Source organism: Peromyscus eremicus, chromosome 6 (genome assembly GCF_949786415.1).
Source record: "Peromyscus eremicus chromosome 6, PerEre_H2_v1, whole genome shotgun sequence".
Classification (NCBI taxonomy): domain Eukaryota; kingdom Metazoa; phylum Chordata; class Mammalia; order Rodentia; family Cricetidae; genus Peromyscus; species Peromyscus eremicus.
Genome location: NC_081421.1, coordinates 60,236,323 through 60,374,958, shown reverse-complemented (window position 1 = coordinate 60,374,958; position 138,636 = coordinate 60,236,323). Strand labels below are relative to the sequence as shown.

At 43.3% G+C, this 138,636-nt stretch overlaps 2 protein-coding genes, 1 long non-coding RNA gene and 3 other non-coding genes across 10 annotated transcripts; 3 read left to right on the top strand and 3 right to left on the bottom strand.

Moving 5' to 3' along the window:
* Positions 1–4,057: 4,057 nt before the first annotated feature.
* On the bottom strand, positions 4,058–4,164 carry LOC131913999 (U6 spliceosomal RNA). The gene has a single exon (XR_009380060.1). It is a non-coding gene; the product is annotated as a U6 spliceosomal RNA (small nuclear RNA).
* Positions 4,165–26,018: 21,854 nt separating this feature from the next.
* LOC131913134 (uncharacterized) lies at positions 26,019–26,431 on the bottom strand. Its single transcript, XR_009379822.1, has 2 exons — positions 26,292–26,431; positions 26,019–26,187 (listed from the first exon to the last, which is right to left on the bottom strand). It is a non-coding gene; the product is annotated as an uncharacterized LOC131913134 (long non-coding RNA).
* Positions 26,432–26,506: 75 nt separating this feature from the next.
* Rps3a (ribosomal protein S3A) lies at positions 26,507–31,318 on the top strand. The gene is made up of 6 exons (XM_059265564.1): positions 26,507–26,639; positions 27,335–27,438; positions 27,702–27,889; positions 29,875–30,083; positions 30,556–30,665; positions 31,154–31,318. Exons 1-6 carry the CDS (start codon positions 26,578–26,580, stop codon positions 31,273–31,275), a joined length of 795 nt encoding a protein of 264 aa, XP_059121547.1. The 5' UTR covers positions 26,507–26,577; the 3' UTR covers positions 31,276–31,318.
* LOC131913922 (small nucleolar RNA SNORD73) lies at positions 28,672–28,744 on the top strand. The gene has a single exon (XR_009379993.1). It is a non-coding gene; the product is annotated as a small nucleolar RNA SNORD73 (small nucleolar RNA).
* LOC131913923 (small nucleolar RNA SNORD73) lies at positions 30,261–30,329 on the top strand. Its single transcript, XR_009379994.1, has one exon. It is a non-coding gene; the product is annotated as a small nucleolar RNA SNORD73 (small nucleolar RNA).
* A 12,767-nt stretch (positions 31,319–44,085) lies between the features above and the next one.
* Positions 44,086–135,338, bottom strand: Sh3d19 (SH3 domain containing 19). Of its 5 annotated transcripts, XM_059265560.1 has the most exons (23): positions 135,247–135,338; positions 133,520–133,559; positions 96,602–96,642; positions 92,586–92,625; positions 91,065–91,107; positions 88,894–89,032; positions 88,609–88,762; positions 86,929–87,918; positions 77,287–77,394; positions 73,110–73,222; positions 68,435–68,496; positions 67,179–67,443; positions 64,638–64,706; positions 64,306–64,455; positions 59,199–59,271; positions 58,112–58,242; positions 55,645–55,703; positions 52,783–52,985; positions 52,345–52,397; positions 49,568–49,772; positions 49,069–49,166; positions 45,832–45,950; positions 44,086–45,470 (listed from the first exon to the last, which is right to left on the bottom strand). In XM_059265560.1, the coding sequence occupies exons 4-22, from the start codon at positions 92,599–92,601 to the stop codon at positions 45,834–45,836; spliced, it is 3,048 nt and encodes a 1,015-aa protein (XP_059121543.1). In that variant the 5' UTR covers positions 92,602–92,625; positions 96,602–96,642; positions 133,520–133,559; positions 135,247–135,338; the 3' UTR covers positions 44,086–45,470; positions 45,832–45,833. The 5 variants fall into 5 exon arrangements, with proteins under 5 accessions (XP_059121543.1, XP_059121542.1, XP_059121545.1 ...); XM_059265559.1 differs by having other exon boundaries at positions 44,086–45,950; positions 135,247–135,337; XM_059265562.1 differs by having other exon boundaries at positions 44,086–45,950; positions 49,568–49,754; positions 135,247–135,337.
* Between the last annotated feature and the right edge of the window lie 3,298 nt (positions 135,339–138,636).

The window sequence follows — 138,636 nt, the reverse complement described above, 5'->3', positions numbered from 1 at the left end:
TAGGGCAGGGTTGATTGATGTTGTTGGTTAACAATGATACAAAAACTAGAGGATTCTTCCGTCCCTTCAGGTGTGTCACACCAGGTCACCTGCTGCCCTCAGACAACGGGGAAGTAGCTGCAGTAATTCTTGACATCGTAACCCAGACATGCTAACATCCAGAGAAAGAAGGGCCCCTGGCAGCCATGAGGAAGTCTTTTTAAGAACCCTACAAAGTTGGTCACATGCTTATTTGGAAACCAATTACTGGTCCCTTGACCTGGTGAAGGGACCACCCGTCGGACGGCAGGTTCACCGTAAGCCATGTTAAAGAGAAAGGGGGAATAAGTATTCTCTTAATGGAACAGTGTACTTTTCCTTACCAGAATTCCCTTCCCCAGTATACACCCTGACAGGGCCACAGACATAACTTTTCCTTTTCTTCTATCTCTGTCCTAAACGTGCTTTCCCTAAAACTTTGAATTTCCTTACTCAAGCCCCTTCCTTGCCATGTGACTGCCTCCCCATGCAGCTGTTGTCCATATTAATTAAGTTGGCTTCCCCCCCCCCGCCCCCCCCCCCCCCCCGCCCCTTCTCCACTTTCCCCCTCTGGGCAGTTGGTCTGCTCAGAGATTTTTTTTGTTTTGTTTTGTTTTGTTTTGTTTTTGTTTTTCAGACAGGGTTTCTCTATGTAGTTTTGGAGCCTGTCCTGGAATTCACTCTGTAGACCAGGCTGGCCTCAAACTCACAGAGATTTGCCTGGCTCTGCCTCCCGAGTGCTGGATTAAAGGTGTGTGCCACCGCTGCCTGCAGGATTTTTCTTTTAAACTCAAACAAAATTGTCCTCAAACTTCTGTTTAAGTACATTCTGTTGTTGTTTGTTTTTGTTCTTTTGTGGGGCCTGCCACCCTGCTCCCAAATAAATCTCACATGGAGGCTTATTCTTAAATATGAATGCCTGGCCTTAGCTTGGCTTGTTTCTTGCCAGCTTTTCTTAACTTTAAGTTATCCCATCTACCTTTTGCCTCTGGGCTTTTACCTTTTCTTACTTCTGTAAATCTTACTTTCACTCTTACTCTGTGGCTGGCTGTGTGGCTGGGTGGCTGCCCCTGGAGTCCTCCTCCTTCTCTGGATACTTCTTCCTTGGTCTTTAACCTCCAAGATTTCTACTTCTATATATTCTCTCTGTCTGCCAGCCCCGCCTATTCTTTCTCCTGTCTTGCTATTGGTCATTCAGTTCTCTATTAAACCATCAGGTGTTTTAGACAGGTACAGTAACACAATTTCACAGAGTTAAACAAATGCAACATAAACAAAAGCAACACACCTTAAAATAATATTCTACAACAACATTCTTAAATTATTTTATTAACTATATTAAGACCCCCAGGAGGGGACTCTGATTTCTTGCTATCATCTGCTGATCATACAGGGACACCACAAAACTTTATGTATGGGATAAATAATAGAGAGTCAACCATATTTTGTAAGGTCTGTAGCAGGGCAAGACCGTGCAGAAGTTCCTCCATCTTGTATCCTTGATGAGGTCATTTTAGGTTTAACTAGGACTTGACCTCTTTGATGGAGAATCCCATGGAAAATTACCCAACTCTCTTCCAAGATCCCAAGGTCAAGATGCCCCAGCTAACCTATCTTAGTTTCTGTTAAACCCACCTGCTTGTGCAGAACCACCTCCAGCTAATAGCTTATCCTAGCTCAGAATCCCTTCCAGCTAAGCACTGATCTTAGCTTCTGTCATTGCTTGCTTACACAAAGCCGGTCATCCCCGCCCCCCAACACACACACACACACACACACACACACACACACACACACACACCGCAGCTGCCAAGAAAGATGCCAGAACATGGTTTTTGCCTTTGAAAACCCCGTGCTCTGGACACTCAGGGCTATACCTGGGTCTTCCAAATACTTAGGTGTAGTCCCAATCAGCTAGAATAAAGACTTTCAGTTAGCTATAAATTGTGTCTGAGTGGCCATCTCTGGTGGGCTCCCACAACAGGCCTTTTACTTTTGTTGGGGTGTCCTTAGTTTTCTCTTGTCTGGAACTTGTTACTGTTGCTAACACTGATGAGATCTCAGTATTTCATGCTCATGTTTTGATGAAAAATGCTGTTTTTGCACCAAACCCAGAACTATCACCAAAGTGCTATTGTTCTTGTGTAATCACCAAAAAGGACATATGTGTCTGAGCACTTGGCTTGAAAAAAAAAATTATAGACTTTGGAAAAAGGTCTGGGTATAAATGAATTCACATGAACTATGGCATACATGTGAGACTGTTTAATCACATGTAATTCATTGTAATTAAAGATTCAAAATTAATAATCAAAGTAGTTATCAGTGAATTCAAAAGAGCAGTGTAGGTGAGAGGGTACTGTGCTATGAATTCCATAAAATCAGATTGCAGGAAAATACTTCAGCCCCTCTAAGAAGTAAAGGGTTTAAGGTGTAGGGATTTAGCATAGTTGGTAAAATGTTTGCATTGTATATATGAAGCCCTAGGTTCAATCCCCAGTACCAAATAAACTGGGCATGGGGTACGTGCCAGTAATCTCAGCCCTTTGGAGGCCGAGATGACAAGGTCAGAAGTTTCAACCTCCTTCTCAGGAAATAGCAAATTCAAAGCAATCACAGGCTACATGAGACCGTATCTCAAGAATAAAAAGTAAATAAGTGGACTGGAAAGACAGATCAGGGTTTAAGAATTTTACTGAATGCTTACTGCTCTTGCAGAAGACCAGAGTTCAGTTCCTGACACCCACCCTGGGTGGCCCATAACTGCCTGCAGCTACAGCTCCAAGGCAATCCTTTGCCTCTGGTTTCCAGAGGCACCTGCACTCATGTGCACATACCCACATATAGCACATGTACACATAATTTAAGTTAAAATAAATCTTAAACAAACAAAAATAATAAGACCAGCAAGATGGCTGGGTGTAGCAGGAATCTTATTAATAAAATCAAACCTGAGGCCAGTTATTAGGGTGAATGCTGGAAGATCAGAGAAGCAGAACAAGCCACAGCTTCCTCACCTCGACAGTTCCTCAGCTGATCCTGTTTCCTCAGACTGGAAGCTTCTGTGTCCTCATCCGAATGGGTCTCAGCTGAACTGCTGCTTGAAAGCCTGAAATGCTTAAACAGCCAAATTCTTCTAGTTTCTGGTCCTCACACCTTATATATCTTTCTGCTTTCTGCCATCACTCCCTGGAATTAAAGGCTCACTTTCTGGGATTAAAGGTGTGAGTCACCATGCCTGGCTGTTTCCAATGTGGCCTTGAACTCACAGAGATCCAGAGGGATTTCTGCCTCTGGAATGCTAGGATTAAAGGTGTGTGCTACCACTCCCTATCCTCTATGTTTAATATTGTGGCTGTCCTGTTCTCTGACCCCAGATAAGTTTATTAGCATGCACAATATTTTGGGGGACACGATACCACCACAGCTGGGTAGATAAAAGCATTTGCAGCCAAGCCTGAGGACCTGGGTTCCGTTTCCGGAACCCATATGGCAGAAGGAGAGAACCAGCTCCTGCAGGCTGTCTTCTGTCTCCACAACTACCCACTCACAAAATAAATAAATGTAATAATAATAATAATAAGAGAGAAGTAAAGAGGCCGAATCTTACCGAGGATCACTACAGAGGCACCTAACCTTATGGACAGGTGTGTGTCTTCATTCCTAGCAGGTCAAACAAAAGATGTGGACAGAGTTGTTAACTGTTGAATAAACTTTTTAAAAAGCACCCAGAACACCTTTCAATTCCTTGTTTTGTTCTGTGATATTGGGAAACAAACTGATATCAGGCAAGCACTATTACTTAGCCACACCCTCAACTCCTTTTTACTTTTTATTTTGAGATACATTCTCCCTAAATTACCCAGGCTAGCACTGAACTCTCTCTACTCTAGCCTCAGCCTCCTAAGTATCTGGGATTACTTGGCCTGTGCCACCAGGCCCAGGTCAAAAAAAGCCTCTTTGTTTGTTTGAGACAAGGTTTCAAGAAGCCGACGGTAGCCTCAAACTTGCTATCCAGATAGTCTTTCTTTTTTTTTTTTTTAATATGGAATGCTTCACGAATTTGCATGTCATCCTTGCGCAGGGGCCATGTTGATCTTCTCTGTATCGTTCTAATTTTAGTCTATGTGCTGCCGAATCGAGCACCCAGATAGTCTCGAGTTCCTGGTCTTCCTGCCTTCACTGCCCAAGTGTTAGGATTATGGGCATGTGCCAGGAAGCCCCGATCAAAACCATTGGTTTTGTTAAGTGAGGGGTTTTACATATGTCTAATTGAGTGCACAAATTCTTCAATGGAAAAGAAAGTAAGATGTTCTCAGTCCTTTCCCTTTATAATTCTGATATAGCTGATTTATTTTATTTACGATATACTTGTACCACTGTCACACAGTTGGTATGGTCAAAGGCTGGCCCTGGCAGCCCTAACCATCAGGTCACCTGTCCTTAAAATGCCAACTAATGGCATAAATGACAGTGAAAAGTGGAGAAAGGAGATTTATTCAATGTAACCATATTAGGAAGAGGAAGAGTCACACCCACATCCATTTCAGGAGGGTATGGTTTTCTATTGTTGTTGGGTTTTTTACTCTTTTTTCTTTTGGGGGTCCACCACCTAGCTCCCTAATAAATCACACATGGAGTCTTATTCTTAAATATGAATGCCCGGCCTTAGCTTGGCTTGTTTCTTGCCAGCTTTTCTTAACTTTAAGTTATCCCATCTACCTTTTGCCTCTGGGCTTTTACCTTTTCTTACTTCTGTAAATCTTTTTTTTTTTTCTTTTTTTTTTTTGGTTTTTGAGACAGGGTTTCTCTGTGTAGCTTTGCGCCTTTCCTGGAACTCACTTGGTAGCCCAGCCTGGCCTCGAACTCACAGAAATCCACCTGGCTCTGCCACCCGAGTGCTGGGATTAAAGGTGTGCGCCACCACCACCCGGCTACTTCTGTAAATCTTATTTTCACTCTTACTCTGTGACTGGCTGGGTGGCTAGGTGGCTGGCCCCTGGACTCCTCCTCCTTCTCTGGCTACTTCTTCACTCGTCCATGTCTCTTGTTCCTCAACCCCTCCTCCTAGATTTCTCCTATATATTCTCTCTGCCTGCCAGCCCCACCTATCCTTTCTCCTGCCTCGACAATGGCTGTTCAGCTCTTTATTAGACCATCAGGTATTTTAGACAGGCAAAGTAACACAGCTTTACAGAGTTAAACAAATGCAACACACCTTAAAATAATATTCTGCTACAGTTTTCATTTAAATAGAGGGCACCAGGTCAATAACTTACAAGTCTGAGTCAGGTGCAGTCCCGCCTCTCATTGACCCACCACTGTCTCCGTGGCAGGCAGCCTCAAGGTGGCCTAAAGAGTTCATTTCTAAGTCTGTACAATCTCTTCCTGGGTAGCAAGTTCCCTGGTCAGCACCAGGAGTTCCGTCTTTTCCTTCCACAGCATGCAATTCCTGAGGAAATTTCAATTTTTTGAAGTCCATTTGTTTCAGTAATCTCACCGCCCCAGGGGTGAATGAAAGTGTCCCTCTTTAAGATGCCTTTACTCTTATAAGAGGTCGGAAGGCCTTATTGCTAAAGGTGCTACCCACTTTGGGGAGAGCACACAAATCAATCAAGCTGCAGTTGGGTTGCAAGCTCCCTCCCCACTGGCCAACACTGCTAGTGCTAGAAGGTGCTGTGCAGGCTGCTGAGAGAGAAGGGATCCACCGGCTTACCCAGCTGGGAATCCTCTATGATACGATATGGATCTGCCGGACAAGATTTGCCCATTCAGATAACAGTGGCATGATTGTTTGTGGGTAACCAGCTGATTTCTGATTGGATTTGAGGCCCACACGGTTGGAAGGAACACGTACCTGGTACTGTAAACTGGGTCAAAAGCCTAGGGCTGGGGAGGTTCAAGGCCCTAGTGTAGAACTTAAATTGGTCAAGTGCTGTTGACTGTTTGGTCTTAAACAGAATATCAGTACCACCCACTCCAAGGCCCAGAGAGCATCATGGGAAAAGGAACTCAAAGATTTTAATTTGGGGGACTGCCAAGAAACAGTCTCCGGATGACATGGCCAATGTAATCATGAACACAAAATAGCTACAGCTACCTGCACAACCCCTGCACACGCACACACACAAATGAGACTAATCGGGAAAAGGAAGGGTGTCTTCAGGAGTGGGAGGGGACAAGGTGATGTGGAGGAACATGTTCATAGTATATTGTGTATGAGACTATCGAAAACTAAACTTAAAATGTGAAAAAAAAAAAAAAAAAAGAATAACATTATTGTTTCCAGGACGGTCATAGCAATGGTTTCCAAACTTTTCTAATCATAACCTACAGTTAAGAATAAAATATTTCATACAGTGACCTAACTACACACACACACACACACACACACACACACACGTTCCAACAATAAAACAACTATTCAGATATCCTAGTTTGGTTTTCTGTTGCTGTGATAAAACATTTTGGCCAAAAACAGCTTGGGGGGAAAAAAGTGTTTATTTCATCTTACACTTCCAAGTCACAGTCCATCACCCAAGGCAGGAGCAGAAACCACAGAGGAACACTGCTTAGTGGCCTGCACCTTCTGGCTTGGTCAGCTAGCTTTCTTAAAGGGCTCTGGCCCCCCTGCCTAGGGATAGCTCCACCCACAGTGGACCCTCCTATGTCAATTAGCAGTTAAGAAAATGCCTCACAGACACGCCACAGGCCAATCCGAAGGAGGCAGCTCCTCAACAGGTCCCCTCTTCCTAGACGACTACAGGTTTGTGTCAAGCTGACAGTGGAAGCTATGACCCTAGGTATAGTGACATGTGTCTGTGATCCCAGCATTCCAGAGGCTGAAACAGAAGGACTGCTCAAGTTCAAGACCGGCGTGTACTATATAGTAAGCCCCTGCCTCAAAAAGCCAAATGACAACCACACACACAAAAGCCATAAATTCTCCAAGTACACAATCTCTCCTATTACATTTTATTTAAGACCAGTGTTGCTGGGCATGGTGTTTTGTGTCTGTAATCCCATCAATCAAGAGGCTGTATCAGGAAGTGATGAGTAGGGAGTCAACCTGGCCTCTGCAGCAGGATCTTGTTTCAGAAGGAAGAGAAATGCCTTTGTTAGCAGCAGCACCAGCACCCTGAGGAACTCTCCCTTCTGCTCTAGGAACTCCCACTCAGGTAACACCAGACCTTTGACTTTACCACAGAAAAGAATTTCAGGACAAGCCAGGAGGAAGCAGAGTCCCTCTCTCTCTCTCTCTCTCTCTCTCTCTCTCTCAATGCAATTGATGCATATAGTGCATGGAAGCCAGAGGTTGACACAGTGTTTTCTTTATGGATTTCCAGCTTTTTTTTTTAGGCAGGATATTTCTCCTGAACCTTCAGAATGAGAATTCAGATAGGCTGGCAGATCAGTAAGCTCTGGGGACCCACCTGTCTGACTCCCCAGAGCTATAACACATACTGGGGTTACAGGTATGTGTTACCATGCCAGGCTTTCTTTTGTTTGTTTTTGTTTTTCGAGACAGGGTTTCTCTGTGTAGCTTTGGAGCCTGTCCTGGAACTCACTCTGTAGACCAGGCTGGCCTCGAACTCACAGAGATCCGCCTGCCTCTGCCTCCCGAGTGCTGGGATTAAAGGCGTGCACCATCACCGCCCGGCCCATGCCAGGCTTTTAAGTGGGCACCAGGGATCCAAACTCAGGTTTCAATGCTTATACAGCAAACACTTTACCCACAGAAACTTCTTTCTAGCCCCAAGTTAGAGTTTATTGATGATTTCTTTTAAATATTTAGTGTGGGGGCCAGGCGGTGGTGGCGCACGCCTTTAATCCCAGCACTCGGGAGGCAGAGGCAAGCAGATTTCTGGAAATTTGAGGCCAGTCTGGTCTACAGAATGAGTTCCAGGACAGCCAGGACTACGCAGAGAAAGTCTATCTCAAAAAATTAAAAATTAAAAAAGGAAGAAAGAAAGAAAAAAGAAAAGATTTAGTGTGTGTGTGTGTGTGTGTGTGTGTGTGTGTGTGTGTGTGTGTGTACATATGTCAGGTGCTCAAGATGGCCAGAGGCATTGGATCCCCTGGAGCTGGAGTTATAGCCAATGCTTGATGTGGGTGCTGGGAACTGAACTTGGGTCCTCCGCAAGAACAGTTAGCATTCTTAACCACTGAGCCCTCTCTCTCTCTTTCTTTCTCCCTCTCTCTCTTTTTGAGACAAGGTCTTACTAGGTAGACCAGGCTGGTCTTGTCCTTACAAGCATCCCCCTGCCTCTGTTTCCTGAGTATCGAGGCTAAAGTTATGTGTATCATGGCTGACCTGAGAGATTCTTAAAACAGCTTTAAGTGTAGGAGTCAGTACAAAGGTGCTCCAGGGACAGAAGAGGAGACAGCTAAGAGCATGGTTACCGGCTGGCCAATAAGAATCACACTTACAGCCAAGCGGTGGTGGCGCACACCTTAAATCCCAGCACACAGGAGGCAGAGGCAGGCGGATCTCTGAGTTCGAGGCCAGCCTGGTCTACAGAGCGAGATCCAGGATAGCCAAGATTACACAGAGAAACAAAAAAAAAAAAAAAAAGAATCACACTTACTGTGATGAAGTTATTATCTTCAAGGTGTGGCTAAGGAATTTAATTGAGATCACAGGGTGTTTCCTAAGGTGTACCAGACAGGGTTAAGAGCTAACAAAACAAAACCCTGGGTCATAGGAAAGTAAGGTTATGTTTGTAAACAGAATAGTTTCATGAGATTCCCAGAAAATATCCAGAAGAGGAGTAAGGCCATACTCAAGGTCATTTGTGCTCAGGCTATAAGCATGGTTCATTCCTATTTTGACACTCTTATCTGAAAAAAAAAAAATCTCTCTATAGCAGTGGTTCTCCACCTGTGGGTTGTACCCCCTTCAGGCGGTCAAACAACCCTTTCACAAGTATTGCCTAAGACCATCGGAAAACACAAATATTTACATTACAGTCCATGACAGTAGCAAATCACAACTACAAGGTAGCAACAAAAATAATCTTCTGGTTGGGGGTCACCACAGCATGAGGAACTGTATTGAAGGGTCGCAGCGTTACGAAGGCTGAGAACCGCTGCTCCAGAGGACTGCGGCCCAGCGGCTAGAATGCTTGCCTAGCATGCCCAAAGCCCAGAGTGGAGCCACCAGTGTCAAATAAAGCTGTGAATGGTCGCACACGACTGTAACCCCGGCGCTCTAGGAGTGGCCACGGGAGGATTAGAAACTTAAGTTTATTCTCTGCTACATAGGGAGTTCGGATTCAGGAAACTGTCTCAACATGGGAAAAGTGTGTGTGTGTGTGTGTGTGTGTGTGTGTGTGTGTGCGCGCGTGTGCATGTGCGTGTGTGTGTGTGTGTGTGTGTGTGTGTGTGTGTGTGTGAAATATTGACTCTGGGTTGGCAGCCTTCACAGCAATGTGTTAGTTGCGCTGTGGGGTTCAGTTGATGACAGACTTCAGTTAAACTCCAGAGTGAGAATCTCCTTTTCCCTCGCTGCTCTGGTAATTTTTCTGACATCCATTTACTTGATATCATGACTCATTAATGGATCTGACTTTTGGTTTATAAAGCACAGAGCCATTCTGAGACAAGAGATAAGGACCCCCTGGCCCCTCAGTGCTAATCACAGCAGGAAGTGGAGGGAAAGCTACTGTCCCCGACTAGAGGGACCAGTGCAGAGGTTGCTCCACCCCCAGCTCTGGTGTCCTGAGTTTTACCTCCCTGGAGGGAGCTGCAGTCAATGCTGTCACCCACAGGCTGGCCTCAGGGGGACCTACTCCCTCCTAGTAACCTTTGGTTCAAGATGGAGAGATCTATTACCTTCAGTCCCTGTGGCATAGTTAAGTCAGCCTGAAACATTTACAGGAGCTTTTCCCAAAGGCTCAGTGGTAAGAGGGGAGGGAGCAGAAAGAAACCTGAGCCAGCTGATCTTTTGTGAAGATAAGTCTCATTCACTCCGAGTTGGTGCCTGGGCCTGTCTGCCTCTGAGCTGCGGAGGTCACCTTTTCTTTCCCTCCAGGAATGAGATGAATTCTTACGGAAGAGCAGAGTGACTCCCAGTCGGACACCTTGGGCTCCCTCCCAGTCTTTGATTTTCTGGTTGAGTCCCCCTCTCTTCTATGATACCCGTCACCTTCACTGGTCCAATCTTTGATGGAGGCTGTCACACTGCATCTCAGAAGTGTGACCTTGCTCTTTGGTTTTATGTTATTTTCCATACCACAAACTTAATATTCTTTTTTTTTTTTTTCCTTTTTTCCAAGACTGGGTTTCTCTGTGTAGTCCTGGCTGTCCTAGAACTCGCTCTGCAGACCAGGCTGGCTTCAAACTGAGAGATCCACCTGCCTCTGTCTCCTGGGGGCTAAAGGAATGCACTACCATTGCACAGCACAAGCTTAAAATTTTCTTTAAAAAAAAAAACATAAACATTTTTTTAAAAAGTTTTGTATGGCTCTCCAACAGACTAATTAAAATAATTAGGTTTAAGCTCCTAGAAAGTTAATAGTTTGTACTGGCCATTCTGTGTGAAAAATAGGCTTAAATGCAACAGAGACAGATCAGGACAGCAAAACACTGTGTCTTAGGATTTCTATTGCTTCGACGAAACACCAGGACCAAAAAGCAAGTAGGGGAGGAAGGGGTTTATTTGGCTCACACTTCAGCATTGCTGTTCATCACTGAAGGAAGTCAGGACCGGAACCAAACAGGTCAGAAGCTGATGCAGAGGCCATGGAGGGGTGCTGCTTACTGCGTTGCTTCCCATGGCTTGCTCAGCCCACCTTCTTATAGAACCCAGGACCAGCAGCCCAGGGATGGCACTGCCCACCATGGGCTGGGCCCTCTCCCATTGATCACTAAATGAGAAGATGTCTTACAGCTGGATCTCATGGAGGCATTTCCTCAAGGAGGCTCCTTCCTTTGATGACTCTAGTTTGTGTCAAGTTGACACACAAAAGCAGCCAGTACACACTAGTTTCCTAATTTTATTTTATTTTATTTTTTAAATTTTTTAAAAGAGTACACAGGCTTTGAGGGCTAGAGAGACGACTCAGGGGTTAAGAGCACTGGATGCTCTTTCTCATAGGTCCTAGATTTGGTTCCCAGGTCCCATAGGGCAGCTGACAGAGGTATGTAACTCCAGAGGATCCAACACCCTCTTCTGGTCTCTGAGGGTATTGTAAACATGTGGCGCGTGGACATAACATGCAGAAAAAAACACCCAAACATAAAAGAAAAATAAATGAATCTTAAAAAAAAAAAAAAAAGTACACAGGCTTGGAGTCAAGTGCCCTTACCCTTAATCTTAATATTTTTGAACCTCAATCTACTCGTTCGTAGAATAATTCTTCCCAAGGTTGTAAAATGACAGAATTGATCAGAAAGTTCCCTATGGTTACTTAGGAAATGGTCAGTAAAGCACAAACAAATACAGCTTGTCTTAAAGGCCAAAATAAGAAAGCAAATATTGTGAAGGCCTTGTTTAATAACAACAGCAATAGCAAAGGCTGTCTGTTGTCTCCTGGTCTGATCTGGTTGGATCCCTTTCCTGGGGACTCCAGATGGGGCTGGATCTGGAATCACTGCTCTGTATCTTCTGGTACAGACTCTGGCTGCTGAGGAATTAGACTTGTGAGTGCTGTAGGTATAAATGAAGACCACGGGTCCACCATCAGATCAACTTCCACAGGTCTCTCTCCCTTCCTGCCTCCACCACTTTAGTACAAGCCTTGAAAGGGATTTCAGTGCCTGGTTCAGTCCCTTGCACTGCAAATACTATTGACAAAACCACAACAAAAAGGGCATGGGGGTGAAGGCCTGGGATCCCAGACCTCAGCAATCAGAGGTGGGAGGGTGGCAGTGACTTTGAAGCCACACGGAGCTACAGAGTCAGTTCCAAATCAGCCCAGGCTAGAGTGAGCCCTTCCTCAAACCAAAACCAACACCAAGACAAAACACACAGAGCAAAACCAAAGCACCCAAGAGATGGTTCAGTAATACGCTCAAAAGTGCGTGTTCTTGTTAGCCGAGCCTGACTGCCCGAGTTGGATCCGCAAAATCGATGTAAAAAGCTGGATGCCGTGGCCTGACCTGGCGGCAATCCCAGCACCCTGCTCATGTGGTGAGGTGGAGGCAAAGACAAGAGACTCCATCAGAAGCTCACAGGCCAGCTAGCCTGGAGCAGCTGTCTAAAGACAGAAACAAGAGAGAGACCCTGCCTTAAAACAACTCCCCCAAAGTTGCCCTCTGTCCTCCACACGCGCCATGGTATGTGTGTGTGCTAGTTATTATGTGGCGCTATGTTATTCATTAAGTGGTGCTGTTTACCATGGGAGAAAAGCCATGAGGCACAACAAAAACCCACTATAAGAGTTTAATAGGGGAAGGGAACAGAGGGGAGTGCTTAGGCCTATGAGAAATGGTTGTGCAGGGAGAGAAAGGAGGGAGGGGTCTGTGACCCGCTTTTTATGGATTCTCCCGCACATGTGCATATGGGCTTATGTAGCTATACCACGCCTGCACATAGATTGCATGATCACGTTGCAAGCAAATTATGTGCATGGATTATGTAGGACGTAAGGCCCTGGAATGACTAAGCATCTTGCCTGGGTATTGGACAGCGCCATTTGTGGTCACGTGTCTGGGGGAGTGGCCAGAAATGCCAACAGTGTGTCCACACTCAATATACACACACTATACACACTAAATTAATTAATTAATAAAAAAAAGAACAACTAATAACACAACCAAAACAACCAACCAAACAAACAACCAAGGAATTCAGGCCAATCAGAGTTTTAACTTGATGGTTTTGCGGGAGCCAGAGGCAGTACACCTGAGGACTACCACTGCCATGGGGGGCCCTGAGGCAGGAGAATCACTTGAGCTCAGTAGTTCCAACAACCTACCTAGCTTTCAGAAAACAAAACCAAACCAGGCAGTTTTCCTACATCAGAGTCCTGGCCATATCACTTTGCTGATCAGTAAGCCACTTGGCCTTCACAGCCTTCCAAGAAATTCTCAACTGTATATTTTGGCATGTGGTATGTCATGAAATAAAATGCTATAAGTTGCTTTTGTGGGGGAAAAATAGGGATGAGGGTCTAGTGCAGTGAGAGAGAGCTTACCTGACATGTACAAAGCCATTAGGTTCATTTTCCAGCACCTCAAAAATAAATAATAATAAATTCATTTTCATTGTTAAATTTAGCATGCCATTCTTTGTACTTAAATGCTTTATTTCTTTGTAATTGGTTTTTAGATTATTTATTTTATGTATATGAATGTTTTGCTTACATATATGTATGTGCACCATGTGTGTGCCTGGTGCTCAAGATCAGAAGAGGGTTGTAGGATCTCATGGAACTGGAATTAAGGATGATTGTGAGCCACCATGTGGGTGTTAGGAATTGAACCCAGGTCCTTTGAAAGAGCAGCCGGTACCCTTAACTGCTAAGCCATCTCTCCAGCTCCTTAAATGTTTCACTTCTTAGGCTGAATGGTAGATGAGTGCTTGGTTTGTTTAAGAGTGGCAAAATATGCAAAACATAAAGATGACCACTACTGATATTCAGTGTCTTTACAGGGATGGAGATGTAGCTCAGGAATAGAGTATACACTGAGCATGCGTGAAGCCCTCAGCTACAAGCGCTGGCACCACAATAAACAGGCAAACACATTCTAAGGTCTTTGCACCTGAGCTCTTTCTCTCAGGTGCTTCTAAGTTTGGTCTGTAGTGTGTGTTAGAGACGGTCTTTTTACTTATTTGTTTGTTTGTTTATTTTTTTATTTTCCGGAGCTGAGAACCGAACCCAGGGCCTTGCGCTTGCTAGGCAAGCGCTCTACCACTGAGCTAAATCCCCAACCACCACCACCTCCCCCCCCCCCCCCCCCAGACGGGGTTTCTCTGTGTAGCTTTGGAGCCTGTCCTGGAACTCACTTGGTAGCCCAGGCTGGCCTTGAACTCACAGAGATCTGCCTGCCTTTGCCTCCCGAGTGCTGGGATTAAAGGCGTGCGCCACCACCGCCGGCTGAGACGGTCTTTTTATAGCTGAATGATTCTCCGTTTTTTATTCATCCTCTCATTGGTGAGCATTTTAGGTTAGCGCTTTTGTCTGTTTCAAATTGTGCTGCAGTGAATATTTGTGAACAAATCTGTGTTTGAATATGCCCACCTTCCTTTTTTCACCTGCAGGTGAAGCACAAGGTGATAAGGAAAGGATTCTTTTAAAAGGATAGAAATGGACATGAATTTGAGTTTTTTATATAATTTTAATTTTTATTGAAAATTGTATTTTTTCATACAATATGTTCTGATCACAGTTCCCCTCCCCCAACTCCTCCCAGCTCTCCCTCCCTACCCACCCACCCAAATCTACTCTCTCTCTCTCTCTCTCTCTCTCTCTCTCTCTCTCTCTCTCTCTCTCTCTCTCTCTCTCATTTAGAAAACAAACAGGCAGCAGGGCTGTGGTGGTGCAAGCCTTTAATCCCAGCACTCTAACTCACAGAGATCTATCTGCCTACCTCTGCCTCTCAACATTAAAAAGAAAGTGAAAAGTTACAATTTTCTCAGCAGCTCAGGAGAGCAGGCAGACTAATGAAGCTTCACAGCTGCGGCTCTGTCCGTGGCTGCAGAGAGAGCAGGGATTTGGAAAGGAAACTACAGTATCTCCCTAAGGAATAATCATTCTTTCTATCTCTTCAGCATGGTTTAGGGTGGATCCTCCTTCCTGAGGGGTGGACCCTTAGCCAAGTGGTTGACCTGCCAAACTGGACTGGTAGGTCTCCACCCAGGCTAGAGATTCCATTCTCTTGACCATTCTCTTGACCGAAAGGGAATAGTTTCTCTTAGTGTGTCTCTACTGCTGCACTAACAGTCCCTCCTCGGAAGAGGCAACCACAAATCACTTAGGAGATGGGCTGACATTGGGGAATGGAAATAACCCATTTCTACCATGAAAATCTGGAGCTCCTTGGCTGAAAGAGTTGAGGTCTGGACTGGAGTTTCAGCCCCGCCCTCACACAAGAGCCTGCAGGCATGGTGCCCATTTAGGATTAGATAAGAAACCAGAGCTCCCTTCTGGCCAGAGAAGCAAGACATTTTGGAACTTTCGCTTTCTAGGTGGGTTCCTAACCTGAGCTGGCCCCTGTCCAGTTTCGACCCACTGTTCTCATTATTATCTTAATATCATTTTCTGATTGTTATTGCTAACATATAGAAGATATTTTTAGAATTGTTGTTGTATCCTGCAACCTGGCTGTACTACATTTGTATCTTTGTTGTTGATGTTTTAACGTTTGTAGGTGTCTTGCTTGCATGTATGTCTGTGCAACGCATGTGTGCCTGGTGCCCAAGGAGGCCAGAAGAGGGTGCCAGGTCTCTGGAACTAGAGTGACAGATGGTTGTGAGCTGCTATGTGGGTGCTGAAAATTGAACCCTGATCCTCTAGAGCAGCTGGTGCTCTTAACCACTGAACCATCTCTCCAAACTCCTCATTTTTTTTAAATGAATAAGTGTCTTTCTAGTATTGGCTTTTCTTAGAGAATACACTTTATATTATCTCTTCGAAATTTTTAAAATTAATCTGGGTGGCGGCGCATGCCTTTATTCCCAGCACTAGGGAGGCAGAGGGAGGTGGATCTCCGTGAATTCTATGCCAGCTTGGTCTACAGATCGAGTTCCAGGACAGCCAAGGCTACACAGAGAAACCCTGTCTCAAAAAACGAAAACAAACAAAAATGTATGTATATGGGTGTTTTGCCTGTATGTAAGTCTGTGCACCACATGTGTGCCTGGAACCCACAGGGACCCCCAGGTACTAGAGTTACAGATGGTTGTGAACCACCGTGTGGGTGTTGTGGATGGAACTCGGGCCCTTTGGCAGGCAGTGCTCTTACCCTCGGAGCCATCTCCAGCCTCTCTTCCTTGGTCTGGCTTTTGCTTGGTGAATTACCCTTTTATCACTGTGTTACCTGTAGTAACATTGTCTGCTATCACATCTGTTCTGTTTCATCTGATAATAGTAGAGTCACTCCACGGTGTTGTTTGTTTGTTGGGTTTTTCTAGTTTTTGAGACAGGGTCATATTACTAGAGCAGGTCAGTCTCCAAGTGGAGCTCTTCCTAAATCAGTCTCTGGATTGCGGAGATCACATGTGTGTGCAGCCATGCCCAGAACTCCCACTTCTTTTCCATTTTCATGATACCTCTCTCCCCCTCCTTCTTCCTTTTGAGACTGGATCTCCTTGCCTAGCCTGGAATTCATTTTGTAGAGCAGGCTGGCCTCACTCACAGATATCCCCCGTTTCTTGAGATTAAAGTTATGAGCCACCATGCCTAGCTGTTTCTTCATTGTTTTACTTCTACATTTGAATCTAAATACGGTCTCAGGGCTGGACAGATGGTTTAGTGGTTAAGAGCGCTTGCTGTTCTCGCAGAGGACCCAGGTTTGGTTCCCAGCACCCATACAGTGGCTTGCTGTCTAAATTCCAATTTCTGGGGATATGATGTGCTCTTCTGGCCTCCTGGGGCACCATGCTTACACATTGTGCACAGACATGTATGCGGGAAAAGTACTTATACTCAATAAAAAGTAAGATATTAAATCTGTCTCGTGTACATACTACTTTTGTTAAATCCTGTCTGCCTATACCTTTAAATTGGACTAGCTGACTCATTCACATTCAATGTTATGAATGCTACTTTGTTGTTGTTTCTGGGTTTTTGTTTGTTTGTTTGTTTGTTTTTTGTTTTTTTGGTTTTTTTTTTGAGACAGGGTCTCACTATGTAGACCTGTCTACCCTGAAATTCATCAAGTCTGTCTTGGAACTCACAGAGGTCTGGAGTGCTGAGATTAAAGGCATGTGCCACCAAGACTGTTAGCTGAGCATCTCTCCAGCCCTGACTTTGTGTTTCTTAAGCCTCTATCTCCTGAATGCTAGGACTACAGGCATGTATCCTCACACCCAGTTTACAAGGAGCTGGGGAGCAACCCCAGGGCTTTGTGCATGCCGGGCTAGTGCTCTTCCAGCTAAGCTACATCTCTAGTCCCTAAGTAGAGGTTGTTATATATTTTCTATATATTGGTATGTGGTTTGACTCCTCTTACTTCAGAACACACAAAGGTATGGGTTTCCATAGAAGTAACCTGTGTTGTTACAAACCTATGTTCTTTCTCCACCACCACCCCCATGCTCTTTCTACAGATCTTTATTTTCTGTATATTATGATGTTTTAACATCGGAAAACCTTTGCTGCTGGGGACAGATGCCCCTGTGAAGCTAGTCGGTTCTGAAAAAAAGTAAAGAATCAGCATGCCTTATGTAACGTGCAAGGAGTTGGCAAAGGCACATGCAAGGCAGAAGGCAATACTGCTCTGCACTGGTCTTCACAGACCTAGGTAAAAGGCAACTAAAAATCAGCCCTAGAATTTAGGCTACCTGCAACTATCCAAACTAGCCTGATTTAAGCTGTTTACTCTGCCCCGCCTTTCCTGTCTTACAGAAATTCCCCACAAGGTTCTACTGTTGGCTCTCCACAGCTCGGTCACCTGACCTAACCTGGCACTGATCATTGGGTGGCAGCCAGTGACCTCCTCTCCAGAACCTGGGAGTACAGTAAATACTGCTTTCTTCGGCTTCCGTGTCTCGTCTTGTAGCTCTCAGGACTGACCATCACCCCAAAGAACACCGGGCTGAGGAGAGGCTTATCGGGAGACTGCTCACCTGGTCCTGGGCTTGATCTCCAACCCTGCCTAAAGAAATGAATGAATGAATAAATAAATGAATAAGAGCACACAGAATAGGAATATTGACACTGATTGACAAATACAAGAGGTTTCCCCCAGGCCCTCAGAACAGGCACCCAAAGGTCAGCAGCTCCAGAAAAATGTAATCTCTGTGCTTAGACATTTGGCTCCACTTCCACTTCCTCAACAGTGTGGTTTGGGGCAAATCACAAAACCACTGAGTCTTGTTTCCTCCTTTGACCCCAGAGACTGAGTGAGCTCATGGGAATGATTCTTCTACTAGCTCGAGACTTTGTCCATGTTAACTTTCTCACCTACTGACAAACTATGAGAAAAACTCTTTTCTTGGTACTGTGTTTCCAGTGTAACTATCGGAGGCTTCAACTGCTTAAAACACTTCTCGTTTTAGCAATTATCAGGAAGGAGAAATGCAGAAACAGGACTGGGGATAGAAAACTGAGGTTATGTGGTATTTCAGGAAGGAGAAACTCTGTCCGCATTCACTTTCAAGGTGTTCCGAGTTGGCAGTTTAAATGCTACCCCACATTCTACTGATACCGAGTGAATCAGTAGAATTCTGAAGATAAAATGAACTAAACTGTTCTGGATGCTAGCGTAGGCTTGAGGTGCGAACTGACAAGAGCCATTGGTCTGCGTATTTCCCACTTTTAATGATCCTTTGAGCAGGGTAGGACAATTATTATTATCTCCATTTTGCAGGCACCTAAAAGTCAGGGATCAAGTGACTGGCCTGTGATTACTAACTAGCTGGCGAGGAAGCTGGAGCTTAAGTCAGGTCAATTAACTGCAAATTACACTCTCCGTGCTGTTGCGAAGATCTTAAAATAAAGTATCTTCTGAGTAGAAAAAGGTCACTACACACCTCGATAATATTACTGAGGAAATACATATCTGATTGATTAGTAAAAGATCTTATTACAATGACCACAAATGCATAGATACAAAAAAAATATCATTTGAATAGGAAAGAGAATTGTGCATTTAATGGAAGACTCTTAAGTTAGGCATGATGGCACATGCCTGTAATCCCAGTACTTAGTGAGTGAAGGCAGAAGGATCAGGAGTTCAAAGTCTGCCTTGATCTATGCATAATGAGTTTGGTGGTTGACACAGCCTGGACTTTGGGAAGTGGGGGAGACAGCAATACATATCAAAACAGTAGTAACGTGTTGTCTTAATCACAATTTCTATTACTGTGATGAAAGACCATGACCAAAAGCAAGTTGGGGAGCAAAGGGTTTGTTTCACTTACTTTTCCATATCACTGTTAATCATGGAAGCAGTCAGGCAGGAACTCAAACAGGACAGGAACCTGGAGGCAGGAGCTGATGCAGAGGCCATGGAGAGATGCTGCTTACTGGCTTGCTTCCTATGGCTTGCTCAGACTGCTTTCTTATAGCACCCAGGACCACCAGTCCAAGGATGGTACCACCCACAATTGGCTGGGCTCTCCCCCATCAATCATTAAGAAAATGTTATATAGATTTGCCTATAGCTTGATTTTTATGGAGGCATTTTCTCAATTGAGGTTCCTTCCTGTCAGATGACTCTAGCTTATGCCAAATTGACATAGAACTAGCCAGCACATTTATAATATCTGTATGTAGTATTACAGTATATGTGTGTCTATACTATCTAATCTCCTTACCGTACCAGACCTAAAATCCCTGAGCCTGGGGAAGGGCCTTTTTTCCTTCCTAATCTCATCTATTTATAAGTAAATACATGTGTAAACAAATTCATTTATTTTCTTTACAATTATTCTTTGTTCAGTTCCCCTCTTGTCAAAGGCATCTTTCTCTGGCTCTAATCCTTGGGGTTAATATTTCTTGTTTTAGAGACAGGGTCTCAGGTACCCTGACAGGCCTTGGACTCCCTATGTAGTTAAAAGTAGTCTCTAATTTTCAAGTGCTGAGAATATGGGTGTGCATTGCCATGCCAATCTCTAAATTTTGCAATGCAATTTCATTCATTTGTTATATCATTCCATATGTTGATAGATGGATAAATTTTGTGGGTAACAAGTTATGAAAATTTTCATGTACATAATCCTTATTGATTGGTCCCAAGTGTATTTTGATAAATAGCTATTAGAAATAATTTCCGGCCAGGGATGGTGGACATGCCTTTAATCCCAGTGATCAGAAAGCAAAAGCAGGTGAATCTCTGTGTCTACATGGTGAGTTCCAGGCCAGCGAAGGCTACATAGTGAGGCCTTGTCTCCAGAAAAAGATATGTAAATCTCCTTTTCTTTTTTGGTACAAGGTAAGGGGACTCAGGAAAAGGAAGAAAGGAAGCATATTTTTTTAGCATCTTATGTATTCTTTGCCAGGCATTTCTCTGTAAACTTCAATTCATAAAACTTTACTAGCGAGCTAGCAGCTAACTGTTAGTTATCTGTTCCTCTCTTTGTGGACAACATCAGGTTTACTTATTTACTTTTCCTATTGCAGTGATGGGGAGGTAATCACAGGTGGTCCCCATACTAATATCTTCAGGTGATTCTAATTTTTGCCCTTTTGAGAGAAAGTTAAAGGCTTTAGTTTTTAAGTTTAAGATTAAGGCTTTTTAGAGAGATTTTTTTCCCCCAAATTTTCCAAGAAAAGCTTTATAGTTTAAGATTTTTTTTTTCCCAAGAGAAAGACCAACTTTTCCCAAAACTTCCCAACTTTAAACTGACTTCTTACACCCCCATTTTTGCCTCAGGGAGAAATCACTTTCTCCCGCAGCTTGGACTTAGCATTTCAGCTGTCCCCAGGTCAAAAGCTTCCATAGGAAACTTTTTCTTCCCCAAAAGCTCAGAGAAGAGCTTTTTTACTACCCAAAAAGCCCAAAGAAAGATTTTTTTTCCCAGTTTGCGTTTATATCCCCCAAAGTGAGAAAATTGTAGAGTTTTTCCTGTCTAGTTGCCTTATTTTTTTTCTACACAATCTTACACTTCTAAGTTTTTCCTATACTATATTACTACCCTGTGCCTTATACTTATTTTTCACAGATAGAAATTAAGGGATAGAAGATAGAAAATTTTGACAGACGAGAATTTCGCTGCAGCATCGGACATCCTTCCAGTCCGCTTTCTTTTTCTCTCGAGGATAAAACCCCTGCCTCTCAATATATATAAAAAATATATATTTTCCATAACACCGGCATGCCTCATCCACTGGCAGGGCTGAACTCAGCACTTTCGCCAAAAACTCTGTAATAAAACCATTATTTTCCTTTATCTTTAGTCCCTATTACTTTGTCTTTAGTCCCTGTTCATTTGTCTTTAGTCCCCCCTTTTTTTAGTCCCCCCCTTTTTTTCTTTAGTCCCTGTTCATGGCGCCATTCTGTGGGGCGTTTACCCAACCACCCCCACAGTTCCCCAGAGTTTTCTTGAGTGCGAGCAGCAGGAAATATTAGATAGAAGGATTTATTGCGGAGAATATCGCGGAGATAAACAGATAGAAAATAAAGGATAGCCTCGAGAGGGCCTGGAACCTATTCCAACGGGCCCCGACTGTCTCTGCCCCAGGGTTTTTATAGAGACACCAAGGGGTGGAGCAAGAGACCTCCTTCCCCCAGCACAGCCAAGTGCAGACCATCTCAGACACCTGCACTCAGGCCCGTGGTCTAATCATCCTCTATGAGGACCTGCAGGGTAAAGCCACGAGGAACCCGAGAATGGGCTCCCACAGGATAGGTCATGGTCTTAGGGGAAAACCTAATATTTAGCTAAAGGAACATAACTCCCAATGACATACTTCCATACCCATAGATCAGGGCCCCACTTAGCCACATCAAGAGAAGTTTCTTCTTACAGTAAATGGGGATTAACAAAGAGATTCACAATTGGGCTATGTGCAGAGAATGTGAGACTATGGAGCACTCAGTCCTACATGGGAGCACTCATCCTACATGGGATGTCTCCATCCCCTCAAGAGTCAGGGAACTATGCGGAAGAGGAAGTAAAAAGATTGTAAGAACCAGAGATGATGGATGACTCTAAGGACACAGCATCTTCCGGACACAACAGGATTGATGCACATAAGAGAACTCGGAGACTGTGTCAGCAAACACAGGACCTGCACAGGTCCCAGCCTGATGGGCTCATAACACTAAGAGGGAGAAGTGGATACGGGGTCCCACCCCTAACCAAGAAGCTATCTGTAACTGATCCCCACTGACAAGGAGAAAATCAATTTTCTCCAATGGAGTCTCACTATATGTATCAACCACACTCCAGGGTAGGCCACATGCCCAAGAGCAGTTGGTGAACACAAAACTAACTCAGCGGTATTTTTGTGGACTTTTTGTTTCATTTTGCTTTGTTTTGGCAATGGTCTTTGGCTTGTTTGTTTTGATTTTCATTTTTGTGGATTTTTTTGTTTTTGAAAGATAGGAGAAAATAACAAAGTTGGGTGGGTAGGGAAACTGGAGGATCTGGGAGGAATTCAGGGAGGGGAAAATATGACCAAAATATGTAGTATTTAAACAATTAATAAAACAATAATAAACCAGATTCTCCTTTATAATAGATCTGACAGGCCTGGAACTCACTTTGTAGATCAGGCTAACCTCTAACACAGAGATCTGATTGTCTTCACTTCCTGAATGCTGGGATGAATTCAGAGTAATACAGGTGGAGAGATGGGTAAGCAGTTAAGTACACTGGCTGCTCTTCCAGAGGACCTGAGTAAATTCCCAGCAACAACGTGATGGCTCACAACCATCTATAATTAGATCTGATGTCCTCTTCGGGCATGCAGGTGTACATGCAGACAGTGTACTCATAATTAATTAATTAATTAAAACTTCAAAGAAAAGTAGAAAAAAAGTGATACAGGGTCTTAGGTAGCTCCCTATGTGTTTTGGGTTACCTTGAACTTCTGATCCTCTACACTTCCTGAGGGCTGCGATTTCAGGGATGAGTTTCTTCTTTTTTTAAACAGGGATTTTCTGTGTAGTACTGAATGTCCAGGAACCCATTCTGTAGAGCAGGCTGGCCTCAAACTCAGAGATCCACCTGCCTCTGCCTCCTGAACGCTGGGATTACCTGGACTGCTGGGATTGATGGTGTGCCCCAGCACCACCCAGTGTCACAGGCTTGTGCTTCTACGCCCAGTTTATGTGGTGCTAGGTATGAAAACCCGGGGCTTTGTGCATGCTAGATGAACATGCTAGGTTACATTCCTAGCCCTTTGTTTTTGTCATTTTAAATTGAAGTAAGAAAAATAAAATCTACTATCTTTGAATTTTTTTTTTTTTTTTTGTGGTGGGGGAAGGAGGGTTGGTGAACTGTGCTGAAGATCAGACCCAGGGCTTCATACACCTTAGACGAATGCTCTATTTCTGACATACGTTCCTGGCTTCATCTTAACTCTCTCTGAGGGTACACTTGAGTAGTGTTAAATATAGTCACACCATTATAAAATAAGGACTGTAGGAGACTACAGACAGCTGAGACATGTGGAGAGACTGAAGGACTGCAGATGGGATTACAAGTTTAGGAAGACTGATTTAGAAGGCTGGGGCAGAAGGAGGTAGGAGCTGAAATCCAGAGGGGATTTTCAGATTTAAAAGCTTGGAGAGTAGAAGTTGTGCTGTGGCTATGAAGGCTGTGATGGGACTTAATGACTACCAAGTAGAGCCAGAGGGCAAAGAAAAGCTCTCAGAGTACAACGTCCAATGTGTTTGCCAGGCATGGCCCGTCACAGACCGGGGAGTTCGAGAGCTTTGAACATGACTGATGGGAACAAAGATAGCTTCACTAACAGAGAAGGACCACATGGTCGGCTTCCTTGATGAAGGAGAAGTCCAGGTGAGGAGCATCTTGATGCCATGATTAGTGAGGCTTCGGGTCCCATCCAATGTCTGTTGAGAAGTTAAATGGTACGGATTGTGAAGTTTGTGTCCGTTCGGTGGCGTTGCTTCATGGAGGAGATGAGATGGTATGAGAGGCCCATTTACAGGAGAGGAGCCGGGCGGTGGTGGCGCACGCCTTTAATCCCAGCACTCGGGAGGTAGAGGCAGGCGGATCTCTGTGAGTTCGAGGCCAGCCTGGTCTCCAAAGTGAGTTCCAGGAAAGGCTCAAAGCTACACAGAGAAACACTGTCTCGAAAAACCAAAAAAAAAAAAAAAAACAAAAAAAAACCATTTACAGGAGAGGGAGTGAATGAGCCGTGGGGAGAGGCCCCTATTGACAAAGAGGGAATTTCAAGTATGTTGGATTCACACACACCCTTAAAGATAGAGGCAAAGACAACGATGGCCGAAAAGAACTTGACGTTCCAGCTAGATGCCAGAAGAATATGACTGGAGTTCTAGAGTCTTGGGAACCTGTGGTGGGAGGGTCCTTTAAGCCAGGGGTCTGGGAGAAGCCTAAGCTACATATAGAGACTCCATCTTGAAATAACAATAGTTCTAGCCAAATATTCCTTGTTATTTTATTTATTTATTTATTTGTTTGTTTTTTATTTTTTAGTTTTTCAAGACAGGGTTTCTCTGCGTAGCTTTGCGCCTTTCCTGGAATTCACTTTGGAGACCAAGCTGGCCTCGAACTCACAGAGATCCGCCTGCCTCTGCCTCCCGAGTGCTGGGATTAAAGGCGTGTGTCACCACCGCCCAGCTCCTTGTTACTACTTTGGGTATTTTTCTTTCTTTCTCTTTCTCTCTCTCTCTCTCTCTCTCCCCCCCCTCCCCCCCCCTCTCTCTCATACTTATTTCTTTTATGGTGCTGAGGAATGAACCCAGTACCTTGTTCACTCTAGATATACACCGCAACTGAACAACACCTCCAGTCTTAGGTCTTCAGAGATAGACTATGTAGCCCAGGCTGTCCTCAAAGAATCTTGTCTTGGCCTTCTGAACGCTGGGTTTACAGGGGTGTGCCATCACCCCTGGCTCCATGATTTCCTTTAAAGTTAATGGTGTTCCCTTAGCTATACAGCTTTCTCCTTTCTTGTATTTAGTCTTGACATCTGGGTATATGTTATCTTTATAATCGGACTGGAAATGGGACATTTTTGTCATTTCCCAAATATAGGGCAACATGACAGTAGCCCTCCTCTCAAATCAGAGTCAATATATTTTGAAGAAAAAAAAAAAGATTTAAAACTTCTTGGGACTCCGGTGAATAGGGAGTTGATTTCTGGCTTGGTCACTGGGTTTTTTTTTTTTTTAATTTTATTTATTTATTTTTGTTTGTTTGTTTGGCTTTGGCCAGAGAAGGGAACTCAATACACTGTTAACTGAGTACCAAACCAGTACAGGTCAGGTCACAGGGCTACACTCTTGAGGTGACGGCCCACTAGGCTGTGCTTTACTAAGCTGGTATAGTTAAACTGGATGTGTTGGAGCATGTCAGCACTCAGGAGGCTGAGGCGTGAGAAGCAAGTTTGAGGTCAGCCCAAACTGTAGAGCAAGACTCGTCTTGAAAAAACTAACATAAAAATGGGGAAGGGGGCTGTATATTAAGAAAATTGGTGGGCAGTTAGGTCCAAGGGTTGAACTCCATTGTGCCTTTTTGAAGTGCTGGGGATGGAACCCAGGGCCGCAGACATGCTAAGGCTTTACCACTAAAAGTCACTCTAGTCCCCCATTCTACTAAAAAAACTCCCGGCCATATACCCACAGGAGCCGCGCGGTGGTGGCGCACGCCTTTAATCCCAGCACTCGGGAGGCAGAGCCAGGCGGATCTCTGTGAGTTCGAGGCCAGCCTGGACTACCAAGTGAGTCCCAGGAAAGGCGCAAAGCTACACAGAGAAACCCTGTCTCGAAAAAACAAACAAACAAACAAACAAAAAACCATATACCCACAGGATGAAAGAAACAACTCCTGAGAGTCGTTCTCTGGTCTCCACACACAGGCTGGGGTTACACATGCAGAACCACACACATAGGCACACGAAAGCAATAAAAATATGATTACGAATGTGTAAGAGATATGTAGGAAAGTATACAAACTGGGCAGGAGTTGGTATCAGAAATGCCTTTTGTTTGCGTTGATGGGTAAGAAATATATACACTCCCCCCATGGTCACCCGGCCCCGTCTGTCTTGCTAGGTAGTTCAGTCTGGTCTGGAACTCACCATATACTCCAGGCTGTCCTCCAACTTGCTATCCTCCTGCCTCCAGAACGCTGGGATTGCAGACATGCCTTACCACCCCTGGCTAAGACGGTTCACAGAACAACCACACTCGAGTCTAATCAGAGTCCAAATCAACACGCAGGACAGGAGCAGCATGCCCGGAGTTATGTTTATTTAATGCTACTAACGTTTTGAAGTAGATCATATCATTATTCCCATTTTGCACATGAAGGAACCCAGGGCCAGAGAGGTCGGAGGGCTAAGTACTGTTCAAAGCACCACTTGAACATGGATTTGCTGTCTCTGATTCGAAGCCAACGCTCTAGGGAAGAAACATGCCCTCAGCGTTAGAACAGGAGACGGCTCAGTAGGCATCTCCCTGTACGGAAACTTCCCACCCTCAGGGCAACGGAAACCATAGGAAACCTGATGTGTGCACCAGGGCGGGCGGGCGCGCTCCTGTCCACTGTGAAGTCTCCTAGGCAGCCCGCGGCCCGCTGAGCGGCCTCCCGACACACGGGGGCGCTGTCGCGGCACGGTGGTGTCGGGAGGGGGGGGCTGCGGGGGAAGCGAGCCGCTGACTTAGCGTCGCGAGACTGTGAAAGCCGGAAGGGCGAAAGAGCAAGGGTCACGTAGACAGCGCTCCCCGCCCCGCTCGCGTAAGTTCTCGCGCGAGTTCTACTTCCGCCCTTTTGGCTCTCTCCGCAGCACCATGGCGGTCGGCAAGAACAAGCGCCTGACGAAAGGCGGCAAGAAGGGAGCCAAGAAGAAAGTGTAAGTGGTGGATTTTGCGGAGCGCCGGTCTCTGGGTCCCGCCGGGGTTGGTGGGCAGGTTCTAGGCTGCAGCGGGGAGCGGATGGGGACGATGCGGGGCGGATTGCGCGGCGACGCCGCTGGCCGGTTGCGCTCCGGCCGGACGGCCGCCTGCCTCTCCCCGCCACGGCCGGGTGTGAGCCGGGCTTCCGTCGCGAAGGCTGCGTGCTCGCGTGTTGCGCACGGTGGGATCCTGGGTGGCTTGAAGCCCGAGGCACTTTTAATGCCCCTCCTGCATCTGGACGCTCGGCAGTCACCCTGGTGGTCCATCTGCATATGGGGGACCCCACGTCACTCCCGTGCTGGGACCTCATGGAGCCTGGGAGCTCCTGACACTTGCTTACCACTTGGTCCTGTTAGGGACTAGTTAACATCACGAGAGCTTCAGGTTCCGAGGAAGTATGTGCTCCCGCCTGTGGAGTGGAGAAGGCATGGCTTCCAACTTACCGGTTTGTCCCGGTGACAGACAAGCCAGCCTTACGGACGCTCCCCTCACGGCGAGGGGCGTCATTCTGTATTAAATGCAAGCCAACCTAAGATTCTGCCTGGGACATTATGTCGGCAGAAGTATTGAGGATAAGGGACGTTTAAAGTTGGCAGTAGTAATCTTAGGATCCACCAAGAAGCTTGAGCCTGCCTGTTTTTCCCAAATCCAGGGTTGATCCATTTTCGAAGAAAGATTGGTATGATGTGAAAGCTCCGGCTATGTTCAATATTAGAAACATTGGAAAGACACTAGTCACGAGGACTCAAGGAACCAGTGAGTACTGTATAATTGTTTTGCTTGGTCCTCAGCCTGCTGCATGTGTCCTGTGATGCTGCATGTGTCCTAGGATGGGAAAATCAGCCCAGTGGTTTCAGGCTTGGCATGTGGGGTGCTAGTTTTTCGTACATTTGTGGCAGCAAGGAGGTGCTTTTAAAATTAACCAAGAAATGTTTGGTTGGGTGTTGCCAGTAAGTCACTGGTGTCTAGGTGGATTTTTTTTTTATAACAAGTTAACAGGATCTTTGGTTCTTTTGTAGAAATTGCATCTGATGGCCTCAAGGGTCGTGTGTTTGAAGTGAGCCTTGCTGATCTACAGAATGACGAAGTTGCATTTAGAAAATTCAAGCTAATTACCGAGGATGTTCAGGGCAAAAACTGTCTGACTAACTTCCATGGCATGGATCTTACCCGGGACAAAATGTGTTCCATGGTCAAAAAGTGGCAGGTGAGACCCCAGACTGCATTTGAGCACGTAGTGCGTGTGGTGTGATTGGAAGGATCAAAACATGGAATGGAGAGTTGGATTTCATTTCAAATCTTGGATTGTTTTCTTGGTATTAAGACCCCAGAGTTGGGTCCTCCTGTGTTTATTATATGTCAGTGAAGTAAGTCATGACGTAATTTTTTCTTAAACTTCAAGAATGAACAGTTTTTATTTTTCCCATGCTGTTTATATATTGTTGAGCTAGCTACTAGATGAAAACTGCAAGCAGAGCTGATCAAATAGTGTTTTTCACCCACTTGTCTGAGTTCTTCCTCTCCTGCCCTTGTGGCTGACAAAGTTTTAAATTGTGGCCAAGATGCTGTGTATCCTTGGGTGCTGGGGGTAGAACTATGGCTTTCCACATACTGAGCTACATCCCCTGGCCCAATATTTACTTGTTAAAGGACACATGGGTAGGGAGCAGCTTTGCCAGGTTAGAGAATATTTTAGGGCTGCCATCATTTGAGTTTGTAGTGAAAAGGTGGCTCTAGCTAATTTGATTGTCTCTGATGGTGAAGAATAACAGTGTAGAGCTTTTGGTGTGGGGCTAATATCATTCAGTCCCCATTTATTTTGTCCTTGGACAGTAACAAGCTTGATTTCTTTATTGTAAAAGCTCATTGAGTTGTGAAGGTGAGATAACTGATGCAGGTGATTGACTAGCAGAAATCAATAACCATATCGATTCAGGAAATGACCATTCAGATGTGTCCAGGTAATGGTATTGGCAAATTGTATATGGGAATGAATGATGACAAAATGTTTCGGTCCCAAATGAAACATACTGATTTTACCGTTACATGTTTTTCTGACATTCCCTTACAGATGCAATTCTGGAAGTCATACATTGTTTAATAAATATTGGTACATTCTTTTTGCTGTGGAAGTCAAGATTTTTTTTTTTGAGATTTTATTTTATTTTTTGAGACAGGGTCTAACTATGCTGCCCAGGCTGGCCTCAAACTCACAAAGAGAATCTGCTTCTGCCTCCTGAGTGCTGGGATTGAAGGTATGTGCCACCACTCATGGCAGATACTAGGTATGTTTTAAAACTCAAAGTATATAATTTATAAAATGCAAAGAGATCAAATCATTTTGCCACTAAAATGACCCTTTAAAAGATGGAAATATGGTCCAATTATGATTTTTAATTTTAATATGGAGCTAGCTATGGGATTATGTATTTAAGTCCTTGACATGGCTTTAGTTTGGAATAAAAAGAATTAAAAATGCTCTTACAGCAGAAGTTTTACTTTTTTCCTTTGGAGAAAGGATCTCCAGCCTGTTATGGTATGGTGCTTGCTATGTAGACCAAGCTGGCCTTGAACTTATGATTTGCCTGAGTGGAGGATTGCAGATAATGTGTCATTGTATCTGGCCTGTTATTTTTTTTTGCCCCCTCCGAGACAGGGTCTTACCATATGTCCTTGACTGGGATGGAACTTGCTAAGTAGACCACGGTGGACTCAAACTCTTATTAGAGATCCAATCTCTTCTGCCTCCTGCTTGGAGCGCTAGGATTAAAGCTACCACACACAACCTATTTTTTTCTTTTTAAAAGATGAAAACAAATTCATGTGGTTTCATCCTGTGTATGCTGTCTTAGAATTTGACTTCCAAAGTTGTTCTTTTGGGGGGAGGCACGCATTGATACAGAAGTAAAGGGTCAGATGACAGTAATCATTTAGAGAATGAATTTTGGGACATCCTTAATTTCACTTTAAGGAAGTTGTGTAAACTAGATATTTATACTTTATGTCACATAATGGGTTTGACATTCCAAGCTTTATGTTAGCATTTAAAGAATTGGTTGAGGCCCTAAAAACTGCTGCAAAGGTTGGTGGAGGTGGTGCACACAGACAGGGAAGGCTAGCCAGAGCTAGTAGTGAGACCTTGTCTCAGAAAAAAACAAACTGTTAGAGCTTACAGTATCCTTTTCTCTCTAGACCATGATTGAAGCTCACGTGGATGTCAAGACAACTGATGGTTATTTGCTCCGTCTGTTCTGTGTTGGTTTCACTAAAAAACGCAACAACCAGATACGCAAGACCTCTTATGCACAGCACCAGCAGGTCCGCCAGATCCGGAAGAAGATGATGGAAATCATGACCCGAGAAGTGCAGACAAATGACTTGAAGGAGGTGGTTAATAAATTGTAAGTGGGGTTTTTTTTCCCCTCCTTTAAAAAACATCCTGAATACCTATTGAACCATCTTTCTGTAAGAGAAGATGTATGTGGCAACGTAGAGTTGGACATTAATTAAAAATCACTGGTGTGTTAAGTTAGATATACAATAAATAATAGACAGAACTTTCCATAATAATGTATGGGAATACATGATGAGAAAATGTTTCGGTCCCAGTTGATATACACTGATAACTGTTACATTTTTCTGATGTTCCCATGCAGAATACAAATGGCTAAGAGGATGTTACGTAAAAAAGGAAGGCACTGATTTTGTTGCTAGATATTATAAACATCTTTAATTAGGATGCTTGCGTTACACATTAGATATTTTCTAAGGTTCTTTTTTTTTTAATGTAAAGAAAAGTGCTTATGTGAGAAACTATACTTTGGTGGATTTCTTGTTTGCTTGGTTGTTTTTAAAAGTTTATTGGTCTTGCAGGATTCCAGACAGCATTGGGAAAGACATAGAAAAGGCTTGCCAGTCCATTTATCCTCTTCATGATGTCTTTGTTAGAAAAGTAAAAATGCTGAAGAAACCCAAGTTTGAATGTAAGTGAAAAATGAGGATTCACAAATACATCATTTTTTTTTAATGACTGATTAAAACTTCATAGATTGATAGTAATTTGCCTGTGTGCATATATAGGCACCATGTATATTCCTGGTGACTTTTGGTGTCCAGAAGAGGGCTTCAGTTCCCCTGGGACTGGATTTAACAGATGGTTGCAAGCTAACTATGGGTGTTGGGAACTGAACCCAGTTCCTCTGTAAGAGCAAGTGCTCTTAACCACTGAGCCAACTCTTCAGCTCTCTACATGGAATTTTTTTGAGACAAGGTTTTGCTGTGTAGCCCTGTCCTGGTACTCTAGGCTAGGCTGGCCTCTGCTGGGATTAAAGGTGTGCACCACCACCACCCAGCATTACATGTAAAATTTTAGAGCAAGATAATGGTCTGTTTTCTTGTGTATTTGCACTGTGGAAGAGCATTGTTTTAGTTATGGTACTTGTTTATAATAAGATTCTTTTTCTCCTTTTAGTGGGAAAGCTCATGGAGCTCCATGGTGAAGGTGGTAGTTCTGGAAAAGCTACTGGTGATGAGACAGGTGCTAAAGTTGAACGAGCGGATGGATATGAACCACCAGTCCAAGAATCTGTTTGAAATCCAGATTTTTAATAGTAACAAATAAAAGTCTTATTTGTGATGATGGTTTGCTTCTGAACATTGTTTTAAAATACGAAAGCTTGGTGAATCGGGCATTATTTAATGTGACCTGCTGAACTTGTGACCTTTTGTATGGGTTTTTAATTCATTAAGTTGTTAGAAGGTGTTATGTTTTTTAGTGATCTGGAAAAGTAATGAGATAGGGTCTAACTGTTTATCTCTGGCCTCCAATAGATTTGACTGCTTCTGCTTTAAAGGCATGTGCTCCACCACACCCAGCAAATGAAAAGAAACCAGTAAACTCCAAGGGTGTTTTGTAGACAGAAAGTTCTCTGGTCCTGCCTTGCCCTGCAGTTCAATCTCTCCCACCCTTGCTCCCATAGCCAATTATAAAATAATCACTCAGAGGCTTAATACTAATATTAATTACGAACTGTATGGTCTATGGCCCAATCTTGGTAGTCTATGTTGGCATGTGTCTGGCGTTACTGGTCTGCTGACATCTTGTTGCTCCTTCAGTGGCGGGCTCATGTCTCTTACCCTTTTCTTCTCTTCAGTTTGAATGTACCTCATAACCTTATTCTGCCCTGCCATTGGCCAAACAGCTTTTTTATCAACCAATCAGCAACACATTCACACAGAAAGACATCCTACAGCAGTGTTTCTTTTATCTGTTTTTAAAGGCTTATGTAGGTAGGCTTTTGTAGCATGTCAGTGTTACTTCTTAGCATTTGCTGGGTTATTTGCTCTACTTGGTGGAGGACATCTCATGATAAGCTCTTGCTTTAATTTTTTGGACTTTTTTTTTTTAACATAAAAACAGGTTATAATTCAAAAGTCCAGGGTTATTTTAAACAGTAAAATATTTTCTCTGTAGAAAATAATATAAATAACATTTCCCAATAAGCCCTTTTAAGCCAAATGATAGCTGAATTATACATATACATATTTATTAGATTCTGGGGATACAGGAGAAACCTATCTGTTCAGAGAGCTGTTTTACTTAAGTTGTGTAAGTGAGTTTCCTGTTCATCTTCCCCTTCACTGTTTGATTTACGGCAGACGTGTTTCTATAGGCTAATGGATGGTTCTTAAGCCATTTGGTTTGTTGGGTCATCCTCAAGTCTTTGGTCCAAGTAGTTCTAAGTTCTCAGGCAGTGCTGATCGTCAGAGACTGCAACAGTTGGTGAGCTTCCAGACTGAATACTTGAGTTTTTAGGGTTTTGTGATGCTTAGGGAGCATCCAGATCTCAGGCCTTAAACATGCTAGGTAAGTTCTCTGCTGTTGACCACTTTTTTTTTCCCTCCAAAGACAGGGTTTTCCTGTAGCCCTGTCCTGGAACTCTAGTCCAGGCTGACCTCAAACTCTCCCTCTGCCTACCCAGTGCTGGGATTAAAGACATACGCCACTGTGGCCTGGCCATTTTTTTTTTTTTTTTTAATATATTTAGGTTTTCCCACTATGCCATTCCAGAAAATTATTGTTAGGATTCATGGGGGTCCCTTGATTTTCTGTAGACAACTCAGTTTAATTTTCATTAAGTAGGGCCCTCCCCCACTTTTAGCCTATGCCTTTGCAAGGTAAAGTGTTATCAGATTGTACCCTCTGGGCATTTTATATTTGACATCCTAAAATGGTCTTTTGTTTGCAGTATTATCAGGTGCCTTGGACATGGTAGCAAGCAAATAACTATCACAACTATTTTTCCAGCCCTAAAGTGTGAGTTGAGACAGGGTCTTGGTATATGTAGCTCAGGCAGCCTACTTACTATTTTAAAAGATTTATTATGTATACAGTGTCTGTCTGCATGAATGCCTGCATGACAGAAGAGGACATCATCTCATTATAGATGGTTGTGAGCTACCATGTGGTTGCTGGGAATGGAGCTCAGGATCTCTGGAAGAGCAGCCAGTGCACTTAACCTCTAAGCTATCTCTCCAGCCCATGAAAATTTTTTTTTTTTCCGTCTTTCGAGACAGGGTCTCTTTGTAGTTTTGGTGCCTGTCCTGGATCTCGCTCTGTAAACGGGGCTGGCCTCGAACTCGGAGATCTGCCTGGCTCTGCCTCCCGAGTGCTGGGATTAAAGGTGTATGCCACCACTGCCCGGCAAGCCTACTTAACATAATAAATCTGCTACATCTTTGAGTAATGATTTGGGTAGTACTCTAAAGGGCTCATTTGGAAAGACACAAAAGAGTTGAGAAGGGTTGGGCCAGGAGCTTGAGGTGGCTCAGCTGTTAAGAGCACTTGGTGCTCGTGGCAGAGGACTTGGGTTCAGTTCTTAGTACCCACAATGTGGCCCAACCGTCCAAAATTCAAGTTCAAGGGCATCCCACACCCTTTTCTAGGCACCAGGCATTCATGTAGTGCACATACGTGTAAATAAATGGTTTGGCCTGTTTAAATTGAGTTAAAATTTAAGCCTACCTATAGGCTATCTTGAAAGTGCCTCCATGGGGCAAATGGAAACTTACCTTGAATATCTATAGGTCTTTGATTTAATCTGTCATAGACAAATTTTTGTAATCAAGATAACAAAACTCAAACCTTGCTTTGTTTTTTTTCAGTGTACATGACAGCAGCCCTAACTAGACTAACTTGAAAGGGGTAAGTCCTAGGGAGACTCTTCAAGATGGATCATTGTAACTGAATTCCTCCATAAGGGAGAATTGAAGAATCCTCTTTTAAGAGCCAGTGTGGACATTGCCTCTAAAAACCTAGAAAAGACAAGTGACACAAAGGACAGACTCCCATAACTATCTTAAATTACACACCAAATACTTTACACACAGCACCCCAATGTATTAACAAGAACAATTAACACTAGGTAGTATTACGTGTGTTATGTATGTGTTACGATGCCTTCTGGCCTTGATTTGGCTACAATGCTTCAAGTGAAGAGTGATCATAGTTGTGGTTGATGACTGCAGTTACTTAGTTATGTGAAGCTAGTTCCTCAGTAATCACTTCTCAGGAAGTTCTCAGCCATATTATCTTGAATTATTAAATATGTCCATGTACTTTGTGTCCAATTTTTTTTCTTAAATTTCTTATGTGTACCTGAGTGAATGTATGTTCCACTTGTGTACAGGGGCCTGCAGAGGTCAGAAGAGGCATCAGATCCCCTGGAACTGGAGCTATCGACAGTTGTGAACTGCCATGTGGGTGCAGGAACCGAACCCAGGTCCTCTGGAAGAGCAGCTAGCGTTCTTGTATAAACTTGAGCCAACTCTCCAGCCCCTATTTTGAGATAGTCTGTGTACCCTTGGGGTGATCTTAACTCCTGATCCTCCTGCTTCCACCCACTAGTGCTGGGATTATGGGAATGAGCTACCAAAATTGGCCTGAAAGTCACTTGTGAGATAGAAGTTTCTAGGCTCTTTGAGCGTCTTATATGTTTTATCGCTAGTGCTTAGTGGCTTTTGACTTAGATGTGAGCAATACAGTCTGTTCTAGAACCATGGTTTGGATTTTGATCTTTCCCTGGCTGCTTTCGTGTGGTATGGTGATGTTCTGCAGGGGGAGCAACCCTGCACTGTAGTGTGCTGTGTTGCTAGCACTTTTTGCACATGCATATTCAATGAACTACCTGGTCCATTCAGTACTTACAAATTGGGTTCTGTCCATTGATTTCATGCAACTGTGAACCTAATTCCAAGTGTCCCAACTGTTTAGGTAGACAGGGCCAAGTGTGTCAATGTATTCAACAATGAGGATATGTTGTTGGTATATAACCTCATAATAAATGGAGAAGCATCTGTATATAGTTTTAAGTCTTTGGGGGTAGTAGAGATTTCCCAGGTCACTCTTAGTAGCATTGGCTATTGTTTTGTGAGAGTTTGACTATGATGGTCTGGGAGCCTGTTATTACAGCCTCTAGTCCTTTTCTGGCGTTTTATCCTGTGTTACCTTTTTAAATAGGATCTTACCATGTGGCCCAAGTTGGCCTTGAACTCAAGATGCTCCTGCCTCAACCTCCAAGTAGCTTGGACTGTATATGCCTATATGCCCGTGGTGCTGCATCAACTTTTCATTGCTAAAAGTGATGATGTGTACATGCTTGGGCACTAAAACACTCAGTGTTCCACTGTGGAGGCTCTCATTTTTAGGGCATTATTGGGAAAGTTGGTTTTTGGAGGGGATGTGGGAGAGCAAGACATGTTTTTTACTTTTTTTTTTTTTCTTTTACATGTATATGGTTTGCATGTGTCTACAGGTCAGGCCAGAGACATCTGATCCCCTGGAGCTGGAGTCAACAGGCAGTTGTGAACTATGGGTGCTGGAAACTCAACTCCAATCCAGTACAAAAGCCTTATGCTGAGCCATTGCTCCAGTCCCATAAGACGGGTTTACCATGTAACCCAGGCCAGCCTCTAACTTACCCTCTTGTCTTATCCTTATGAATTGTTGGAATTACAGATAAGTGCTACCATGCTCAAAAAATTTTAATGGAACAAACTACTGTTATGGGGTAGAATTTACTCACAAGTGTTCCTAGAACTTAATCGTGTTTAAAGGTTTTACTACATGAAAGATGCCTTGTTTGACAAACAAGACTTGGTAGTCTTACATCGCCATCTGTAGAGGTATTGCATACAGACCTCCAGTAAAGTTCCTTGGTCTGTTCAGCACTTTCATTCTTTGTGCATGAGACTTGAAAGTAAAAAAGTTGGATGTGTGGAAAAGCAGCAGCCTTGGCTTCATGTTGGTTTTGTATAAAGGGATGTCAGCTTTCTATAACCGAACAGTACCTCAGGTTTGTCAGTGGAAAAGAGGAGTGGTTTATCTGGGCTCAGATTTATTTGGAGGTTTCAGTCCAGGACCAACTGGCCCCATTGCATTGGGCCTGTAGTGACATGGTAGGTACATCACGGCAAACGTGGCAGAGGAGGCCCATTTACCTTGTGACAATGCATAGAAGAGACCAGATCACAGTCATAAAGAGCATATCTGTATTTTTGACCAGAGAGTTCACTAGGTAGGGACTGCCCTGTACAGTGTAGGATATTTAGCAGGGTCACTGGTCTCATCACCAGATAGATGCCAATAACACCTTAGTTGTGAGAGAAATGTTAGGCATTGTCAGGTATCCTGAAGGGCAGAACTTCCAGTTGGCATGCTATCCTTAGTCCCACAGTCACCCAAATTAAAGGCATCACACCCGGTTTGCTGGTGGACTACTGTGCTGTGCCCTCTGCTGTTACCAACAACGTCCAAACCTGAATATACACACAAAAACCAACACAATCTTGATTCAACCTGGCCAGTGCGCTTTTCATGTGAGTGGCCTTGGGTAGTTTATATGGCTCTGTAAGTTACAACTCCTTGTGGTTATCTGCAAACTCAGGTTTACTCCTGCAGGGACGTAACTCCAACATGTCTGTCTGGATTCGAGTGTGTACCTGAGGTCAGTGCTGCAGGGGGCTTCAGCTGGGCCTTTGAGGAGTTTTGCTGATTGACGGTAACCTTAATGAAATATCTGAGTGGATCTGACTCTAGTCTCTGTTGGTTAAAGTAACTGTAGCCCTCAGAATAGCATAAAAGGTAAGTCAAGGTTAGTGTGTCAAACATGAGTGACAGGCAATCTGCCACAAATCCTATGTGTGTCTACATACATATTCTAGTACATACACTGCCAAAAATATAACCCATTGGCTGCTCTTGACCTGTGCCATGTCATATTTACATTTACATTCTGTGAATCCTGAGGTTTGATAAGATAATGTCTCCTTCAGAAAAAGTAGGCTTGGTACCAAAGTGAACATCTTAAAATGTTGTCCTGTACAATAACCTGTTAGAATATGGGCCCTCAGGATTTGGGGCATGGGAAGCAAAGGAACACAAAATCAGCCAATACTGCTGTAAAGTCCTCAGTTTCTGATCCAGTAGCCTCGTGTCTTCTGCCAGGATTTATGAAACTGCAGCAAGCCCACATGTATAAAACACAAAGCACCTTGGAGCATGCCTTTAATTCCAGGCAGAGGCAGGCGGATCTCTGTGAGTTTGAGACCAGCCTGGTCTACAGAGTAGGTTCCTGATTCTGAAGCAAATTTGACTTCTGGAGTAAATACCAGGGTTGGAGAGATGGCACAGTGGTTAAGGGCACTGGCTGCTCTTCCAGAGGACCATGGTCGATTACTAGCACCCACAGGGTAGCTCAGTTATCAATAATTCTGCTTCAGGAGATACAACGCCCCTGGGGACCAGGTGTGCTTGTGATGCACATACATATTTTAAAAAGTATTTCAGCATGCATCTGTTGGTCAGCTTTCTGTCATGGTGTTTTTGGTTGCTTGGTACCACTGCCTTTGTGCCTGAGTGACAGTATAACATTTTAGGTGGGTGTGGCAGAGGAGGCTACTTACTACATGGCAGCGAGGATGCAAAAAGAGAAGGTATCAGTTTCCAATATCTACCAGGTCTCTGTCTCCCAAGCAATGTAGAAATAAGAGTATGTACCACCACGCTTGGCCTTGATCTATTTTTTTTTTTTTAATTTTGATTTTGAGAGACATGATTTCTCTGTGTAGCCCCTGGCTGTCTTGGTACTTGCTCTGTAGATCAGGCTGGCCTTGACCTCACAGAGATCTGCTTGGCTCTGCCTCCCCATTGCTGGGATTAAAGGTGTGCATCACCACGCCTAGCCTAATTATTATTTGTTGTTTTTTGTTTTTGTTTTGTTTTGTTTTTCGAGACAGGGTTTCTCTGTGTAGTTTTGGTGCTTGTCCTGGATCTCACTCTGTAGACCAGGTTGGCCTGGAACTCACAGAGATCTGCCTGGCTCTGCCTCCCGAGTGCTGGGATGAAAGATGTGTGCCACCACCACCCAGCACCTAATTATTCTTTTAAAAAAATAGGTCTCACTACATGTTGCTTAGGTTAGTTTTAGGCACTGGGCTGAAGTGATATCCTGCCAAAGCCTCTCGAGTTCCTGGGCCTTCAAGTACACACCACTGCTTTGATTTTTATCTTACTTCTAGGTATTTGTCTAAAAGAAATGGAATGTTATGTCCACACAACACATAGTTTTAAGTTTCTGGTGGTTTGGATGAGAATGGCTTCCTTAAGCTCTGAGTTTGAATTCTTGGTCCCCAGTTAGTCGAACTGTTTTGGAAGTATCAAGTATGACCTTGGAGGTGTGCTACTGGGGTCAGGCTTTGAGGTCTCAAAAGCTCAGGCCAGGCCTGGAGTCTCTCCCTCTGCCTGCTGCCAGCAGATCAGGATGTAAAGCTCCCAGCTCTCCACTTATGGCCACTGTCTCGGCTATGATGGCCATGGACTGACCCTCTAAAACAGTAAACAAGTCCACAGTTAAATGCTTCCTTCTATAGGTTGTCTTGGTCATGGTGTCTCTTCACAGCAACAGAACAATAACTATGACAAGGTTGATATCAATTTTATTCAGCGTACTAACAGCCTAATATAGTGGGTGAACAGACTGTGGTATTTATATAATTAAATAGTAATAAGAGAATTGATTTACCATGGATACATCAAGCAAAAGAAGCCAAAGTAAAGAGTAGGTACTATGATCTTATGAATTCAAAAATTAATCTGTGGTATAGATCAGAACAGTGGCTGCTGGGCCGGTGGGGGGTGTTGGGAAGGGGTACAGTGACTGACTGGAAGGGAGTGTGAAGGAACTTTGGAGACAAATGTTTTATATATTGACTATATGGTGTCAAAATTCATAGAATTATTTACTTGGTATCCATGCATTTTATGTAAATTATGACTCAATTTAAAAACTGGTGTAGCCAACCAGGCCATTGATTGGTTGTATTTTGCTGGACTCTCATGTCTGCTTCTCCCACTCATGCTTTCCACACTGAACTTACCCTTTCACACCTATTTGGAACTGGAACCAAGCCTAAAGACACTATTTTACAGCCGGGCGGTGGTGGCACACGCCTTTAATCCCAGCACTTGGGAGGCAGAGGCATGTGGATCTCTGTGAGTTCAAGGCCAGCCTGGTCTACAAAGTGAGTTCCAGGAAAGGCGTAAAGCTACACAGAGAAACCCTGTCTTGAAAACAACAACAACAACAAAAAAACCAACAACAAAAGACACGATTTTACCCCCTCTGTCATGGGGTTCTTGGCTTCCATGGTAATCAGGGTCAGGGCCTGGGTACATCTTATAGGAGTCATGGGCTGGATCTAAAGATGCTGTTCTGCATCCCAGAGGTCAGAATCAGCATCATTAGTCGCCGGACAACAGTGATTCTTAGCTGCAGGGTTCTGCTCTGCAGTTGTGCTGGGAATGTGGTCCTGAATCTCTTCCTGCCTGAGGTACTCAGTTTCCATAAGGTCTCACCCTTCCCTTGTTCTCACAGCATTTTCGGTATCCATCCCCCAGAACATGATCCTGAGTGGTCTACCCGTCCGGCAGGAACAGTCAACAACAGGATAGTCAGACCACTCACATTGCAGGGGCTCAGCACTTTTATTTTTGCTGTTTGTTTGGTTTGTGGTTTTTAATTTTTGTTTTGTTTTGTCCCCCCGACTGGGTTTCTCTGTGTAACTGTCCTGGCTGTCCTGGAAATCTCTATAGACCAGTCTAGCCTTGAACTCACTGAGATATGCCTGCCTCTCAAGTGCTGGGATTACGGGTGTGCACTACCACTGCCCTGCTCACTGACTGAGGCCTTTGAGAAGCAATGGTCTTCAGCTGTTGGCCACGTGGGGGCCTGGAAAATAATGTGGTTGGCTGCAGTGGTCTTTGAGTCAGGACTCTTTTTTTTTTTTTTTTTTTGGTTTTTCGAGACAGGGTTTCTCTGTGTAGCTTTGCGCCTTTCCTGGAACTCGCTTTGGAGACCAGAACTCACAGAGATTCGCCTGGCTCTGCCTCCCGAGTGCTGGGATTAAAGGCGTGCGCCACCACCGCCCGGCTTTGAGTCAGGACTCTTAATAAAGTACTTCTGCATGATTGGAGGAATAAATGTAGATGAATATATTTTGTTTTTGAGATGGTCTCATGTAGCCCAGGCTGGCTGTGAATTAACTATGTATCAAAGGATAGCCTTGAACTCCTTATCCTCCTGCCTCTACCTACCAAGTGTTAGGATTATAGGGTGTCCGACTGTGCCTGATTTTTATTAAATATGAGTTTTTATTATATTGCCCAGATTGGCATCAGATTCAAGTTTGAGTTTAAACCCCCTTGGGCTGAAGTGACCTTGCCATCCCAGCTCAACGAGGAGCTGAGAACAGGCGTTTTCATCATGTCTAGCTTGTTTTCTTTCTTGAGACAGTTTCTCTGTGTAACAGCCCAGGCTATCCTGGAACTCCCTTTGTAGACCAGGCTGGCCTCTAACTCACCTGCCTCTGCCTCTGAGTGCTGGGACTAAAGGTTTGTGCCACCACACCTGGCTTTTTGTTTTTTCATTTCTTTTCTTTTTCTTTCTTTCTTTCTTTCTTTCTTTCTTTCTTTCTTTCTTTCTTTCTTTCTTTCTTTTGTTTTTTTTTTTTAAGACAGGGTTTCTCTGTGTAGTTTCGGTGCCTGTCCTGGATCTCGCTCTGTAGACCACAGACCTGGTTCTGCCTCCCAAGTGCTGGGATTAAAGGCGTGCACCACCACCACCACCATCACCACCCAGCTCACTTGTTTTCTTTAAAAAATAAGTTAAATATATAAAGAAAGAATAAATATAGGATGGTAATTTAGATTGTTGGTCAGCCAGATGTGGCAAACGACTAATTCTAGCCCTTGAGAGGCTCAAGCAGGGTGATCACGAGTTAGTTCTGCCTGGGCTACATAGGCAGACCCTGTCGCAAACAACAAAAAGATTGCTGCTGGTTAGTTTTTGAAAAGAAGACAACCAACAGTTAATGTTTTCTGAATTATGAATTTGAATCATTCTGAAAAGATTGTCGGTGAATTATTACTTGTAGTAGATAAAGATTATCCCTACTGTATATACAATTAAGGTTTTGTTATTTTGTCTTTTTTTTTTTTTTTTTTTTTTCAGCGCTGAGGACCAAACCCAGGGCCTTGCACTTGCTACGCAAGCGTTCTACCACTGAGCTAAACCCCCAACCCCATAGGATTTGTTTCGAATCATCCAGAATGTTCCCCAGACTCATCTTGGATTACTTTTATCTGACACATAGTTTGGAGATGGCTTGTTGTTACACAGCCTTACGAACACTACAGACCTGAAGTGTAAGCAGTCATAGAGAAAGGAACTATCCATTAGTGGACGAGCTCAAGCTTGAGTTTGTAGGTAACGTTGGTATACAGTGTCTACATACAACAGAGACTGACAGGACTTCTTCCCCACAAACTGTCCTCCTAGACAGTCTCATATAGCCCAGGCTCACTTTGAATTCACTGAGTAACCAAGCAGTCTTGAAATTCTGATCTGCCTGCCTCTACCTCCCAAATGCTGGGGTCACATGCATGTGTGACCAGCTTAGCTTATACTTTTCTTTCTACTTGAAAGAACATTTCAGGGGCTGGAGAAATGGCCCAGTGGTTAAGAGTACTGGTTGATCTTGTAGAGGACCTGAGTTCAATTCTCAGCACCCACACGGTGGCTCAAAACCATCTGTAACTCCAGTTCCGAGGGAGCCAACACTTTGACTTGCATAGGCAAATGGTACACACACACACACACACACAACATTCACATCACATAAATTGTAAAAATTTCAGAGTTTTAATTTGTTTTGTGCAACCAATCCCTTCCCCTCCTCTCCTTCTCCTTCCCTCCTTGTTTTCCAAGACTCTCCTGCATCAGTCTCCCTGTACTGGGATTATAGGAATACCCGTGGGCTTCTTTTTAATGAGTTGTATGAGTGGTTGTAAACTTTTACAGGCTAAGAAAATATCAAAAACATTTTAAAGGCTTATTTTTTTATTCATATCTTTGTGTCTGTGTGAATGAAAGCCACCTGGATGCAGGTGCCCTTGAAGTCTGGAAAAGGATTTCAAGTCCTCTAGCTGAAGCTGCAGGCAGTTGGGAGCTGCCTGTCATGGATGCTGGGTTGTCTGGAAGAGCAGGATGTGCTCTTATCTGCTAAGCCATCATCTCTCCAGCCCCATAAACGACTTTAACAGCTGAAGAGAAACACATCATTTCAGCATAATACACGGAAAAGACACTGGACTGGTCAGCAGCGGAACTAGGCTACACTTAGGGCTCTGCCAGTGGCCAAGTCCTTTAACCTCCTTGTTGGGCTCTGTGGTAGAAGAAGAGCCTTGTAATGAAAGGAGAGGCCCCTAGATGGTGGTAGTGTTCTGAGTGAGGCTCTGGATTTTGTTTCTCCCACACAGTGAAGTAAAAAGGAAGAAAATGATTTCCCATTAGTTCTGAAAATCAGCTTATGAATTCATTCAGTGACATTCGAGATGGCATTGAATCATGTCTTGTGGCCTATGTGCATCTGATATTAATTAAAAGAAACCATTAGTGTTCACACCAAAGTGAAAACAATCCCTTGTACCTGACCCACATGTCCACTGCTGTTTTCTCAGGGTTATGTACTCAGATTGAAGAAACTGAATACCAACAGCGATTTTTTAGGGACACTGCCTTATAGTCTACAAAATGTCAGTTCTAATGATACATTTTGATAAATACACTAATATTCTCTCTTCTGAATGTTACTGATTTCCAAGAGCAATGAAAGAAATTACATTCTTACTGCAGCAAGGTATACAAGGACGTCTAAGGAAACACCTCGTCTTTTAGGGTTCAAAGGATAATATACTGGGTTGGGGGAATGTAGCTCAGTAGTAGAGTGCTTGCCTAGTATGCACAAGGACTAGGTTCAATCCCCCATGCTGCAAAGAAAAAAGCAAAAACAAAGGATAATGTATTAAAAATGGCCTCTTCAATTTTAACCTAATACAAAAATGGAGTATTTAGGGGTTTGTATGATGTGTGGTTTGGGTGTGAAGGTCCCCAGAAGGCTCACGTGTTGAAGGTTTTGCTCTCTATGTAGAGGCACTACTTAGGTGTGATCAGGTCCTGACGAATGAACTAATCCTTGATAGATGGAATCCACTGATGAGTGCACAGCTGAGTGGGATATTAGGCGGTGGAGGAAGGCTACTGGGGATGTTTCTTTGAAGAGCATGTCTTCCGCCTCGTCCTTTCTTTTCTCTCCTCCTCTTCCCTACTTCCCCCCACCCCACCCCCCTTTCCTGCTTTTTCTTTCATGGATTGTATATGGTGAAAAGCTCCCCTCCATGATGTTCTGGCATGTCTCCAGTCCACGGTGATGGAGCCAGATGGCCTTGTACTGAAAACTCCGAAACCAGACCAAAACAAATATTTTCTCCTTTAGGTTGTTTATAATCAGGCATTTTGTCACAGCTATGTGAAGCTGACTGACAAAGATGAACAATATCAAGCTGTCAACCAAAATTTGGAAACAAACTCAACAATCAGTCCCATTGCTTTCTTATAAAATTTCCTCGGCATTCAATTATTTTTTTCTTGGAACATTGTTGATATTTGCCTTGACTTCAATCAATACATATAATAAGAAAGTACCTATGGAAACCCCACAGCTACATTTTGCTTTCTATTAGTTGAGAGAGAAATAAATACCAAGCAAAACAGAACATGGTATAGTGAAATGACAAAAAACCGAATTTGTTTCAATGTATATTTCTGTCAACAAAGAGGAAAGGTACTGAGTAGACACAAGATAGTGCTGTTGCCTGTGAAAGCCGTCCATCTGTCTGTCCAGCAAACCTGCCTAGCAAAGAGCCACCTCACCCACCTGTGCAAAGGACTGGAGATACAAGGATAAGGAAGATACCATCTACATTCCAAACATGCAGTACAGCCTGAGATAAGGAATTGAGAAGTTCAGTTCAGTTTATTATAGTGTCAAGGAGATACACAACTATTGCACTTATCATTCTGCTTACAGAAGGCCAATATTTAAGAGGAATTTTTTTCTTCAATAGAGATAGGTTTTTCAGAATTTTTACTATTAGATGTTGAAATCTCACAGTCAAAGATACTTCATGCCCCACTCCACACTCTTGACCCCTTCTTTCTCTTGTACAGCTGGCTACAAATGAGAATTGAGTTTGGATAACACTTTAAGTCATCCTAGTCTCATGATATTAATTTCAGTGAAAACTGATAAGAATTTTCCCTATACACTCTTCACCCAAAATGTAGTAGAAACTCCAGGTCCTAAATTCCAAAACCAAATGCCAGGAATAGAAAATTTAGTCAAAGACAAAGTAAATATTACTTCCTTACAGAAGCCAAGTGTTTGGGTAATCAGCAGTTGCCTAGCTTTTCAGAGAATGGGAAAAACACACAAACTAAGACGTGGTCCAGCACATGGAACTCTTCTCAAAAACAGAAGAAAGCCACGAACCTTGTTGGGAAGTGTCTCACATTTCCAGTGAAACGTTAACCCACTGATCCGTCGGGAAGATTGTCTTCAATCCATTTGGCTTTAGTTTGTAAACTGTAATTGATTCAGTCACGCAAGAACCACTTTTTAAGCTCAGAACGTGTTACCCTGGTCAGCAGGAAAGTGGTTCTTGTGTTTACTCCAATAACTGCAGAGATGAGCTGGGGGTGGGGGTGGGGGGCCGCACCAGTCTTCAGTCCTCTTAAATTATTTTTCCTTCTGATTACATTGAGAAGAAATGAGCTACGAGGCCTTGGTACTGTTTTTCATCTTGCCGTTTGCTCTGTACTCTACGATACTATCCATGATTCATATGTACTACTATAACATGACACAGCTTTTATGTATTACTGGGGTAATGCAAAGAAAATGAGTTTTCCTTTGGGTACCAGTAATTGTCAAAGGAATGATTGCAGATTCAGAAAGTGTGCTTTATAGTAACCCTGTTAACATAAAGTAGACACGGACGAAGAGATAGATAAGCGTGGCATGTCTGTGGGAGGGTTAGTTGTATTAGCAAGGCATCTCAGGGATGGTTTTGGTTGTTTTGACCCCTTCAAGTCCCTGGACAAATGCTGGGAAACACAAGGAGCATTTGGGGGAACATGAGCTTATTTCCCCACCTGCCTGTAAATGCTCCACTAGTTACCAAACGTTCTGTCCTGAAGCAAGACTTTGCCCTGGGACTAAGACTAATGTGCTCAAGCTGTTAGAGTTCATTTGAATATCAAAAACAAAATTCAGATTACCATCCATGTCCTGATAGTTACAGCATGTAGAATGTCAAACGTCCTCTCTTTAAACTAAAGTAGAAAATGAAGAAGCATGGTTAACTGATGGGGAGAGGGGTACGAGTATAGTTCCTGCTCGTCAGCCTCCCCACGCTGGCTGCCATCACCAGATGATTCCCCAGGGGACGTGTGCATCCGCCTGCCATCCCCACTAACGTTTCCCTGCTGACTTCCTCACTCACGGTTCACGTACACCTTCCCACTACGAACGAAGCTAAACTATAAAACCTACACGTCTTCCGCTCTCAGAAATCCTAGTGTACCACATACATCTCAGATACTTCTCTTTCTGTTAAAAAAATAGTGCAAAATATCTGATAGTCAAAGTGAATGTTCAAGTGAGTGCTCGTGGAAAGGAACAGCCAAGCTTCACCTTCAGCTGACTTGTAGAAACTGAACGTAGTTTTTGGGAAATATTCCAGATCTTCCCATGAGCTCTCCACTCATCCAGTCATCATCCACGGGCTCCAGCTCTGTTATTACATCTCCAGCCTGGAAGAAGACAGGAGTTAGAAATCATTATTGGTTTCTGCAGGGTATAAGCACAGAGCGTAGCCTACCTGGAGCGGCATGAATAATCTTCTCTTTATAGAACTCATTTATCTTGATTTGCAGAAGAGGATTAAATGATAAGCCACACAGATGATGTATACCTAATGATGACATTTGCTTGCAGGCCTCTTTTTCTCAAAGTAAACTCAATCCCCCACCACTGTCAGCCTTGCTGCGTACTGTTTCCTGCTTATGTTCACAATCCCTAATCTGAATCGCTCTTTAATCAATAACAGTATCAGCTATACACACACAAGCATACATATTTTCACCTAACAAGGGTTAACAGAATACCTACTACGTGGAAGACACTGTTCTTGGTAATACAGGTATAGTGAAGTAAATAACAGACTCACTCTAGAGTGGGAAGACAAGTAAGCCAACAGAGAGAGACAGAGAGCGCAGCTTTGCTACTCATGAGGGCCATCAAAGAAGGACAAACTGACAGTCATGCTTCCGTAAGGACTACAGATGAAAGAGTGAGCCATATGCTCCCTGTGTGCTTTGTCCTAGTCCGTTCCTTACAGAAGATGAACTTATTTAAACAGCTGTACTTCTAGAGATGAGTACTATTAGTATCCTCATTTTAGAGAGATATTTTTAGTGTGTGTGTGTGTGTGTGTGTGTGTGTGTGTGTGTATGTGTGTGTGTGTGTGTGTGTGTGTGTGTGTGTGTACAAGTGCCTGTGCATGTGTGTGTATATACATGTGGAAGCCAGAGGTTGATGCCAAGTGTCTCCCTTAGTCATTCTCTACCTTATATACCGAGGTAAGGTCCCTTACTTGAACTCAGAACTCAGTGATTCAGCTAGTATAGCTAGCCAGCTTGCGTTGGGGGTCCCTGTCTCCACCAGATTGCCCTGACCTCCTGGCATTTACGTGGCTCCCGGGCACCTGAATCCCGATCCTGACACATGCAGCAAGTGCCTTACCCACTGACTACCTCCCCAGCTCTAATTTCCTTGTTTCATAGGTGAAGAATCTGAAGCTCAGACGTCACGTAACTTGTCAGGATTGCACATACAATTAGTGTAGAGCCAGAATTCAAACCTCAGGGTATTCTAGGGCCCATATTCTTAACAAGAGGCTACGAGGCCACCGCAGTTCACAGTGGAAAGTTACTGTAAAGCTGCTTTGTATCAGCCTGAGCATATATATTACACTGTTTTAATTCTTGCTCCTGACAGTGTTTCCCTCTAACGTGTGGCTCATTCCATCCCTCCCTAGCCTCAGCATCCATTTTCGTCCAGGCCCATCTTACGTGCTTTGCCGTGACACAGAACACTGCTTTCTCCACATCTGTGTTAGCCACAGTGCTAGTGTGTCCTGCACGTGTGAAAATTATCCTTCCTTTGTCAGACGAAGACATAGGATTTTGTTCCTTATGGTGTCCAGTAACTTCGTAGAGCCTGGCTTTAAAGTTCTGCCACGGTCAAAGATGACCCTAGCTACTTCAAAAAATACCTTTACCAGGATAAATAGACTTCTTTGGAGCACTACTACACAGCTGTCTGCAGAACTTATTTGATTAAAGCCTTTCCTTTATGGAGAACGGACTGAAAACATGGAGACTATCAGATGTCATTTATCTGTTCTGCTTTGCTTAAATATGTAAAATTTTGGCTATTCAAAATTTGTTACAAACAAGTTACTTCTTATTTAAAGAGTCCCTCAGCAAAAACAAAAACAAAAACAAAAACAAAAACAAAAACCTCCACAACTATTTGACTTACAAGCCCCTTATTCGTGAAAACAACCTGTTCTTGGTGTGGTATGCTGTGGATTCTATGACTCGACATAAATGAAAGCCATAACACCCCAAAAGTTTGAATTCAGATTCTTCACCTGCAACAACATCTTATCTGGAGAAAAGGAATAAATCTTGAGCTGCAGATTTGCAAGGCTGAGAATGAGCAAGACATCAGTTTCCAAACTTAAGGAGTGTGTGGATCAAGGCATCAGAAAAAGATTAAAGTCACTAACTTAGAGATGCCTGACGTTTGTTAACAATATTTTATAGTAGAAATGATATTTTAATCTAGAAGAACAGTCTTGGAATAAAGGAACTATCACAAAGTAGGAGTTAGCAACTTCACGGCCACCTCTCCGGCAGCCCTGCGCGGCTGGCTAGCACCCTCTCTTGCTCACTCTGTGTGGACGAGTGAAACCTTTGTTTGGGCAGTTCTCCGTTCTGGGTCTCGTCTTAGCCCTCCGCTTCCGGAGGCTTTCACTCTTTGCTTGTGATGGAATGCCTTCAAAGACGGAGACTTTACCACTGTGCCACAGCTGTTTGGCAGCACCAACTACAACAGTCTCCCACAGTGCAGTCCCAAAGCTCTCTCTGCCCGGATGCTTTCCTCTGACCACGGCTCAGTAGAAACATACTTCATTTCCACATCAGGGAAAATAAGAGACACTTTTTTTGGTAAGGAAGATCAGGGTTATATTTGGATATTCTTTACAAAAATCTCCAAAATTCAGCTCAGCATTTTGGGGCTGTTTCCCAAAGCACTGGTGGGTGTCTTTGTGGACAAGAACAGCTCTTATCAGACTACTGTGGCAGACAGTAGCCAAAGCTGTCGGACTTTTCCATCCAGATGTTAGCAGCAGGCTGGGAGGGCTGAGGAAAACAGTCTTAATGAAAACTCCTATATCGAGATCTGATATTATAAAACCAAGCTACAGGGATTGTTTGAAGGCCGAGATTCCTCAGCTAAGGTTTTCCCTCAGTCCTTAAATGATGTTGATGATGCAAACTACCAGGCCTTAATCAGGCCTTATTCACTCGTTCTAGATACCCCTCTCCACTCCCCACCCCCCACCCCCCACTTTGGACAAGGTTCAAGCTAGCCTCAAATCTATGATCCTTCTACAATCTGCCTCCTGAGAACTGGAATTACAGGACTGTGTTACCATGCCCAGCTCTGTCCACTCTCTTCCCTTACCTAACAATTAGGGTCTGAGAGCTCTTCATTCTTAGGTAACGATCAACATTCCATTCACATGTGCATTGCAAAGTGTGTAGTGGTAATGAGGTATAAAAAGATACACAGCCTGACCTTGAAAGAGAGTTCATCTTCGTTTTCCCCGAGGAAATCATACAGGGCCTTGACCTTCCTCCCCTTCAATACTGTGGTAGCCATATTTTTTGCCTCAGCTGCAAAGACACAAGAATCTCAAATACGCGGGAAGACAATCACACAAAACACAAACATCCTAAGAACCTGTCTTGTCACTCTTTAAATATTTTCAATTAGTTTTGAATTTATTTACCTTGCAAAAAATAAAATAAAATAAAATAAAAATTAAAAAAAAAGGATGTTCACTTAGCAGGAAAAGAATTGTCCAAAGTCTATTAGTCAAAGTCTGCCATTATTTAGCGATATCTGTATCTTTTTCCCTCCACATAGCTGACATAGAAGTGTGGGAGTGACTTTATTGGTCATCTCCTCCCGATGTGGGTAAGAAACTGAAGCCAAACGTGATCAGAGGTAACGGAATATATACTGTTTAAGCCTGGGGCCCTTGAAGAGTAAGTCACCTCAGCAGCTGCCGTACCTGGGCAGGGCTGCACAAACACTGCCGGGAAGATGCCTTCCCTGTCATGCAGTCGGCCCCGGTACCAGTCCGAGTCTAACCGCTCAAGGATCAGGATCCGGTCTCCACGTTTGAAGGACAGGTCCTCGCTGGTCTCTGCTGTGAAGCTGTGAAGAGCCTTGCACCACTCTCCAGAAATGCTGCTCTCCTGTTTCAAAGCGGGAGTCTGGTAAGGAACGTGAGGGTTTATCCCAAGGCTTCAAAGATGATGAGGAATAAAAGCTAAGGAGTCATGGGGGCTGGTGGGATGGCTCAGTGGTTAAGAGCACATGCTTCTTTCCTAGAAGCCCAGAGTTCAGTTCTCTAGGACCCATGTCAGGCAGTTCACAACCATCTGTAACTCTAACACAAGGGGGATCTAACACCCTTGCTGGCCTCTGAGGGCATTCACATGCATGTGTAAACATACTCAAATAAATAGATAAGTATACAAAAGAGCAAAGGTATTATAAGAGTTCAAAACCTGAAGTTTTCTTCAAATTATCTAATATTTTATGTTACTGTCAAGTTTTAGGAATAAATTTCCAGTAGCTTTTTTCTTAAAGTATAATTTTAAGTGACAAGTGTGACGGAATTTGTGGTTTTGCTACTTTTAAGGAACATGCAATATTTAAGCAGAAACGTTTCTCTTGTGATCTATTCTAAGATCACAAGAAGATAGGCGACTTCTGTCTAATTCTCCATTGAGAACATCTTCTGTGGTGCTGGAGACATGGCTCAGCATTGCAGAGGACTTAGGTTTGGTTCCCAGCACCCACACGACAGCTTAAAACTGCCTGTCACTCAAGTTCCAGAGGATAAGACATTCTCTTCTTGCCTCCACAGGTTCCTGCACACACACGCGCGCGCACGCACACACACACACACACACACACACACACACACACACACTCTCTCTCGGAGAACACGTGGGGCTGGAGAGATGGCCGGGAGCTTAAGAGCACTGCTGCTCTTCCAGAGGACCCGGGATTGGTTCCCAGCACTCAATGGTGCCTCACAATCCTCTGGGACTCCAGTTTCAGGGGATCTGATGCCTCCCTGTTTTGGTCTCCCATGGCACTGCATGGTCATGATGCACAGAATACATACAACACAAATACCCACTCAAATAAAAGATAAAATGAAAAAGAAAGTTTTTTAAAAAAGAATACTTATCCATCAGGCACAGTGGTACACACCTTTAATCCCAGTCCCTAGGAGGCAGAAGCAGGCTGATTGATCTCTCTAGAGTTTGAAGCCTGTCTGTCTACATAGCAAAGCCATGTCTTCAGCTTTCCCAGTGCATTAGAGGAAGGTTCTGCCCTGTGAAGAGGCAGCTCTTCCAAGCTGGATGGGAGCTCCAGGTTTCAGAACCTCTAACAGGCAGTGGAGGGTACAGGTCAAGAGCAAAGACCGTGTAGCCAGGCAGGCAAGGGTTCCAGATCTGGCCCTGCCATTTCCTGTGTGACACCAGGCTTCTCTGAGATTCGGTTTCATTTAAGGGTTGCTGTGAGAGTCAAGTGATGGGACACAGAGAGAACACTTTCTACGGTGGAACACTTTCTACTTCCCTTCTCAGTAACTGCTCGACCAAAACAAAAACCAAAAGCATAAAAAAAATAAAAACCCCTTACCTGCTAGGTTTGGTGGCTCACACCTGTAATCCCAACACTTGGGAAGCGGAGGCAGGAGAACTGCCATATATTTGAGGCCAGCTTGGGCTACAGAATGAGATTCTGTCTCAAAACAAAGCACAAACCAAAAAAAAAAAATAAAAAAAAATAAAAAAAGGAAAAATAAACAAAAAACCCAACCCAAACAAACTGTCTAATAGTGTGTGTGCTGTGGGATGTTCTGTATGTCAAATATGTTGCTGTGATTGGTTAGTAAATAAAACACTGATTGGCCAGTAGCCAGGCAGGAAGAATAGGCGGGACAAGCAGAGAAGAGAATTCTGGGAAGTGGAAGGCTGAGTCAGAGACACTGCCAGCTGCCACCATGACAAGCAGCATGTGAAGATGCCGGTAAGCCACAAGCCACGTGGCAAGGTATAGATTTATAGAAATGGATTAATTTAAGCTATAAGAACAGTTAGCAACAAGCCCACCACGGCCATACAGTTTGTAAGCAATATAAGTCTCTGTGTTTACTTGGTCGGGTCTGAGCGGCTGTGGGACTGGCAGGTGAGAGAGATTTGTCCTGACTATGGGCCAGGCAGGAAAACTCTAGCTACGTGTGTGTGTGTGTGTGTGTGTGTGTGTGTGTGTGTGTGTGTGTAGGTCATGAAACTGGAATGAAGACCATGAGAGAGGAAGAAGAGTTTTAGGGAGAGAGGAGAGAGAGAGGGCACCAGACGTGGTTGTGCATGCTTGTGTTATCAGCACTTGGGAGGTAGAGGCAGGATGATAAGGCGTTCAAGGCCAGCCTGGGCTACACAGACCCTAACTCAACACCCCTCTACACAGAAGAGAGCATGGCATGGAGCACATGTGACATGAAAACAGACATGGGGACTATTTGGGAGGAAGAAGGGGAAGGAGAGACCAAAAGGCATAGTGCCTGTTTTCTCACTTCCTATCAGAGTCTGCACGGCTTCCCAAGAATTGTCTGTACAGTATTATACCAACCATCCCATCTACTGCAAATGTTCACTATATAACAAGAAAAGTGGTCTCATACTGTTTTCTCTCAATAATTGAGTATCAGTTCTCCCAGGGTTTAGATGCGAATAACTACAGTTGTTCAGTCAAGCAGCCTACCTGAGAATTCGAGCCAGGGTTTTCGTTTTTGGTCTTTGGTGGCACCTTTGTGTCTACATTAAAAAAAAAAAAAAAAAGTCAGACGAAAAGACTATATAGTTTTAGAGGAAAATTGTTGGTGGGGTAAGAGTGTGGAGCCTGGGATTCCAGACCAGTCTCTTTAGGTGTCAGCTTCCTGGGACTGTTTATTTAACTGTAGACCAGGACTCACAATTAACTGTACAATCCACTGTCTAAAAGTCTTAGTCATTTCTCAGCCATTGCTAACTACCTAAAACAATAAATAAAACCAGTTTCCGACATAAATTTCCATTCAAAGTAAGTTTTCCTTCTACCTATGAATACAATATGGATTATTAAGCGTCTTAAGTGTTATTAGTCACTGGTTCATTTGAATTAGACAAGGACACAATAAGCACGCATATTCTCCATACTCACTTAAAATATTTGCACCAGATGTGGGATGATCCTCAACAAGTTCCACAAAGTTAAGGGGGAAAATCCCAGTTCGGTCTCGAATCTCTCCTCTGGCCCATTCCTCATTCACATACTCCTTGAGAATAATTACTTCTCCCTCTGAGAAACTTAACTCATCCTTCTGGTCTCCGATATATTCAAACCGGGCAACACATCGTGGGCCTCTGGACAAAGAAGAATATGGGTACGGGTTAAACTTATGAGCATTAACAGAACAATGAAGACCCTAATTGGCTTTACTTTCAAGCTATCATTAAGCAACACTTTTTGTTTGCTTTTGTTTTTATTTTTTTGAGACAGGGTTTCTCTGTGTAGCGTTGGCTGTCTTGGAACTCACTCTGTAGATTCAAGGTGTGCACCACCACCTGCTGGCTCAGAAACACTTCTCAAGACAGAAAAAAGTGACCGGGTGGTGGCAGCTGTGGCAGTGCGTGCCTTTAATCCTGGCACTCGGGAGGCAGGGGCAGGCCTCTGTGAGTCTGAGACGAGCCTGATCTACAGAGGGAACCCCAGGACAGCCAAGGCTACACAGAGAAACTCTGCTCGAAAAACAAACAACCAAACCAAAACCAAAACCAAACCACAACAAAAACCAGAATAAAGTGTTCTCTAGTAGTAACTTTAAAAAAGCTTTTCAACTTGCTTCAGTCTTTCAATAAATATCCTGTTTATTTTGGAACAAGGTATATTTGCTCTATGAAAAAAACTTCCACGAAAATACATCTAAAAATGTCTAAACGACAAGGCTAATTTCTAGATAGGGAAGCTCTTCACACAGAAGGGCCAGGCTCAAGGGTAGAGACTTCAAGCGTCATTCCAGACCAGCAGCTGACTGACTGGTAGTCTACACTGCACATCTGCCTTTTGGTCAGTTTTTATTTAATTACAGAATCTCCCCAGACTCCATGTGTCTGTGTCTTTGTGCCAAAGTCATGCATGGCCCAGTCTGAACCCTTTCAATCACGAACACGCTGGGATTGGGAGTACTCCCCCTGAGAATCTCAGGGCAAGACATCAAAGTCTTGCTTAAGAATGAGGACAGTAGGAGAGGAGCATCTGCCAGGCAGAGGGGACGCTCACTCTGCACTCGCTGCACCAGCGAGCTGAAGGTCCAAAGGAGCCTAATAAGTTAGAAGGCTGAGGAAAACAGAAAGTTGGCAAAGCGCGCCATCTTCCATCCATGTGGTTGCTCTGCAAGGATTGTGTACCGCCTCTAAGAAGGCTGCGTTCCTGAGACTGGAACACCCTTTAGTGATCTGCAGTTTTGATGGAAAAATAAGAGGCAAGCGGAGAGAGAGCTTGGTCCGTAGAAGGCTCGATTTAATACCAGACCTTTGATTTGAGGCCTCAGAAAGCAAGGGTCAGCAGCAGAAATCTAACAAGAAAACAACTGCCTGTAACAGAAAGGCTGGCCCTTGCTGAATTCAAATTCTGATCGAAGCTGGGTCAGTAGATCAATGGCTGTTCAAGCCTGTTTAAACTCAGCCTGCCCGGGGGGTATCTGTTGTTCAGAGTAGAAATGCAGCCTGAAGTACCAATGACTGGATGCCGTGGCCCCGAAAGTTTTCCTATTTGTGATAACCTTTGCATTTATTGTCTCCAGTCCCCTGGGAACGCCTCCTTATGCCTGACCTATTCACAGACAGGTTTACAGTCTTCACCAGGTAGTGAATTGTACTAATTTGCTCATTTTACTAGAATATAAAGCTGCATTGTGGCGGGGCTTTAAATCACACAAGAGTAACGACGAGGCCTAAAAGGCACATAAATCCCTGGAAAGGTCTCATGAACACAGGAACACACAGGAGGAGGCCGCAGCTTAACTCTTCTCTCACTTTTGTCTAGTCCTTAAAAACAAAACACTACAAGATGTCTACCAGGGTGCAGTTTCTTAGTTTCATAGGTGGGATTCGAACCCAGAGCTGTATACACTGCTAGGCAAGCATTTGGCCACTGAGCCGGGCCCTGGCCTCACCTGGCTATTTTTTGTAGGATTCATAGTTCTATAAGATAGACATATTTTTCATGAGGAAAACAGTTGAAGTTTCTAGAAAAGCTGTTAACAAACACCAGGAAGCCACACTAAAAACTCACTGATGACAAGATCATCTCTGCAGGTTACAGCCAGGCCAGGGCAAGTTCCGTGAGACTGCTTGGTCACTGTCCCCAGGCCTGCATGGAAGGCTGCTTAAGCTGGCTTCTATCAGCCTGCTGCATGGACTTTTAAATGTGTTTCTTTTTTAACAGTTTTCTTTTTTTATTCATTATGCGTATGAATGTTTTGCCTGAAGTATATATGTGCACCACACGTATGCCTGGTACCCACAGAGGTCAGAAGAAAGCACTGGATCTCCTGGAACTGGAGTTACAGATGGTTGTGAGCCACATGTGGGTGCTAAACCCAGGTCCTCTGTAAGTTGCTCTTAATCGATGCACCATTTTTCCAGGCTCTCCTTCTCTCCTTCCTTCCCTCTCTCTCTTTCTTTTCCCTCTGCCCCCCCTCTAAATGGTGTGGATGTGCATGCACACACCTCAGAGGCCAGCAGAGGGCACCAGATCCCCTAGAACTGGAGTTGGGTGATTTGTAAGCTACCTAATGTGGGTGCTGGGAATTGAACTTGGGTCCTCTACAGGCACAGGATGCATCCTAACCACTGAGCCATGTCTCCAGCCTCTCACTATCACATGCTAAGCAAATAAAATTTCCTCAGAATTGAAGACACTGAGAATCTGGCTAATCATGCAATGGAAATGATTAAGCTTAGAAATCCTTCATTTCTTCCTCCTTTTTATTTTGTACAAAAGCACACAGACCCAACTTACTTAGCACAGTGAGACGAAAATGATTCTCTTTTTCCACCTCTTCCTTCTGGAATATCAACCTAGGAAAGACAAAATCAGGGCAACACTTGCTTTTTTTTCATAATTTGGTTGAGATAAATTTAACATCAAGTAATTAGGAAATGCATGATTACAATTCAACAGGGAAGCTAGCTGTTGAATGGATTGGAGGTATAGTTGCTGAACACTAAGAAAACCAAAAGTGAGTTTTGGAAAAAATGTACAGGTTCAGCTGGATGTGGCGACACACTCCTATAACACTAGCACACAGGAGGCTGAGGCAGGAGGATCATGAGGTGGAGGCTAGCCTCTGCTACAGTAGTAAGACCCTGTCTAAAACACTCTTGTAACACCAGCACACAGGAGGCTGAGGCAGGAGGATCATGAGGTGGAGGCTAGCCTCTGCTACAGTAGTAAGACCCTGTCTAAAACACTCTTGCAACACCAGCACACAGGAGGCTGAGGCAGGAGGATCATGAGGTGGAGGCTAGCCTCTGCTACAGTAGTAAGACCCTGTCTAAAACACTCTTGCAACACCAGCACACAGGAGGCTGAGGCAGGAGGATCATGAGGTGGAGGCTAGCCTCTGCTACAGTAGTGAGACCCTGTCTAAAACACTCTTGCAACACCAGCACACAGGAGGCTGAGGCAGGAGGATCATGAGGTGGAGGCTAGCCTCTGCTACAGTAGTGAGACCCTGTCCCAAAGGGGTGGAGGGAGAACAGCTTCTGATGTAGTCTTCCTTAAGCAACCAATCACCCTGCGGCCGTGAGCACATTAACATCATTCTATCCCTGAGAATTCTCTACATTCTCTCCGAGGGTAGCCTTCGGCCATCAGCCATGAGGTCATGAAGCTGTTGCCCTGTTCAAACGAAGAGCAGGATTTGGCAACACTTCCTGGTCCCCAAATGAGGCGATTGATCACATTTGTGGATTCTCTCTATATTGAAGGGGACTTTCCCCCTTCACTACCAACAGGGTAGGAAGAAAGCAGTACGTACTAAATGAGTGTCCACTAAGCGCCAGGCACTTCAGTAAATAGCAGAGCTGGGCTGGAGGAAAACTCTCGGCCATACGCATGCAGTGAAAAGCTACTTAAGACTGTGAGGTCTATATTAGATCAACGCCCTTCTAAATAAATTCTCTAAGTTTGATGTTTTAAAACAACTTTTTAAACTTGTGGGCTTAGGAATAACATTTATACCAATAATGTGGCCGACTGGGTGTGATTGATTGCAGTGTGGTAATTGTGCTTTTTAAAGCCCCGTTACACTGAGCAGAAGAAAAATGGAGAGTGCTAAAACTAACATCACTCTTAATATTAATTTAGGGAATGTGGTTAGATTTCTCCAAAGAACCAGGCCACATCGACACTGGGCAGTTTTGAAGATCTACATTTCATAATCCAAGAGACTCAAACTCTTCTCTATTTGAAAAATACAGATTTTCTGTTACACTTTTTGAAGTTTCTGATGTAATGGAAAATTATCATTTTTTCCCCCTTCAAAATAAGCTGTTAACTTTTAAGCTAGCATTGGTATTTCATAGTATCAATAGGTTATATCAAGGAGTGAGTCATATTTTTCTCATTAACACAAGTATTCAAGGAGCAATCTTGTTTTGTCCCTATGTTTCACAGTTACTGAGGCTTGGCATGAAAACCGTCAACATGCTGGAGTGTGTTCACAAAGTTAAGCTATAGGCGCCCTACAATTTTTTTTGTTTTTGTTTTTGTTTTTTGTTTTGTTTTTCGAGACAGGGTTTCTCTGTGTAGCTTTGCGCCTTTCCTGGAACTCACTCTGTAGCCCAGGCTGGCCTTGAACTCACGAGATCCACCTGGCTCTGCCTTCCGAGTGCTGGGATTAAAGGCGTGAGCCACCACCACCCAGCTACGCCCTACAATTTTGATGCTTCAATAATATCATTTTCTCCAACCAGACTTGAAAATATTATGTGAAAAACCATTAGTGGACCACTCCCTCCAGTGAAAGTGCCTTGGTACCCTCAGACTGACATGGTACCTCAGGACCACAGAACACCCCTTCAGAACTGCCTAATAGCACTAAACTCGTGTTCATTGAAGAATTAACATACATCCGTAAGTGCTTCAGAACCCTCCAAGGATAAATGATCTACCCACTGATCATCCTTCATCGGAGCATGGTGGGCTCAGCAGTGGACACACGACTGAAGATAATGATCCACCCCCACCCCCCCAGACTCTAGCAGCAAGGGGTAGGGCCCTGTGAATCCTTATCTCTTCCATAACTGATTGCTGACAGAGCCAGTCTGTGTGGGGAAAAGATTTATTTTAAAAATGTCCAAATGGCAATGATCAAGAGAAGATAGAAAAGAGGAACTCACGACTTATAGTTCCCCTTTCTCACCTGTGAGTCTCACTGAACCACTGCATCTGTGGCCAAATAAAATACACAGAACCCACTTACAATAACTTTGACGTAATTGGCAGGAAAGACGCCAGTCTGGTTTCTACATTTCCCTCTGTACCATTCTGCATCGATTTTTTCGAGAAGATAAACAATTTCTCCAGATGTGAGACTCAGATCATCTGCCTGCTCTGTAATACAGAATTAGTGACACACGATGAATTACCCCAGCCGCACACGTGACTAAAGGCGTAGAACAAAGCAGCTTTTAGATCTGTCCACAGCGGCCCTATATTCTACTGATCCTAAGACAGACTAGATTACACGGATCAAATTATTTTTTTGCATAACATTTTATTTAAAAAATTTGACATTAGAGGGTCTCTTTTCTAAGACCAGATTAGATATATCCACCAAGGGAAACCGTTTTTAAAACCACCATTGTCCTGGCCAGTGGTTCCCTCTGTGCCAATGTAAGCCTCTTGCTGAAAACACATTTAATACTGAAAGGCCTTTATAGACATGGCATGATACACTGACCATTATTCCCAGTCACCCTGAAAAGCCATTCCAACTTCAGATATTAACTAAGGGAGTACTACAGCTCTTCAGGAAGAAAATTTATCTGCACTAAAATAAAAACCAGCCTGTTAAGTAAATATAAGTAAGTTGTAAACAGTTTTTTAAAAAATTAGCAGCCTTGGCTAGGAAGGATAACTTAAAATGATTACAAAAATCTAATATTTTGATCTCCTAGGTAAGTGGTGGGTGAGACACATTAAAAAAATCTTTTTTAAAAGCCCATTTTATTAAATTAGAATTAACTTCATCACAATGCTAAACAAGTAAATATTCTAGCCTGAGCCCCTGAAAGATGCTGTTTTGAGCTATAACTTCATCACAGAGTTAAAGTTTGTAACTGGAAAGCAATGGCCATTTTTCCTTTGTATGGGGGACCCCCATCCCTCTCAAAGGATGGCTTTCCAGCTAAGCCTTCTGGCATGACTGGGTGCACGGTGCCTTCCTGAAGGCAGAGTTGATGGATGAGACGATATCCACAGTCAGGATTCTACAGGCACAGACAACGAGGAAGGAAGGCTTGACAGGGTATCGCAGGGCTCCATCAGCTTATTATTTACGTCCTTACCTGCTGGGAAATCGTGAAGAACCACAGCATGGGGAGCACCACTGTCCACAGGCTTCTGAGTGTGGCCTGAATCCTTGGGGGAAAAACAGGGCTATCAATGGAGTGTGCAGGATAGCACTGGTTGCATTATTCACTCTGAGATCATTTTTTTTTTCTTGTTAGAGTCCCCCCAAAAGAATTGCTATGAGCACCAGATGTGAACCACACAGTTGAGCTAGACAAGGGAATCATTATCACCTGGAAAAAGATTGTGTCCTTGCCAGAGAGGGGGCAGAAATGACTTTCAATTGCATATCATTAAGCATTTCTTTCTTTTTTTTTTTTTAAATAATTTAAGATTTTATTTATTATGTATATAGTGTTCTGTCTGCATTATGCCTGCAGGTCAGAAGAGGGCACCAGATCTCATGTGGTTGCTAGGAATTGAACTCAGGACCTCTAGAAGAGCAGCCAGTGCTCTTAACCTCTGAGCCATCTCTCCAGTCCCCATTAAGCATTTCTTTTCCAAGATTTACTTATTTCATGCATATGGGTGTTTTCCCTGCACGTATGTCTGTACATCACACAAGTGCCTGGCACCTACAGAGACCAGAAGAAGGCATCGGATCCCCTGGAACTGGACATACTTGGAACTGAACCTGTGTCCTCTAAAAGAGTAACAATAGGTCTCTTAACCACTGAGTCATCTCTCCAGTCCCCTAAGCATTTTGATCTTAAAGGAAGAACCTAAAACAAGACAGCTTTAACTTTAAGAACTTTCAAGGAAACAAAACTAAACAGCAAAACACTTATCCTACCTCAAAGTGGTGAGATTTAGCCACTTTGCCTTCCAATGGTCCTTTTCCCCTTCAACTGACCAACTTAAAAGTTAAAGGGCAGAGCTTTCAAAGCTGAGCCCACCCCGCTGGAAGAGAATGAAGCTCTGTATTTATGTTCTTGCTTTCTGCAGTGAAAAGAGCTAATGACTTCCCACAAAAGTATAATTCACAGGAGAAACCACTTCATTTATTACCACTTAACTGAATACATTCTCTAGTCTGAAAGCAATGTTATCTACCATGCTTGGCCTTTCTTTTTAATCTGAATGGCTTATTCAACAGCAATTCTGAGTAAATTAGCAACGAGAATATACTATTCTTTAGCTAGGTAAACAATGGCCTGGATCAGCTGGAGGAGAGGGTGAGGTTGAAGAGGTACACTTCAGGACTGACAAGCAGTTGCTTCTCTGGTTTTACTTTGTTTCTTATTGTTGTCGTTCTTCCTCCTCCTCCTCCTCCTCCTCCTCCTCCTCCTCCTCCTCCTCCTCCTCCTTCTGCTTCTTTTTCTGCTGCTGGTATGTGAACCAGGCTGGCCTCAAACTCATAGAGATCCTCCTGCCTCTGCCTCCCTAGTGCTGGGATTAAAGGTATGCACCACCTCCTGTTTATTTTGTTTCTTGAGACAGGAGGGTCTTGCTATACACCCCAGGTAGTTCTGGGACTCACTATGTAGACTAACATGGTTTCAAATTCATGATGCTCCTGCCTCAACATCCCGAGTGCTGGAACTATGGGTGTGTGTCACCACACCTGGCTTCTTAGCCTCTTTACATGAAGAAACAGGCTTATCAATGACATCATCACCATCACCATCATCAAATCCAGTTAAAGGGTGTAGCTTACTTTCCTGGGGTTCAAGCTCAGGGCCTTACTCACAGGCAAGGAAGCATTCCACCCTAAACCCTTGGGGGATGTTACTTAAAATCCTTCTGGAAGGAATGGCCCACTCTTCCCACCCTGCAGCATTTCTGTCAGATCTTTCCTGAATCCATCTGCTCTTTTAACCAAAATGCACCACCGTAGCAAAGTGTCTATTCTTAACACAGGTAAGCAGAGCTGTGACTCAGGTTGAGACAGTTATGGCTGATGCAGCTTTTTCACATCAGCTTACCAAAGCAACACAACATCTTCTTAGCTCCTGCTCATTGCTTTTGTTTAAACAATGAGCAACATGGGAGTTTCGGTAACTGTGAGCTATTTTAGATCTCCAGTGGCCATTTATGTAATTAATTGTGTATGTGTGATTTTTTTCTCCAAGAGAGGGTTTCTCGGTGTAGCCCTGGCTGTCCTGAACTCACTTTATAGACCAGGCTGGCCTCGAACTCAGAGATCCACCTGCCTCTGCCTCCTGAGTGCTGGGATTAAAGGTGTGTGCCACTACTGCCTGGAGTGTGTGTGTGTGTGTGTGTGTGTGTGTGTGTGTGTGTGTGTATGTGTGTGTGATTTATATTTGTTCTTGATTTACATCTGCAGGAAAAGGAATGACTATTCCATCAACAGTATTAGGCTGGATGGCTACTGACTTGGAAAAAGTGAAGTCAGAGATCTACCTTAAATATAACATGAACATGAATCTCCAAATGGACCAAAGGTCTAAATATACTCAAGAGAGAGCGTTGAGAAGATAATTTGAGCCTCCAGTTAGTTTCCTTTTTCAAGCCTTCAGTGATGAACAATGAGACTGATCAGGAGGAACAGGCTAGACAGGGTTGGCCACAAGGGAGCAGTACAGCCCAGATGCTGCTACCAGGGTGCATAGATGGTAGGTCAATCTAAGAGAGTTCAAAGGTCTTTCTACATCATGGCTAAGGAAATGATATTAAACAATAAGAATAGCTAATACCATTGCTCACTTATGGTGCTCCAATCACTGTAATAAATACCTTGTATGCATTAACATTGGCTCACTTGTTAAATGTCTGAGATACAATTTACACAAAATAAAATTTATCCATTTAGAATGTATGTGATTTTAGAACATTCATAGAATTGTGCAACTGTCATTGAAGTCTATGTTTAGAGCATTTTTATAATCTCTCTTCCCCACAGAACCTATGTGTGGGCTAAAGTTATGGTTTAAGTTTTAATTACTGTGCTTAAGAGATCTCCAAAACAAAAAATGCCTCTAACCTGTAAGCCTCACTTACCCTAGGACAGACAATTTCCTGGACTGCTGGGGGCTGTTGTTTATGTAAGATATGAAGAAGCCACATGTGTTGGCTTCTGTAAACAAGCTTGGTAGTGAGAGGTACGCAGGCAGGAAGTACATCAGGATGGATGCCTATCCCCGATTGGGCGAAGGCAGGAAGTATGTAGCCTTGTGGCTTTTGACTTTATAAACCTCTGACTAATGGAATTCATGGCCATTCTCTGGGAATCCTGGGTGGATCTGGCCAGTATTTAATAAAGCTTGCTTCAAATTTGGCTTAAAAGTTGTGGTAGTGGTCTTCTCCTTCTCACCTGGTGGGATTAACACCTACCCTCTGGCAGTTACTCCTCTACCCTCCCCTCAGCCCTAGGCAAATGCTAACCTACTTCCTGTCCTTATGGCTGTACCTTTTCTGGGTTTCTATACAATATGTCAACTCCAAAAACAACTTTGTTGGGCATTACCACACTTACTTCACTTATAAAAAACCAAAACAACAACAACAAAAATTGTTAGCCCAGTCTGTGACCCCCGAGTGGAGAAGGGAACTGAAGCCACGCACGTGGTGGTAATCCTTTACTTTCTCTGTGACCAATCCTTTGGATTCAACCTTAATTGATAAATTTATTAACTCCTGTTTACCAGGTTAGGGGAAAGTATAACACAGTTTGGGACCTCCTTCTTCCCCACTGAAGGTGGTGCTGGGTCGGACACCTGCACTTGGAAGTTAAGTGCTGGACAAGGGGCCACCCACACTTTATTATCTAAGAACCGTAACAATCCCTACGAACCCAAAAGCCTAAAGAATGGTTCATTTCATTTCACCAACAGAGATAAGACAATGGCCCCTGGAGGACAGAGACTAATGGGCGATGCTCAGAGTGGGGAACTTTGGACTGTTACAACTTTGGATTTCTAAGTTTGAAAAATAGATGTAAAAGGATAGATTTCTGGCAGCCTGACTCCTGCCATCACCAACGGCACACTCACACTCGGAGAGAGAAAGGGCGGCTGTGACAGATGGATGATGCTGGACCCAAACAGAGAAAACTGGGAAAGAGGATTTTTTTCCTGTGTGAACTAGTTAGATTTTTCACATGCCAGCTGCACTAGCTGAAGACATTTCTTCTCCTTAAAATGAGACATTTTAGTTTCTTAGGAAAACTTGAAAAGATAAACTGCCTTCCAAGGAAAACTTGAAAAGAATAAACTGCCTTCCAAGAAGGAGGAAGTAGCCTAGATTAGGAAGTCTAGGGTGAATAACGAACTAAGATCTTTACTTGAGTTGAATGACTGGTGTATCTTTCTTATATGTTACCTTGAACAACAAACAGTGAAAACTGAACTGGTCAGTTAAACTCTTCTAGAACTACAGCCGGAGCTGGGGGGGGGGGGTAGCTCAGAAGCAAGACCTAGCCTCTCCCAGACCCAGCTCAGTCGCCTGCAGTGCTAAACAAACCCTCTCCAGGAATCTCCACATCTTATATCAGCCTCCACAAATCTGTTGTTAGTCCTAAATCATGACATGAGATGCTGGATTATACTTCACTATTTAATGAATTTATTACATCAGAGAAACAAGGTTTACATTAAGCTCCCCATCTCCAGTCTCTTGTCACGAAGGCTGGCCTTGACCTCTGCTGTTCATCCAAGGATGATCTTGGACTTCCGATCCCCCTAGCCTCCACCTCCTATGCGCTAGAGTGCCGGGGGGGGAACACCCACCACACCCTGTTAGACTAAGCTTGCATTTTAAAGGACTCTTTGTTGTCAGATTAAACATTTACAGGGTTCCTTTCAAAATAATTGACTCATTCTGCTAGAGAACCAACCTCGGGTTTGGTAAACAGGCTCAAGTTATCTAACAGAGTAAATCACTTTCTCAGTTGAAAATCCACGAGCGAGTGTCCTAGCTCCCACAAGCCACCACAACACGAAGAGGGCAGGCAGAAGATGCGGTAGTCTGTGCCAACGTGATTAGAGTCATTTACTCCAAAACTGGAGCCAACTGCTACTGTTTTTTCCACCCTGGTTAAAACAATGCTGCTAATAAAAGAACCCTGGGGAGGGAAGGCCATAATTAATAGCTCTGTGGCGGTGCCGCCACGTGTGTGACATGAAGGCTGTACAACGGCCACACCTCACGTACGTTAGGTCTGCTTCTCGGCCGCTCCTCCAGGGGAGTGATGATTCTCATCTGGGACGGGTGAACTCTGCCAGTGCCTTCTCCCCGTTGGCATTCCAAGTAATTATTTTCTGCCTGCTTCAGGATCACAAGGACGTCCCCGCGCTGTAAGACACAACACCACTCTCTGAAGCAATTATTATTTAATAAAACATTATTGCTTTTCCACATTTTAATCTTTGGAGCCTAAAGCATTTAATAACGTGTAATAGCAGGAACAGAGGGCAGGGATTTTAAAAATTTTTTTTTTTAAAGAATCAGCCAGTAAAGAAAGAGCTTGACTTTACCTTACAAGAGAGTTCCGTGGGGCTTTGGGAGACAATGTCTTCATTGGCAATTCCGTGAGGCACAGACAGCTTAAATGTAAACCGTAAGAGAATTATTCGAAATCCCAAACCCTCACCTGCTGCTGATCACTTAGGACTCGGCATGTGTGCCTCTTCAAAGGGTGAGCAGGCTTCGCGCCCTGGATCCAGTGGGGCCAGCATTTCTCCTGGATACTAAAGTTCTGAGGAGGTGGAGTTGAGCCCACAGGATCACAAGGGGTGAATGTAGGCCTCAAGTTCTCTCGGGAACTCTCCATTTGCCTTGTCGTCTCCCTGGTAGCCGGTCAGTCTGCTTGAAGCCCAGCCACTTCCTATTCCCTCAGCAGTCTGGTCTTACAGTGGTTTCTATACATGGGCCCCAGGGCCAAAGGGCTCTGTTCCTGCCTTGGTAAATTCTAGCTGATGAATATGTGACAGTACTGTATAATACACACTTAAAACACGGAGAAGGAGGTGGCTTGGGTCCCTGGATCACCCAAGAGCAAACACACAGAGTGCAAGGAGATGGCCATGTAAGGCTGGACTGAGTAATGTCATTTCCCTCACATCTCCACAGCACCCAGGGCTCCCAAGGCACACAGATTTCCAATTGTAATTTAATGGTAGTGTAGCCATGGGGGGTGGGGGTCGGGAAATGGATTTAAGGATGTATTTTATAATGAGACACATCACTTAAATAGCCCATCATTTTGATGCATTGATTTCTTTGACTTCTGTAAATGTTTTGACATTATGCAGCTATATAAAGAACCCCAAGTGAAACCTGGTTCCCCTTGAGTAAACATCCTCGGCATAGAGTGACCAAAGCAAATAGAGGTCTTACCACTAGTTAACACCGACTCGGTGCCAATTGTTTCATGTTCAAATCCTGGTTTTACTGCTAGCTGGCTTAAATCAGTAACGTGGTCTCATTTTCCTTATTTGTAGAATGGGGATAATAACAGTATCTAATCTACAAGGTTAGTTTTAGTGCCTAGCTGACAATTAGTTCTCAATACATACCAATTACTATTCTACTTTATTTATTAAGTAGTTTATCCCAAAGACTATCCCTTAGGTTTGGGGAGTTAAAGTTCCATTAGTTTATACTTCATCTTAGCTGAGAGAGGGTGGGGTGGGGGTGGGGGACAACGACAATGGATTTCATCAATTTAAATGACTGTGAATATATTATCTCTTTTTATCTGTTTATTCTCTTCTCAAAATCTGAATTAGCTTAAAGTAAAAAACCCTTTCTGGCTTGATGGAAGTTTAGAACAGGATAAAATGACTAGCTACTGTTAAAAGCAGCACTGCCATACTATTATTTTAAAAATGCAAACAATCCTCCCCCCACTTATAAGCTAATTTACTTATTTTTCTGGTTGACCTGACCATAGAAAGCAAATCAACTCTGTTTTTCATTTGTGGGAAATGCAGGCAAAAGTCATCTGATGAAAAAAAAAAAAAATCCAAAGAGAACAAAATTAATACTCAACTATCTCAATTACTGATAAGAACTTTTAACTAGTAGCTACTAAATGGGCCATGATAATTATGCTTACAAAATGGGGGAAAAAACTGCAAGAAAGTCCATTGATCTTAATAAAAACTTAATTTCTACTTCATTCAAACGCTACTCATTTAGTGGGCAAAGCAGCTGTAAAGTACCAACTATAGCAGGAGATGAACCCTAGCATCTGCCACCCACTCCCATGGCAGATTCCCTACTGTGTCAGTGACTTATACCCCCATCTGCCTGCTTTCCCTTTGGGTGTTCCTCCTAATACTGACACCCTGTCTTGAAAACCCAGGGTTTTTTTTTTTTTTTTTTTAAAGAACTATTTGTTTTATGTGTATGAGTATTTTTGTTTGTTTGTTTGTTTGTTTGTTTGTTTGTTTTTTTCAAGACAGGGTTTCTCTGTGTAGCTTTGCGCCTTTCCTGGATCTCGCTCTGTAGATCAGGCTGGCCTCGAACTCACAGAGATCCGCCTGCCTCTGCCTCCCAAGTGCTGGGACTAAAGGCGTGCACCACCACCGCCTGGCGGTGTATGAGTATTTTGCGCGCATGTATGTCTGTGTATCATGTGTGTCCTGGAACTTGAGTTACGGATGGCTGTGACTTGCTATGTAGGTGCTGAGAATCGAACTGGGATCTTCTGCAAGAACAAGTGCCCTAAACCTCGGAGCCATCTCCCCTGAAAACTGAGGTTTTGTGGCAGCCTAAAGCTTGCTGTGTCAAGGGCCAACTCCACACTTGCTTTTACTGATTTTCCTAAGGATTACAGGTCTTACTTATCCTAGGACACCCCCTACCCCCCTTTTGTTTTTGTTTTTGTTTTTCTAGACAGAGTTGCTCTGTGCAGCCCTGGCTGTCCTAGAACTCGCTCTGTAGACCGGAGATCTACACCTCTGTAGATCAACTCCCTCTGCCTCCTGATTGCTACGACTAAAGGTGTGCAGTACTACCACTCGGCTAGAGTAAACCCCTCAAGCACCAACATTTTTAAATTCCAGGCTTACCATGTATTTCCTGTAGAGAGGGTGTCCTGGTTTGGGACGAGGGGGTAGCACCGGATCTTGGTTTTTAAAGACCTGACTCTTGGCTTTTGAAAGTCCAGGGGCCAAGGGACTTTGCTTTTTCTGAAGATCCATGTCGGAAGAAGACCGATTAAAAAGCAAATTTTTACTTGATGATTTGGTTGCAGAAAGTTTAGGGGGAGGTGGTCTCTCAGGGGCGCCTTTGGGAGGAGGCTTCCAAACTGGAATGACTTTTCCATGTACAGGTCTGAAAGGCCAGGGGGAGCCAGGAGTCAGCATCTTGATCTCATGGAGGTTCTGTCTACCCTTCCTTACACACACACACACACACACACACACACACACACACACAGAGCCTGGCACAGACGTGAAGAGCTTGAGCTTTTTGGCTAGTGGGATACAATTTACTGAAAGCTGCAGGGTATGCTATTTTTGAGCAAATGACTCTTGCATTAAACATTATATTAGAGGAAATGCCACAATGTTCCAGCTTCCTTTTAGCTTGCACTAGAGATTCATTAGCTCAAGACAAACAAGCGTTTACTGTCATGAGTTCTCTAAGGCCCCAACTGCTCCTAAACACACCGACCATTTCAGGAAGCTAAGTACTTTCTACCACAGTCTGAGACAAAAGCTTATGCATATGATGATATCAGGTATATGTGCTTGGGTCCTCTGCATAATTAGAAAAGGAACATCAAAACCCCCTAATGCTCACATTATAGGCGTTACTATTAAAACTCTTAATTTAGATTAGCATAAAGGAAGCTCTGAAAATGGAACAGGACAGCAACTACTTCGAAAACCTTTTTCCTAATCTCTAAATGGAAATAAATTTCAACACGGCAATGCCTTCTGAAAGCGCAACAGCCTTTGGCTCGAATACCTCTAGAGCTGGGGACAGGCCACCTCTGCGTTCCTCCTAACAGGAGGCTGTTTGTGAGCAGACTCCAGCAGAGGAACTGTTTCAGTTTGGAAAGTTGTCTTGTTTACTTGGAAACAGTATCAGACTCATGCTTGTGCTCTGTAGGGTTTTGGACCTTGTTGAAAGAAGAGAAGATGAGAGAGCCCCACAACCTGCTGTCACAAGCAGACTGAGGGCTGGTGGCCTGGGCAGACTCCTGAGTTTCTCTCCAAGGCAAGCCCTAAGGCTCACAGCCCTGCCTCTGGACGACAGAGAGCAAGAGCCAGCTCTCCAAGGCATGTGATTCCCTCCAACTTTCCCGTATTTTACCTACCTTGGTGGTAACCTGGGGGGTCCTTGTCCCAAGCCTCCTGATTCACTGGCTTGCTCCGGTTCCTATAAATGTCACAGAAAGCTTTTTTAGTTAAGACTAACCTAAAACAAGAGTTTGCAAGAGGAACTGGGGTCCATTTTTTTGGTGAGTCTCTAAGTAGAAAAGCTGAGAAATTATGAAAAATAGCTGAGAAGAACTCAGTATTATACACATACATACATACATACATACATACATACATACATTCATACATACATATATACATACACATGTTATTTTTATTTATTTATTTTTGAGACAGGGTCTCACTATGTAGCCCTTGCTGGCTTGGAACTACGTAGACCAGGCTGGCCTCGAACTCACAGAGATCCCACCTGTCTCTGTCTCTAGAGTGCTGGGATTAAAGGTGTGCACTACCATGCTAAACCCATGAAGCAATATTTTAAAAAAGACTTTTTTATGTGTATGCCTGTTTTGCCTACACGTATGTCTGTGCACCACACGTGTGCCTGGGTCCCTTAGGGGACAGAAGAGAGGGTCGGTGCCCTAGATGGTGGTTTTCTCCTTTCCTGCTAGAGTTTGCTTCAATTTTCATACAGGGCATTTATTCATCTCAATTATGGTAGAAAACCAATGGTCCTGACTTTGACCCGTAGAGAGTGAAGGGGGTGGTTGTTTTGCTTTGGATAGTCAAGCCTTCTCTCCTTGCCAGATAGCTTCAAAACAAGCTGTGGGTTTTGAACTAAAGAAGCTGAGGATGTTAATTTAAAAAAAAAAAAAAAGAAAAAGAAAAAGAAAAAGAAACTTAAGGCATGGCCTGAAAGGAAGACACTCGAGAAGACAGAAGGGCAGGGGAGAAGGGGGTTTTACCAGACAGCAGGTGGGCTGCACGGGCTGACAGGGGCTTTGTGGGGAAGGGTTAAAGGAGGACTGGAGAAACCAAGACAGCTCCAGCTGGGCTCTGCAGCCTAGGGACAGACAAGAGGATTCAGAAGTGGGGGAACAGATAGAGAGGGGCTCCGCTCTTCTGCTTCAATTTTCAGAAAAAAAACCACTTTTTCATTTTTTAAGCATTTGTTTTTGTGTTATGTGTATGGGTACTTTGCCTGCATGTATGTCTGTGCATCACGTGTGTGCCTGGTTCCCACAGAGGCCAGAAGAGGGCATTAGACAGTTGTGAGCCGCCATGTGGGTGCTGGGAATGGAACCCAGGTCTTCTGGAAAAGCAGCGGTGCTCTTAACTACTGAGCCATCTCTCCAGCCCCCAGAACATGTTTTTGAGGATTGGGAAATCATTCTTCTGTTGAATGAGAAACAAAAAGATCTTGAAGCCCACACAGGGCTTTATCTTTTGGAAAAGTCCTTACTAAATTGTTCTTAAAATTGAAAGACTTCACTACCAAGACCAACTTTCTCTTTTCTACTTTTTAAGATCCCTAACACCCACCCATGAAATACTGCCTCTCAGACTTTCAGGGGGACATTTCTAGCCCTTTAAAATTACATTGCATTAAGAATTATTTAGTTATTGCTTAGGAATCTTTGGGCAAATCTAAACTGTTTCCTTCATGTAACAAATGAGTGAAAACTCCTTTCCACGATGGTTAAGCTCATGCTATTTGTAACATTCCCTTAAATACCAAGTGATTAATCGCCAATAACTATGATAATTTAAACATGCTTCGATGTTTCAAAAGCTCATTTTTTAAAAAACAAATTAAGCTTGCCCTTAAAACTTGGTTTCACTAATGAGTTCAGTTAATGTAGTGAAGCGAGCCTCCAGCTCATAAACCCTGCAATATTCCAGAATATAACCCACACCTTATAAATACGCTGCTGCCTGTAATTCTTCCTGACAATATCACTATGATAAAATCATGTCTTTCCTTGGTCACCTTTAAAATTAAAGCAAACAAACTTTAGCAGGGAAGGAGAATTTTGTTGATTTTTCTCAAAATTAGTTGTGGGAGATGCCTTAATAATGAAAGGAAATTGAAGCAAAAAATACTAACATGTAACTTTGATATGGAAAGGTATCTATCAAATGGCGTATACCAAATATTAGCTGCAGTCTCGTGGGCTGAGGATTTCTTGATTCTCTCATTTGTTTTCAGCAAAGCTTGACCCCAACTGGGCTACATCCCAACCCAGTGATGGTATGTTTGCGGAAAATTTCAAGTATCTTTTTGATCTCGCACTTTTGACAGACTTTAAGCTGGAACAAGAAAGGCACATCCCGGAAGGCATGGACACCCTCCCTCCGACATGGAGAAGAGGTGGCCTCTACTGCTGCAGCAGTGTTTGCTCAGCCTGGGTTGGTGCCCAGGTTCTGCCAACAGTCCTACTGATTGGAGACGCCCCCCTCTCCGGCATTCTGCACATGCCGTGAAGCCTGTTTGTATCGTTTTAGGTCTTTCTAGCTCTGAGATCCTGGAACTCTGGCGTCTGACAGGCTGGCTGAGGTCCTGGCAGAGGCGTTTCCTGCCTGTAGCATCTCTATAGACGCCATCTTTTCATAGTCAAATCATACTCTAATTTTAGAAAAATTCTGGTTTTTTTTTTTTTTCCCCCTCTCTTTTCCTTTTTGAGATGGGATCTTGCTGTACAGCTTGGATGGGAACAGAACTCACAATTCTCCTGTCTTAGCCTCTCCAAGTGCTAGGGTAACAGGTTAGTGTCATCATACCCAGGGATTCCAAGGTTTCTGTGGCATTTAAAAAAGGTAGGTATTTCTCCTTCTCTCAAGACCACATGTGTATCATCACATTTGTGCTGGGATTGTGGAAGAACTGGCCTAGGTATGTTTTGCAGGAGTTGACACCGCTTCTTAGAGCAGAGTTTAGAATCAGCTTGCCTCAGGCACATACACTTCTGTGCTATGTGCTTGGATTCAGACATGAATCACGCAGGTTTCCTGACTTTGCTGTAGAGTTGGGATCTTCTTTAGGGATGCTTTGGGACAGGCGAGAACACACACAGCTCCAGTGGCTCCCGACAGGACCCTAGGGTCCATCATTTAAGTGATGGAAGTGGTTTGGCAACTGCAGCCACCAGTTCTGATGAAAAGTCCCCTAGCGCTCTGTAAGTTAGGAGCAATAGCAGATGAGTTTTGTCCAGGGGCCAGCTTTTGTAAAAAGGGACAGTTAGTAAAGACTGTCTACCCTCTTGGTCTGTGACACTGGCGCTTTTTTTGCTTTGTTTTTGAGACAGGGTTTCTCTGTGTAGCCCTGGCTGTCCTGGAACTCCCTCTCTCTAGACCAGGCTGGCCTTGAACTCAAAGATCCTCTGACCTCTGTTTCCTGAGTGCTGGGATTAAAGGTGTGTGGCACGACAGCCCGGTGACACTGTCACTTTCTAGAGGTCTTCCCCTTTACCCCTAGTCCTTACGGCCTCTGGTCTAAATAAACTCAGTAATTACAATTCTCAAAACAAAATTTTCAGGCATGTGATTGACCTTAGTCTCCAGAAATCGACACTTGGTCTGCACGGATGAGCACGGACTGGCTGTGACTCCCTCTGGGATGGATGCAGGGAAGGATTTCCACCATGTTCATGTGAGGCAGAGATGTAGTGTCAACCCAGGAGCTCTCTGGGTGGTGTTAGTTTATCCTAACTTGTTTACTTGTAAATGTAGATGTTGCCCTTGGACTGCAGGACACCATAGGTGCTAGTCTTAGTGTTCCCACAGCTCTGTTGTTCACAGAGCCCCTCACACTGGAGAGTGTGAACCTCTCAGGAGAGTGGAATCTGAGGTCTTTGTGAGCAACTGTCTTCCATAGGAGTTTGGGGTTACAGTATGGCAGGGGCCCTACTATCTGCTGTTGGGTATTCTTGGCCCAGTATTAATAAAAATTTATTATCAAGTACTTTGAAGATACAAGTGATCACTAAATTTTAATTCATTCTACAGGAAATCTCATTAACTTGGTATTGGCTAATTTAATTTAATGTCTTTTTCAAAGAAATTTCTCTTCACTAGAAGATTGGATGGGTTGCTTGTGTGATGAGCACAGTTAATGCACAGGGTAGAACTATTATAAAAACTGAACTGAATTGGTTTCAAGACTTTAAGAATTGATTTCTCTTGAAACAAGCCATAAAGATTGCCCATAAGGAAGAAATTTTTTAAAATGCACGAGGGAAGAGTATTAAGGTTGAAATTTAAAATACATATATAAAAGGTCCTAGGTATGTTAACAAATATATAGCAAAACATTGTATTTTAATTAAAAACAATCTTAAATTTCAGAATAAAAATTCTTAGGGTAGTTATCTTAAATTATTATCATTATTATTATTTTTAATAAAAATAGATTTGAGTGTTTTAAACAAAAACTAACAATTTGACTAAATATTTCTACAAATATTAAAGTTTTTTGGAAGTTTTAATAACCTCCTCATTATTATTATAGTATCATATAAAAGACAGTGTCATTGTATCGGTACAGAAGAAATTACTTTATAATGAAGTACAATGAATGAACCCAATCCTTCTATATGGACTTGTAAAATATTGAATATAACACTAAGTAAGTACATGAGGTTTAGCAATTGGGTTCTAATAAAATATTTCTAAAAATATAACCAACGGTAAAATAATTTAAACAGCAACTGAAGATTTAGAATGGGTTCAGAACTCTGCCTTTAAGCCTAACAAGCTCTCAGGACCACTTACTGGGTTTCTAGTTCTGTCTGAGTTACCGAACTTTCCAGACACTGTACTGTAAGTATTTCCAACAGGCTTTTCGGCAGGAAGAGGAGGTGGGCTTTGTGGATCCTCGTGTAAACCTGGGGAAAAGAGAGAAGACAGACGTCACCAGCAATGGCTAGTCCAGGAACCCATCGATGACCCGAACGTAGCTGGGCTCCTTAGGAAAACGGCCGGCAGGAGAGAGCCACACCCAGCACTAGACAGCTAAGTAATGACAAACAGCCCTCTGCAGACTTCAGAAAATCGATGAATGAGCTAAACATGTTACATGTTACAACAGAGGGAAAGCACTGCTAAGAATGATGTGTCAGGCATTCACTCGGGCATTCCGATCCTCACCCCTGTATTCGATTCGTCTGGTCAACAAGTAGTAGCCAGTAACTACATGTGGCCATTTAGATTTAAATCTTACTTAAAGTGAAACCAAGTTAAAGTTTTTGTTCTTTAGTTGTGCTAGGCACATTTCCAGCACCCAGCACCCACTGGGGCACAGAGGCTACCATGGTGGCTAGCACAGATACAGCATTAGCAGAGGGCATCATACTAGACAATATGCTACCTATTTTACTGAAGCTGAAATTAAGAAAACTGTAAGTGAGCTATTTAATTTATTAATGTCAGTAATTGTCAGGTTTGTTCATTTGAACCCAAAGCCTGTGCTCATTTTAGTAAGACATGGTCCTTAATAGGTGGAGTACCCAACCTTTCCCCATCCACAAATAATTAAATGCTTCTGATAATTCAGGTTAATGACCATAATTAGCCTCAATTACAGAAACAATACCTTTAAATACAAACCATACATTTAGCTCAGTAATACTTACTCCCAACTTACTTTAAAGAGAGAAAATAGAGATGATTAGATTTAATTATTGCCTGATAATTAAAATATGTGTGGAGGAATACCTCATGAGGGGATGGTTGAAACACAGTGCAGGAGGCTAAAGCCATCTTTCCACTGTCTAGTGTAACCATTAAAAGTATATGGGGATTCTCATTTGTTCAGATTTCCAGCTCCAATGAAAAACCGCTACCAAGAGGATGTCAGGTTCCTGTTTTATCCGCAGACAGGAAAACATTCTCAAAAGGAAAACAATGATTTAAGATGGGCAAGTGTTTGTAGTGAGAGTCTGTGCTGCTCTGGGAATCAAGACACTCAGGATCATCCACATCAGTCACCTTCTGCAGGCCTCCCTCTGTGGCAGATCCTCATCCTCACAAGAAATGAACCACGTTATTTAAGAGTTTACTGTAGCCCTAAGCAAGTGAGCTGGACGCTTCCTTGCAGGAAGGGCACTGGGAGAATCTGGCATGGGAGCGATGGGCTTCAGAGATACAGTTCCAATTTGAATCCACCAGTAAAGGTATCTGGCAAAGGCCTGAAGGAACGTGTGTACCCTGTGGAGGATCTGAGGAGAAACAGGTTCCAGGGGAAGGAGATGACAGAGTCCAAGACTATAAAGAGCCTTGCACCACAAAGCTGTTCATTTCTTCCCATTCCAAATTTTTTAGACACCAGAAATCATGGTCTTTCCCCTGTACTGTATACATACATTGGTTAAAATTGTACCAACAGGGGCTGGAGATTGGCTCAGTGATCTTCCAGAGGACCTAGGTCTGATTCCCAGCACCCACATGGCAGCTCACAGTCATCCCTCACTCCAGTTCCAGGGGACCTGACATCTTGTTCTGATCTCCTCAAGTACTGTATGCACACGGTACACAGACACACATGCTGGCAAAACACCCACGAAAAAACACACTAACAATTTAAAAAAATGTACTAATAGAATTCCAGGGCATTGATTTGTGCTGGAACTAACTCGTTGGAAGCTATTTTGGCAAGTCAATTCTTGTACACCCAGCAGGGCAGATTCACCTTCTTAACAGTTCCTGGGGGCTTTGTTTGGGAAATAATTTAAGACGGTTTCTTAGCTTATCCTTTCATGAGAGTTATTAACCCAATTTAAGAGAAGTAAACAGTAGGCCTGCCACTGCTCGCCCTTAGGAATGCCTGCTCATGAGCTCTGCTGTTAGCTGGCACTCAGAGCTTGGACTGTAAGATGGGACCAACCACCTCCCCCCTCCCCCTGAAACAGGGTTTCTTTGTATAACAGCCCTGGCTGTCCTGGATCTCACTCTGTAGACCAGGCTGGCCTCAAACTCACAGAGATCTGCCTGCCTCTGCCTCCCGAGTGCAGGGCTTCAAGTGGGACCATCCTTAGAATTAAGAAATCACAAGAATCTGGCTCACATTTGTCACTTTCTTTCCTTCCAGACATCTGGAATTTTAGAATCTGTCAGTTTCTAATGGTGGCTATGTAACCAGCCTCAGTCACAGGAGTGGACAGAGCATCAGCATGGCAGGAAGCTTCCCTACTTAACAACATTCTGTGTCTTAACTCATTGTAGGGCGACTGGAGGATGCCTGTGTGGTGTGACTTCACTAGGATTCCTGGAAGCTTATGCCGGTTTCTGTCACATCGTACCCCATTTGCCTTTCCTCTGGGTGGATTCGGTCTCATTTACTTCTGCAGTAATAAATCATAACCATGAATACTGCGTTCTTTGAGGAGTCCTAATGATTCATCTGACTTGGAGGTGGTCTTGGGGGCATGGGCATTAGAGAGTAGAGCTCAGTGTAAACCATGAGAGAAGGCCGGATTCCATCCTTAGAAAGTCAAAAAAAGGTCAACCTAGAACCCACATGAGGTCCCTATAATACTCATGACCTTTATATTTTACTATTGCCTGTTAAATCAGAATACAATTATAAGGTAATAGCAAAGAGGCAAATAACCCAATGAGCTATAATTTTACTCCTTTCTGACTATATCACACCGTCAAAAGCGACTATACCACTCTTTCCTTAATTAACACTACGATATAACCTTCAAAGGAGCAAGAGCTGCTGGAATTTCGGAGCCTTGACTTTCTCCTCATTTTTCACGGCAACTCAGTTCCACTTCTTGCTACTGGCTGAGTGCTATCGGTTAATAACAAAACCACCAAGAGATCAAAACCAACGTGATGCTTCTCCGTAGTATTTCAGAGAAAAGCCAGTCCCCTAATTTCAAGTGTATGCTCCCGCACACTCTCGGGGCGCTGCAGCCTTGGACACATCGTACCCCACATGCCTGTGCTAGGAGGAATCTACCTCCCGTCAGACAAAGGCAATGGCGTCTAGGGGCCACGCAGAAGCGCTGCAGGCAGGAAGGAAACCAGAGTCTCCTGGAAAGCTGAGTGAGGATTTCGAGCAATGCTGGGGACTGCTCAAGAACCTACAGCTCTAGAACCTACAGCTCTAGAACCTACAGCTCTAGAACCCACAGATTTTTTTTCTTTCTTTTTTTCTTAGTGTCTCTTTATAGCTCAGGCCGGCCTCAAACTCACTGTGTAGCCAAAGATGACCTTGAACTCCTGATCCTCTTGCCTTCACCTTCTCAGTGCTAGGATTACAGATGTGTACCATCTCTCCCAGTTTTATACACTTCCAGGAACTGAACCCAGGGCTCCCGGCATGCTAAGTAAGCACTCTACCAATAGAATCACATCTCCAACCCTAAACATGAAATTTCTTTTTGAAGTAGGTACAAAATTTCACTTACTGTATGACAGAAAAAAAAAAATCAACTAAGGAAGTACACAAAAAAATCTAGTGTTATACCAATTTAAAAATGATATTTACTTTGCAATGTAGTCCTCCTAAGAAGTACAATTGTTACATGTTCCTAAAGCCTTTGGGTACGGTTCTTTGCACAATTCACGCATCGCCGTGTGTAGATTGAGCTGACTGGACAATACACCCATCACAGACATATGTAACCTCATTTGCTTTAGATTCAACGTTTCCCCACCCGTCTTTGCCAGAGGCACTGACGATATGGAATACTATGCCTGTTCTCAGGGCCACGCTCTCCTATGCCCTTTGTCTAAAATCAATCTTAAAGAAAAAGAGAATACAAATTTACGGTGAGAACTCTCCAAAGAACCGCGAGAGAACACCTTGCTCCGGGATGTCCATGACCGTGAGTAACAAACTGCAGGTTATACATAATTTCAAAAGCAGACATTGATAAGTTCATTCGGATTTCTCCTAGGCTCTTGGAGGAGTAAATTAGGAAGACAGAGAAGAGCTTACATTTTTCTGGTTTGGCTGGGATTCGAATTACTGTAGGCTTCCTGGTGGGTGCTGGTGGAACGGCTTTCTCTTTTGTTGGTTCTGTTTTTGTGGGGAGCTGAAAAGGATCTAATGAAAAACATAGTTTATTTTACATGTTTTAGTTAACACGGACTCAAACAAAAAAGCCTCATTCATAATTTAAGAGTCATATTTTTCATGCCCCAGGGAAAACTATTCATGGATAAACAAAATCTCAGTTTGCAGAGACAAAAACAAAGTTGGAGCTCATAAAAGGAAATAATTTAGTACCCTGTAAATAATTCATATGGCTTTTCTTCCTCTCTGATGAGAGAGATCCAGGACAATCCTGAATTATGTAGAAGCTGGCTTTCAGGGGAGTGCAATCATTTCATAAATGTCTGCCTACAAATGAGGGGCAACTGTGACAAGCAGTCTTTCAACACAGCAACACCTCCCAGGCCCCAGGAGGGCTCTCCTCACATCCCTGTGCAAGGCTGCGATATATGCTCACCAGAGGCCCCATCCTCCTCTGCGCACGGCCTGACTAGGAAGGGGCCTAGCTGCTTAGATTTAACTTAGTGAGGCTTTTCTTCCATAATGTGGAAGTAAAAAGGGCTTTATTCCAGAAATAAAATATCTTCCTTCAAATATTTAACTTTGGGGCAAAGATAGATGATTTAGCACTTCTCCATCTTCATTAATTTATTTTAAGTGAATCAGATATGCCTAAGGTAAGTATTTTAAATCAAAACGTAACTATAAACCTTTTTTTTTTAAATGGAAAGGAATGAACTTTAATGTAAATGCTCTTTTTATTATTTTAGAAATTATGTTTATAAAAATGTTGGTATGTGGGTCTGGAGAGATGGCTCAGTGGTTAAGAGTATTTGCTGCTCTTGCGCAGGACCCAAGTTCGGTTCTCAGCACCCCCATTTGGCTTGTACCTAGTTCCAGGGGATCCACTGCCTCTTCTGGCCTCCATGGGTACCAGACACACATGCATGGAGGCACCCCCCCCCCCATATAAATAAATCTTTAAAAAAAGTTTGTAGGTGCATGCATATGTGTATGTGTGCTAGTTCACATGCATGTACACACAAGTACAGAGGCCAGAAGAAGATGCCGGGTGTCCTGCTCTATCATTCTTGTCCCCTTGAGGCAGGCTATTGTACTGAACCTGAAGTTTGCTGCCTTTCAGCTAGGCTGACTGGCCAGTGAGCTCCAGTGGTCTGCTTATCTTTGCCCTACTTTGGCTGGGGCTGCAGATGCACACGCCCACACTTGGACTTTGTGTGGGTGCTGGGGATCCACACTCAAGCCTCATGTTTGTGCAGAAGGCACTCACACCCACTCACATACTCCATCTCCCCAGCTCCTATAAAAATTGTTTTGGAAGACGGGAAACCCAAGGCTTGGGAGGTAGGTCAGGTGGGAAAAGGCCTGTGGTGTAAATATGAGGACCTGCTGCAGTCCCCAGAATCCCTGTAACAAGCTTGGTGCACTGAGGGAGCAGACATGAGGATCCCTGGGGTTGGCTTGCAAGCCAGTACAGCAGGAAAGAGGGTGCCAGGTTCAGTGAGACCCTGTGTAAGAAAAGGCAGAGAGCAACAGAGGAAGGCAGTCCATGTCAGCCTCTGGACTGTGTGGGTGTGTGTAACACAGACACAGACACAGACACACACACACGCACACAGACACACAACACACAGATACACACAGCATACACAGACACACACAACACACCAGACACACACGACACACACAACACACACACAGACACACAACATATACAGATATAGACACACAGACACATAGACACAGACTCACAGACACACAACACACACAGACACACACAACACAGACACACACACACAAACACACACAACACACACAGATACACACACAACACACACAGACCACACACAGATACATACACAACACACACAGACACATACATCATAAAAATAATTTAAAAAAGAGAGATGGGAGACTTGAACATAAACAGAACAGCACAGATAAAATGATATGATCGGCAGCATCTCCCTTTTCTGTTACTTGGTTCCCGCCGCTGCTCTGTGCCACCTCCGCGGCCTGCCGGAACCTAGAACTACTAGCCTTCCCTACCCTCTACAAGCTGCAGAAGCCTGACCTTGCCTTCTAATTATCCTCAGCCCTCACCCAGAACCTCAGCTGTCACATCCCAGTTTTCAGTATCTCTCAGGGCTCTGTTTTCTGCTGGCAAAAGGACCAGAGAGTTTAGAAAAGGATCGAGACTGGTAAATGTTCTGTGTGATCAACCCTATCGGGGTTGTTTCTGGCTGACGATGATTGCTGGGTGAATTTGGAGGGAGAAGAAAATGGTGACAGTGAAGTGCCTGAAATTGGGTTCTGGGACAATAAACTGCCTCTACATTTTCACATTCCAGAGTAGGTAGGTGTGTGCATGACACGGGCACAGGGTGTGTGGGTGGACAGAGAAAGGAGGTCAACAGGTACTGTGGAGAGGCTGGCACAGGAACACTCAAATCCAGCTTGCTGGAGAGGCTAGCCTCAGGAAACCGTGTCCTAAATCCTGCACTCCGTAGAGGGCAGATCTCAACAATCCTGTCAAAGGGTCAGCCACATTGTCTTAGGATGAAGGTTGTAAACACAAGAAGCTATGCTACAGTGTACAGGCAAAGGACTCCAAGTGTCCTAGCTTCCCACTCTTTCTTCTTAGTTTTCATATCACAAGCTGCTCTTAAAAAAAACAACTGACTGAGTCACATGTAACTCTTCTGGCAGGCATGCCTTGGTGAAAACCAGTGTACCACCATGGCAGACTGGCAGGAATGGTGTGCTGATGGGCCCGGCTGTGCTTACTGGGTCACGAGGCCATCGGCATGTCGTGCTGGGCTGAGCTCCATGTGACAGACCACAATCAGGGCAGACAAACGTCAGCAAACCAATCAAGAAGAAGAATGGAGGACGAAAGGCCTGAACCCAGTGCTCTGTGCACACCAGGCAAGTTCCCTCCAAACGAGGCACACCCCCAATTGCTGAAGCTTACTTCCCCGCCCCCACAAATGTGGGCAACATACAAAGCAAGCATGGCATGTCCCTTTGTGTTTGGGGGTTGCAGACACAGCCTGGAAGCGGCCACATCACTGGCATCTGTTCAAAGATCTACAGTTTGTGCCTTATTTTTAGAAATTTATTCCATAAACAACACTGAAAGTAATTGTTTATGGGAGGATATATTATAGGTATTTTTTTTAAAGAAATAAAACAAAAGCAAAATATCGGAGAAACAACCTATCAACCGGGAAACCCTGAGTTAACTCCAAAATACTTTCATTTTATTATTGGAAAAAAAAATTGATGACAAACATTTAAAAAGTATACTGTAAGAAAGAGCTTTTTTTGAAAAAAAATTTTTTAAGTACTTTTGTTTTTCCAGTGGTTTGGAAAATGGCTATAGTTTTCAAGGTGGAGATATTAGGTATAAGGAAACAATAGGTTGGATTAGACTATTATCTGAAGAGATGTTGTCAATAAATCTCATTGCTTTGTAGCCAAGCATGGTGTTGCATGTGCCTTTAATCCCAGCACTCAGGAGACAGAGGCAGGTGGATCTCTGAGTTCGAGGCCAGCCTGAGATCCAGGACAGCCAGGACTAGACTGAGAAACCCTCTCTCGAAAAAAACCAAACAGCAAGAACAACAAAAAACCTAAAAGAACAAAAATCTCATTGCACCAATAATACTAATTAACAATAATAAAAAAAACCCATAAAAATAAAATCTGATTTGGGGGCCTCGAGAAACATGGATACATGCATATAACTCATACACACGATAAATAAACAAAACTTAAAAAAAAATCAGAAAAACAAAGGTAATGGGGTGGACATGGAGGCCTAGTCTGTGATCCCAACAGCTGTGACATAAAAGGCAGGAGGAGGGTGAGCTTGATGCAACCGGAGCTACATAATGATGAAATCCTGACGGAAAAAAAAAAGAAAGAAAGAAAACCAAGAAAAGATGAACCATTTTGTTAAAGGCAGCACTTACGCAATTTAAATGGCTCTTAACACAAAATGGAAACCAGGTCTTCCATCCATCTTCTATTACCATCTCCTCAGAGGCCTTCCAGACACATTTAGACTTTTAACACAATCAGTTGCTAAAATACCAGGAACACTATCCTTCATATTTATTGCTTATGTTGAGAGAGGGTCTCATGTATCTTGGGCGGTGATACATCGTGATACACAGATATATCAAATTCATGTACCTGAGGATGACCTTGAGCTTCTGACCCCCCAGTTCCTTCTCTGAGTGGCTGGAATTACAGGCAAGTGCCACCATGACAGGTTTAAGCAGTGTTGTGGGTTAAACCCAGGGCTTCATGCATCCTAGACATGCAGTCTATCAACTGAGCTACATCCTTAGTCCCCTGCACCTTGCATTAAAAAAAAAAAAAAAGAATAAAACATATGGAGGTTGGCCTATATTAGGAAATAACAGGTTTGTTTGCTGTCTAGGTTGATGATATTCCATTCATTGTATTGTATCATAGCACAATTCATTCAAGCAGCCCACTGAAACATTCCCAACATTCTTTGTGTGTGTATGTAACTTGTGGTGGTTGGAATGAGAACGCCTGCCATAGGCTCACATATTTGAATATTTGATCCCCAGTTGGTGGAACTGTTTGGGAAGGATTAGGGGTGTGGCCTTGTTGGAGGAGATGTGTCACTGGGGCGTGCTTTGAGGTTTCAAAAAAGCCATTCCCCGCATCTGCCTCCTATTTGTGGATAAGGATGTAAGCTCTCAGCTGCTGCTCCAGCACCATGCCTGCCTAACTGCTGCCATGCTCCCTGCTTATGTTGGTCATAGAATCTAACCCTCTAAAACCATAAGACCTAAATAAACTCTTCCTGTGGTGATATATTATGTACCCTAATAAAATATGCCTGAAGATCTGAGAGCAGAACAAGCCACTAGATTAAACACAGAAGCCAGGCAGTGGTGGCACACACTTTTAACCCTAGCATTCAGGAGGCAGAGATCCGTCTGGATCTCTGTGAGTTCAAAGCCACCCTGGACTACATGAGATTGACTTGGTCTAGGAGGGAAACAGAGCCAGGTAGTGGTGGCCCACACCTTTAATCTCAGTACTTGGGAAGCACACATGCCTTTAATGGCTGGGTGGAGAAAGGTATACAAGGCGTGAAGAGACAGGAACTAAAGTCTTTCAGGTGAGGAAAGCTTTTTCAGGTTGAGGAGTCTTAGAAGTAAGAGGTGGCTTGTTCCTTTGTCTATCTGATCTTTCAGCTTTCACCCCAATATCTGGCTCCAGGTTTTTTGTTTTTTTTTTTTTTATTAAAAGGCCATTTAGAATTTGTGTTACATTTTTCTTCTATGAGTTGCTTTGGTCATAATGTTTTGTCACAGCAATTGAAAAGTAACTAAGACATATGTGCATGCTTTATCTCCAATGTTCTTTACAACAGTGTTTTTTTTTTGTTTTTTTTTTTTTTTGAGACAAGGTTTCTCTGTGTAGCTTTGGACCCTGTCCTGGAACTCACAGAGATCCACCTGCCTCTGCCTCCCGAGTGCTGGGATTAAAGGCATGTGCCACCACAACCTGGCCTAGAACAAGTTCTTAATCTAGAGCCCAGGAGAGGTCTTGACATGCTGAATGTTGTACCTCAAACTGTTTGTACACGAACTACTGGACATCTTTTGAAAGGAGATAAAAGATTCACCGTCTGCACCAGGTCCTCAGAATCCTGTGATCTACCAGTGGTTAACAACCTCATGGGGAGAATTCTATCAGTGACTGCTCACACATCACAAGACAAATGTGCCGTCCAAATCTAGGGACGTCAATGGCATTTTTCTGTGTTCTTCCTTTTAGTCCCTCAGATCAACACCAATTATTCTCCACGTGTCGCGGAACAAGCAGGCCCCTGCACACCTATGCACGGTTCTTCATTACTGGGCCGGTAAAAGCCCTGATGATAAAGCAGTCTTCCGGCCATTACCTGTCTGTAATAATATGCTTGTCACTGCAATTAGTTCCCCCGTCCCTGGCTTGCTTCTCTGTCATTCCTCCCCCTGGAGTTCTGTTAATAGCAGAGATTGGCGGCTAAACTATTACTCCGGTGTGTGCGATGGAGCCGACAGTAAAAGCATTCTGCCTTTTTTTTTTTTTTTTTGACAACTGGGTATGATTTGTAAGGGTGTGAAGTGGAATCGCTAATACTTCTCGGCTTTATTACATTAACCTGGAAGGCATTCTACCTAAGAAATGAATCCTATATTAAATTGTCTGTTTTATGAGTTTTCCTTTAATAATTTTTTCTAATCTTTACAATGTTTCCATAGTGTCAGTATTTTCTGATCTCTATTTCCTGAGATTAATATGGCAACTTCATTTTATGAACACTTTTATTAGTTTTTCATTATTTTTGAGGGAAGACAGAGAAGCAAAGACATATTTCTGAGTCTTCTTCTGGGTTCCTCCCCCCAGTTCTTGGCTGATGCCAGGGCCAATTAGGCAAGGGTTCAGAGAGGCCATAAACTTTTATTTATAATGACAATGCCACGGAAGTACCAGGAAAGTCTCACAGAATACTCAGTCAAAAACCAAACAAAAAAATTCATTAGTCCCGGGAGTGGGACGGGGGCTGAGGTGACCCTGAAGGCTTCTGGAGGGTAACAAGGTTGGAGAGCCACAAGGCCAGTGTGCACTCTGGAAAAATCCCTGGGGCAGCCATAGTTCAGAAGATGATGAAGCCGGGCGGTGGTGGCGCACGCCTTTAATCCCAGCACTCGGGAGGCAGAGCCAGGTGGATCTCTGTGAGTTCGAGGCCAGCCTGGGCTACCAAGTGAGTTCCAGGAAAGGCGCAAAGCTACACAGAGAAACCCTGTCTCGAAAAACCAAAAAAAAAAAAAAAAAGAAGATGATGATGAAAAGCTAGAGTGAGCCAGTTCAGAAGAGAGCTGCAGTAATCTTGGCACAAAGGCCGAAAGTGGGGCGGCACACAGGGATGGAAGCAAGGAGGCCGTCCTGAGGATGGGCAGCACATAGGGACGGAAGCAAGGAGGCCGTCCTGAGGATGGGGGGCACACAGGGACGGGAGCAAGGAGGCCGTCCTGAGGATGGGCAGCACCCAGGGACGGAAGCAAGGAGGCCGTCCTGAGGATGGGCGGTACACAGGGACGGGAGCAAGGAGGCCATCCTGAGGATGGGCAGCACCCAGGGACGGAAGCAAGGAGGCCGTCCTGAGGATGGACAGTACACAGGGACGGGAGCAAGGAGGCCGTCCTGAGGATGGACAGTACACAGGGACGGGAGCAAGGAGGCCGTCCTGAGGATGGGTCACAAGGTAAAGCCAGCAGGTGACAGTGACTTTAATAGATGTGAAACTGAAAGGAATCATTACAGCCAGTCTACAGCAGTGGTAGGGCTTTCCTCCACAACCTTAGCCCTGGTAACATCCTCCAGGAGGCGGCATTACCATGGTATTTTATATATGAGGAAACAGGCCCTTCGAGGTGAAGGGAAGTGCTAAAGTCACACAGCAATTGTGTGAGAGCCTGCTCTACTCCAAATCCGAACAGCTAGACACTCGGTGACACAGTGAGAAGATTCAGGGATGGCTTCTGTCCCTAGGGAAGGCTGTGCATGTGAGGTTGTCACCCAGTGAGGTGAAAAATACGGGGGTGGGGGGTGGTGGTTTACAAGATAAACACTGGGCTCCCTATGACCTCACAGTCACGAGCAATGGTTAAAGTCAGGTGGGGCACACAAATTATACATTTTGCCAAAAGACGGCCCTGATAATCAAATGTTGTGCAACGAAGTGGTAGAAACCAAGACAGGGGGAAAAAAAAGGCTGAGTGTCAAGTATGAATCTGCAGCCACACTGAATGTCTGCTGTTCAGCTTCCTGTGTGAAACCGTCTGTCAGTATCTGCTTTATGATACGGAAGACATTCTCAGTGCTTTCACCAAGTTTCCATCCCACAGCATCTAGCAGGTTCTAAAAAGGCAACATCTGTTTGGTTTGTATTGTTTCCCCATCTCTGACCTTCTCTGACACTTGTAACATCAAAAGGTTTAGCTAAGAAAATGATATTAGCAACAACCATAAAAAGGTCTCTGAGTTTTTGCTTTGTTCGGGGAGTCCTGAAAATGTTGGGTAGCAAACTTAATGTAAAAAATAAACAAGACAGAATAAAAAGACTATTTGGGGGCTGGGGATGCAGATCAGTGGGCAACATGATGAATGAAGCCTTGGGTTTAACCCCCAACGATACACAAATCAAAATGGACACACACACACACACACACACACACACACACACACACACACACACACACCCTGGAGCCTTGGCTGGAAAAACAGTTTTATGGCATGAGGCACTGATAGTCTCTCAGTCTGTTTACTTCATCTGCAAAGTGAGGCCAATGATGTCTTACTGTTTCTGTATTAAATCAAATTATGTTTGAGTTGTATGCATTAAATAAAAACAGTATCCATCACAGTGTTAGGACCATCAGCAGACACTCAATATGGTCTAATGTTTTCCTTCTGCTTTTGATGGATATGAGACATATCTTTTTGCTTTATTTGTCATGGCCAGTTATACTGTTGTGTGCATTAAATATTTAACAAATATGTCCGCTACCATGTACACAGTATGCAAGATTTTTTGTTTGTTTGAGATGTAGCCCAGGTTGTCCTTGAACTAGTGACCTTCCTAACTCAGCCTCCCTAGTGCTGTGCCTACATCTAGCTATCTTGCTTGGCCAGACTTTGGCTTTGAAATCGTGTGTTCTACACCATTCCATTTCATGCTTAATATTTATAAGAGAACAGTTAAAAATCTGGAAAATACTATTAAGTCTGTATACCCACAAATGTCATCCAAATAAGCAAATAGTAGTAAAGGGAATTTTATCAGTGATCTTCGGATCAGCTTAGTTTGACAGATCAAAGATAAGCTGTACATCACCGAGAGATAAGCTTTGCTATCTCAACAGTGCGAGGAAAGAAAACATTCTCTTGGCCTCTGGGAAATTTAATTATCCTGATCTTGGCAGCACACTGACAATTGTTGAGTCTTATTTACAGAAATTGGCATTGCTAAGATATACTGTGAGGATGATGGGAAAGAACCTTGCAGCACTTGGGTCCTAGCTTAGCACATCACTCTTGCAGGACCCCTCCTGGGCGGGCCCTTTGGCTCTCCATGAGGATCCTTGTGGGGTCACCACATTATTCTCTGTCTGTGAGAAGCTTCCATTTCCTTCTCCTACTGCGAAGTCCCCAGACCCTTTCAATGTGAGGCCTGAACTTCAAATGGTAATCGGGGAAGCCAGCCCCACAACAAACTGACCCCCAGCGCCATACAATAAAAATCAATGCATTCTAGTGTCTCTCCGTTCACTCCTGTCTCTATCTCCCACCTCGGGTTCTCCCTTTCCTCCGGCTCCGTACGTAAGCACTGCATGTCTCTTATTTCTGCGATACTATCCTGAAACATACACACACCTCCATACATGCGTATGTACTGAAAACCAACAGCGGCACTGTAGTCACCCTGATGAGCCCAGGTTCCCCTCCACTTCAGAGTTTGCTCACCTAGAACCGTCTCAGAACCGAGGTGTTCTTCGGCTGGGCTCCCTGAGGTGGGCAAAACATCATCGTCAAAGCTGATGAGGTCGATGTCCCCCAGGGTCTTGCCCTGCAGAGCTGGAACTGGAGGGTTGGCTGGAGGCCCTTCTCCCGGTGACCTGAACGCTTTGGCTTGTGATGCTACTGAGAGGCGGGGAGGGACCGAAACCAGTTTTGGTGGAACTGAAGTGTAAGTTGGGGCATCTGGGGAGGCTGATTTCTTCGGCAGCAAAGGCCGGGGCGCTGGAGTTGGGACTTTCTTCCCCGCATCAGAGCTCTCGGCCATGGGCCTTCCTCCTGAAATCTCATGGTTCACACTGCGGGTAAGGCCAGGAGTTGGTTTCTTTGGCAATTCAGGTTTGGTTACTGGGATGCTTCCGGCTTCTTGTGGCGATGAGGATGGGGTGAGCCCTTCTCTGGAAGTAACCTTGAGCCTGTTTCCGGTCCAAGAGTCCCACTGTCCAGAAGCCCTGTTAGCAGCTGGCTTGGGTGCCACCAAGGGTTTCCCTGAGGAAACTGCAGGCTTCGGGGGAACTGTGCGGGGAATGATCTCTGGTTTCTTGGGCAGTTCTGAGATTTCTGTACTTGCCTGACCCTCAAATGCTTTGATCCTGGAAACGATAGTATTTTGGCTTTGTTCTGTGTTCATAATGTTCATCACTGCCTGACTATCTAAGTTGCAGGTGCTGTCCAGCAGACACGGGGGTGGCCAGTCTTCTCTGAGGCCCGCTGGGCTTTTCCGGCTACCTTTCTCTTCACTGTTAGTATCTCTAGCTACTGGTCTGAGGTTGTTTTTTGATCTTGGTCTTGGCACTGGACATCTTGTAGCACTGGGGTTTTCAGGACAATTTTGCTCTTCAGAAATATCAAAGACTATTAAAGGTGCCACACTGGGTGGGAGATCACCAGCTGAGGCTGCTGGAGACGCCTGAAGAGGCTTGAGAGGCGCCTGTAGAGCTGGCAGGACCAAAGGAACAGAGCAAAGTTACGGTGTTATCATTTGAAAGTAAAAAAACGTAGTGGAAGATATGTAGATTTTAAAAATATACATATAGGCTACCAAGAGATTTGGTAATTGTAAAACCACCGAGGAACTGTGTGTGGTCAGCTTACAGGGCTATACAACTTGCATTTGTTTACATAACATAGTCACTGTATATTTTAAAATACCATTAGATTCCTGGTTCTCATTAGACATCACCCGAACCGTTTCTATCTGGTGGTCAAAACTCCAACAACTTTAATGCTTTTCTTTCCAAGGCAAGTCACTCTCATCTCTATCTCCTCGATGAATAAATCTTCTGAAGAAGCGCAGAGAGCAATCTCCCTTAGCATCTTACCAGCTGAACCTGCTAAATGTAAAATCCTCCTCAAGGGGAGCAGAGGGGACCCATGCTAATGCAGAGTCTGAGTTAAACAGAGGATGTTTCTGTGATATGGACCAGAGATTGGGGTTGCAGCTCCCAGGAAAGCTCTATCATAGCAATCACTGCAATACCCGAATTAAGAAAGCACAGTGATCACAGAGCTAGGAAGCAGGCCTCAATAAATTATGCACGACTTGCAAATTATTTTAAAGGCTGGGGGCCAGCTGATCCCAGCCCCAGCCCCAGGCCGGAATTAGGGAAGACAGATTGCATGCATTACTTTGAGGCAGATCGCTGTCTATTTCTTCCGGAAAGTCGGTCTGAGTGGCGGAAGTGCTGGTGCTCCTCGGCGTGGCAGCGGCATTATTGTTATTTGTAGAGTTCACCTGAACTTGGTTGATTTCTTTTATCACTTGCTCGTAGGAGGGCGGGAGCTGGAAAGCAAAGACAGAAAATTGCCTCCATCTACAGGCAACAGGCAAGGGGCTTCAAGGCTCCCTGCGAAAAGTCTTTGAATTTAAATTGAAAAAGAGAATGCCAAGAGATGCGGTGTTTAGTTACGAACCTCAGCAGGAACCAAGTCGTTTGGTCTCCAAGGGCCTGCTACAGGGGTGGAGGGGAATCCCAGTCCTGGTGGCGGAGCTCCTGGGAACCACGAAGCCGGCCTCAGTGGCTCTGCTGCCACAATGGTGATCTCCGGGCGCCTGGAAGATGGAGTCCCAGTGAGGTTCTCAGGTAGGAAACAGTTATCATCATCAGAGACTCATGGCGGCAACCACTTCCCAAGAAAACGATCGAGATCTATTAGAGGCCTCAGAAGGGCCTTTCTGGTACTGAGGCTGCATAGTCTAGCCAGGCAGGCTTCCAGGGAGCGAATGACCATCATCCTCCAAGGATCTTGAAAAGGTAAGAATTAGGCCCAGTGCATTTAGACCTGCTTTGGTTGATAGTGGACAGGGCTAATTAAGGCCTTTCAGCTTTATTCCACAGCTCTGCTGTTGGCTAGCAGACTGCACAAATGTGTGGCGTATGGTAGAAAAGCATGCTGGTCCTTGACCTGTTTGGTTTTCTGTGATGATAAGGTATATACAGAGTGAAAGTTACCATGTGATGAGTATCATTGTTCTCACGCTCGCTCTCTCTCTCTCTCTCTCTCTCTCTCTCTCTCTCTCTCTCTCTCTCTCTATATATATATATATATATATATATATATATATATATTTTTTTTTTTTTTTTTTTTTTTTTTTTTTTTTGAGACAAGGTCTCATTGTGTAGCTCTGGCTGTCCTGGAACTCGCTCTGTAGACCAGGCTGGCCTTGAACTCAGAGATTCCCCCTGACTCTGCCTCCTGAGTGTTGGGATTAAAGGGGTGCGCTGCTATACCTGGCTTCTGAATTTACATTTTTATGTTTAATTTTCAACTTGCTTTTCTAGCAAACTCCAGCTGTGTGACCCTGGGAAAGCCAGTCAACTTCTCTGAACTTCAGTTTCTTATCTAACAAACAGGAATAATGATATTTATTTTGTCTTTAGCACTCTGTGAAAACAGAATATATGTTATCACAACTGTGCATATATACACATTCTCCTGCTAGCTTGTGAAGTACAATAACCTTATCATTAATTAAGTTTGAACTGAATTCCCTAATACCCCTGCTGATAGCCTTTTCTAACTGAGTAAGAGCTGCCTGTTAATGTTGAGCACTATAAATAGACATTAATCCCCATGACAACCTGTGAGGTAGGTGTGGCCAGCACCATTTTACAGAGACAGATATGGAAGCTAAGAAGGTATATAGTAGCTTGTCCAAGATCACGTGGTAGGAAAATACTGAAGTCGGGATTTGAACTTGGCTCTGTCTCAGTCTAGAGTCCTTCTGCTGGGATAAGTGGCTCACACCTGTCATCCTAACACTCAGAAGGAAGGCTGAGACAGGGAGGATGCAGCAAGTGTGAGGGCTACTGAATGAGTTCCAGACCAGTCTGGGCTACTGAGGGAAACTGGCTCCTCTCTCCACTGCCCCAAATAGTCCTGTTCTTCACTGTTCTTTACTGTACTTGCAAAAAGTTGAAAGCAGGGATGTTGACTCATACAACTTTATTCATTTATCTGCCTGTCCATTCTTTTGTCTATCTACTTTCCATTCATTCTACTATCCATCCATCTATCTTTTTATCTATCTACCCGTCCATCCATCCATCCATCCATCCATCCATCCATCCATCCATCCATTCACCATCCATCCATCTATCCATCCACCCACCATCCATCCATCCATCCACCCACCATCCATCCATCCGTCCATCCATCCTTCTATTCTCTTCTCTTTTACCACTCTCTTTCTATTCACCTCTGTACCATTTATCCATCCACACACCTATCTAGCCTCTTCTTTTACCCTTCTAACCCATTTTCTATTTTGCCCTCCGTTTGCATATCTAGGCAACATTTACTTATAAAGAACAGATTATTTCTCTAAGTCATTATAATAATATTTTACATCTAACAGTTGCTTAATAATTAATTTAAAATTGAATCCAGCAAACACAGAAGAATCTTTTAAGGCCTGTGTTACTTCTCTAAAGCAAAACCTTCATTTCTCAAACTTATGGATTGATTCAGAGATGTGTTCTGAGGCAGAGCTCAGTGCTACATCGCTTATGAAGGCAAAATAATCCGCCAACTGATGAGATACTTTAATTTACATTATCAGAATATAATAAATGTAACCATACCTCCTATCCCGATGAAGTTCACTTTGAATACAGGTCCGAGAAGCTATGAGAGAAAAAATAAACTAGTGTAGCACCATACTAGTACAATCAGTGAAGATTCAATGTCTATAGAGTACACAATTAGAAATAAGTTAACTTATACAGGACACATAATAGAAGGTATTACTTTTAATACCTCTAAGAAAAATAAATCAAAATGATCTTTGAATATGGCACAGGTAATTATAATCATATATTTGTATTACAGAAGAAAATAATAGATTTCAAATAGCATCTAAAATACGTCATTCTGAAAATCAGTGTGAAGAATGAACACAGAAAAGAGTTATTAGAAAGAAACCACATGGCGGGGCATTGAGATTATGACATGAAGTAACAATGGGAAGAAAAATTGAAAGTTTATCTACAGGACTACCCTATTACAATATAGTTTAAATTTCTATTGTAAAAAGTGTAGAAGTAGTACATTTTTAAAATCTGTTTTCTAACTTTTTTGACCTTTACAGTAGTTTTATTGATAAAAGAAATAATAATAAATAAAAAGGTACTCAAAACACTTTTATAACCATTTTTATAACACACATTTTTGTGTGTGAAGCAGTGACTTTTCCCTCAAGTCTCAAACTCAAAACTCTCCATGGCAGCCAGGTATGGTGGCACAGGTCTTTAGTCCCAGTGCTGAGGCAGAGGCAAGTAGATCTCTGTGAGTCCAGTGCTAGCCTGGTCTACATAGTGAGTTCCAGGCTGGTCCAAGCTACATAGTGAGACTGCTTACTCACCTCGCTTGACCCAAATAAAAGCTCCATGGCTTAAATTTTTTCCTGAATTTTATTTATAAAATAAATCAATTCAATAGGACAATGTGGCAGATGGGTCACATTTGGTGATCCATTTTGATATAACGGAACATTATCTTGATTTTCAAAGATCCCTTTAGTGAGTGGTATCTTCAACTACTCTACTGTAAAGACTTGCACAGAAGGGCATTTGTTTGTGAGACAGACTACTCCAATGGCGGCTTTCACTGCCAGCCTCTCTGTTACACTCTCCTGGTGCTTCTAATTTGGGAAGATTGGAAGCATGCATCTATCTCTTCTTCCTCTTCCAACTTTTCTCTGAGCATGGCTTCCAGAGCTGAGGGTGCCACCGGTGAATGCAGGAATGAAATTTGGACTACACTTAGAGCTGGGACAGCTGAACCTGTACTGGGCTGCATAGGTGAAACCTCCAAGACATGAAACCCAAACCCACGTAGGGATCTCGACTTGGAACATGCTGGTAGCATCATCTGGCTCCACTGACAGCTGATTTCGCATCAAAGCTGAGCCACCCTGAGGGATGTTTATCTACTAGATCAGGAGAGGAGGTCAGAGCTCTGCGTGAGATGTCTGATTGGTAAGGTTTCATTGTACCAGAATTGCCCAAGTACGCTGCAGTCATGTCCCCACCATCACCATGGAAGCTTGAATCAGCAGATATGGCACTTTCCCCAAGACTTAAGTCTTATTGGCATAAACGTACCTCTTCCACGGGGCATTGTGCTGTGTACTATTCATGAGTGCTAAGGGAGAAAAAGAAGGGGTTACAGAAGAGGAAAGGGAGGGAAAGGGTGAGCCAGTTGCCTATGCTCTACGAGGAACTCAGCAGCAAGACCACCTGCCATACTGCTTTTTACCTAGGAGATATTGCCTCTACTCTCAAGGAACCCGTTCTAAAAATCCGTCTGTGGGGAAGATCTCCAAGTTCTCCCTGATTCTGCTCACTTAAATGGAGAAGAAAAGTTGACGAACCATAGTTTCAGATGGTAAGAAGTAAGTTGAGATGTCAATTTGTAATGTTACCACCAATACAGAACCCTCCATGTTTTAGTGGGAGCATAAGCCTGGATAGATCTTCCTTAAACCACAGGAAGAGAGATGCATATTCAAGTCAGCAGCTCAAGGTCACACAGCTGTGACTGTGTGCAAGGTTGGGAGGAGTTTGTTTCTGGAAATTGTTTGGCTCCTGTGGTACTGGGTGAGTGGGACATTAGTTCTGATCCTAAATTATTTAAAATTATCTATGAAATGATTAGAGGAAACAGATAGAAGGATTTTTTAGGTTATAAATGTCCTTGTTACAGAATCACCTTATTGGTAAAAGTCACAATAATAAAAAACTCAACAACGGCTACACTGTTTTGGACAGGGTGTGAGCGGATGCCTGTGACCTGACATCGAGGTCATGCGGAGTGGCGAACTTCGGGAGTCTAGTCCACATCTCAGCTCTACCTTGTGAACTCTTTACCTCCCTAGATTTCAGCTTCCCTGCAGCTGTAAAACAGGGTTAGCTCACAGTCTGCTGACGGTGTTGCTTCCCAAGTGTGAGACAGTTCCCAACTCATGGTATGGAAACAGTGTCAGCTAAATGTGAATTCTACAGACATATTTGTCTAAAAAAGCTAACGAAATGGCCAAGAGTTGTGGCACATGCCTATAATCTCAGCACTTCCGAGGCAAGAGAATCACTATAAGCTCAAGGCCAGCCTGATATACATAATGAGTTCCAGGCTAGCCTGGGCTATGTAACAAAACCCTGTCTTTAAAAAACCAAAGAAAATAAACAGAAAAAAAAGACAATGAAAGGTCATATAGATCCAATTAGCACACATAAATAGCTGCTAAGATTTAAAAAAAAATCTATAACTTTTCCTTTAAATTTTTTTTCTTTTTAAATTAGTGGCTAGGGAGATGACTCAATGGTTAAGAGCAGTGGCTGCTCTTCCAGAGGACCCAGATTGGATTCCCAGCACCCACCATCAGTAACTATTTATATGGGTGTTTGTCTGCATGTACATCTGTGTACTCTGTGCATGCCTGGTGCCCACAGAGGCCAGAAAGGAGTATTGGATCTCCGAGGACTAGAGTCACAGATGTTTGTGAGCTACCAGGTGAGTTCTGGAAATCAAACCTGGTGTTTCCGGGAGAGCATCCAGTGCTCTTAACCCCTGAGCCATCTCTCCAGCCCTACAGCTGTTCTTAAACAGACTAAAGGAGGAATGGGGGTGGTAATCATTCCTCATTTTGTTGACAGGAATGGGAATGCTGCATCTATCTGGCCTTCTTGTCTAGCAACAGAACAAATGCAGACACTTGTGTAGTTGTTACGATGGGAAGGACACACAGGAATTAAAAGACAATTGGGTCATTAGAACCCCGGATCTAGCTCAGGTTCCCTTTGCTCCATCTCCCCCGTCCCTCAGCTAGGGCTGCTGCGCCACCTTCCTCTTCTCTCACGCCCCGGTTGATCCCCGGTGACAGCTAGACGCAAACACCCCGAAGCTTGCTCATTCTCAGCCGTCTGCAAACAGATTCTCTCTGCAGGACTCTGCTGACTTCTCAAACGCCAGCCCCTCTCTTCCTGTGACTCCCAAACTTCATTCCATTCATTGTTCAAATGTTCTGCGGTCACTGCTGTCTCCACTGAGCTCCCAGGCGTGGCACGGGATGGCCTGTCCGTGGCCACCGTTGCTCGGTCTCACAGCTCCACTGTTATATGTTCATCCGTTCACAGCTTCCTCCTTCAGCCTCACAGGCAGCTGTCTCCGGGTTTTGCTGCTACCCTGGCCACTCGGTTTTGGTTTGTTCTGCCCTTTCTCCTCAGCGGCCCTCTCTTTAAGCCTTGCACAGTCTAAGCAAACTCCACCCTGGGGACTCTGTGGGGAGTTAGGTACAAAGTGGAACTCTGTCCTAACAGAGTCCTCACATCCCGGGGAAGGAGAGGGTAGATGCCAGGCAGTGACTACATGCCCCCCTCCTCAGCAGGCACGCATTTACAGAGATGACCACACATCCCCTCCAGGACTGTCCCTTAACGGGAAGAGCTTTAAGAGACACCAAAAGATTCTGTCTCTTGTTTTTTTTTTCCCTCCCAAGGTGAGTGCCAGGGACCAAATCCTAGTCCTCTGAAAGAACAGCAAGTGCTCTTAACCACCGACCTTCTCTCTACCCCAAGACGACATATTTTTATTAACTGCCACTGTATTGAGTTTTTACTGTAATTGCTCAAATCCATGTTCTTCATGACCTGTGGACGCCTTAAATTCATGGTTTTTTTTTTTTGTTGTTTTTTTGAGACAGGGTTTCTCTGTGTAGCTTTGCGCCTTTCCTGGAACTCACTTGGTAGCCCAGGCTGGCCTCGAACTCACAGAGATCCACCTGCCTCTGCCTCCCAAGTGCTGGGATTAAAGGCGTGCGACACCACCGCCCGGCTAAATTCATATTATATATTAAAAGTTTTATATATATAACTAAAATAGACTATATTCTTTCTAGTGTGGTGATCTCGGCTCAGATACTGAATAAAACATCTGAAATCACACCTTTACTTTTTCTGTAATAGGTAATCCATGTCCTGTTTAAATAAAGACCTTTTCAGAGCCTTTATTTACAAAATGTTAAAGTCCTATACCAACAGCAAATTATAAAACACCATCCAAGGGGTAAAGACACAAAATATAAATGTTAAGTTTGGAGAGAATTCTACTTATGGCACTTCTTATTTTTATAGGTATGAGCCTGTCTTTATAGGCATATATATATATAAAAATATATATAATTATATTTATAATTTTAAAAAATTTATGAAGAAGCCAGGCAGTGGTGGCGCACACCTTTAATCCCAGCATTTGGGAGGCAGAGGCAGGCAGATCTCTGAGTTCAAGGTCAGCCTGGGCTACAGAGCGAATTCCAGGATAGCCAGGGCTACACTGAGAAACCTGTCTTGACCTCCCTCCCTCTAAAAAAAAAAAATTCATGAAGAAAGCAAATTAATCAAAACAGAGATGATTTAATATTCTTTTTATTTTTTGTTTTATGTGTCTGGGTGTTTCGCTTGCCTGTATGTCTGGGCACCATGAGAATGCCTAATGTCCTTTAGTCCAGAAAGGGCATCTGGTCCACTGGAACTGGAGTTATGGACAGTTGTGAGCTGCCATGTGGGCGCTGAGAATTGAACCCAGATCCTCTGGAAGAACAGCCTGTGATATTAACCACTGAGGCATCTTTCTAGCCCAGGGTTTAATATTATTTTTTTAAATGCAGCAGTCAGATATCTCATACTTTAGAAAAATTGTTACACAAAATTCTATCTGCTCATAGTCACTGCATTACCAGATTTAAGATTTTCATTTTGTTTTTTGAGACAGGGTCTCATGTAGCCCAGGCTGCCCTCAAATTCCAAGGATGATGATGAACTCTGGATCCTCCAGTTCCTACCTCCCACTTGCTAGACTACAGGCATGTGCCCACCATGCCCAGCTCTGGGTTTTGTTTTAAATTACTTGATCTTATGAGGGAAAAGAAGAATTCTGAGATACTAGCTTATCGACCTATGACAGGTGAAAAACCAGCTGTTAAAAATGCATTGTTACCTCTTAAGAGAAGCTATACTTGCTGAGGCCTTTGTGGATCCATCATATACAACCACTTACTGAGAACTTGAACCATCATTTGTAACTACCACAGAGGAAAACACAGAGCAGAAGAAAATGAACTTACATCTCTTGATTACCGCTCTAATGGATGACAAGGGTCCTTGGCTAGAAAAAGAAAGAGAGAAGATGTATTACACATTCATCAATCCTGAGGAGAACAGTTTTTCACAACGCCAGGTCATTTGGGGGCATAAGCCATTAGCTATTGGTCTCCTTGCAGAACAAAAATTAATGAAAAACTTAAAATTGCCTTTTATATTATGATGCCTTAAAATTGCTTAGAAGTTCATAGAATTTCTACAAATTATAGAAACCTACAAATGATACACAAATATGTATGTTCATACAGAAATTCATAGAAACCTACAAATTACATCTCCCAGTGAAAATCTGGACACGCCTCATCGTCAGATAGTATTATTGCATAAAGCTCAAAAGAGCTTTCCATAGCTCTCCCACAACCTGACAGCAGATCTAAATACACGATCTGATTATCAATTCCACCTAAGGGCCAACAATTTCTTCTTTAGATCAGGCTTTAAAATATCTCAGCCCAACAAAGAAATCTACTTTTTTCGGGTTCTGTTGAGTAGGTGGCGGTGGCTTCCTGTTGACTTGTTATAGCCCCTTCTCCCAGTGAGCTCGTTCATTGGTCAAGATACTCTAGCTACAAAATATGTGAGTTTGATGTTTGTGTTGTTTTTATTCAAATCAGCTGTATTGTCTTTGGGATCATTTTAAAAAACAGACAACCAGTTTAATGAGAAGACTTAGGGGAAAAAAACCAAAAAAATAATTTGTTTATAATATTCCTTACATTTTACACAACAATGGACCAGGTATGGTGGTCATGCCCATATTCCCATTAATATCCAGGAAGCTAAGGCGGCAAGACTGTGAGCTGAAGCCAGCCCAGGCTGTACAGTCAACTGAAAGTCTGGGATTTGGAGATATATACATCACGCCCCAGAAAACCACCTACAAAACAAGAAACAAAATGGCTTCCATCACGGCTTTTTTATGCAGGCACATACTATACTTTTGCATTCCCATTCTCGCCCCGCCCTGCCCCCCACTCCGAATATTTATTCTTTGACTACAGCAAAACACATATGACCTCCTGCATTTCAGAAAAATGCAATTACTTGTGATTTTATTAACAGGGCTGTGGTCAGCCTGATTTGCATCCCCAAAGAGGAACCAAGTGAGCTATGGAATAGTTCGTGTTTCTGTTCTGTGTGCCCTGGATGTAACTCACACCACCATGCATTAACTTTTGAATTAAAGCAATATATTATGTAACAGAAAAAAAGGAAGCACTGTTCTGTAAGAACTCTGCTCCACAAATATAAAGGAATAACGATATTTCAGTAGTCTGAATTAATATCATAACACACTATGTTGGGCTAGAATGTTAGAAACTGTAAAAAATAGGAGAAAGTGTAGTTGCATGAAGTGAGTGAAAAAAAATCTTACAGTTCTAAAATCTGGATAAGCTTCATACTTAAGAGGTAGAGAACGAAGGTTTGTAAAAGGGGGGCCAGGGATGAGTTGGCAGAGTACTGCCTGAGGTTTGATTCCGAGCACCACATACATCAGCTGTGGAGGCGCAGGCTCGGAACCCCATCACTCTGGAAGTGGAGACAGAGGAGCTTCAAGCTCATCCTCAGTCACAAAATGAGTTTGTGGCCAACAAAGCAAACAAAGAAAACTGACTGTGATCCAACTGGAGCGACTTTCAAGGAGGGGCCCTGACTGTACGCAGGCTACCACACGGCACACGCTCATCCATCTGCTACCACCGAGCTACATTTCCAGCCTCAGGGAATGGCTTTGGCTAAAATTAAAAACTGTGACACAACAAAAAAGAATTTCTAAACTGGGAGTGATGGGCACACTTATCATCCCAGCCCTTGGAGGGTGAGTCTGAGGCTAGCCTGAGCTCATAGCCAGATATAGGTGAGCTTCAGCTACTTGGCAAGCTTGTGTCTCAAAACTAAAAGAAAAACAACAACAACAAAAACCCAAAACAAAAACAAAAAACAAACAAACAAACAAACAAACAACTAAACAAAACACCCAAAGCAAAGAAAAACAAAAACTACAAAAAACAAACAAACAAAATCTTTCTGCAATTAAATCTCTGAAGTCTATAAGGAAAAGGTACATGAGTTTGAATTCACTCACCTTTGGTCACTGACAGCCCAATTTCTGATCGTTAAGATCAATACCGTGTGTATGTAGCTGTACTAACTGAACTCAGTGGGTCATACAAAGAAGATATCAGGGTGGGAGGGGCCATGTTGAGGGGCAGGTCTGGGAGAAGGGGAGGCAGTGGGTGGTTATGATCAAGATACATTGTATACAGGTATGGATTTATCAAAGAATAAGTAAAAATATTCTTTAAAAAGATCAGCCGGGCGGTGGTGGAGCACGCCTTTAATCTCAGCACTTGGGAGGCAGAGGCAGGCGGATCTCTGTGAGTTCGAGGCCAGCCTGGGCTACAGAGTGAGTTCCAGGAAAGATGCAAAGCTACACAGAGAAACCCTGTCTAGAAAAAACAAAAACAAAACAAACAAACAAACAAACAAAAAGATCAATAATATGCCTGGTTATGGTGGCACATGACTTTAATCCCAGAAGTAGAGGCAGGTGGATCTCTGTGAGCTTGAGGCCAACCTGATCTACAGAGCTAGTTCCAGGACAGCTGGAGCTATATAGTGAGACCCTGGCTGAAAAAACTAAAATTATCAATAATACAATATCAAGTTTTACCAGGCACTTTTCTATTCATCTTTTTCAAAGATAAGCAAATCATATACAGGATAGAAACAACTAATTTCAATGAGTTACATTCATATGCTACATATTTGTTGGGGGTGACAGGCTGGTAGGCTGTATGATGTGTCTACGTGTTGATTGGAGCTACATCCATGTCAAAAAGAAGGGTACAAAATCAGCAAGAGACAGACCTACTTTTCCACCTCTGTGACAGGCTATTCTATTAACTTTCTGTTGCTTTTTTGACTCTAAAATGAAGATATGATTTCTATCCTCTAGCTGGCTGCTAAGACTCCAAGGGAAACAATATAAAGTATATTAACCCAGAGCTGCTATATATTAGACTTAAAAATGTTGTATTTCTTACTCTACTTTCCGATATTGAAATCTCTATAGTTCATAATATACATGGCTGAAATTTTGTTTTGTTTTTGAGATAGACTCTAGCATGTTCTGGGCTGGTCTCAAACTAATCATGTGGTTGAGGATGACCTGGAATTTCTGATCCTCCTGCCTCTATCTCTGGAATACTGGGATTATGGGTGCATGTCACCACACCTGGATTATATGGTGCTATGGATTGAACTCAAGGCTTCATCCATGACAAGCAGGCATTCTGTCAATTTTCCTACATCCCCAGCCAGGCTGAAAATTTCAGAGCTACTGAGTCGACACCTGTTGGGCTGATCTAGAGTTACCATAATCTTATCCTGAAAATTCAAATATTTTGCAGTCCTGTTGGAACTACTATTCTTCATTTAACAAACATTCTGAGTCTCCCAAAACATACTTCTTGTATACCTCATCTCTCATGGCGTCCAAGCAAAGGCAAAGAGAAGAAGCCATACACTTTGGTAACACGTTCTTATTCCCACTGTAAACACAGACAGTCCTCTGTTCTTTTAGGTCCCCCTCCCAGGATGTGTTCTATAAAATGATCATGGTGATCAGTGGCTCTGTTGATTTAGTTTTGTATTGCTTTAAGTCTATTAAAAAGAAATTCTATAAAAAGTTCAAAGATCACGGAAAATTCTTTCAACTGTTATAACTACAGAACATTTAAAACTGGAGTGTGCTGCCCTGTCCTTCCTAATTCTCTCTCTTTTTTTTTTTCATACATGCATGTCTTGACTTCCTAATTAGACTGCAGGTTTCTCAAGGGGAAATAATGGCCTCTCTCCATTTTCACAGAGCAACTCACTGGAACTGCACCATGTGCTCACTGAACTAACGTGAACTCAATCCTACTTGCAGGCAGAAAGAAACATAATTGAACTAGTTCCAGTGATTCCACCCACGACCCACTCAGCACACAAATCCGCAGGACTGATTTTGCTGCTGGTTTTGTCCTCTTGATATCAGTACCCAGCTACTCCCTGTCATGTACGACTTGCCCAAGGTGTCTGTGTCTAAAACCAGGAACTGTTCACTGTACCTGGTGGCACACACCTATAATTCAGCCCTGAGGTGACCAAGGTAGGAGGATGTGGGTTCAAGGCCAGTCTGGGTTACACCGTAAGACCTTGGTTCAAAAACTCAATAACCTGGGGATATAGCTCAGTGGTAGAGCATGTGACTCACATGTCCTGAGCCTTGGGTCCATAGCCAGCACTGGGGAAAGTAAAGAAGTACTTTTCATACAGAACATCACCTTGACCAGCATCTGGCACTCACTGGAGGACTGGCCTAGCTACCAGCAATGGATGGCAGAGTGGCGATCAAGTTGGCCTTTACTGCATGATGGTGCTTTAGACTCCCAACACTTGATTTGGTAACAGAAGGAAACCTTAAGTGTCAGTTCATAGAATATCAGGAGTGAAGTTTTTGTTTTTGTAACTGCATACTATATTTAAGAGATTCTCTCATTACAAGACTCCAGTAGCCCCCAGTAAACGGGGCACACACTGCTAGACTGCTAGTTTCAAGCCATGTGTAACATACAGTAACACACTATGATGCTCATCGGATAAAATGTGTCTCGGTCGGGCTCGCTATACGATGGGGAGCAGGTATAACTCATCTGCCAAGAAACGTGTGGCATAATGTCCAGTCGGCACCTGAGAAAGGTGGCATTTACTGCAAGTGTCCAGTGTGACCTCTAACCTCTTCAAACGTGAACACAGAGAGGACTATGAGTCTGACGGATAACTGTGCTCAGTAAACATCTATTGAAATAGATCTTTCCTGGGGTATTTGTTATCTTTCTTCTACAGCCAACCTAGCCTGATCTAAGGAAAGTTTCTACAAAAATCCTAAAAAGGAGGGGGATATAACTCAGTGGAAGAAAGAGGCCTGGGTCCTAGCCCCAGAAAAGAGAAAAGGAAAGAAAACAGAAACACAAAAACCAGATATGTAGCGATGGAGCAGAATTACATTTTAAGGTAAGGATTTATTTATTGGTAAAAGGCATAAGAAAGACAGCGCATTTTTGAAAGGTTATCTGTTATATTAGGGGGAAAGGAAGGATAATATTATGATATATGGTAGTTTCCTTTTGACTATTGGCTTATAACCCCACCGCACCCCACCTCCTCCCTCAAAGTAAAAGACTACTGGACACTTAATTGTTAGAGTATTAGGAATAAATTTTAAACTTCAGCCAAAAATATACAGCATGTTAATTCAAGAACTACACTAAGTACCAAAGCAACACACCCAGCTAACACTTGGTCTCTGCCCTGCTGTGGGATGTTTTGTATGCTGTGAATGTGTTGCTCTGATTGGCTGATAAATAAAAAGCTGACTGGCTAGTAGCCAGGCAGGAAGTATAAGCAGGATAAGCAGAGAGGAGAATTCTGGGAATAGGAAGGCTGAGTCAGGATGCTGCCAGCCGCCACCATGAGAAGCAACATGTAAAGATACCAGTTAGCTATGAGCCATGTGGCAAAGTATAGATTTATAGAAACAGGTTAATTTAAGATGTAAAATCTAACTAGTGAGAAGCCTGAGCCAATAGGCCATACAGTTCGTAATTAATATAAGCTTCTGTGTGTTCATTTGGGTCTGAGTGGGTGTGGGACGCGGGAGCTGGGTGGGCACAGGAAAACTTTCAGTTATACTGCCCCACGAAGCCAGCTTCCAGTGAGTTCCTTACAGACACAGAAATGCCTTCTAATTTGTATTTCTGTTTTCTTCAAAGCGAGACTTAAAACTAGCCTAAAACTTCAATCTAATTTTTACCATGCATCTGAAATTTTTTTGGATACCATTTTCTCTACCAGATCATAAACTCTCTCAAGCCATATATATGCACATATGCATACATATATATATTATATATTGTATGTATGTATTATATACATAGATACAATATGTTGGAATGGTGTTGCCCCAAAATCTTAAATTAAAAATATATTACAGGAAGCTTTTAAAAAAAGTCTTGACATTAAATCCTACACCAAAACAAAACAAAACCTTACGTAAACAAGCCTCATCAAGATGGACTCATCCAGTCACACCCTGTTTAACAATGCCCGAGAGGCTGTGAACAAAAAGAAAAAAGAAACACAGTTCGCTGATAGCTGTCACCCTGGTTTAAAAGACCTTTAAGTAACCGTGCACACCCCCCCTTTAACCCTTCTTTATGGATCCAGGGGAAACCTGGTATTAACTCCTGTGATAGACAGGCATGTTCTGCCTCCCCAGAGAAGTCAGGGGGGCGAAGAACCAGGAGTAGCCATGTGGTCAGAATAAAGAACAAAACATTAAAGGCAGAAGCTTCTTTCATTATAGTCCACACCTAAAGTCCTGCTATCTCCACAAGAAGAGACAAACAGCAGGTACACGGCGGCTCCTTTAAAAATAAAATAACACCCAAACAAGCTCTGTTCCTTTAGAGACACTGAAAGGTCAAAGGAACTGGTGTGGACACCTGTATCTGATTGGCAGACTATTTCCATTTTAGACCATAGTAAATATATGAGGGGAGGGGGCGCTGAGGAAATGGCTCCGTAGGTAGAAGAGTGCTGGCTACTTTTTCAGAGGACTAGGGTTCAATTCCCGGCACCCACACGATGCCACACAACCATCTACAACTCCAGTTCCAGAGATCCAATGCCCTCTTTCGGCCCCTGTGGGCACTGCATACACATGGTACACAGACGAATATGCACACAGATCACCTGTACAGATTTTAAAAAGGTAAACAAAATTTTAAAAAAGGATGTGCGGGGCTGGAGAGATTGCTGCAAGGATAAAGGACTCACCCAGCAAGCAGCGAGCACAGAACCTATGTAACTGCCCAGTGTTTGTTGCGGGGGCCCCCTGAAATTCCAGAGCCACAAAGGCAGAGATGGGACTCCCGGAGCAAGCTAGACCAGGTGTATGAGTGATCTTGGGGTTCAATTGAGAGACCTTACCTCAACCTTGGGTCTCCATGTGCAGGCCCACTCGTGCGCAAGTGTTTCCCTCACCACACGTGTGCCCACACATGTATGAATACACATTTGCACATGTATACACACCACATACATACATGTGAAAACAAAGATATAGGAGGAGAAAGTAAGAAGGTTGTGTGGTGATATTTTATTTGTGCTCTAATAAATAAAGCTTGCATAGAGATCAGAGGACGGAGCCAGCCACTGGATTGAACATAGAGGTCAGGCAGTGGTAGCACACACCTTTAATCCTTGCATTTGGGAGGCAGAGATTCATCTGGATCTCTGTGAGTTCAAGGCCACCCTGGGGACAGAGCCAGGTGTGGTGGCACACGCCTTAAATCCCAGCGCTAGTTAACCATAGAGGTCTGGAGGTCTGTACAGACAGACAGGAAGTGATAGAGCTGGGCGGAAAGAGGAAGTGATGTAGCTGGGTGGAGAGAGGAAGTGAGATGGCAGGGCACAGAAAGGATATAGGCATGAGTATACAGGAAGTGGCTCTCTCTTGGGCTGAGGATTTCCTAGCGGTAAGAACTAGTGGCTGGCTCATTCTATTCCTCTGATCTTTCAGCTTTCACCCTAATATCTGGCTCCAGGTTTTTTTTTTTTTATTAATAAGACCTTTTAGCAATTTGTCTTACAAGGGTGAGAGGAAGAGAGAAATGTATTCCACATACAAACCCTCATCTTTTTATTTGGTCAGGACAGTATATTTGGCCTTCCTTTTGATATTGCTTCTAAGTCATTTTGAAGCATCCAATATTGAAATCTAGAAGATAGAAATTCCTAGCATAGATCTTTAGTGTCTACTGATGCTATGGCCAAAACATATAAAAAAAAAAATCAGTAACAAAATCTGAAGTTCCAGAAACAGCTGACATTTGGAATTGAGCTAGTAACAAAATACATGACGTAAGGGCACGTGTGTGCATGCAAGCTTCAGGAAGGAGACTTAACTTCAGCAAAAATACTGTTCAGACAAGGCTAGAGTCACCTCAAGTAATGAGTACAATATTCCCTACCCCCCCAAAAAAAACCCAACCTTATGACTAATACAAAGTCCCTCAAAGATCAGTGGGTTCAACAGAAAGCAACAGGAAAGAAAACAGGTGAGAACCATGATTTTATATTTCTTTATTTTTTTATGAGACTAAAATAAAACTGCCAAGAGGGATGGAGGTCTGGTTTTTTTTTTCCTTAAAGCCAAGACAAATACATATTTTAAGCATTTGAAATTGATCAAAACAATTGATACTGCAGAAAACTAAGGAAGAAATTAGGTCAGTTTGAAACTTGAGCTTTATGTGACATGAGGCAGATACTTCTTTTTTTTTAATTTTACACTTTAGATGGTAATAAAATGCATAAGTTATTATAAGATGCCACAATAAGCCAGGTATGGTGGCACATAACCCCAGTACTCCAGGAGGGTCACTGTTCAGGCCAGCCTCGCTTACATAGGGAGATGTCTCAAAATACTACGCCCCCAAACAAAAGGACTACAGTAGTTCCCACACCAAAAATAACTCTTAAAAATATCTTTTCTGTGGCTGGACAGATGGCTCAGTAACTGCTCTTGCAGAGGATCCAAGTTTAATTCCCAGTACTCACATGGCAGCTCACGACTGTCTGTAATGTTGATTCCCCCATCTGACTTCCAAAGGTATGCATGTACATGTACATGAGGTACATACATACATGCATGCAAAACATTCATACACAGAAAAAATAAATCTTAAAAAATTAAAAATCTTTTATTTATTAATTGATTTTTGAGATATGTGTTGTAGAATATTATTTTAAGGTGTGTTACTTTTGTTTATGTTGTATTTGTTTAACTCTGTGAACCTGTGTTACTTTGCCTGTCTAAAACACCTAATAGTCTGTCTAATAAATAACTAAACGCCCAATAGCAAGGTGGGAGAGAGAGATAGATGGGGCGGCAGGCAGAGAGTATAAATAGAAGGAGAAATCTGGGAAGGAGAATTGAAAAGGAGGAGCCAAAGAAGGAGGAGGACTCCAGGGGCCAGCCACCCAGCTACACAGGCAGCCACAGAGTAGAGTAAGATTTACAGAAGAGAACAGGAAAAGCCCAGAGGCAAAAGATAGACGGGATAATCTTAAGAAAAGCTGGCTAGAAACTAAGCCAAGCTAAGGCTGGGCATTCATAAGTAACAATAAGCCTCTGTGTGTAAATTTATTTGGGAGCTGGGTGGTGGCCCCCCTAAAAGAGCAAAGACAACCAACAACAGATATGGTCTTGCTATGTTGCCCAAATGGTCTCGAACCAAGCAATCCTCCTGCCTCCGCCATCTTGAGTAGCTAAGACTACAGGTGTGTGCACAACTATGCTGAGCTTTAAAAACACCCTAGCCAATCACTGCTTTTTCCTCAATGTTCTCTGACATGGTTGTACTCAGAAACAGCTGTCGATCTTGGGAAAGTTATGGCCTTGGTTCTAACAGAATGCACAGTGTTACCATAGCAGCTGTGGGTGTTTGGAAAAACACAGTACTGTCACTCCATCAATAAGAGGACTAAAACAAAGATTGATGTTGAATAACTATAAGTAGTTTGTTATTCAACAGTGTGTTTTTGTTCTGTTATTCACACTACTACTGAGCATGTACCATTCTTCTCTCAAAGGTCAACCCTACTTTGGAAGTAACTTTTTTAAAGACTAGTTTATTTTTAATGGTGTGTGTGTGTGTGTGTGTGTGTCTGTCTGTCTGTCTGTCTGCATGCATGCATGCATCTGAGGGCAGGTGCCTGCAGGGGCTTCAGACTTCTCTGGAGCTGGACTTAAACAGCTGTTAGTTGTCTGACTTGGGCGCTAAGAGTCAAACTCACCTTCTGAAAGAGTAGTTTGCTCTTAACCACCATGCCATCTCTCCAGCCCCAAACTTTACTTAAAGAAATAATTTCTTTTTCTTTTATGTACCCCACGTGCCTGCCTGGCACCTTCAGAGGCCAGAAGACGGCATCAGATCCTCTGGAACAGGAATTACAGGCTGTTGAGAGCCACCACCATGAAGGTGCTGGGAACTGAACCCTGGTCCTCTGCAAGAGTGGCGAGTGCTTTGAACCACTGAGCCATCTCTCCAACCCCCCAAAACAAAACTGTCTACCTGTCCATTCACACACCTGTACACAGGCTCACTTCAGCTGATTTCTCTTGTTGGTAGTTTATAAGCAGGGAGGACAGGATAAACCACATAACCAGATAAATAGTGTCTAGACACTATTATGGTGCTGTGGCTTTGATTACAGGTTCAAATTAATAATGGACTTGGTGCACACATGCTTGCACTGGACTAGCTGGGTCGTTTGAGGGATGGTTCTGGCTTTGGGTGCTGAAAGCAAGGTGAATGCCACTACTCATGACTTATAGCCCTGCTACTAGGAATCTGTCATTCAGTCTTTTCCTGTATTGGGAGAGAGGAAGATGTACTTTCTTTCTTTCTTTCTTTTTTTTTTTTTTTTTTGATTGACAATACCCTCTCCTTTAGATACATTTTGTTTGAATTGGCACATGATTAGTGCTATATTTGATAATTATTTTATAAAGATTCCAAGTGTCTGCAGGTGGTTTCTGTCTCCTGGTTGATGTTAAAATCCTGGGTTTAGTTTGCTTAATTACCTGTTTAACTTCTTTGTTCCACACTAATAAACTTTTTGAAGGCAGGGGCTCACTTTTACATTTGTCCCCAGCATCTAGGAAAACCTGGAATTTTGCAAATGTTCTCAAGAAATACTAATTACATGACTGCTTAAAAAAAGTTCTAGCCGGGCAATGGTGGCGCACACCTTTAATCCCAGCACTTGGGAGGCAGAGCCAGGCGGATCTCTGTGAGTTCGAGGCCAGCCTGTTCTACAGAGAGAGATCCAGGACAGGCACCAAAACTACACAGAGAAACCCTGTCTTGAAAAAACAAAAACAAAAAACAAACAAAAAATCTAAAGTGTTGGGGCTGAAGAGGTGGCTCAGTGGCTAAGACCACTGGCTGTTCTTCCAGAGGACCTGGGCCCAGTTCCTAGCCCAGACAATGATTCACAACTGGCTGTAACCAGTTTCAGAGGCATTTATCTGATGCCCTCTTCTGGCCTCCAAGACACTACATACATGTGGTATACAGATTTACATGCAGGCAAAACAATACACATAAAACAAAAATAAATAAATCTTAAGAACTCTAAGTGTGCACGTTGATTGAATGTGATTGCTGACTCTGTTTCATTTTCATGCCACAGCAGCAGTGATTCAGGAAACAGATCATTTTCTTTCTGTAAACAGCTCTGACATTGCATACAGGCCCTGAGTCATTTTATTATTCAACTTCGGATCCAGGGGATTTTCTCTCCTGTAATGGTAAATAAATCTGACCTCAGGCTGCTAATTTCACAAAGTGATTGATTGGGCGATGGCTTAAATATAATGTTCATTATTCAAAGGTGTTGAAATTGACGTGAGCCAATTGATTTATTTTGTTTTGCTTTTTTTGCCACAGCAAGTTATTTTGAAATCATTCAGAGGGCTGACAAGATGGCTCAGTGGATAAAGGTGCTTGCTCTGAAGTTCTGTGCCTGAGTTTGGTCCCCAGAACTCACATAAAGCTGAAAGGAGAGAACTGACTCCACAAACCTGTCCTCTGGCCTCTGCCTACATGCCCACATACGTATACATGATAAACACACACAATAACAAATAAGTTAATTTACAAATTACACAGAGCATTGTGTTCATTTGTAGAAGGCTCAAAAACTACAGTGGCCTGGGTAGTTCTAAATTATAATCGCGCACCTATGAAGACAACTCTCGATAGCGTTTGGGGCACAGACAGTTTTGTCTGCTGTTAGATGTTGAACAACCAGTTTTAGTATGTAGATATTCTTATTTGCACTGATGCCCAGGTCAGTGGCATTAACAACATCGTTGCTGAGTCAGACAATAATCTCCAAATGTAGGGAGAATGTTTCATTTATCTTTTTGTGTGCTTTTCATAACCCTTCCATCTGTCAGTGCTGAGATCCAACCAGGTCTTGAGTATGCCATGCATAGTCTCTACCACTGAACTGCATGCCCAGCTTTTCATAATGCTTTTGATGTGCTTGCAAGTTAAAGCTGCATCACTAACATTTTTTCCCCCATCACTTTATGTGTAGACAGTAAGTAAAATGATAAATCAGCCCCTGGTCTGCTGGGTGTTCTGGTGTAAATATTCCCGCTGTTGCCTGCTCCGAGCCACAGTGTGCTACCACTTAGAAGACGTGCATACTGCACATCCAGCAAACAGAATTAAACCGACAGGAGATGGTGTTCTAATATTACATTCATTCTGTGATTTATTTGAAGCGTGAACCTAATTAGTCTTGTCAATAAAAACCAGGAGTCAAATGTCGGGGTAATAACTTAAAAGATGAGAGAAGAGGAGCAGCAGCCACCAGAGACTTTTTAGCTCTCTGGAGCTTCAGACCGAAAGGGCGGAGATCCTGTCTCCACCCCGCCTTATCACTTCCTGTCTCCACCTCCTGAGTGCCGGGAATAAAGGTGTGAGCTGCCACTGCCTGGCCTCTGTTGTTAACTAGTGGCTAACTCCGCCCTCTGATCTCCAGGCAAGCTTTATTTGTCAGAACACAAACAAAATATCCCACAACATTTATTTAAGTACAAGTTAAAGCCAGACATGGTACTTGATGCCTATAATTTCAGCACTTGAGTGGCTGAGGCAAGAGCATTGATTGCCTTGAGTTCAAAATCAGCCTGGCTACATAGTGAGTTTCAGGCCAGTCTGGGCTAATGAACGAGACTCTGTCTGAAATAAAATAAACAAAATCGAACTAACGAAAAGATAAAAAAAAAATTCATGAGTTAATACAACTTAATTTTTAATAGTGTCTGACAGCAAATTTGTCAGGTCTCATGAGCCAGTCTGATCTGGCTTCAGTATATCATTAGACAAACATGTTTTCACTGTGCGTGCGTCTCGTGTGTGTGTGTGTGTGTGTGTGTGTGTGTGTGTGTGTGTGTGATCAGTTCACCCAGGCTGCTTCAACAAAAATACTACACACTTACAGGTTTATTATAATCAACAGGAATTTTTCTCTCTCACAGATTTCCAGAGGCTGGAAAGGTCATGACTGAGGTGGTAACAAGTAGTGTGAATCTGATGAAGACCTGCTTTATGGCTCATAGAGGCTTCCTCCTCCTCCTTGTCCCTACATAACAAAGTGACAAGGATCTGCTAAGGAATGCTGTATAAGGGCTCTACCCTCATACCCTAATCACAACTTAAAGGTCCTACCTTGTGGGGGCCAAGGGCACAGCTGGCTCAGTGGGTTAAGTGCTTACCATACAAGCACGTGGACCTGAGTTTGAACCCATGTAAAAGGGTGCTGTAGGCCCCCTCTGTAATCCTGGCTTCCCTGTGGGAAGATGGAAGGTGGAGATGGGACCATCTACCAGCTGGCCTGAGCTACAGAGCAACAACAAAGAAAAGACCCTCTTCAACAACATGGAAAGTGAGGACAACACCCAAGTTTGTCCCTTGACCTCACACACATGAAAGATAGAATAAATAAGGACAAACTTAAAGCAGAAAACACAGAACAGTCATCATGGAGGTTTCAGCACAATAAAGTTTGGTGAGACACAAACATTCAGACCATATAGATTCTTAAAGTAAGACTTACAAAGTAATTCATACTGAATATTGAGTGGTTTGTCTACTTCTTGGAAGTCTCATTTGGTGCTATGTGCTCTCCTGCTTCAGCACAGACTGTACTGGGGCCAGTCTGCGGGGATGGGGGGGTGGGAGGGGGAGGAAGAAGAATGGCGGAATAGAATGCCTCCAGCATGGGAGGGGAGAATAGAGGCGGGGGTGGGAGATGGGGGGTGGGGTGGGGCAGCGGTAACATAGTGCCCTGTGTAGCAGGCCAGTTACTTCAAGGCTGGCCAGTGTGAGCTCATCCTCCCTCGGGCAGAGGCTGCCCTGGGCACATTTGGAATCAGGTTGGTGCTCCTCAGTTCAGATGGACTCCATACCTGCTGTTCTCACCTGCCTTCTTGTTCGCCTTCCTGGTTCTTCTTGATGCTCTTAAATATCTTGGCTACATAGGACTGCTTGTTTGGAGACCATCTTACTATCTATAGACTTAAGTCCTTATCCTGGTTTGAAGATACCTTTATTCTAAAGCTTGCTTTTCTCCGGCCAAAGTCTAGAAATGTACTCTGCCTCTGGGGTCATTTTATACAGCTAGCAGCAGCCATCAGTTTAAAGGACTCCAATGTCCTTCAGCTACCAGATGTGTTCTAGGTTTTCCAGTGGCTTCGCAAGGGATGGAAATTAGCTGGTGGGAGTCCTGATAGTCTTGCTTATGTAAAGGAGACATTTCTAAACATTTGCATACAAGTTTTTGTGCCTACACATTGCTGGAGTTCCTGCTGCAATTCCCAAAGGCGAACAAACCCTTGTGTTGTTAGAAGGAACTCGCTGTTTCCATGTTTCATTTACATTGCTGGTCAAAGCTTCCAGGGAGAGGAAATTTCTCAAGAATTTTCTATTTTTCAAGGACATGGTTCGATTCATTTTCAAATTGTATTTTACTAGTAAAACAAAGGCTTTGGGAAGTCTCTACTGGATAAAATTACATTGATTAGTTTCTGTGGTTTGTATCTACTGCTCTGTTATTTTCTCAACTTGTGATTCGGCCTGTTTTATCCTGGTTTAGAAGATTTCCAATAGTGGTCTCTGTTTTATTCCTGTTATTGATGGGATGACAGTATAAGCGTCTTTCCAAACATCCAGAGCTGCTTGTGGCAATACTGCACGTTCTGTTCCAGACAGGTACCCTGCTGAAACCAAGGCCGTAACTTTCCCAAGATTTACAGCTGTTCCTGTCTGAGTGTAACCATGTCAGAGGACGCTCTTCCCTCCTTGGGAAGAGGAGGAAGGGAAAAGGGGAGAGGCAAAGCAGGTCGAATTGCAACTGCCGAGGATGGGGTAGGAATCTAAGCCTTTACTTTTAATTCTCCCTTTTCCACACAGTTCAGACAGCCAGGGTCTGAAGAAAACGGGGTGGCACCTCCGTGACAGGCAGGCCAGCAGTGACAGCAGCCTCACAGAAAATACCAGAAAAGACTAAGTACACAGTCTATCAATGAACTGTACGCTGAGCGATGGGGCCGTGGAGAGCTGAGTGGGTAAAAGCATACCTGAGGACCTGAGGTCCATCCCGAGGACCTACATGGTAGAAGGAGAGGGTGGACTCCAGCAAGTTGTAGCATAGGTCCCTCTCCACAAAATAAAATAAAATAGACACATAAACTAGATTCAGAATGTTTAAAGCAGAATGACAACATTGTTCCTCAAGGGTATTAAAACCCTTGTCAAATCCCAATTTATTTTCCTGGGGAGTGGGGACAAGCAGACCCGCTCACAGGCTCACCACACTGACAAGCTCACGTAAAGGTATGCTATCTGGGTCCATGAGTTACAAAAAAGGAAGTACCAGTGGAGCACAGAAAACGTTAGTTCTCGGTAGGCTTTAAGATGATTCAGCTGGAGCAAACATTATTAGGGAGTTATTGTTTTAAAGAACACATGTCTTAATATTTGGTATAAGTTACCTCATTACTTAGAAGAAATGCTATCACAGACAGTAATATTTTTGTTTGTTGTTGACACGGGGTCTTACTATGTATTCCCGGCTGATCTGGCACTTGGTATGCAGACCAGGATGGCTTCAAACTCCTGCCTCTGCCTCATGAGTAATTTTACTGAATATAAGTGAATCTCACTTTCAATATCCCATCGTACAGGAATTCAAAACATCTATTTAATATCAGATTAGTGTTTTACGAAATTATCTGTTGAGATACAAAATTTTTGCTTTCACGTGTTCTGTTTTCGTATGCAACAGGCATGGTTCAAGGTCACAAGATTTGAGACTAACAGCACTGGGCTGTAGCTCTAAATGCACAAGCTGAGATAAAGGCTGTCACTTACAAATGGCCCCTGCTTCACTTGCTTTTGTCCTTAGTACCTTTATCTCACTGGAGCCAAAGGCATAAGGATGTTAAAATAGAGTTTTGATCAACCCCACAGAAAATGATGGGCAAGGGGATGGAATGTTCATTTCAATGCAACTTTGAGGAAATGGACCCCTTACTGAAATCTTTAAGGAGACAAACTGGTGGGAATGGCTGGCTTTAAAATGAGGGCTGCAGAGACATCTTCAGGGGTTCCGGTGCTGGCTAAGCAACTATGAGCTTGGATCCCAGCACCCGCGTGAAAGGTAGGAGGGCATGGCCACATGACCCTATAACCCCAGCACTGTGCGTGGGGTGGTCGGGGAAGACTGGAGGAAAGAGAATTGCTGAAGCTTCCTAACAGCTGGTCTAGCTCCAGGTTCAGTGAAGAAAGCAGGAACACAACAGTCACTGTGACCCCCTTTCCCGACCGCTACATGAGAATGTGCACCTGCACACACATGCATGCATGCCACACCTGTCCACCTGCCACCCTTGACCCAGAAATATGTAAATAAAATTACCTAAATAGCTTACAGATGGAGGGAGATTATATCAGGAACCCATTGACAAGGACAGAACACAAGTAGTAGGGATGTCTATATAATTCAGTACAAGAAGTTACCTTTGAAATCACAATCCGTCTGATATGAGGTCACATCAATTCCCTCTCTTCCCCCCCCCCCCCCCCCCCCCCGGTGTGTGTGTGTGTGTGTGTGTGTATGTGTGTGTGTGTGTGTGTGTGTGTCTTACTGTGTAGTCCTGGCTGGCCTTGAACTTCCAGTCCTCCTGCCTTAACCCCCTGTAAAGGCTATGTTTTTATTGAATTATTTTATTTCTCTATTATTGGGGTAGGGGTTACAAACCACTCATATGGAGGTCAGAGGGCAATGTGCAGAAGTCAGTTCTCTCCTTCGACCATGTGGGTCCCGGGTATCAAACTTGACCTGCTGAGCTATCTTGTAGGTCCTAAGGTTCTTTTCTTAATGACCCAAACCAATAAAGAGTGGGGATGAATGTGTAGCTCAGTGGTAGACTGCGAGGTCCTGGGTTTGATCCCCACCAGGAACAGACTTGACTTAAATGCTCAGATTCAGCCTCTTGTTCATGCAAGTAACATCTGAGAGAAGCTAGAGGAACCCACTTCTGCATGCGGAGTACCCATCTGCATGAGGCTGCATAAGAACTCTGGGAGTGTGCAAGGCTCCGGCCCAGGGATCTCTGACTGCCATACATGCAAAGTAACTGACCTGAGTCTAGAAGTCTAAGGCCTAACTTAGGTCAGAACCACGTCACTTAATGTCACTTTCCTTGCCTATATAGTATGATATTCTTGGGGTAGATGATCTCTAGCCTACCTACCTAGATTAAAAATTATGAAATTTAAAACTGTAAGGTTCAATTTAAGTCTATTTCATACAAAACAAGGACACAATCCAACAAGAAAGGGGGTCAGACTTGATATTTACTAACTTTCAATAATACCAAGAAACAAAAGCCAATCTAGCTGACAGACTAATGTCTTTTAATTCAATTCAGACTAAAAAGAAGTTACTATCTCAAGTTTACCAATGAGAAAGTTTATGTAATTTGAATGTCAGAGCCTTAGATCCAGTAAATGAGGAAGCCAGGGTTTGAACTAACTCTTGCTTCCAGAGCCTGGGTGCATTACCACTGGGCTTCACTGCTTCACAGGAAGTCCATGGTTAGCTGTGTGTGCACACCGACACACGAACCATCTTATAAAAATATGGAGTAATTGCCAAGGAACTTTGAGAATTTGTCTTCTTTTAGCGCACATCTTCCAGGCTAGAAGAGTTAAGTCAGAAGCAACGGGAAGAATAGGGACACTATCTTGAAGGGTATTAAGGAGCAGACATATAGGTCAGTTGGTAGAGTGCTTGCTGGCATGCACAAGGCCTTGGGTTTAGTCCCTAGCACCACATAGATTGAGCACGGTGGCATAGGAGAGGTAGAGGCAGGGGGACCGGATGTCCAAGGTTATCCTTGGCTACACAGTCAAGTTCAAGGCAAAGTCAAGCCAGGGCTAGAGACCTTGTCTCAAAGAAAAGATTGATTATATCTGGGGTTTTTGAAAAGATAAAACACGTCAAAGAATATTATGAGGATTATAATGATATATCTGGGAATGCACAGATCTGGTTGTGTTTTGTCTTAAGAAATCCTACATGAAAAATATGTTTAGCCTTTGTTGGTTTAAGAAAATAAGACAACAAAGATGCCTGTTGCTCACGAAGGCAGAGGCTGACTGCCAGTGTCCATAGGCAATGAATGCATTTTCCTCCTCACAATGGAGGCGATGGCAGGGATTGGTTTGTTTGGAAACATTTTAAAGCCCTAATGCATTCATGGGATCCAAATCCACTTTACAGTAAAAACTATAGGCTGGGGTAGTTTTCAAGCCAGGATGAAGTATTCAAGGAATGCGGCTTTCACTTCGAAGTTTGTGATACTGCTGCTGTTGCCTCTTGCCGTGGAATCATGTTATCGTGCGAGGCTGAAACAACCACAAACTTTTTTAAGCTCTAAAGACATGAGGAGTTTTATTATGAGGATGTCAAGTTTATCTCTAGAATTCTTAGAAACTGAAAACACGGTTGCACATGGTATGGCACTGGTGGGAAGCAAGCCTTTCTGCTCCCTGTCTGCTCTCTGCTCCCTGATGTCACCTTTAGGCTTGGGCTCCGCCTGCATCTGCACACCCATCCCCCAGCAATCCCAAATCTAAACCATTTCGAGCCCAGAACGAAGTTAACTTTACAATCCTGGGTCTTCTAGCTTGAACTTTCAAGAGTAAGACTTGATTACCAAATTCTGCAGGACAGAGGCCCACCAGCTATGGCCACCTGGTGTGGGATCATGGGGAAGCCTGGCTCAAGATGCACCTGCTTATGCTGGGCCTGGGGACTCGGGAAGCAGTTCTCAGAGAAGCAAAGGCAGACTGCCACCGCGTCACTGCGTGGGGTAAGATTTTGTAGCACTTATCATCACATTGCTCAAAGCCATGGAAACAATACCCTGACTGCAGGCTGGAAAACCCACATGGGGTTGGTTCCTGTCATTCCTAAGAGCCCTGAGTCCTCAAACCACCAGGAAGCATCCTGACAATGTCTATCAGGCTTTAGTGTCTTATCTATTTCTCCAAGAGCACGGAGAAGTCATTCCGGGTGTAGACTGAGCGGAGATGGGGGTTTGTTCCCAAAGGAATGCAATCAGTTTCCCCGAGAAGCAGACCTGCTTATGGACAAATCAGTCCTAATAAAAGCAGAAAACCAAATCTGTAACTTTCTTTCAAATAGCCTAAGAAAGTACCTTATCATGACGTCAAAACCCACAGTTCCTTACAACCCCAGGCACCTCCAGTCCAGATAGAGCAAGTAACCATAAGCCTCAGCAGGCTGCAGGGAAGCCTGGATGTGACACACACATTCAGGGCCTGGCTCTTTTTACTGTGTAGAATCTTATCATGATCAGACACCTGTCTCCAAATGACAGAGCTCTTCAGGCCCACAATCAATGTTAACTGTGCGGTTATTTGTAACAAAAATGAACAAATATTAAAATAGCAAGACCTTCTGGGTGAGAGTGGATCAAAGAGTCCTGACCTTGAAAAGCAGTGACGACATCAAAACTCAATTTAAGTGGTTTAGTCTGCTTATCCAAGGCCCAAAGAGACTATGATGCTCAATTTTCTTCCTATTTACATGTTCCTCTGAAGGCATTATGTAGGTGTTAAAAGGGGTTAATACTGGGAGGTTAGCCTTAAATAAATCCAGGTGGGCCTGATTCAGTCAGCTGGAAAGCCTCAAAAACAGAGCTGAGGTTTCTGTGATGGAGAATTCTTCCCATGGGCAGGACCTGGGCAGCTGCTTCTGTTGGTAGGAGAGTGTGTGCCAACCTGCTTCCTCATGGCCTGTTCCATGGCTCTTGATTTGCTTAGTCAGCTCCTATGATACTGTGAGGAGTCTCTGCAATCTCTCTCTTTTTAAAAAAAAAGATTTATTATATTATTAATTCTGTATATGTAAGTGGGTTTGCATGTGGACATATGCACTAGAGTGCTGATGGCCTCAGAGGCCAGAGGCATTGGATCTGGAGTTATAGGTGGTTGTGAGCAACCCAATATGGGCACTGGGAATTGAACTCTGGTCTCTGCAAAAGCAGCACACACTCTTAACTGCTGAGTCATCTCTTCAGCTTCTCAATGTGACTATCAATATAGGTACATTTACCACTCATTCTGTGTTTCCAACAAGTATGGCAACTAAAGAAGTACCACAAACCTAAGAGATAGCTACTATAATTAGTTCTATTTGCAGAAGAACCTGAAGTAAAGAAAGAGCAAAACTTGCCCCGGAAATCCAGCTCCTGAATGATGGAGCCAGGATTTAAATTCAGGCAGCCTGAACAGCAGTGCTTCATACCCATTCTACAGTCCCCTGGAACGGCTCTACCAATATGGGAGCCCCACGCAGCTGCAGCGGGCTTTGAAAGTTCATTTCAGAATATCCTAAAAGGTTCTTCAACTTGAGCATGCATGGTCCTTTTTCAAATACAGGCTGGAAAGTGTTCATTAGGAGTCTGAATTAAAATTTACAGGAATGGATAACAGATAGGGTATGAGCATTCTGTTAGTTTTAGTGGCGCTCTTACCCTTTGAGGAAAAGTCACGGAACACAACAAAACCCACTAACAAGAGTTTTATTGAGGAGAAAGGGATAGATGTGTTCAGGCCTGCTGAAAGGACACGTGAAGGAAGGGGTGAGGACACAGACAGACAGACAGACAGACACCAGACAGACAGACACACACACACACACACACACACACACACACACACACACGGTCCACCTTTTAAGGACCACCCTGCACATGTGCACACAAGCCCATGCAGCTACTCCACGCATGAGCATAGATCATGTGGTCACTCCGCACGCGATTTACATGACCACGCAGCGCATGGGTTACGTAGGACGTATGACTGCTGGGGCATGCATGATCATAGGGGCGTGGCTGGAATTCCTATCACATTCTAATAAAAAATGTGAGTTAAATTGAAAGATACAATGTGTGTGTGTGTGTGTGTGTGTGTGTGTATGTGTGTGTGTGTCTGTGTGTGAGAGAGAGAGGGGGGAGGGAAAGAGGGAGAGGGAAGGAGAGATGTAACATGAACCTTAGATGGTCTTATTAATAAAAAACCCGGTATCAGATATTGGGGTGAATTCTGAAAGATCAGAGAAGCAGAACAAGCCACAGCCAACCTCACCTCAACAACTCCTCATCCAATCCTATTTCCACGAATCCTCAGACTGAAAGGACTTCTGAGTCCTCACCCAAATGGATCTCAGCTGAACTGCTTAAAAGCCTAAAAGCTTAAAAGCCTCTACTTCCTGGTCCTCACACTTTAATATACCTTTCTGCTTTCTGCCATCACTTCCTGGGATTAAAGACGTGTATCTCTCCCAAGCAAGACAGGAGGTCCCAAGTCCTGGGATTAAAGGAGTGTGCCACCATGCCTGGCTCTGTTCCTAGTGTGGCCTTGAACTCACAGAGATCTGGATGGATCTCTGCCTCTGTAATATTAGGATTAAGGGTGTGAGTGCCACCACTGTCTAGTCTCTGTCTAATCTAGTGTTTTGTTCTCTGACTCCAGATAAGTTTTATTAGGGTACAAAATATATATATCGGGGAACACAATGTATCACCACAGAGAGAGAGAGAGAGAGAGAGAGAGAGAGAGAGAGAGAGAGAGAGAGAGAGAAAGGGAGAGAGACAGAGAGAAAGGTAGACAGAGACAGAGAAAGACAGAGACAGAGAAAGAGAGAAAGATATTAAATCCACAGTCTTGCAAAGTGCTATGTAAGTGCTCTACCACGGGGCTACACCCTCACAAAAACCAATATTTTTGTTATTTTCTTCTGCTATACCCATAAATAATGCAGGGCAAAAGTAGAGCTTTAAAAAAGATGTTGTAGTATAAGTGAGAACGCAAACTTTCAGCAAAGCCATTTGGCAGTACAGATACTCCTTGACTAAAAGAGAAACCGGGTCTCAAACAAGGTAGAAGGCAGGCCGAACCCTTAAGGGTGACCTCTGATCTCTACATGCCCACACAGTCACATACAAATGTAAACACACACACACACACACACACACACACACACACACACACACACACACACCCCTTACCTACTGAATATCACTGCTTAGCCTTATCTAAAAGTTTTAAGTCAAATCATTAAATCAAAGACCATCTGTACACATGAAGTCCCAAACTGTTTATTTGTATTTTTTTGCTCTATCAATTTCACCATGAGGAATTGATCATGAGATTATCAGTGGCAGCTGATAAAATGCAAACACAGGAATGCTCACAGCACTAACAGTAAGAAGCTGAGCAGTACTCAGGAGGCAGAGGCAGGAGGATTGAGGGTTTGGGGCTTCATCGTGAGACCCTTTTGGAAGGAAAAAAGGACAGTGAGGGAGGGAAGGAGAGCGGGATGGAAATAACTGAGATGGGAGGTGACAGGATGATCATGTGAGATATCCCTCACCTACAAGATAGAATACTGTAACGTGTGTGTTAGGGGGAGATGCTTACATCTGTTTATTATTGCTTTGTGAAGAACTATGCCAACAAGTACATTACAAGCATTCACAGTAAAATACCAAGCCGTCAATACACTGACATTAGTAACTTTTGAATTATTAGTGATATTTTTTCTTGATGTTTTTAATAGACTTTTTATAACATTTTTTTAAACTTCTTTTTAAAAAAATTTTAAGCGTAATTTTAAGAATATTTATTGAAATGGGAAAATTTTCATGAACTAATGAAATAAAAGCAATAATTTTAAAATAGCATATTCATGAACCTCTTTCCATATTAAAGTCAGAATCTAGTTGAAAAGATAAAATCAGAAAAATTACATTAAAATGTAATAATGATTAACCATGGATAAGCATGATTAGATGATTTTCCTTTCTTTTATATACTTCTCTTTCCAAAAATTCCCATCATGAATATATTCTGCTTCATAATTAAATACATGTAATTCCACCTTTTTTTTTTTTTTTTTTTTTTTTTTAAGAGCCAAGGTGTTAAAGACAGAACTCCCCAGTTGGAAAACGGTGAAGAATGCAGTTCAGTCTCTAAGGACTCCCTCTGCCCAGATCTTCTCTTCAGGATCTACTGGCAGACTAGTGGGCAATGGCTGGGGTAAGCATTAGGTCCTGCCTATTGGCCCGCATCGCACCCCTGGCCTGCCTATCAGCCTGCAAGAGTCAAGGACAGCTTTATCTTGAGGAAACAGGTGTGGCTGAAGGTTTGTCCTTTAGACACTGCTTCTCTGAAGCTTGAGACAACTGGCATGCTTCCTCTGTTCTTTCATTTTCTTTATGACCAAAGGGAAGGTACTAATTCTCAGCCCTCCTGTCCCAAAGGAGGGAGGGAGTGTCCTTCTGGGACACTCATCTTAAGTGCAGTGCAGTCACAAGGGCTGTGCACTGGGATGATCCCTGCATGGCCACAGTACTGAGCTGTCTACCACAGGAGCTGGAGCAGAAGAGGCAAAAACTGTCGCTGGGGCCGATGTGAAAGTTCTCATGTGTTATGTAGAGAATTCTCTAATCAACCAGAGAGCTTCAGTACTGGGCCCAGTGAGTTCCAGTTCTGGGTCCAGAGAGCTCTAGTTCTGGGTCCAGTGAGCTCCATTCCTGGATCCAGTGAGCTCCATTCCTGGGTCCAGTGAGCTCTAGTCCTGATTTCTGGATTAACTCAGTTTTAGCTACAGGCTACCAGAAACATGGGCTTCTGAGCAACAGCTGTTGATTGTCAAGGAGACAGAGGTCTGAGGTCCAGGCTGACTGAATGTTTTTATTTTTAACCAACTCTGTCTAGACTGAGATTCTTCTAGGAATTAGTTTCTTTTGTAGTTTATAGTCCTAACCAATATACTTGAAAAAGGTGGTCTGTGCTATGCCAGTAAGGGGCATATTTAAATAAAATTTAAAGCCCCATTTTACAAGGATATTTATTGGTTGGGATAACCATAACTAAGGACAGACTGAGCCACAAAGCTGTACACCAAGCTCACTCAACCAAAGTCTCTGTGATATTGGCTTTGCAGAGCTATAGATAAATTACAGTGCTTCTAAATTATAGTGCAGAAAGGTAAAGAACGAATATAAAATACAACCCAAGGAAAGAGGGGAAAGAATTAAAGGGTCACGAGTCCCATGTGTTCCCTGGACTGCTGAGAAACGGTGGCCTTACAGGCCTGTCCTGAGAGAACATAAATACAAGCTAGCTGGTCCAAAGCTGGCCGCCTGCTGCTTAATTTGCAACTTCAGAAAAGCTCCCAAGTAAGTTTGATGGCAGTAGTAAGTCAGCTGATAAAACTTTTCAATTATCCAATAGACACAATATAAACGTTTCATTTTCATTCCCATCACACCACAGGGAAATGCTAAGGTCCCATTTCTTAAAACGACAATAAAACAGCACAGTTCATATTATCACATCTCCCTCTGCAAAAGGGTTCTTTCTTTCACAAAAGCCATATGCACTTTAATTTTTCACCTTGTTTCAAACTTCATAGATCCTAGAGCAAAAATGATGTTTCTGCTATAGCTCACAAAACATAATGCCAAGAAGTAATTACACACAAGCTATAGTTTATAGAGGTACAGAAATCAAAACATATGGGCAGGGAAATACTACAGAATTACAGTAGTTAAATGGAGCCCAGGAGAGCACGATATTTTAATAGACATACTTAGAAGGAGAAAAGCAAAAAACAAGGTAAATCTTTTGTTCAGACATTCTATTTAAAACTATAATGAGAAGATGGTGACATGCCAAAGTGAAACCTCAACATCAGCAATGGGTACCAATGCCTAGAACCAAGATCAACAATGGATACCAATGCTGAGAACCATGACCAACAACAAGTACCAATGCTGAGAACCATCAATGATAGCTATCAATGCTGAGATCCATCAATGACAGGTATCAATGCTGAGAACCATAATCAACAGCAGTTACCAATGCTGAGAACTATCAATGACAGGTACCAATGCTGAGAACTATCAATGACAGGTACCAATGTTGAGAACTATCAATGACAGGTACCAATGCTTAGAACCATCAATGACAGGTACCAATGTTGAGAACTATCAATGACAGGTACCAATGCTCAGAACCATCAATGACAGGTACCAATGTTGAGAACCAGAAGCTTTTGACACTTTTAATGAATGCTGTAACTTTAACATCATCAGCTCTATTTCTGAGTTTACTGAACTCTGCACTTTAAATATTCTCCGAGTTGCACTTAAGTCCCTCCCTAGGCACCATATCACCACGGAGGCATCTGAAATTTCAGAGGCAGAAACATAAATCATGTAAAAATTTAATATTTAAAATGACTATGAGAATAGAAATGAGGGGCAAAAAAAAAGTCTATCTAAGGGCTGGAGAGATGGCTCAGCGGTTAAGAGCACTGGCTGCTCTTTTAGAGGTGTTAAGTTCAATTCCCAGCACCCACATGGTGGTTCACAACCACATAATGGGATCTGATGCCCTCTTCTGGCATGTAGGAGTATATGCAGATAGAGCACTCATACATAAAACAAATAAAAATTTAAAGTCTATCTAGGAAAAAACAATAAGAGTTTTTACAGACAGATCTACATACAAGATGTTTGCTACAGGACACCTTCTAACTGTAGTGACCTGGAATCAATCTAAATACAACTCAAAAGGAACTGGTTGAATAAATGATATAAAGCTATGCTGAACAATTTTATACAGTAGTTAGAAAATAGTGAATTCTAAAATATGTTCACTTTGTAAAAAAACAAATTGGCAGGAATATATGTGTGTGTTCCCTTGTAACTACGCACCACATGTATCCATGCATACACAGATCCACTTATATCAAATATATGTATAGAACGTAGGCTAGGACAGATATTGAACCACAAGATTCTCGAATAGTTATCTAAGAGGTAAAAGTAAATAACACAGATTCCTGTATTATTAAAAAGAATGACACATGTTACTGTGTAACCCTGCTTCTTTTCAATTTATTTTATTATCTTACGTGTATAAACATTTGCAAGCATGTATGTCCTTGATCTCCATGCCTTGACTATAAATACCCATGCTGTGTTCAAAGCCAAGGTCAAACTGTCTCTCCGCTATTGCCAAATCTCATGGCACTGGTCTACATACCTAAGCTATGGCCCTGAATAAAGTCGTCCTCATTGCTAAGCCAAGTTTCAGGTTTGACTGGCAGCCCAGTCCTTGAACTCTCTGTGTCATCCCAACAGAAGTGAAGGGCTATCTCATTACTCCCACCTCTACCCCAACTGAACCCTGAGCTTAACGGCATGCCAGGAAGTACTCCACGCTGAGCTGAGCTATAGTATACCCAAACCAGCAGAATTTTGTGTTAGGAAGATAATCAATCTTTTCTCTTTCTTTTCTTTTGTTTTTGTTTTTTGATACAGTTTCTCTGTGTAGCCCTAGCTGTCCTGGAACTCACTCTGTACACCAGGCTGGCCTTGAACTCAGAGATCTGCCTGCCTCTGCCTCGCAAGTGCTAGGATTAAAGGCGTGTGCCACCACCCCTGGCTTAAATACTCTTTTCTTAATTATTTAAGTTTCATCTTTTGTGAATTCCTTAACCCATTTTACTGAGTTGTCTTTTTTTTCTTTTTCCTGAAATGCAGTTTGTTTGTTTGTTTATTTATTTATTTAAATCTTGGGCACTAATCTCTGTTACTTCCGTGTACCACATGGTCACACTTTCCTTTTTACATTTTTCTGACATAATCAGATAACCTAAATTTAAAATTTCATCCAGCCCAATAATCTTGTTATGGCTTATACTTGTCAAGCTTAACAAACTCACTGTGAGGACTGGAGAGACGGCTCAGTGGTTAAGAGCACTGACTGTTCTTCCAGAGGACCTAGGTTCAATTTCTAGAGCCCACACAGTAACTTACAATATCTGTAACTCCAGTTCCAGGGAATCTGACACTTCTGGCCAGGTATGTACAGACACATATGCAGATAAAACACCCTTATACATAAAATTAAAACAAAACAAAACTCACTGTGCACCCTTCAGTCACAAAGACAATCTTGCACATTTGTTCAAGCAATTCAGTTTCGCTTCTTTATTTTGATAGCTTACAGACTTATCTCATAGGGGTTCGTGTGGACGTTGAACACCTGGATAATCAATGTTTCTAGCACCAATTGTTGACAGCTCATTCTTTTACTGATCTGTGATGCCACCTCTGTCCCATCCCACAGACACTGAATATAATTACCCGTCTGTGAGCTCTTCCCATTCTGTTCCAGTGACCGTTGTTAACTGTTGACAAAACACTGTCTCAATCACTTACGGCCATCTGCCTCCCCTTCTTGACTTTCAAAATTACCTTGGCTACTTTTTCTCTTTATTATTCATTCTCGAATCACTTAAAGTTTCCCTTCATGCGCGTGAGTTCTAAACAAAATATCACTGAATTTCCTGAATGGGCCCCAAAAGAGATTATGATAGGTAATTTTAACAAGGCTTTAGGAATATCAAGATTCATGTGATAATTCTTGAAAAGTAGATTTAAAGGTTTTGTTTCACTCCCGTTTTCTTTGCTGCTGTAAATTATTTTCTTGTAGGAGATAAAATATTTGAGATGAAATATCTCATTATTCAGTCCCCGTAAGTCATTGAAATCTGTAATTTAAGGCTCATGGGGTAGTAAAAGAGTTCCTAATCTATTCGTGGCAATCATTTGCCACAGGACTTAACATTTTTTATTATCTTTGGTTCCTACTTCCATCTAATTAGTTTCTCTAACACTATTTCACAGCACTTTTTTCTAGATGTTATTAATAGCCGTGTCTGGGGGAGAAAGTTACGAATTTAAATAAAAATTTAATTTGATGTGTACTAGAGATCTCACTTAGATTTTTATAAAGCACTTTATATATTTAAAAAATGCTCTCATTAGTATTTGTGAATGTTTTTCCTCTGCTGGGAGAAACATGCTCTTCTAGAATTAAGAGAACAATAGAGATGATTAAATTTTTGCTCAAAGATCATTCCTGGGTGTGGACTATTCATCTCTATTCAAAGTGACAATGGATTGGCTTTTGTTTCTGGATACCTAAAAGATGAGCAAAGTTTGTAAATAACTTAGAATTACATTTGTTGTGAAGGCTTGGTTCTGTGGAGGGGGAAAAGATAAACCTTAACTTAAAAAAAAAATACTGTAGATCCAGTATTTAAAATGAGATAAAGTCTTCCCTATTGTCTTACTTTGAATTAAGGTAGACTTCTGAAACTAACTCAAGTCCTTAAAAAAAGGTTTATTTTAAATTTTTATGTGTGGGTATGTGCACATGAGTGCAAGTGCCTGTAGAAGTCAGAAGAGGGCGCCAGATCATCTGGAGCTGGAGTTAGAAGCAGTTGTGAGGGGTCCAATGTGGGTGCTGGGAACTGAGAACCGGGAAAACAGTCCTGAAAGAGGAGGAAGCGCTCTTAAAGGCTAAGCCATCTCTCCAGCCCCCAAATTAAGTCCTCTTGAAATTGTGTTTGGGAGACATTGAGACTAGCCTCTAAGACAGGCGTCCCACAATTTAAATGAGAAGACAAAGCTAAGATTAAACAGTGTGTACTGAAATCGGGTTGTACAGCAGCCACCGCGTCAGTCCACTTTCTCTAGGTCTGTGCTCCGCCCTCTCCACTCCGCGGACAAAGGGCTGCTAAAAACCCAGATGGGCCACAAGCCGGCTGTGATGTCACAAACAACTCACTGAGCTAAGGATTGCAGGAATTAAACCCTGGGTTTATTGCTCCAGAATAAAAGAGCTCCCTCCGTCTGAGGAAACGCTTCATCCTTCTCCAGCTCCTGCCTGGAGTTGTACATCAACAGAGGATCTTAGTTTACTAAAACAACAAAAGTAATTGTGAGGCTGTTAACCCTTTGCAGGGTGCCTTTGTTTCTCTCGATGACACAGTTGGCTGGGTGATGCTCTAAAACAGTTCAAGGCGATTTCACTGAGGTTTCCATCGTAAGCCTTACTCAGTGGTGCCTTAACCATGCTGATCTGCTAATGTGCCTCATGTCCATGTCCTCCTGCCCCATCCTCACACAGTTGGGAGAGTAACTCTTGGGAGAGGGTGAAGCCCGGGAGTAACTACTGTACCGTCACCTGACGTCCCATCTGCACTTTCTCAGATATCATCCTTAAGGAATTTTAGGATTAGGATCAATAGCCATGATAATGATAATAGAAGCCTATCAGGTACTTAAAGGTATTATATACCATACATATAAAAATGTCATGAGCAGACTCTAAACTGACCATCAGGCACAACTCTGTATCTCTCCAAATTTTGTTTCTTACCCTGTCAGAAACTTTCAGTTTTACCCCACCCTCCTTGAATCACACTGACTTAGAAGAACCAGAAAAGGAGAATGTATGTCTTTTTCCCATGGACATAGAATGAAGAATTGATAGTGGGAATGTAACTGCACAAGACTTAATGCTTAGAGCAGTGGTTCTCAATCTGTGGGTCACAGGTTAGCTATCCTGCATATCCGATATTTACACTACGATTCATAACAGTAGCAAAACTTCAGTTACGAAGTAGCAAAAAGTAACTTTATGGCTAGGGGGTCACCATAACATGAGGAACTGTATTAAAGGGAAGGTTGAGAACCACTGGCTTAGAGGCTAATGAGAAATAAGAAAGCCAGCTAATGTGCACACAGAGTAAAGAGAAAAAGAGCCTTTCACATTCTCCTAACACTGAAGCGCCTGTCACGGTTACTTTATGGTGTCAACTTGCCAACCTAGAACCACTTGGTGTGGTAGTCTGACTGAAAATGTGTCCCCCACAGTCTCAGACATCTGAACACTTGGTTCCCAGTGGGCCGCACTGTTTTGGGGAAGATTTAGGTGGTCTAGCCTTGCTGGAGGAAGTATGTCACTGGAGGCGGGCTTTGAGATGAAAAGCCTCAGGCCACCTCCTGTTCACTCTCTCCACTTTGTGTTCGCGGTTCAAGATGTGAGCTCTCGGCTTCTGTGCTGCCACCAGACCTGCCACCTTCCGCCATGATGTCTCCACCATTATGGACCCTCCCCATCTAGAACTTGAAGCAAAATGAATCCTCTTCTATAAGTTGCCTTGGCCATGATGTTTTATCACAACAGCAGAAAATTAACTAATTCACTTGGGAAGACCAGCCTCAGCTGAGGGACTATTGCTGTCAGGCTGTCTTGACTGTTAGTTGATGTAGGGTTATTCAGGGGATTGTCTTGATTGTTAACTGATATAGGAGAGACCCAGCTCCTCTGGGAGGCACCATTCCCTGAGCAAGGAGTCCTCAACTACCCAGGACATGAGCCAGCTGGATGAGAGCCGCTACAGGCAGCATGGGTGTAGTCGTTCCTCTCTGCTTTTAACTGTGGCTGTGACGTGACTGGCGGCTTCCAAGTTCCTACTTAACTTCTCTAAAACGGTGGGCTGTAATCGGTAACTATAAACCAAACAAACCCTTCCTTCCCTAAGTTACTTTCTGTCAGGATATTCGTGTATAAAAGGTACGCCTTTTCACCTGGCAACCTAGAGACATCTGTGACACCCTGCCCCTCACTCAGAACCTAGGGATTTGCAGGGTTAGTATGTTTTAACAGGCAGCAGCCAAGGCTGGGGTTGGCCTGACCTTCAAAGGAAAAGATGAAAGAAGGCTCTGCTCTACACTGCTGTGGGATGGTCTGTATGGCAAATGTGTTGCTAATTAGTCAATAAATAAAACACTGATTGGCCATTGGCTAGGCAGGAAGTGTAGGCGGGACAAGGAGGAGAATAAAGCTGGGAAGTGGAAGACTGAGTCAGAGAGACACTGCCAGTCGCCACAATGACAAACAGCATGTGAAGATGCCGGTAAGCCACGAGCCATGTGGCAAGGTATAGATTAATGGAAATGGATTAATTTAAACTGTAAGAACAGTTAGCAAGAAGCCTGCCACGGCCATACAGTTTGTAACCAATATAAGTCTCTGTATTTACTTGATTGGGTCTGAGGCTGTGGGACTGGCAGGTGAGAGAGATTTGTCCTGACCGTGGGCCAGGCAAGAAAACTCTAGCTACACTACACACTGGGGTTTTTGTTGTTGTTTTTTAAGTGTGAAAAGAGAACATAGAAATCCAGCCTGCAAACCTTAAATCTTCCTGGAAAAGGAAGGATTGAGCGGAGAGTCTCCAGGTCTCTGCTTTACTCTCACCCCTCAGTGGGTGGCAGAACCTCTAGGCTCCTATTCCCCTTAGGGATCTGGTCTGAGCTGACCTGGTTCCTGCTCTAATGGAGGGAGAGTGATCCTGTGGAACCCATCCTGTTGATGGCAATGCTACCCTGAAGGAGGTGGATGAAGGTCTAAAGCCCCAGTGATCCCATACTTCCAGGCTTCGCCAGTGATCAATGGCTCTCTCAAAGCTTTTGCCATCAAAGCCCCAGGGACAGAAATGTCAACTGTGATGGAGAGAATGCTGACATCAGTAAAATAAAGCTGGCCTTGGCTCCTTGTGCAGATGGCAGCACAGTGGATGAGCAAAACAGTCCACTTTAAAATAGCAATGTCCCGAAAAAGTTGAGACATAAACACCAGCATCTAAAAGTCCATCTGAAGAAGCAGAGTGTGAACCAAGGGTAATGAGAGACTAAGTCAGGAGAATCTCAAACTGAAGGGCGGCCTGGACTTATGTAGTGAGTTTAAGAGGCTATTTAAACATAAGAAAGCCTGTCTCAAGAAAACAAGAAAGAGGTTGAGTGTACCCTAAAAGGCAGCTGTGTGTGGGTCGCAGTGAATAAATAAAGCCAAGGGCCAAGCTTTTCCAACTCTAGTCAGTGTTTTCCTCCACGGCAGCTCCTCTGTCTTTTATTCAGTGGGGTCAGCTACTTCGACCCCAAGGAGCCAGTCTTGATCACTCAGATACATGATTCTGCCGTCTTCAATTTCTGTCAGTCCCTTCTTTTGAATCCAGCTCCACCTCAGGAGCCAGATTCCCCCAAACAAATAGTTATGTGTTGTTAAGCAAGCGAGGGGCTAACGCAACTGAGGAATAGCTTAGTCACCCAGGAATCTTTTTCTATTTTCTCCTTAGCGCCAGCTCTGTTAGCTTTCCTTCACAGTGTTTGCTCACAGAACAGCCTCTCTTTGATCAGCTCGGACAGGAAATGCTTCCTCACACTGTGTAGAGATCCATTCCCCTTAAAGTTCTGCCCTCGGAGGCACATTCGTCTCCTGGGACCTTTGCGAACACTCAGGCAGTTCTTTCCACTGCTACCTTCTACTCTGAAATGTTCAAGTCAGGGCTTGGAGACGGCTCACTCGTTAAATGGCTTGCTATGCAAGCAGGAGGCCCTGAGTTCGAACCCCGGCGTCCAAAGCTCGGTGTGTTAGTAAGCCCAGGTCTGGGGACGTAGAGCTAGGTGAATTCCTGGGGCTTGCTGGTCAGCCAGCCTAGGCTAAGGGGTGAGCTGCAGGTGCCCTGAAAGACTGTCTTAAAAAGAAATGGTGGACAGCACCAAAGGCTGACCTCTGTGCAGATGCTCACACATGTACTTCCCTAAACACCTGCACGACAACTGTCCGAGTCTATAAAAAGACTGAAGAAGTAATAAAACTCACACACACACGCCTTTCTTCTATGCACAAGTCACTAATATTCTCCTGTGATACATCTGCTTCTTCATCTGCCTCTGTTTTTCTGCCATGAATTATTTGAGAGTAGACTGTAAACATAAAACATGTCACCTCCGATACTCTGGCATCTGTCTACCGAGAATGACAGTTTTATTCTCTACGTAAACAAGCAAGGTTTACAAACAAAATCCCTACTGAAGCCTCCCTAGTTGCCACGCCTCCAATTTCCTTAAGAATCGAGTTTTTTTGTGTTGTGTGTGTGTGTGGGGGGGGGTATTCTTTTTATCTCATTTTTTAAAAATCAAATGCACACACCACATTTACTTGCGAATGCCTCTTTTAATCATATGTGTGTATGTATGTTTGTATGTATGTATGCATGTATGTATATATGCATGAGGTTGGCTTGGAACTCAGAATCCTCATTTCTCCACTTCCTGAGAGCTGAGATTACAGGTGTTTACCACATCTGGCTCTTTTAGCTTTTTTTTTTTTTTTAATGTAAAACTTTCTCTCAGCCTCTTTGTGTTTTTCAAGACACTACATTCCACAGCCCACTCTCTGTTAGGACTGTCAGCTAAGCACTCTGTGTACGGCTGAATGCTCCATCTGGAGACCGCCAGGCTCTTGCTGGTGATGATAGATTATGGTGACCATTTGATGAAGGTGACAATTTCCCTTGTGCAACCAAAACCTCTGTTATGGGGTGATCTTTTAAGACCATTCAAATAGCCGCTCCCCAACAACTCTACCGGGGTGTAAACTGTCACCAGTGATCCTCGCTTCAGTCAACAACTGCACATGGATGGTTTCCTAATGCTACCGTTCCTTCTACACGGTTTTACAAAATTCCAGTGTATTTTAATCCAGCCAGGCATAGTGTTCCATGCTTTGAATTCCAGCACTTAGAAGGCAGAGGCAGAAGGATCTCTGTGAGTTTAAGACCAGCCAGGGTTACGTAGTGAGACCCTGTTGCAAATATATTCATACATATAAATATATAAAATATATAGATGTATATATTTAAAATCTATTATCTTATTTTTAAAATACTCAGATCATCCCAAATTTATTTGACTATCCTCCTAAACCTACTCTGTGTGTGTGTGTGTGTGAGAGAGAGAGAGAAAGAGCGAGAGAGAGCGAGAGAGAGAGAGAGAGAGAGAGAGAGAGAGAGAGAGAGAGAGAGAGCGAGAGCACAGAAATCAACATCAGGTGTCTTTATTGATGGCTCCCCTTCTTAGTTTCTGAGAAGGGTCTCTCACTGACCCTGGAGCTCACTGAATGGCTAAGCTGGCTGTCAGCAAGCCTGGGACCCTCCTGTTTCCACGTTCCCAGGGATTACAGGCCCGTGTGGCCACACCTGGATTTTGTTAGTTAGTTAGTTTGTTTTTAAGACAGGTGCTGGAAATCCAACTCAGGTCCTTGTGTGGGCATAGCAAGCACTCTGCTGAGTGGGCCGTCTCCCCAAAGCCCCAGTATATGTGTTTTTCCATGACTCCTTCAGGTGGACGCTCCCTAGCTTTTTGTTTCTAATGGGAGTCCTTCCCAGACTCAAAATCAGCAATGCCTCCAAATTTCAGGACGACCCTTACGTAGGGGACAATAACCATGAAGAACGATTCTTCTGGTCTCTTTTATGTGTCAGTCTCCAGTTTTGGAAGCCAGACACCATTTCTGTCCCAAACACCTACCAAGTACATAGGTTACATTGTCCCCATCTTCCCATGATTCGGCTGTGTTCCCCTCTACCTGTCTCAAGTCAGCAGCTGCCTCTGGGACCAGACAGCCCCAGCCTGGCTGTGCACCAGAAATGCCAGAGGCCTTCAAGGACCCACTCCAGACTTTCTGAGTGAGCTCTCTGGGACAGGGAGTGAGATCCTACTTTGTTTTTTAATATATCCATATTAAATCAATATATCCACTCCATGGTATACTGTGTTTTTTAAAGGTTGGTGAACCCAGGGCACTAAAGCTCCTTTCCTTCTATATAATCCAATAGTACAAATCTTTGGGGGATATGGAAACAATCACAAAGGTTCTCACTCATGGTAAATCTACAAAGAGCTAAATCTTCATGTTTTTAAAAATGTGCTGCTTAAAATTCTACCCCCTCCTACCTTTTCTATGTCTCTTATGTTTCAGTGTAAGAATCTGTGTTATATTAAAATTTATACTGCTCAATTCATCTCAACCTTCAGTGTGCCAAGGGTCTCATGAATCTTGATTTGTACTATTCTAACTAGTTTTAGAATTTACTCTTCCAACTTTGTGGCATCATGGGCCAATGAGATGGCTTAGCAGGTAAAGGTGCTTGCAGCCAAGCCTGAAAACCTGAGTTACCAGGAACCCACAGTGGAAGGAAAGAACTGACTCCCAAAAGTTTTCTTCTGACCGCACAAGGACCATGCCATGCAATATGCTCGCAAAGTTCTCTTCCATTGCTTTTCTTCTTTTTAACTTTGTATTTAAAAAAAAAAAAAAAATTGAACTTACAGGGAACTCAAGATGGCCCAGCAGGTAAAGAGCTTGCCACTAAGCCTGACAGCGTGGGTTTGATCCAAAGAACAATGTAGGAGAGAACAAACACCTCCCAAATTGCACTCTGATCTCCACACCCATGCCCTGCCACGCACACCCACCACATGTACACACAATGCACACTCACCACATGCACACACATGCACACCCACCACCTGGACACACACACACACATGCACACCCACCGCATCCACACACATGCACACACACAAATATATAATAATATAGTAATAATTTTTATGCCTGTCAAGACTCAGCCATGTATAAAGAGTGAACTATAGTGTGTATATTACACCTGAAGAAAGGCCAATATTACACACCGCTACGTTCTCCTTTCAGATAAATCTCACTGATTTGACCGACAACAGGGAGTTTCCAGAGATTTTATATTTTGATTCACTGAGCTCAGTACACATTAATATTTGAGGCCCTGAAAAAGCATTAGGGTATAGTTTACCAGTAAACCTAATAAATGTATTATCACTACTTTACCACTTTCTACAAAATAAAATGTAAAGAAAGAGTAATGAAGTATAGAACAATGAGAAAGTAATAGTAGAAAAGTTATAGTTTTCTAGAAATTGGTTAAAAATATCTATAATAGCCTTCCAGTCTTAAAAGAGAAAGAGAGGAAATCAGTTTCTACCCTTCCAAGTCTGAAAGGATTTTTAGAAATATTCTTTGGTGCTGGTGAAGGTTGGTTTTTTGTTGTTGTTTGTTTTTTTGTTTTTTAATGCTTTGTAATTATAAAAAATTGTCGGGCGTGGTGGGGCACAGCTTTAATCCCAGCGCTAGGGAGGCAGAATCTCTGTGAGTTCAAGGCCAGTCTGGTCTACATATCAAGTTGCAGGAGAGCCAGGGCAACATAGAGAAACCCTGACTCAAAACAAACAAACCAAGCCAAACCAAAGCAAACAAACAAAACAAAAACAAAACAAAATTTTCTGGGGCAAAATGGCTCAGCAGGTAAAGGCACTTGCCATAGAATCCTGACAACCTGAATTCGATCCTGGGCCCCACATAAAGGTGGAAGGAGAGAATTGGCGCCTCAGAGTTGTCCTCTAACCTGTGCACGGTGCAGCATGTACCCCGACCCCATATGCATACATCATTGACAGACACACACAACGATTTAACATCTAAAACAGATTTTCTGTGTTTCTATGTTGAGTCTGTGTTAATGCTGTAATCAAGAAAAGAGCAACGTGTATTTTAAAATATTGGTTAGAAGGAGGAGAGGGAATTGAGTTACAAAAGGAAGAAAATGAGAATGTTTCATCTGTCCCTGAAAGGAATCCTCAGTGTAAAACACTGCCCACTCACTCAGTGATGTCACAGGGTTTTGTTCAGAGAAATGAACAACATTTCTCTTGTGAAGTTTCTCTGACTGCCATAACTGAGTTCAATATAACAGTCAACCTAAAAAGGACAGTTTCATTGCTCCCAAACAGTTTTTCAAACAAGGAACTTTAAACAGAATCATTAAATACTATAAACTCATACCTTGAAGAACGATGCTCTGGCTTATGTCGCTCGTTGCGATCTGTAAAGAAAGAAGACAGTCACAAGTCAACACAGGCGTTCAAGTCACAGGAAAGAGGCTGTGTGTTCCAGCTGCCACACCACTGGGTCTCACAAAGGACTGTTTGGGGTAGCTGTATTTTTTCCAGTGTTCTTCAATGGAGTGGAGAGGATCTGCCTGACTCGGACATCAAAAGCACGCAACATAGGACACATAAAACTTTTTGATGGTTTGTTAAAATCTTCTACTCGGAAAACGTTTCAGATTTTTGTTTTAGAAGATCTTTGCTGTGTTAAAGGCTTTGCTGAAACTAAAAAGATTTAGCTAAAGAAAGTAAGGAAACCGAAAAGCCACAGATTACTCAGCTCCAAAAAATCATTCCATGAATTATGGTTGGCAGGAGCTTCGGACAGAATGGGAGGGAGCAAAAGGAGCATCTGGCAACATCTGCAGACACACCAAGACCAGTACAGCCTTAACTCTCTCCCATCCAGAACATTCAAGAATGTTTTGTGGATAATTAGCTATAATGTGGTACATATAAACGTTCCAGTTGTCACAACAGAGCGGGAAGGAACTCTACAGATGAGAGAGCAGAGATGCTGTTGACTGTCCAAAAGTGACAGGACAACGCCCTAAGATGTCAACTGTGCGCGGGTGAGAAAGGCAGCTGCGTGTAAGAGTTCAGGGGCCTAACTCGCTCAAAACTGATTTTCTAGACTGTTACAAAATACTATATGAATCAACTCGAAAACCATCCCATGAACGAAAGCCACAAAACACCCAAGTTGCTCATTTGAGTCCAAGTAACAATTATTCCCTGGTAAACGCTTCAAAATAAGAAAGGAAGCTGAAGAAAGCCTCAGTGTTAGGCAAAAATCAACACTGAAAGAAATAAACAAACCACAACACAGCCCTACCCGATGTTCAAAGGAACCACACAGGAATACTATCAAAACACACTTTTCTGTAACAGCATCTGAATCAGTACTAACAAGGATGAATTAATTTAAAGACAAAGCAAAGATTAGACAACAAGCCCCACCCCCAGTTTCATAATTTCCTTGCTGGTGGAGCAGGACAGAAAGCATGCTAAGACTGGACCCTAAGAAGGAAGGGAGGAAAGTGTAAGACACACTAAGGTGTATGAATGTTCCATCTTTCTGCATTGGGTTTATAATAAAAAAGAGATACTCTGTTTATTCGTGTGTGTGTGTGTGTGTGTGTGTGTGTGTGTGTGTGCAACTTTCACAGGCATCAGCTCTCCCCTTCCACTGTGGGTTCCAGGGACTAGACACAGTCAGCGGTCTTCCGTGACAAGAACTCTCACTCACTTTTATCCATCGAGCCATCTCATCCACCCAAGAAATGCCTTTTTAAGCCAAAGAATTAGTATATACTAAGACACCACTTTCCAAACAAGTAGGAGCAAGATTCACGGTAAAATGTGCTTGTTTAGATGCTCTGCCCTCTAAGTGTACAATGCCGATGTTTCTGGGTCTAATTTCTACACACCGAATGTTACCGTACCTTTAAAAACAGTCTTAATTTACTCAGTCTACTCCTCCCTTCAGCAAAAAACACAGCAGACTTTCCACTTGTTGAGTACTGAAGTCATAGCAATACTTGGTATCTTTGAGCCTGCTTGTTTTGTTAACAAAGGTAAAGCCAGACGCAGTTATCCTCTCAACAAAGCAACAGCTCTTACCTGTGGCTAGCAATGAGCTAAAACTCTGCCCAGGATGCCGAGGTTCCAGGGTTGATCCTGGTTGCAGGCAGTTTGTTTATCTAGGCATGCGCTAGCATGATCCCTCACTAATCTTCCCAGTGGCACGACACACAGGAGGAGGGAGAAACAGAGTCATGAGCGTGTAAACAAGCCTCAGCATCCAAGGGCTTCCCTGCAGGGCCCATTCTGATTGGCAGATGTGCTATGACCAGTCTGCACATCTGGAATGTGGCCACTCAGGAAGCGGATGGCTCACAACTCTCCTCCATCCTTGGTTCAAACAGGAAATCCTATGGTCATTTCGGTACTTTCTGCTCTAAGAAAATACAAATGCCTTCCTTCCCACAGTATTACGGATCAGATTCCTATGTCACTACATATGCAGTGTTTATAATGTGTTACTCCTAGGAACCCACACCATGACGATGTGAGGATGAATTATCCACTGCTTAAAAAATCCCCAGACACTCAACTTTCAACATTAGGAACAAATTGAAAAACACGTCCTTGCCCTCATCCTCTTTCCCCAAATGATACAGATAAACTCACTTCACATTTGGCGATCTGTCATCTTTTAGCTAGAATGCATATAAATACGTGGAATGTGTGTGTGTTGTCTGTGTCTTATGTTTATACTTTTCAAATAGCCTCATAGTTTATGCATTTCTATTTTAAGCAAAGCAATTTTCACAACAGGGAAGAATATTGTGCAACTGTCAAGAAATATATTGTGATTATTTCGGTCCAAAAGCCACGACTGAACAAAACAAACCACGGAGAGCAGAGTCAGGCTCTCCTTCCTTGCCAACAGTAAACAAAGCAGTTGGATAAAACCTTAAGAAGAGCATGAACAGACTGATAGCAAACATGGAAATTTTATCTTGGCCATTCACAGTGCTGAAAGAGTATGAATTTCATTTATTTCAAATCAAAGACTTTCTGATATGTTCTCCATTTCTTTAAAAACCTCTCTAAATTTTAAATAATCAGAAAAGAATGTATGTGCACAGTCAGGCAGTGGTGGCGGATGCCTTTAATCCCAGCACTCGGGAGGCGGAGCCAGGTGGATCTCTGTGAGTTCACGGCCAGCCTGGTCTACAGAGCGAGATCCAGGACAGGCACCAAAACTACACGGAGAAACCCTGTCTCAAAAAACCAAAAAAAAAAAAAAAAAAAAAAAAAAAAAGAAAAGAAAAGAAAAAAGAATGTATGTGCAGGAAGAGGGGTTCTGGGCTTAGGCATATTTGGCAATGATATGAATAACTATGGACTCAAAGGCTTACCATTGAAGAATCACTAAAAATAAAAAGCCCCAAATATTTATCTGTCAAATACTGCATATCACAGAATGCACCTCAGAATTAAATCTCAGAATGCACCAAGAAAAGGGTGACGGTTTAGGTCATGGTTACACGTGGTTGGATTTTGTAGCTATAATTCATAACCACATAAAGTCTGCTGGATCTGTAGCTACACTGTATAACTAGCATACACACACACACACACACACACACACACACACACACACACTCACACACACACCTTGTATTCTCTGTCCCACTCATTCATTTATTAACATCTTGGTTATTAAAACTATTTGAAATGGCAGAATATCCCGCCACAAACAGAACAAAGAAAATGAAGCAGAGCTGGTCATCTTCAGATGTTTCTGTAATGTGGGAAGATGTGGGGGGGTGGGATGGGGTATGATGGGGAACCCACGGTACATGGTAGAGACTGGAGAAATTAGCAGGGTGGTAGAAAGCTGTCTTAGGTCTGAGGCTCCGTGAGAACTCCAGGTTATACACACTTCCCTTCCGTGACAACTTCTGGTTCGAGACACAGAGCACCTATGTTTTAGCGACTCCCCACTGCTGTGACAGGACACTGTGCTGAAGGCAACGTAGAGAAGACTTTGTCTGGGGCTTACAGTGTCAGAGGGAGAGACCATGACCACCACGGTGAGGGGCACGGCAGTGGGCAGACAAGCATGGTACTGGGGCAGTAGCTCAGAGCTTACATCCAGATCCACAAGTAGGAGGCCAAGAGCGCTAACTGGGAATGGTGTGGGCTTTTGAAACCCCAAAGCCCACCCCCAGTGACACACCTCCTCCAACAAGGCCACCACACCTAATCCTTTCCAAAGAGCTGCATCAACTGGGGACCAAATATTCAAATAGATGTGTCTATGGGGGCCGTTCTCATCTAAACTGCCACCACATACGGTCCGATGTTTATGTGTTTAGATGGTACACCAGATGGGCCCCCTCTGACAAGGGCAGCTTTTGGGGAATGACCACACAGACCCTACCATTCAGGATGACTCAGAATCTAAGATGACAAACACTTTGAAATAAAGATGATAAGATGCACATGCCATCTTTCGCTTGGGTTAGAACTTAAGAAGAATGGCCAATGTAGAACTTGCCAGAATCTGTTGTAAGAGATTCAGGCTTTGATGATTTGGCTTTGATCACTTAACTGGAGAGAAAAATCAAACCTCGAGACTAGCTTACTTTAGTAGCTGAAGTTAGAAGTGAAAGAAAGGTCTTACATTGTTCTTTGAAATTAGGGGAAAGACTCAATCTCCAGAAATGACACAGGATAAACTCACAGCAGAGTGGGAAAGCAGTGTGAAGGGAATCTCTTCCACATCTCACACTGTAGTGTCAAAATATCTCTATGATGGGAAAAAAAAAATCTCTTTAAGAGAGTCTGTATCACACTCCCAAGAATATCAAGTTCTAGCATGGGTGCTTGTATACGTTGATTCAATGGTTCTCAACCTGTGGGTCTTGACCCTTTGGAGGTTGATTGAGCCTTTCACAGGGGTCACTTAAGACCATCAAAAAACACAGACATTTACATTACGATTCACAACAGTGGCAAAATTGAAGAAGCAACGAAAATAATTTTATGGTTGGGGTTACAAAAACATGAAGAACTATATCAAAGGGTCACAGCATTAGGAAGGTTGAGAACCACTGGTTTAGATTTTATTGTTTGTGTGTGCGGTGTGTGGTGTATGTGGTATATGTGTGTGGTGTGTGTCTGTGTATGTACATGCGGGGGAGCACACACATGCCATGGCACATGTATGGACGTCAAAGGACGGTGTTCAGAAGTTAGTTTTCTTCTGTGCTGGGAGCTGGAGACTGAATCCAGGTCATCGGGCTTGCAGAGCAAGCACTTTTACCCAATGAGCTATCTCACCAGCCCCGGAGTGTGTGTGTGTGTGTGTGTATGTGTGTGTGTGTGTGTGTGTGTGTGTGTGTGTATTTTCAGACAGGGTCTTACCATATGGCTTTGGCTAGTTTGTAACTCTCTGTATAGACCAGACTAGCTAAGAACTCAGAGATCTGCCTGTCT

Coding starts and splice junctions, on each gene's coding strand:
- Rps3a (XM_059265564.1), top strand. CDS start 26,578: ATGGCGGTCGGCAAGAACAAGCGCCTGACGAAAGGCGGCAAGAAGGGA. Junction 27,439..27,701: donor CACGAGGACTCAAGGAACCA/GTGAGTACTGTA, acceptor GTTCTTTTGTAG/AAATTGCATCTGATGGCCTC. Junction 30,084..30,555: donor AAGGAGGTGGTTAATAAATT/GTAAGTGGGGTT, acceptor TTGGTCTTGCAG/GATTCCAGACAGCATTGGGA.
- Sh3d19 (XM_059265560.1), bottom strand. Junction 64,707..67,178: donor CTCTCTACAGGAAATACATG/GTAAGCCTGGAA, acceptor TTTACATTTAAG/CTGTCTGTGCCTCACGGAAT. Junction 52,398..52,782: donor ATCTGGTGCAAATATTTTAA/GTGAGTATGGAG, acceptor TTTTTAATGTAG/ACACAAAGGTGCCACCAAAG.